Source organism: Megalopta genalis, chromosome 8 (assembly GCF_051020955.1).
Source record: "Megalopta genalis isolate 19385.01 chromosome 8, iyMegGena1_principal, whole genome shotgun sequence".
NCBI classification, from domain to species: domain Eukaryota; kingdom Metazoa; phylum Arthropoda; class Insecta; order Hymenoptera; family Halictidae; genus Megalopta; species Megalopta genalis.
In genome coordinates, this window is record NC_135020.1 from 9,920,196 (window position 1) to 10,064,374 (window position 144,179).

Consider the following 144,179-nt stretch of genomic DNA (forward strand, 5'->3'; position numbering starts at 1 on the left):
AGCAAGCGTCGTTATTAAAATATTGCATCGAAAAGATGGTTATATTTTATAATATTAACTATTATATATATTATATAATATATTATATATTTTATACTATTATATATACAAAATTGATTACTAATATTTACTTGTTCGCTTTTAACATTAAGATATACCGAATACATAATAAACGAAAATCGCGGGGAAAATCGAACGCTTGTAAAAGTTGAAAATTTAAATTGCTGCTGTAGAGTGGTATTCGGTGAAGCAAGGAACGCTACGTAATGGTAGTAGAAATGAATTTCTAATCATATTTTTATAACAATGTAAACACCTTCGCGTAGGATCGGCCTCAAAATATTCTAAACATCTTGAAATTTGAGAATACGTTTTTGTTTTCATCGAAAATTACAGTTTGAATAGCCAACGGTCGCTACTTTTTACGCGCGACGAGTATACTCGTCGTGACACAAAATACTGCCAGTTCTCCGTGACGAGTATACTCGTCGTGACACAAAATACTGACATTTCTTCCTGACGAGTATAGTCGTCGTGACAAAAAATACTGCCGCTTTTCCATTGACGAGTATACTCGTCATGACACAAAATACTGCCACTTCTCCATTGACGAATATACTCGTCGTAACAAAAAATACTGCCGCTTTTCCATTGACGAGTATACTCGTCATGACACAAAATACTGCCACTTCTCCATTGACGAATATACTCGTCGTGACACGAAATACTGCCATTTCAACTGTTAAGTTGCTATCCGATAATCCCAACAATGCCAATTAGAACAGAATGGTTATTATATTCGCATAGTTATCGTTCTCTAAACAAAAATATCTCTTCGACGCCAACTAATCTCTGCGGAGATTTTCGATTCAACCCTCGTCACGACGTGTATCCTCGTCAAACACGGCTAACCGGTTAAAGGTTCGCCGTCGTCGTAATGAAGTCGCGAATCGAACTGAATCCGCGGGAAGATCGACGACCGGTCCCCGAATCCGAGCGTGTATAATCCGGGAAAGGAACGGCGTCGGCGAATCCGGGCTCGAGAGAGACCGCCGTTTAATTTCGAGCGTTCTCCATCGTCGCGGAATCACGTCCACTCTTTATGCAGCTTTTGTTAACCGTGTCGAGGGGGGCCGCCCGAGGTGGTGGGGGAGGGGGGCCGGGTGGCGGCCAAATGACTTCCGTAATGCGGCCTTTTACACGCAGCCGCGTATGTTAAGCGGCGCATTAAACTTTTACGATACGAACGAACGTACGGAACGGCCGAAATCATTATTATACTCCGAGCGGCTTTCATACTTAAATTTGCCGGACCGCTCCACGGACGTCTCGCCTGCACACGGTTTTTCCGCTCGCGGCCCGGCCCGGCCCAGGCCCGGCCCGCCTCGGATCTCCCGCTGAAATTAAAGGTGCTATCACACGTTTCCGGCCGTGTGATAATGCAACGCAATATGGCGCCGCGACCCCCGTGGGAAAACCGCGACGCGAGTCGGGAACTCGAAACGCTCGGCGAACAAAATGAACATTTCTGTTCGAACAATTGTTCGGTCGAGCCGCCGTGCTTTCAGTGTTACGGTGTTACGTACGGGGCTGTCGAAAAAAAGTGTCGTAATGCTCTTCGGTGATTCCCCGGGCGATTTGAAGCAACATCTTCTTGGGGAAACAATTTCCTCCGCTGCTTTGTCGACGAGTTGTTATACTTATTATATTGTTATATATAGCTATATATATAATTAATAATTAATATTATACTATATTATATTGTATTAATATGTTAATGTATAATAATTTTATATATTATTATTATATTATTATATATTATATAATAATATATATATTTGTATTTTAATATTAATATTATATTATTAATATTAAATTATATTATACTAATATTATAATTGTATTAATATTAATATTATATTACTAATAATTCATAATTAATATTATATTATATTATACTAATATTATAAGTGTATTAATATTAATATTATATTATACTAATATTATAATTATATTAATATTAATATTATATCACTAATAATTAATAATTAATATTATATAATAGTATGCGTATAGTATATAATATACTATTATATATACCTATAATATTGTTATACCTATGAGGAAAAATGAAGAGTGTACCCTGGTTCGCGGTTTCAGTGCCGAAGTTAACCGACGCCCAGCAACCGGCAAAGTGCGCGCCGCGCCGAGTTTGAATAACTTCATTGGAAAGCGCGCAGTTTATTGAAACCGGAGAAATCACCGGTTACTAATTTGTAATTCGTGTTTCATTGTTCCTATTTAACTGGTACGCTCCGCGACCGCGTGTTCCGCTAAACAGACTTCGAGGCGTGTCGTCGAAACAGTACCGCAATTTCTGTGCGAGATATTGAAAAATGTGGAGCGAAGAAAAATATATACAATAAAGGAACTCATTTCCTCTCTGGAGGTAACACCGCGCGCCGTTCGCGGGGGGTGAACGGCACCCCGCGCAAAAATTAATAGTAGGAATAATAGGCTTTCCTTGGCACGAGAAATAAAAATTACCGGTTGCTGCGCGTGCGTATACGTGATTGATTCGCCGGAAGCGAAAATTGTCGATTACCAGAATTGTTATTATAACCTCGCTTGACTGTGGACGACGCGTACAAGAGTTATAAACAAATGGCAATTTTACATCTTACAATGAAAATACTTCGACGACGATTTAGGTTAAAATGCTTGCGAAATATTTCCATAAATTTCGCACATTTTAGAATAATGCCTCGAATACAATTCGTATCGATGTTATTTGTGAACGCTTTCGTTTTTAGTCAAAATAGTCACAAAATTGAAATATTATTAGACAACGGATCTTCGTACAAATATCACATTTTTCTAATCTAATCTTTATGTGAGTTTGAACAAGCGACTAACCGAGTTCTAAAATAGTTCTAAAATAGTCGGTAACTAAAACACTGACTATTTTTACTAAAATACTAAAATACATGCGTTTTAGTGATTTCCTACAATCGTCGCGTTTTCTAAGTGAAAATCGGTATAATAATATAATATAATATAATAATAATATACTAATATAATATAATATATTATATATATATAATATATAATAATATAATATAATATAATATATTATATATATATAATATATAATAATATAATATAATATAATAATAATATACTAATATAATATAATATATAGTAGTATAATAAATAAGTAAAAATAAATACAATAAATAACTAAAAATGGATATAATAAATACGTAAAAATAAGTATAATAAACGACGATCGCTGTAAAATTCGCTGTATGTTCACCGCCAAGAGCCAGAATCCTCCACAACACGATAACAAACGAGCCGCGAGGCTCGAATAATCGTGTCCCCTCTCCCCGAGTCGTCCATTTTCGTTTCGAAGCCGAGGGACAATTGTGGAGAATTGACTGTATCGCGGAAAATCGTAACGATACAGTATTCCAGCAGACTCTGAAATAAAAAGGGCCAAACCCCTTGAACAACAAAGGGTTAAAGAACGCCTTTCACCCGCAATCGCTGCGCGATCTTCGTTCCCTGGGGGGAGGATTGTCCCCCCAGATTTTTATCCCTTTTTCTGTTCGATTTTCGGCGTCTTTCGTCTGTCATCTTGGGACGAAAATACCTCGCGGGCGCCACGAGGAGAGCCCCTTTCGTCCTCGAATTCCTTGGCATTCAACGATCCAGGAAAGAGAACCTCACCTCCCCCCACCCCCTGACCCCTCTCCATCTTTCGTACAACGTGCACGGTAATTTTCGGATTACTTAGGCTTATTACTTACGGTTATCGTCGCGGCATCCTTTTTTCGTGGCATTTGCGGTCCCCATTGTGAGGACGCGCGTTGTGCCCGCGCGCCCCTTTCGCCCTTCGTCGTATATACTCTCTTCGCGGAAAATCGAGCCTCGGAACACGCGCCGAACCGCGCTGCCCTTGTTGAAGATTGTTCGGGCGTCGCGGCACGGAATTTCGACAATCGGGGGGCCGAGGTTACCTAGCCGAAGTGAATCGTTCACCGTGTCCCGAGGGCCATCTCGACTTGGGGTCATTTCACAGGTAGAGACCCTCGAAATCGTTCGCGGAAACGTTCACGGGCCGTTCTGCATCCGTCAGGTTAGGCTGTGTCCTTCGAACTACTCTTTCTATCTTCGCGAACAACCGTTCGGAATCTTGAAGGCTTGCAGAAAATAATTCGACAAGATTGGATGGAGAAATCTTTATTAGTTTATAATTATAATAATAATATATATAATAATAATAATAATATAATAATATAATATAATAATAATAATATAATAATATAATATAATAATATAATATAATAATAATAATATAATAATATAATATAATAATAATAATATAATAATAAGTAATAATATATATATATATATATATATACAGGGTGTCGCAAAAATGTCTCGCAATCCGAAAATGACGGGTTCCTCGGATCATTCGAAGCAACTTCTTCCTTTACAAAAATGTTCTCCGAGGCACTGTTAACGAGTTATCAACGAAAAACAGCGACCTATAAGAATCGAGTACGGCTGACGCGAGGCAGCCCAGCCAATCGGCGCGCGAAGCCCGGTCCCGCTCATTGGCTCGGTCGCCTCGCGCCAGCCGAGCTCGCCTCTCATTGGTCACTGTTTCTCGTTAATAGCTCGTTAACGGTACCTCGGAGAACAATTTTGTAAAGGAAAAAGTTGCTTCGAACGACCCGAGGAACCCGCCACTTTCGGATTGCTTGACATTTTCGGGACACCCTGTATATAAGCATGTCCAAGAAACGAAATACATTGTATTTACTCGCCGATGTCAGAATCGAGCGTCGTCTTCGTTTAATTGTACTCGGATGCTCGTGGTCAAGAAATCGGCGAGCAAGCAAAAGTTCGAGCGGCCGTATTACGGAATGAAATACTGCTTTGCTAACTTCCTGCCCCATACAAGGGTAAAGTGTCTCGAGATCGAGTTACTCGCCGAGATAAGTGAACTGTGCTGCAACGATAAGCCCTCGTTCGATCGAGCGCCGCTCAGGATATAAAAAAGAAAATAACGAATAGAGAGGAGATCATCTGCTGTAAAAAGTGTTCTTCAGAATGGTCGAGAGACGGTCTGCGGTGACCAGAGAAAGAAGAGAACACTTCCGCGTTCAAGGTCTCCCACGTCCGTATAGGCTACACACATGGTCGCGATGCGTTTGTAATCGAAGGAATTGGGTTATCCAAAAGAGTTCGCACCGATTTTCAGGAACTACCCATTTACGGATTGCGAGGCATTTTTGGGACACCCTGTATACAGGCTGGTTGTCGGTTGTAAACATGTATATAGGTGTATACAGGTTTGTTGTCACTTCTATGTAACTGGAGAATCGACGAAAAATTATGCTAATCATTGCACCGTGAATTGGTTCCTTTAATGTTTAAAAAAAAGATTCAAGTCAATTATACTATATATAATACTATTTGCCAGGGGTTGAATTCAATTATAAAATTGTAGACGTTACCACAGGAGCAGACAGCAGGCGACTGGGTAAATTTTAGGACATACTTTTTATATTTATAACAGATATGTTATAATATATTTATATTAATAATAATAGTAATTTATATAATAATAATAATATATATAATGATATATTATAATATTTTTATATTAATAATAACAGTAATATATATAATAATATAATGATATATTAATAATAATAATATATATAACAATATATTAAAAATAATAATATAATATTATTAATAATAATAATAAAATATATTAATATAATAATAATATATATTACAATATATTATATTAATTATAACACAACAGAGATAGATCCCGAAATTTGAGAATACGTTTTCGTTTCCGCTAAAATTACAATTCCCTAAAATTCACAATTAACAAATATACTCGTCGCGACACAAAATACTTCCACTCCTCCGTGACGAGTATACTCGTCGTGACACAGCGAACCGGTTAAACTCATCGAGAAGACACTGCTCGCGTAGAATTTCCAAAGATTCCGGCGATCGCCGAGCACGCCGAATGTAAAATCAATAATTTTTCCCGAAGACGTCGACGGTGTGGGGGGTGGGGTAGGGATAGAGAGGGGGTCGCATTCGCGGCGGCGGATGAATTCTCGAACTTCCGGCTAGAAAATTTCGCTGGGAATCGCTGGAGGTCTCGGTCCGGTAATTCTTTCCGGGGAAAATAACAGAAGGAGCGTGTTTCCGCGTGAATTTCGGTTAAGCCTGGCCCTCGGAAGGCCCGCGGCGGCTTCGAAAACCCCTAAGGACGAGAGCGAATCTACGCCCCCACATTTTCTGGCTTCCTTCCCCGGCCGCGTCCCGCCCCGCCGCGCGCCGCGGCCGCCGCTGCTACCCGCTCGGCTAGCAGCTACCCGCGCCACCCACGCCCACCCGCTACCCGCTACCCGCCGGCCACCGACGTCCATCCCCCCGCCGCGGCGGGTTCTCTCCCCCGTTGTTTCTGCCGCCCGGTCGTTCCCCAGCGAGAGAGCCCCGGCGAGAGAGGAGGCTCTCTCCTTCCGAGAATCGGTCGCGCGTTTTTCGCTCGCCCACGGCGCTGCGGATAAACGGGCCGGCGAGGGAACAATTAAACGCGATGGAAATTATACCGGGTGGCCGATTTTCGTGCGCCTCGAGAGCCCTCGGAGCACGACGCTCGTGCTCTCTCACTACGCGTGCCCGTTGAACCTCCGCCACGAAACTTCACGGAATATATAGGAAATATCGTTTCGGGACCGGAAATCTTTACGCGTTGTTTTCGGCGTATATTGGTATATATATCCAGCGTATATTAGTTGACGACGCAGTTTTCAGTTTCGCATAGGTTCAGAATTATCTCGGGCGCCTGTCGCGTGGATTGGATTTATGCGAACTTCGTAAGAGTTCTGTTTTAATTGGACCGACGGATCTTTTGTGGAGATTCTGATTTTTGTCCGGTTGTTTTTGCAAAATTTAGAATGACAATGCGTTGTCCGTTGATAACTGTAAAATTCGTCGGTGTTGAACGAAAGTAAAAATTATAATCTTTTTCTTTATTATGATATTATTTATATTGTGTCATATTGTGTCTAAATTTATATACATAAACATCCGCGGTCTAGTTATAATATTTAGTTGACGGATGGAGAGTGCAATGAAAATTACTAAAAATATGTTAATACGTCTTCAATGAATGTTTCTAATAATTTCTTATAGAAGTATTTCTCTGACATCGGGAATTGTAGAAGAAAATATTAGAGATTTTAACCGGCTTTTTTACTTTTACTTTGGAATTTTTAATGTTTTTCATATTCAATACTGCAGTTATTGGGTTTGTTTATTTATTCCGTTCACGATCTGAAATTCAGATAGCATCATACAGAACGAAACTAATCTATAGTAAATATATATTATTGTTTGATTTGTGTATGTAGTGTTTTACCTTCTGATTATCTTTATTTTATTTTTATGTCAAATAGGTTATGTCATTAACTCAACGACCTCAGAATATATTGAAAGCTTTAGAACTTCGATTCCCAAAATAGCTACACAACAGTGCACAAGAACTTGTGCTTACTTTCCTGTAAATAGATACAAATCTGTGTTTATCTCGGTATTGAGAAGAGATTTCAGCCTCTCTGTCCTTTTCACTGGCCCTCGAATCGTTTCTCTAACCCCAAAAACGTTCAGATACAGTGACTGTCACTTAAAATCGTGCACCTAGAAATTCAGAAAATGTTCACTTATAAAACGTGATAATTGCAAGAAATTACTAAAACGTATTTATATATAAACATGTATTTTAATACTTCTTTATTTAATATATAACAACAGTGGAACAAAACTTTTGATAATTATTAGTAAATTAAATAAAATTTGTCGTTACGTATAGCACTAAACCGTCGGTAAAAATCGTACAGTGCATTTCCAACAGATTATAGTCGCCGAGGAATTGATTTGATTAAATAAATCGCAAAATTGCTGTGTTATTTTTTTACCATTTCTTTAGACTTTCTTTATTAGCAACATTATGTAATCGTATTCTGCTTACCAATTCATTCCACGCACGTTCCATCAAAGAACTGTACGACAGTTGTACAATAATCAACCTCTCGTAAAATTAAAAATGATTCAAAAGCCCTATTTTCTCTAAGCACTATCCTTCAAGCTGTTGTTTTAATATACTTAAATTACTCCTTCTTCTACAATTATCGCACAATTTTACAAGCGGCAAATCTGCGGAATTCCTGGTTACGCGACTTTAAGTGACACTCGCGCGCTGCACATCAAACATAACCTCGGCATAACCTTAATAACATCCGTCGCCTCGCTTCGCCTCTGTAAACGCATTCGCGAACGCGATTTATCAATCCCGAAGAGCCGAAACACACCGCAGAAAACGCGAATCACTAGGGAATTTTTCTTTCCGTTGTCGCCTGGAATGTCCTTGAAATGTCTTTGACGCGTTGTCGCGCGTAATAACGAAATAGCCGCGTAATTGTCGGAGCACCGAGTACGATCGGGAAATACGGCGGCGGCCACGGATACCCGGTGATTCCCGAAACGTCGGGGATTCCGCGAATTGCTCGCGGGGCCGAAAACGGGACACCCAGTACACGGGTATAGCGGATCGATTCCCCCTCACCTTTCATCAATAGCTCCGGTGCTCGCGGCGTTAGGAGAGGCTACGTTCCACGGGGAAAAACTCTGGGCCGAAAAGCAGGCCGCGTCGGCGACGCCGTTCGCCCGCCCGCCCGTCTTTCTCCTACGTGCTGGTTAGCCAGTTAGCTCGCGTCCCTCGTTACCGATCAGCCCATCAACGATTCGAGCGTGCTCGAAACGTTTCGTCACACATCTGTGTGTGCGCTACGTGTGGGACCCGGCCGATAACAAATTTCCTACCTCGATGTGTGCCTGTGTCTCTGCCTTTATTTTATTTTACCGGATAGAAACAAAACCGGACGAAAATATATATTTAGAATGTCCAGCGGTGCGACGATATCGGAGATAATGTAAAAAATGTGTAATACCGTCGAAGAATGTTTCGACGACTACGAACGAGTAGAAAAACTTACGTCATACCTGGAAGAAACCAAATTGTTTAGCGGTATTATATGGTAACTTTAAGAAGGCTCCATTAAGAAAATAATGAAAAAATTTAATACAAAGCTATTGTGTGTGTATATGTTATACTATATATAATTATTATTTATACTATATTAATTATTATAGTATATATTATAGTATATATTATAGTGCATGCTATTATATAACTATTGTATATATTATAGTGCATGCATTGTATAACTATTGTATATATTATACTATAATAATTATTATTTATACTATATTAATTGTTAATTACTAATAACTATTATTATTCATTATTAATTACTGATAACTATTATTATTCATTATTAATTACTGATAACTATTATTATTCATTATTAATTATTAATAACTGTTATTATTAATTATTAATTACTAATAACTATTATTATTAATTATTAATTACTGATAACTATTATTATATTAACTATTATTAATTATTAATAACTCTACAACTGTAGTCCCACAAATAGTCGCTAATTGCTATCAAGCAAATGCGAAATTATATATAAATAAATAAATATATATATATATATATATATATATTTGCGCAGATTTTCGACGGTTTCGATCATAATATTCGGCCGAAGAGACAAACCGAACGGATTCATTCTCCGCGAACGTGTTTATGGTCTGAGTAATCGTAAATTAAAGGCCAAGACACATCGGCGAGAGATACGATCGTATAATTGCGCGTCTGCTACAAATTCCGATTAATAACCATTGAAAACCTTGTTTCCCTAAACGGAAGCATTAAATTCACGGCTACAGCAATAAACCGAGATAAACGGGGGGGAAGGGGGGATCTCGGGCCGTGTGCGCGAGAAACGAAGGTGTTACGACATCTAAAATTTATATAAAATATCAATCTCCCCCCCCCCCCGGAAAGTATATAAAACAGCTATAAATCGAGTCGTTCACGAGGTTACTTAGCGGCCGGCTTTAACTGTAATAAAAAAGGAGAGGAAAAAAAATGCGAAGTGCGACCCAATTCTTTTTGAAGTACTGGGGCAATCGGAGTGACCCTCGGTTTTAATTCCTCGCGGAAGTTGCAGAAACGCACTTCGCGAAACTTCGTGGAAGTTTCATTGCTCAATAATGTGTGAACGAATCGTCGAGTCTGCTTAACAACTTGCCATCAAAGCACCGTTCTACGACAACCGCGAGACCTCGTAATCTTGTTTTATCTTTGATCTCTCGATTAATTCACCGAGAATCTCTCTGCGTTGAAATGGTAATTTTCGAACATTCATATTTCCTTCGCGAAACGTTAGAATAATTTTTACAAGTTTCGATAGCGACAATTACATTTTGGATCGTGCTAATCAACGGTAACAGACGAATACGACTGAATAATCCTTGGATTGAGTTTCGATAAAAAGCGCAGACGAAGGATTCTACTTTTTAAAAATAATAAGTTGTATTTTAGTCGCGGTAAAATAAGAGTCGCGTGCTAAGGATTAATCAAACTTGAAAACATCGTATAAGAGAAGTGAAAAAATACAGAATTTTCTTGCTCGAATTAAAGCGTAGAAAGCTCTTATTCTCTCTAAAATACGGATGTCTCGAAAATGTCTCGTAATCCGAAAATAGAGGTTCCTGAGATCATTTGAAGAAAGTTTTTCCTTAGCGAAAATGCAATCCGCGGCTTCGTTCGCGAGTTATTAACGAAAGAGCACTAACCAATGAGCGGCGAGATCAGCTGACGCGCGAGGCGGCCGAGCCAATGAGCGGAACCGGGCTTCGCGCGCCCATTGGCTGGGTCGCCGCGCGCCAGCCGAGCGCGCCTCTCATTGGCCAGTGTTTTCTCGCCCGTAACTCGTGAACGACGCCGCGGATTGCATTTTCGCTGAGAAAAAAGTTTCTTCAAATCGCCTCAGGAACCCTCCATGTCCGGATTACGAGACATTTTTGGGACACCCTGTATAACACAGTTCGATTATATACGATTCGGCTAACACCTGTCTACAATGCGGGAACTAAAACAGCAACCGGAGCTTATCGAACTATGTAGTCCAATTACTTCGTCGTTAGAGGAAGCAAATTTGCCGGCACTTGAAATCAAGAGAAAACAATTAAGTTCAATTTAACGCTTGTAATTAAAATTTCAACATCGTCGAACCCTGTGTACACGACTTAATAATAATAACAACCGGGCCGCGGATTTTTATGCAAAATAACAATGTTCCGCATCGGTTGAAAACGAACGGGAGACAGTTTGCTTATTCTTTTAATACTAAACCTATGTCACTGGATTTATTTAGATATTCCGCCATTTTGATTGCATTGTTTGTTCGGTTTAAGAACTATTCCATTGTTTCCCGAGTCTTTAGAATAACAAACTCGTCGCGAACATTTCGAACACGATCTCCTAAATCTGGACGTTGCGTGCTTGTTCCGAATCCGAATAAAATTCTACTGTTCAATTGTCGATATTTGAACGCAAATCTAAAAGTTGACATACGATATTTATGAATATTGTTGCGTTATTTTCAGTTCGTTGAAAGAATTCACCGGACAATAGATTTCTTGGCATTTCTCTGTTGCTAATAAATTGCTATAGGAATTTATAATTATAAAAAAAGGAATTTATAATTATAAACAGAAGGAATTTATAATTATAAATTCCTAGAGCAATTATAATTTATGCCTATACAATAATTAATGCCTATATGATTATATTTATTCCTATATGATTAAAGTAATTTATAACTCCTATATAATTTATGTAAATTAAATTCCTATATAATTTAAATTAAAAAATAATCCTGTAAATAATATTCAATAATAATTTATATAATACAACAATTTATTAGCAACAGAGAAATACCAAGCAACGTCGCAGCTGCGAAAGAAATCTATCGTCCGGTATAGATTACGTTTGAATTCTTTCAACAAAATTGAAAGCAACGCAACAATATTCATAATTCCTTTCGCTGTCAAGGTCATGTCAAGGTTATGTCTTAAACGAGCCGTTTATTTTTAAAGTGACATAAGTCACTTTACCGTAATGAAAAGTGGTGATTTTTTCATGTTTATACGAAATTATTTATACCGAGAATAATATCAGTATCCTGAGATAACAAATACAAGTAAATCTTCTCGAAAGTAGGCATCCATATTTTTAAACGTGTTAAAACGCGAACCCTTAAATATGTCGTCTTAAAAACAAAGTGACTTATGCCACTTTCAAAATAAACGGCTCAAACAAGCACCGCGATTTCCTAAACGAACTGTAAAAATTCGAAAACCATCGAGCGTCGTCAGAATTCCAAAAAAAAAAGGAAAAAAAGATCGCGGTTAAACGCGCGAACGGGAATCCGTTCCTGCAAGGCGGACGATTCATTTGACCGGCGCGGACAATGAAAGGGCGGCATCTAGGACCGTGCTGTTCGCCGAGTAAAAAACAATTCTGCAAAGGACGCGCCGAGCGAGAAAAGGTTCGCCGGGGATGTAACCGTGTGTTACAGCAATTTCGCCGATGGAAAAAGCAATCCGAAGCAATCGGAATCGTCCGAAAAAGCCCGCGGACGTTTTCGGCCGCGATCGAACGAGAATCCTCGCCGGGCGCGGATCGTGGCGATATCCGTTCCTCTCCTTCGACCGGCTCTCGTCCGCTCGCGAACGCCCGGCTCGGCGCTCGCGTGTTCCGTGGTGGCAGCCGCGACGACCTCGGGAGAGAGGCGAGAGAGATAGTCCCGGCCTCGAAGCACCGTTTCTCGGAGGCCCTGAAATTCGGTTCCCATTGTTTCGCGGGCCAGCCGCGGGGGCGGCCGGGAGGGCAGAGGGGGGTGGGGAGGGGGACGCGTTCATTGATTTTCGCCGGCGAAGCGTGATGGACGCGCGGCGTTTATTGTAATCGTCGAGCGAACGGACCCCGGCGGTGTGCACGCTTCCTCGCCCCGTTCCATCCAAGGAATTCCTCGCGTCGGTCGAGAGCGGCCATCGGCATCAGCATCGCCACCGTGATCGCTAACGCTATCGCCATCGGCCACTGACGCCGATGCCACCGCCGCTACCACCGCCGCGCCGCCGCCGCCGCCGCCACCGCCGCTGCCGCCACCGCGCGCGCTCTCTCTCTCTCGCCGCCCCGAAATTCGATTTTCCTCCGAGCCTCAACGTCCACCGAGGCCAGCGCCGCTGCCGTCGACGCCGACGCCGCTTCTGGTCACGAAACCTTCATTATCCGCGAGCCCGTATCGTACCTAATCATTTGCTATCGCTGCGGGGGGATATTTCCGAACTCCGCCCCTCCTTTTCGAATCTAATCGCTCCCCTCCGACGGCCTATCTCCCTCGTAACGCTGCCACGCCACTTTCCCCCGCTCTCCGCCTCTCCTCCCGCGTGCCCATCCGGACGCTAACACGCTCGATGTTTCGTTAATCCTTCGCGGAGGAATAATTGCTGAAGCGCGTGGAACGCGACAACCGATCCTGGGAATCGCGGACCGGGAACGCCGAAAGCACGATCGATGCGCAACGGTGTCGTTGCCGCGTCGCGTCGAGGCGAAACTGATCCACAGGAATTAGCCCGGTGTTTTGGGACACGCACACCGCCGCCCCCCTCCCTCCTCCTCCTCCTCCCCCGAGACGCCAGGAGTCTAGGATCATTACTCGACTGGCCGGGTGTTTGTTGTGTCGGCGCTGTTTTCGCTTTTTTTTTCCTTTGACCGTTCTACGGTGCTTATGGAAACTTAGGCTTGCCCGACGGTGTCGGGTTACACGGAGACTACTGAGGAAGTGCGAGGATGTATTTGGTAATTGTAATAGAATGTTTTGTGCTTATTGTAGTCAAGGTTAGGTAATACGAACGTTCGATGAATTTGACGGCATGAAGTGGTGAATGTTAAAGTTACGTGTAAATTCAAAGCACCGTAGTAGGATTAATGTTGAAATCTTATAGGAAAATTTATGAATTATGTATTACAAAGTTATGTAAAGTAACAATATAAAAACCGAATATCGGAAATCAGATATCGAAAGTTGACGATCGGAAACTGAAAATTGAAGATTGAAGATTGAACATTGAAAATTGAAAATTGAACATTGAAGATTGGAAATTGAAAATTGAAAATTGAAAATCGATAATCGAAAACCAAAAACTGAAAAGGGAAAAGTGAGAAGTGAAAAGTGAAAACTGGAATATCGAAAACCAAAAACCGAAAACTGAATACCGAAAATTGAAAACGGGAAACCGAAAATTGATACCCGAAAATCGAAAATTGAAAACTGGAAACCGAAAATCAGATACCGAAAATTGAAACCCGCAAACCGAAAACCGAAAACTGAATATCAAAAATTGGGAATCAAATACCGAAAACTGAGAATTGAAAATTGAAAATCGGAAACCCAATATCGAAAATTAAAAACTGGAAACCGAATACCGAAAACCAAAAACCAAACACCAAAAACCGAAAATTGAAAATTGGCAATTGGGAACCAAAAACTGAATACCGAATATCGAAAACCGAAAATTGAAAACCGGAAACCGAATACCGGAAATTGAAATCCAGAAAACAAAAAACGAAAATTGGAAACCGAAACCAAAAACCAAAAACTGAAAAGTAAAAACAAAAAACTGAAAACCGTGAATTGGGAATACTTATGGCATGCCGATACGTTTTTCATGCAGATCGGCCGACACTCTCAGCCTCAGCTGGTACAAAGAACAAATGTCGGGAAAAAATCGTGGGGACGAAAAAAGCTGGTGAGATATAGGGAACGTCCGGCTAATCGATGCGCCGCGCCGCATCGGTCGCGGAATTTTCTCTCGGACGGCGCGCAATGGCGGCGAGAAATCGACGTTATCCGCGAGAAAGTTACACCTTGCCAGCGTAGACGGTTTACGTGTCTACGTGACAGGCCTCGTCGGACCGCTGCGTTCTTTCTTAGCCGCAAGAAACTCGCGATCGAGGAACACAATGGACCGTTCACAGATAAACGATTACGGTCGCTCTTAGACCGTTTAACTGTAGCGACCTTTCCTAGTTTCTTCGGACCTCGATCGTTATGATCGTGCGGTTCGCTCGGATCATTGTCGCTGTTTTCATCAAAGAGTGTACATACCGAGCCTCGCAAGTTGCAATGGTACATCGACTTCTTTGAAGCGCGGAAAGTCTTTGTATCAATACTGGAGCAACCGACTCGTGAGTTCATTTTCATTCTTTGTGTTCCCGACTTACGTATCGTGGAACCTTCGTTACGTAACTACAGGGTGTCCCAAAAATGTCTCGCAATCCGAAAGTAGGGGATTTCCGAGGTGATTTGAAGCAACTTTTTCCTTAGCGAAAATGCAATCCGCGGCTTCGTTTACGAGTTATTAACGAAAAACAGTGCGCCAATCAGAGGCGAGATCATTTGGCGCGAGACGGCGGAGCCAATGAGCGGAACTGGGCTCCGTGCGCTCGTTGGCTGGGCCGCCGCGCGCCAGCCGAGCTCGCCTCTTATTGGTCAGTGCTTTTTCGTTAATAACTCGTAAACGAAGCCACGGAGAAAATTCTCGCAAAGGAAAAAGTTGCTTCAAATGATCTCAGGAACCTCCCATTTCTGGATAGCGAGACATTTTTGGGACACCCTGTATGTCAGTAACTGGTCACTATTTAACCCATGACAATCAAATCTGCGCGTGATTCTATATTCTTGGTTATTAATTACTAATTTACCAACACGTGGAATTTAACACAAGGAACTACTAAATATTAAAATATTTCTAAAATCTTTGTTTACGGTTCCTGATATTGTAAAAATGTTTCTACGACAATTTTCCAAACTTCTTAATTTACGATTACTGAAATCATAAATTCACATTTGAGAGGAATTTATTCAATAAATTTATCACTCGGGAAAATGAAATGAAAATGAAAAATGAAAAATGAAAATCGCTAGAAATCCGAATCAATGTATTATTATTGCTTTTCTGGAGTAACATAAAGTCGTTGTCTTTGATGCTCCGTAAAGCTAGCGTTAATTAAATAACTTTGATGTTCCGGGAATTCTTGGAGCCGATATTCGGCGCTTAACGTGTCAATATTGTATTATATTTTATTGATATTTTCACATTATTAATATTTTATCACAATAGCAGGCATGCAAATAGATAACTTCGTAAAATTTATTTATTATTTACAAAATTTATTTATTCATTTATTCATTAAAATTTATTTACTTATCATTACTAAAAGATAGCGTCGATTTAAAAAAATTGCAACGCTTCAAAACCGTTCATACGTGTCAATTCAATCGCCTTGAAAAACCGCCGGGAATCCGAGAAAGCCGGAGAAAAAAGCAACGCGTCCGTCAAGAGCGTCAGGGAAGAAGATAACAATTTGCTATCGATACACAGCAGTAAACGGCGACAGCGACAGCGACGCGCCTGTGCCCGTGAACACTTCCGGGGGATTCAACTTATTACAGGCTAATTTGGAAAAGCCGGACGTCAAACAGAGGTTGATTTCCTCTATGAAATCGAACGTTTTAATGTTTTCACGCGAACCGTTCGGCGTCGATTCCCTAAATCCACAGTTGATTACGAGTCTGCCGAGGGGTTGGCCGCGTACAATCACGTTTGACGCGGACGATTCCGCGTGGCGGAGCAATTTGCGCGACCGGTTCCCCCGATGGTCCGAGCGGAGACTCGTTTCCGTCTCCGAAAAATCCCCCGGCTTCTGGCATTTTCCTCCCCTCGTTCGTTCGTTCGTTCGTTGGTCCGCACTTTCGCTCTGTGGCTCTTTCGGTCTCGCAGCTGCTCGCTCGCTCGCTCGCTCGCCCGTTCGCCCGTTCGCTCCGCCGATCGGCCGCCGCCTAGCGTAAAGCGCGCACACGGCGATCGTTCCCGTTCGGCGGCGTTAAAAACCGGCGCTTTATAGAACCCGCGCGCCGGGTAAAGGCCCCGAGAATCCAACGCTTTCCTCTGTCCGTTCCGCTCTTTCCTCCGCCTTCGCCAGTCTCTTTGGCCGTCGTTCGCGCTCCGGAGCTAAAAGGTTTCAGAAATCGTTCGCACGCTTTTCGGCCGCCCCTTCCCGCGCATCGGATAAAGGAAAGACTCTGGCCGAGTTGAACGAGAAATCACGTCGCCCCGGGCGTTTCCCTGGAATCGCAATTTTCGAATGTCTATCCCGTCGTCCTCCTCCTCCTCATCCTCCTGCTTCCCCCTCCTCCTCCTCCTCCGTCCTCTCGCCCTCCCCACCTCACTCTCTCTCTCTCTCACTCCTCGGCTGCTACGTCTCCTCGCGGTCTCCCCTCTTCCTCTTCACTGTTGACGCTGCCGCGCGGCATCGCGCGCACCGTCGCGTCGCGTCGCGTCTCGTCGGTCGTCCGGTAAAATTCGAAAATAAAAAATCTCATCCCGTCCCTCTGTTTGATGAGAATCGCGTCGTTTTCACCGGGACTTTATTTTAATTCCGTGCGGCGAATCCTCTACGCTGCTCCCGCGTACACATACACATACACACACACAGACGCGCCGGCACGACACAGGACACAGGAGCGCGCGGTTGCTCGCTTCCAGCGACCGCTCTTCTTAACCCTGAACCCATAAATATTCGTCTATGAGAGGACCTCGCGCACAGGTTGCCGACGCCGACGGTGCTGCTGCTGCTGCTTGCTCGCTTGCTCGCTCGCTCGCTCGCTCGCTCGCCTCTTCTTTTCCCCGAGTACCTTTTTCAGCGAGTCGTCTTTTTATTGAAGCCCGCGGTGATTTATCCTAGTAACTTTATTGGTTCTTTTCTCGGCGGCCCGGCTGGCCTGATCTTCGACGAATTTCGAGATTACCGGCGGAAGAGAACCGGCCTGCGAGGAAATCGAGTCCGCGGCACAGAGTACAGGGTGTCCCAAAAATGTCTCGGAAATCCGAAAGTGGCGGGTTCCTCGGGTCGTTCGAAGCAACTTTTTCCTTTACAAAAATTTTCTCCGAGGCACCGTTAACGAGTTATTAACGAGAAACAGTGACCAATGAGAGGCGAGCTCGGCTGGCGCGAGGCGACCGAGCCAACGAGTGGAACTGGGCTTCGCGCGCTGGTTGGCTGGGCCGCCTCGCGTCGGCCGTACTCGATTCTTATTGGTCGCTGTTTTTCGTTGATAACTCGTTAACGGTGCCTCGGAGAATATTTGTGTAAAGGAAGAAGTTGCTTCAAATGATCCGAGGAATCCACCATTTCCGGATTGCGAGACATTTTTGGGACACCCTGTATTTATTAAAACCGACGCCGCGTCCGCCAATGGTTGCGCGCGACAATTTTCAGGCGGCGCGAACATTTAAACATACGCCAACGGCCGGCTATTATTAGACAGATTTGTTTATAAACTGACCGCACCGCGCAGTTTCTGTTTGCATCAATTGTCCCCTTTGGCGCACAGGTCGCTACACCTTCGTTCGCGTACAACTTTTCCCGAAGCGCCCCAGCTGCTTAAACAAATTATCTTTTTATTTTTGCGATAATAACAGCGAGCTTGTTAAAAGGGGGCCGCGTTCGTTGATCGGGATATGGTTAAAGGACATCGTTCTTGGAAATCCACTCTTACGCAGATATTCTCTTTTCGGACTTCTGCGTTGGAGGGTCAAAGGTCAATTTCTTTAACGCGCAAATATTAGATATATATTATTATTTGTTATTACTAATACATATTAGAACCGTAAATCAATTCTTATACTTGTTTTCACACGATTATGAAGAGAGAACATTTACGTCATTCGGTTTGGGTAAGTGTGGGTATTACTGCGGACGTCCCAAATACTGCGGTATTTTATAAAAGTAATGAAATCTTTCATTTTACAGTGAGTAATCTTCTAAAAATGAATCTCGTAATTTTTTACGTGTTTAATATTAATAATTTATGGCATGCAAGTAACAGCGATCGCAGTTTTAATTCATTTATTGACTTTTGATATTCGGAAACTTATAAAACTGTGGACACTGATTCAAAAGGCATTTATATTTGAGTAATTAATAGTAAACTATTCATTTTAGCGTTACGTAATAAAAAAAATCGACGTACACTCGTCTATCCTTAAATATTATTCACTAACTATTGGCGCATAGTTTTTTACCATGCGTGAACATTACCGCGGCGCTTCACCGAACTGCGTACTTCAACCTATACAGCGCAGTTCCCAATGTAAGAGTAGAGTACCTATACCTAATTTGTAAAGTGCTACAGTGAGAATATCTTGATCCTAGGAATAGTAGTTGTGTGTGTACGTTTAAAAGAAAATGAGAAAAGTACAAAGAAAGGAAAACAAAAGAACTATCAAACGATATAAAAAAAAAAAAATATAAGGTTATGCTACCCAAAGAAAAACGTGGCGGTAGCCTTGCAAGAAATTCGTGAAGGATTGTCCATTCGTCCACAATATTTGACACGCATTGATCGGAAATTGTAAGTAATCCACGTTGCTTAGCAAACTATTTAACCGATTTAACCTATTTAACCTGTTTAACTATTTAACCAATTTTCCGACCAGATTCTTCAGTTTCGCGGATCACTCGATAAATTGATAATAGTTCGTACGGTTTAGAAATCGTTTGTTTCCTCGATTGAAAACTTTGATTCTCAAAAGTGAATTCGATTGGACGATCGTCGCCGGAAAGCTTATCGAAGCTAAGCAAATTGTAAGAACGAAGTAATTCTGTAACGGTGACGGGGAGCTAACCTCTCTAATCGATGATACCTTTCGATGGGCCGAACGAAGACACGACACCTCGGTCGGCAAACAGCGTGGCTAATTGATGAATTAACAACGTGGCCTGGGTTACTTACGGCGTACAAGACTCGCTTCGCGGTAAAAAGCGTGAAGCGCGAAGACAAAGAGACCGGTGGCACCCAACGGAGGAACGAACGGTCCGGACACACGGCGCGACGATGTAAAGGCGTGACTCAGCTCCGCTATTGTTACGTGTACCGCTCCGTGTTCGCGCCGATTGGGAACCCGCCGCGTATTAATATCGTCGGCGTACGACAGCGACAACAGATTTTTGACAAAACCTCGCGGTACGCTGTCTCGCGTCTTCGCGGAACATCACAGTCGAGTTCTAACGAGGCGACGCGCAGCGGCGATTTTCGCTGAACTCGTTGCCGAGACATACAGGGTGGCCCAAAAATGTCTCGCAATCCGAAAGTGGCGGGTTCCTCGGGTCATTTGAAGCAACTTTTCCTTTACAAAGATTTTCTCCGAGGCACCGTTAACGAGTTATTAACGAGAAACAGTGACCAATGAGAGGCGAGCTCGGCTGGCGCGAGGCGACCGAGCCAATGAGCGGAACTGGGCTTCGCACGCTGGTTGGCTGGGCCGCCTCGCGTCAGTCGTAATCGATTCTTATTGGTCGCTGTTTTTCGTTAATAACTCGTTAACGGTGCCTCGGAGAACATTTTTGTAAAGGAAGAAGCTGCTTCAAGTGATCCGAGGAACCCGCCATTTCCGGATTGCGAGACATTTTTGGGACACCCTGTATGAAGATGTCTCCGGTTTGGACGATATTCGGGGTACCGATGTTCTTGCGGTTGCTAATTACGGATCTCTGAGATAACCATTGCAAAGGAAGATGACGGATTAAAGAAAGAAAAAATTGATAAAAAAGAATAAAACAAAATAAATGTTTACCACGTGTAAAAGTTCTTCTCGCGTATAATTGACGGCTACGTGACCAATAAGAAGGCGAATAATCATTCTGCTGAAGCAGATTGGAATAGTCCTTTTTAATCATGATAATTAAACAAATTGAAGTTTTAATGTGATAAATTAATGAACGTAAATTTATGAACGGGGCACAGAAAAATGTTTATGAATGATAATAGATCATCTAGTGCAACAAGTAATAAAGAAATTTTGAAACGTATTAGAAACGTTTTTGAAGATGATTCGTTTAAAAAACATCTGTCCAGTCACCTCAAAATTAGGCTATTAAATCTCAAGAAGAAGGAGAAGAAGAAAAAAATTGGATCCCACAAGTTATTTCTAGGTCTCGCGAAACATTTGATTGTAAAGGATAGACCATTCTGGCCGACGCGAAATGGTAAATTTGTTTATTACGGTAGCCGAGGAGCGACTCGATTGGAAATCATGAATATTTAGCGCCATCACCCGGAGTCGACTTGCACCGATAGCCACTTTGAACACGGTGCTTGAAAGGCCTACGAAAAGTATCGGACTCGCGACCAAGTGTTTTAGTTCATGGAAATTGTAAGCTGCGCTTAAAGAACGAGAAGAATCTCGACGGGACAGTTTATTGGTGCGCGGGTGAATCGGAGGTGCGGAGGGAGTGGGGACAGCGTAAAAATGCTTACAGTTTGCACAAGATTAACGTAATAAACGTAATAAACATGTGAACGAATTGAATTTATTTTTTGGACTTATTTCCGCAAATACGTGACGCCCGGTCGACTAGGTCCAAAACTTGTTCGCAACAGTGCATAATTGCAAGGTTATGTTAAATCCATACGAAGTTACTCTTATATTATTATTCTTGTATTAACTAAAATTAATTGTAAATTCTAAATTACTTAAAATAACCTCAACCGACGTTTCACAAAAATTTACAATTACAATTTTTTTAAATTTCTCCATACCGACTTCCTAGGACGTGCCACGTAGATTTACATTTTCGCTTGACTTTTTATATATAATAATATATATAATAATATATATAATAATATATATAATAATATATATAACATATAAAATATAATATAACCTTGACTAGTATATAATACTTTATTAATACTTTATTAACACTTTATCAATACCAAACATGCAAATAAATAATTTTGTAAAAATTATATTAAAAATAGGGCTGATTCGATCCGATTATAAATAACAAAAGTAAATAAAACAGCAACGCTTTAAAATCATATACACACATATTTGTTCCATTAGCTTAAAAAATGCTCGAAAACCGAAAAAGACAAAAAGAAAAAAACAACAGATCTGTTAAGTGTTAATACCAGTCTACATTAACCTCGCAAAGAGCAAGTTGTTAACACGCATGAATTTCACTTCGTATTTTCGTGCCGAAGCGAGCATCGTCCCCCCCCCCACCGCCCCGTTCCCCGCACGGTTCCCAGGCCGTCGACGGAGCAACAGTCACCCCCGCTGTCGAATCAGGAATATTTACGAATCGGGGGTTCGGGGATCCGTGAACGCGAAACGAATCCGTGTTGTTTGCGAGCCGGGTGTTTCTCATTCCGATCGGCGCGACTGTTTTCTCGGCCATTGGTCCGTTAGCGGAGCCGAGGGATTTCGTAGCGGCGCGGCGCGGCGCAGCGCCGAAGTCGCAGTTCGGTTCGCGGCGGGCCGAGGCGGAGGGAGGGGGAAGGAGCCGCCGGGAATATTCGTTCCACGTGAAATCGAAGGGAAACCGTGATCGGGGTCGCGGAAAGAGCCGCTTCGGCCCTGGCATCATCCTCCCGAAACGGCAGCCTCGGCTCGCAGGCAGGAAATTCTTTCGACATCGCCGAGAGGCCGCGGCGGGCTCGTCGCCGCCGCCGCTGCCGCGCCGTCCCCCGCCGTCCCGCGCTTCTAGCTGCATTGCGGCAACTCTCGAAACGCACCGAGCCGTTTTCGAAATCGGCCGGGGGGGCCCGCACACAGAGAGACCCGACCCGCGCCAGGTGATCGGCGTAGAATAGAAAACGGCGCGGCGGCGGCGCGCGGCCCCTTTGTTCCTCCGCGCCGGGCGTCGCGTCGCTTTCCTTCTTTTTGCCCGCGCGCGGTCCGCGCCGCTTAATTCCTCGGCCGGCCGCGCGCGCCGTTTACGAATAAACAAGTGGAAACGAAGCCAGCCGGGGTGCCAACAATTTCGTCGCCGAGAAATCTCGCGGATCCGAGACGGGCGCGCGTAGGCTCGAGATCGGACTCGGTTCGCGGAAAATTCGCGGAATCGGGTCAATTTTTTTGGTTTCTAAGAATTTCGCCGTTCCTCGGACTTTTTCGGCCGTCGACCGTCCACCGCGATTGCTTTTCGTTTTAAATGATTTTCGACGCGTTATCGAAACTGCGATTAGAAAACTTGGCGCTGCGGATGGTGTAATAATTCAACCGAATATTTCCGCTGTTTGAGAAACTGGAACGCAGGCTTTCGAGTTGGAAGTCATTGTTTTGGGAGAAATAAAAGACTATATATTTTATTATGTATATATTATATATGTAATTATATTGTATATCATTTATATAATAATACATATAATATATAATTTAATAATAATATATAATATAATATATATAATATTTTTAACAATAATATACATAATATAATATATAATAATAATAATAATAATAATATATTATATATTATTATTATATTATTATATTATATTATTATTATATTAATAATAATAATATTTCTAATAATAATATATATAATATTGAAGAACCGAATGATCAAGGAGGCAACCGACCCGTCGAATAAAATATAAATTGATAATCATTAGGAGTCCCGTTATGTCCTTTCAAAATTATGTCACACCCAAGCGCAAGTCATCATTTTGCAGCGAACAGAAACGCGGTTTTCTGGCTATATACGTACTCGGAATCCTTTATATGACACGGCGCTATTGAAAAATTGAATTACCATAATGAATCTGGACTCACAAGTTTCCGCTTCGTTGACAAATGGTACTCGAAATTTCTCCATGCAATAAGCCATTAGGCTTATTATTAGGCTTAAGTAGTTCGTATTCTTGAATCTTATCGGCCGTAGTGACCGTAAGCTCCAGCTTTATCGAGCATTCGGCCATAAAGATCAGTTTCAACGCGTACTTAGAACTTATGACACCCCATACGCGAGTCGAAGCATCGATAAGGACGGTCCGGATATTTTCTTCGCGACGGGATTAATCGTTCGATCTACAAGTACAATATTCCCGACGAAGCGTTTAAACCTAAATAATTAATTTCTAATAAATATGCGATTGAGAATTGTCGAAATGTATTTTTTTAATTTAATTTATTTGATGTCGCATCTGCTTGATGGTAATTAGCGACTACTTATGGGGCAACAGTTGCAGGGTTATTTACATATAGTATAATAATAGTGCAGTATGTATATACTACAATATTGTTATTATTTATACTATATTATGTCATATTATTATTATAATTTATACTATGTTAATTATTATACTAAATATATTATACCATATATTATAATATTATTATATTATATAGTATATAGTATTATAATATATGGTATAATATATTTAGTATAATAATTAATATAGTATAAATAGTAATCATATATAGTATAATATATACAATAGTTTCGCATCAAATTCTTACATTATTTTCTTAATCCAGGCTTCTTAAGACACAACATAATTTCGATAAACAATTTAGTTTCTTTTAAGTATGGCATTTTTACTTTTTCTCTGATATTGTTGTACGCTTCACGTGCTATTAGGATGTGCTTAATTTTAAGCTCAGCGTTGCAGTTGCTAACTTGTGGTATATTGTTGTGCTTAAAACACGGTTTCCTAGAACAACACTGTTATTCGCTGCTGCCTTACTACTATAATGATCACAACTACGGATTTTATGCATTTAGAGCAAACGAGTGCGTTAGATCCATAATGATGTAAATCATATTTTCCTCATTGTGAGAAATATGGAGTATTATCAGTTGTAACATTTTATATTATATTAACGTGTTATATTATAACAAGACAACATAATGTAATATAACATGTTACATTATATTAACGTGCTATATTATAACACTTTCTATTAACATAACATAATATAATATGTTATATTATATTAGCTATATTATATTGCTATTATATTGCTATATTATATTAACATAACATAACATAATATAATATGTTATATTATATTAGCTATATTATATTGCTATTATATTGCTATATTATATTAACATAACATAACATAATATGTTATATTATATTTTTTAATGTGCTTATAACACATAATATAACATGTTAGATTATATCAATGTGCTTATAACACATAATATAATATGTTATATTATATATATTATGACACGTTATATTAACATAATATAATATAACTTGTTACTTATATTATACTTATATATTTAACTTATATGATAACAAGTTATATTAACTTGTTACTTATATTATACTTATATATTTAACTTATATTATAACAAGTTATATCATAACACGTTAACAATGGCGCCATGACATAATACAACATGTTATATTATATTAACGTGCTACATTATAACACGTTATATCAACATGACATAATATAACATATTATACTATATTATAAGCTATTTCAAATGTGATTTCAATGTGCCTTATAGATCTACATTCATCTCGTTGTTATTTCCCGAAATTTCAATATCACTTTCGTGTTCACTTTCGCAGAGGTGTCTGTTACACATTTTGTTGATTATATTCCGTTGTCTGCATAACTCGTTTTGCAAATCACCGATCGGATAGTAATCAAATCGAAGGTACTCTTTACTCCCTCGATTGACGTTGAACCATTTATGATCATTTACGACCATGTTCAACAACGATCGAAACTTGTTCTACCCTGAAACAAGACTCGCAGCGACTTTGCTCTGGCAATGGCAATTTAATTACCGATCGCGTTACTCCGGTTTCGGAAATACGAAACAGAAACAAGTTGTTGCCCGAATTTCGAACAGCCGCCGCGGCCCGAATTTCAACGCTCCGCGCGGATTTTTCACGGGGCGAACGTCTTCTAATTAATCGGACGACGCCGCGTAGAGGATTCTCGGATGTTTAGAGCAAATTAGGACGGTCTCGTGGACGATGGTAATTCGTAGGAAGGCGAGGGCGCTCGGAAATAGACGTACATCCCTGTGCACGAGGCTCGCGCGAAATGGGTCCCCGCGAGGCGTAACGTAGAACGTTTTCAGGGCCTCGGGCAGGGCAGATAGGAGGTAGTTAGCAGAGGCAGGCTCGTAAGATTTCGGTGTGGTGGTACGTGTACCTCATCCTGTCCACCCTACCGGCGTTAAGGCGCGTCCACACCGGGACGCCGTAGCAGCCGCGATAAATTACCGCGGAAACAGCCGTTCCAGAATGAGATTCGCCGCGATTCCAGCGGCCTTATTCCTCGTCGAATACGATTTACAATCGTGTTCCTTGAATTTCAAAGACGGGTCGTCCCCCGACGTTCGTCGGTGATATCGATTAAAAGCGTCGATCGAGTAACCTCGCGACAAAATCATTTGAAGCGTCGCAGACTTTTCGCTGAATGCTAGAAAAATGTTTGGCGATTTTGATCGATTTTGATCCTCAAAAATGTATCATTAAATTTCACCGGTGCGATTCTTTTCGATAGTTGTTGGAACATCATCGATTCATGCTATTTCGATCAAGGCGCATGTGAAACAGTGCGCGACGAAATTGTTCCAGGAGTTGTTCTTATTAAACACTTATAATTCGGTGCTGCATTTAATATGCCAGTCGAAAAGTTATAGGTTATATAGTTAGTAATATGATATGGTAATATAATTAGTAATATAGTTAGTAATATGAACTAATATAGTAATATAATTAGCAATATAAACTAATATAGTAATATAATATAATCAGTAATATAATCTATTATAGTAATATCATTACTAATATAATATAATTAGTAATATAATCACAGTAATATAATTGGTAATATAATCTAATATAGTAATATAGTTAATAATATAATATAGTAGTATAATTATTAATATAATTAGATTACAACTACGCAACTAATACTAAAAGCAGCGCAACCAAACTAATCCAACACTTCTTCCAAATCATCGATATAGAACCGCGTCCGAATGCTTGATCTCCAAACCTTGATTTTCAGCGCGGAAGATCGTCGATCTCCGCGGCTCGGAATCAACAAAATGATACTCATATTTATTCTTTCCTCAATCGCGTTTCGATCGCGCGCCTTTATCGAGGCGCAATATCTCTCCGGACAACAGTCCGAAACTTCGCTTTCTAATTCAAGCGGCGTAAGTTTCTGTCGCACCGGGTCCTCCCCTCCCCCTGCCCCCCTCTCCGACCGGATCGAACGGTCACGACCGGGCGAATATTTATCGCTGGCGCGGGGGGTAGGGGGGGGGGGGAGAGCCGAGCATAATTTCCGGCGTGCAAACTCTCGGGACATCTCCGGCAGCGGTGGTCTGTTCGCGCGCGATGTGAGCGCCCCTTAAGGACACGGTCTCCCACCCGCGCACGTACACAGCGAACGGGCGGCAGCTATACACACGCGGGGCTCGCGTTGCACATACTTGTGTTCGCCTCTCTCGGCCGCCGCGCCGCCCCCCTCCCTCCCCCCGCCCCACGGCCTCGCTTCTTCGAACCCCTCCCATCGTCCGCCGGCAAGTACCGGCGATCACTCTTTCTCTCTCTCACTTCATCTCCTTGTCTCTTCGTCTTTTTCTCTCTCCCTCCAACGCGCGCTCCGTCGCTTGGCACCTCTCCGTCCCTCTCTCTCTCTCTCTCGCTCTCTCTCGCTAGCTAGCTCGCTCGCTCTAGCTTTCTCGGCCGCGATATATCCGTCTCCGTCGGGTGCCGCGCGCTGGTTCGTTTCGGACCTGAAGACCGAAGGCAGATCGATCAGACGATTTTCCTCGGGGTTTTCCTCGGCGACGACGACCACCCCGCGACGAGTCGAGAAATTGCTCTCAGGGCTCCCGATTCGAGCGAGGAAAAAAAATTCAGGTCGATCGAACGCACTCTCGCGAGAGGGACACGAGGGAAAGAGAGCGGGCGTTCGAGAGGAGGGGGGGGGGGCGGCGAGCGGACGGGGAGGAACGACGGCGACGACGCCGGTGACGATGACGCCGCCGACGCCGACGACGACGACGACGACGACGGCATCGCTGTCGAGAAAGAGCCCGAGTAATTGGGGGTGAGGAGACGATGGGGGATGGAGGGGGGTAAAAAGGTGTCCCCAAACGAAGCGCGGACACCGCGGCTCCTCTCCCTCTCTCTCTCTCTCTCTCTCTCTCTCTTTCCTCTCTCTTTATCTCTCTCTCTCTCTCTCTCTCTCTCTCTCTCTCTCTCTCTCTCTCTCTCTCTCTCTCTCTCTCTCTCCCTCTGACGGATTTACGTCGGGGAACAAACGAACCAACGAACGAACGAACGAACCAACGAGGTCACGGACTAGAGAAAGAGGAAGGTGGGCCGCGATCCGTGAAAAGAAAAAATACCCCGTTAAACGCGAGGATTATGGCAACCTTGAGCGGGCGCGCGCGCGAGCCCGGAGCAGAGTTTTCGCAAAGTTTCCAGGTGGAAATGATCCTTTCTCCGGCCGCGCGCGGCCGGATCGCTTCAATTTTTCTTCCGGCGACCAGAGGAGCCGCCGTTTTATACACTTGTTCGCTCCAAGTATCAATCCCCCCCCCTCCTCCTCCTCCTTCTCCTCCCCACACTCCCGACGCGCCACTTTTGATACAAATCTGACGCGGTTTTCCGCCCAACTGGATACTCCGACGGAATTCCGTGTAACTCGAGAAACGCCGCCGTGCCGAAGTTTAACGCTCGCGGCCGATCGGAGAGAAGGAAACGGCGGAATTAACTTCCGGATGCTGGATTTCTCGAGCCGGCGCGCCGCGGGAGCCCGGTTGCATCTTCTTTCTCGATGTTCCGGCAGACGGTCGGCAGATCTCGATGTTCGACTCGCGTCGAGCGTCGCGCCCCAGTCGATCGCGAAAATTTACTGGAAAATTAAAACGACGGCTGCGAGACTGAGATTGATCACAGTAGCTGGTATTTTGACAGTTTTTGGGAAAATTGGGACAATATTAGGGTTATTAGATATTCGATATCGAGTTAACATTAAACTGTAAATAATAATCGATCTTATTATGCAGGGTGTCCCGAAAATATCTCGCAATCCGAAAGTGGCGGGTTCCTCGGGTCATTCGAAGCAACTTTTTCCTTTACAAAAATTTTCTCCGAGGCACCGTTAACGAGTTATTAACGAGAAACAGTGTCCAATGAGAGGCGAGCTCGGCTGGCGCGAGGCGACCGAGCCAATGAGCGGAACCGGGCTTCGCGCGCTGGTTGGCTGGGCCGCCTCGCGTCAGCCGTACTCGATTGTTATTGGTCGCTGTTTTTCGTTGATAACTCGTTAACGGTGCCTCGGAGAAAATTTTTGTAAAGGAAGAAGCTGCTTCAAATGATCCGAGGAACCCGCCATTTCCGGATTGCGAGACATTTTTGGGGCACTCTGTATATTATTATTTTGCTCCGAATTTTGAAGATTGAGACAATATTAGGGTTATTAGATATTCGATATCTAATAACTCTGTAAATAATAATCAATCTTATTGTACCTCGAGTAATTCGAGCGTATTTATGTTTGCGTTCGACGCGAGTGCCTAAACTAGCGAAATCTGTCCGATACGTTGAATAAGGCTCTTGAAACGTGGGGGCATAAAGCTATAGGGTGACTGGGGGCAGTTACAAAATATTGAAGTTATTTCTTCCATCTCTCTCCGAGGATATTTCAGCGTGTACAGTCGGTGTAAGAAACGGTGTCCGCAGACCGGAATAATTTTTTTAGAATCAGACCGAGCGATTTACATTCTTCAGGGATGTCGGTGGGATTAGTTTATTAGACATTGAAAAAAGCCGGCCTCGATGAAATTTTTAGCACGCGCATAAGTCACCGGGACCTACAAAAGCGTTTCCTAAATTTTCTGACTCCGACAGAGAAAACATAATTTTTCAATTTCTTTTTCCATTCGCATTCCGATCAATCGCAATTTTTTGAAACAATTTGTCAACCATATTCGGATCGCTTGGCCCAATTATGAAAAAAGAAAAGTTATACCGTTTCGAAAGACGCGCGAATAATATTTACGCCGATCGTATGTATCGGCGCGATTATTATTATTATTGTTGTTATTATTATTATTATTATTATTATTATTATTCAAAAATCAATTTTCCTTTAATAGAACTAGCATTGTCCCGCAAAATATCATAAATGAAAGCTTAACAACAGCCCGGTTTCGACGTTTAGTCTTTTCATGGTTGACGGTACGGAATTTCACTGACGGAAGTTAATGGAAAATAATGAAAGGCCGTTTGAAATTTTCCGGCGACAACATTCTGCGCGACCGTGTGTCGGAAATATTATCGAAAGAACGAGGGTCGGGGGGGGGGGAGAGTTTGGAGGGGCCGCGGGAGGGGGAAAGGGCCGCGGCCCTTCGACGGTGTCGCGATCACGCTGGTAAAATTCATCTCGTAAATAATTCTCGCCGATCTACGCGATAAATCAATGTCCGCGGTTTATTTTCCGCGAGAGGTATTTAGAAATTTACGACGAAGCCGCTCCTCTCGGCGCGGCATTGTCGTCCGAGAGAAAATTACAAGGCGGAAGGAGAGAACACAGGGGGGGTCGACCGAGCGAAAATTGCACCACGCTCGAACAAGTCCGTATGGTTTTTCGTTTGTGCTACGGCCGCCGCGTGTCGTCCGGTTCAGCTCGGTCCGTTCCGTTTCGTTCCTTGTTACGCGCGGATAAACGCGATCGACATTTATTGTCGGCGTCGTTCTGGCCTGCATAGACGCTGTTAGATTCCGCAGGGCTCCGCTTTCCGCCGATAAGAAGATATATATATACAGAGTGTCCCAGAAATGTCTCGCAATCCGGAAATGGCGGGTTCCTCGTATCATTTTAAGCAGCTTCTTCCTTTGCAAAAATTTTTTCCGAGGCACCGTTAACGAGTTATCAACGAAAAACAGCGACCAATAAGAATCGAGTACGGCTGACGCGAGGCGGCCCAGCCAACCAGCGCGCGAAGCCCGGTTCCGCTCATTGGCTCGGTCGCCGCGCGCCAGCCGAGCTCGCCTCTCATTGGTCACTGTTTTTCGTTAATAACTCGTTAACGGTGCGTCGGAGAAAATTTTTGTAAAGGAAAAAGTTGCTTCGAATGACCCGAGGAACCCGCCACTTTCGGATTGCGAGACATTTTCGGAACACCCTGTACGTATGTATTGGAGAACGGCCGAAAGTCGTCTCCACGTTTTTCCTTGCCGGGCGCAGCGAGGAAACTTAATACGAGGGCGAACGTCATAATGTAAATAAAGTGCACCGCCGCGCCGCGCTGTAACACTGAACATCGCAAACCGGTCCCAGTGCTGAATGGAAGTCGCGAGAGGAAGGATATTAATTAATCTTTCTTTCCCCGCCGAGCTAATAATCTGCGAGAGAAAATTTCAGGAGTTAAGCCCTGAAAAAAAGCTAATTAGATCATGCGACTCTACGTATGCAGTATTCAATACGTCCAGCATCCGCTTCTCCCGTTCTACGATACGTATGTTATACCCACCGAGCCACTGGAAGTTAACCGGTACGTTCTAAAAACGACAAGACCAAATTAGGCTTCCCGCGATTTCTATGATGTTCCATACCAGAATTAAAAAATTCTTCCGATCATTTCCTACGAGATAGTCTTTAAAGCTGTAGCTCTTATAATCGACTAACAAACGTTATTCAATACCGATAATTACCTACGACGGTTAAGAGATGCTTCGACGATATTACATCCATTCTCGCTTTTCCCTTCGGTTCAACGAATCGTGCTTCACAAATCGGGGAGCAGTGACACGGTCTCGTAGCTTCTAGAAACAGAAAACGAGCGAACGGTCTTCGATTCGATTCGTACGGTCGATGAGGATCCGCTCTTCGACACATTTTGTGCTATTGTGTGAGTACGAACGAGAAAAAGCTGTGCCCGGAAATGTCCATCAACGGAAAGAAAGAAATTAGTGGAAGATATACAGGGTGTCCCGAAAATGTCTCGCAATCGGATAGTGGCGGGTTCCTCGGGTCATTTGGAGCAACCTTTTCCTTTACAAAAATGTTCTCCGAGGCACCGTTAACGAGTTATTAACGAAAAACAGTGACCAATGAGAGGCGAGCTCGGCTGGCGCAAGGCGACCGAGCCAATGAGCGGAACCGGGCTTCGCGCGCTGGTTGGCTGGGCCGCCTCGCGTCAGCCGTACTCGATTCTTATTGGTCACTGTTTTTCGTTGATAACTCGTTAACGGTGCCTCGGAGAACATTTTTGTAAAGGAAGAAGTTGCTTCAAATGATCCGAGGAATCCCTGTATATCCATGTTCATAGTTCTAATCTATAATGTTATTACAAAAACAAGCACATATAAAATGTCGTTGCAGAAAAGTCGATCGGCTCTTAATTTAAAAATAATTCAACGATGAATATCGCAAACAAATTATTAACCTAATAAAGAATTAAAGCAACTTCGATTCTTCTTTTAATGTAATTCTTTTAATTCTTTTAATTCTTTCTTTTGTGATCCTTTTTGCATCGATCGGTCCATCCGTGTTTTCTTTTTAAAAACCGTTAAGATACTTCAGCTGAAAATTCATTGGTTCGAAAATTATGGTTTTCGTCCCGAGGACCCATAAGGACCGTACACTGCGCACTCCTGAAACTTACCAGCACGTCTTGTTTTACGGACTGTACGCATAGGAAGTGACCGCTCGGATCTTCGTACGGCCCTGGTTTTCGACAAACTTGCCGGGCACTGTCGCCGACCGATAATTCAGGCCGCCGCGCCGCGCCGCAAACTCGGCTGTGTCTGTTCGCGACGCGGCGCAAAGTTGGCGAAACGACGGCGAACCGGGATCGCATAGTTGTCCGAGTAAATACAACGGAGAGAGAGAAAAAAAAAAGACATTATTCCGCGAGGAGAACGATCCGCGGACGTGAGAGATCGTACGCGACATAACCTCCCGGCCGACGGTCCCCGCTCGCCGGCGAACGTTACGAGGACCGTCTGCGACGTGATTTCGACGTAGCCCCGGCTTGATTGAACATTCGTTAAGCTGTCGCCGCCTTCAGTTAGCACGCAAGTGCAATTTTCAAGCAGAAAGTAATCCCGCCCGACGGCGACAACGACGACGGAATTAATAACGGTAATCGAGATGACACTAACGCATGTACATATCCGGATTCATTTCGGTGGATGGGGAAATTAAGATTTTCGAGCGCCGATAATGTGGAAACGATAATAACTCCCGATTTTATGGGTCGGTCACGTTCAACCGATTTATCGATACGGTGTGCGAACCGAGATGGCGCGGCGCGGTGCGGCGGCGGCGCTGCTCGGCTCGGTTCGGTTCGGTTCGGTTCGGTTCAGCTCGGCTCGGCGCGACGCGACGCGACGTCGATTCCCGACCAGTCTCCGTTAAATTACGTGTCGTGGGAACCGAATGGAAAGAACGAATAAAAGAAACGCAGATAGCAAGCCCGGTAAAACAAAAGCCGTCGACGAAGAATAATCGCGTCGCGTATCTAGGGAGCCGTTATTTACCGACGCCCGGCGATAAGTAATTGTGAATGCGCCAAAAGTGATCGACCGTCCGTCCAGTGTCCGTTTTAAATCGAACCTACGGCCACACGTTCCTAACCCGACGATCGCTCGACCGCAATCGGGATGCACGTTCATCGGCCGACATAAGCTCGGCGACCTTTTCACGGGATTTGCTGATATAACCATTATATGTAGACGAGATCGGTTGTGCTGTAAACTTGGAACAGTCGAGCGAAACCTTAAAAACTTGGAGAGGGACGCGCGGAACGTCGAAATTTCGAAGACTGAGCGTAGAAATTCTATCAGATAGGTTATGTGTATTTACCGAGCACAAAGTACCGGTAAAACGAGTATGTACTTCGATCATGTTTTCCGGAGATTTAATACCGCAATGAACGTGTTACGTATTTCACATAATTTTTATAGAGAAATTCAGGTTCGAAATCTCTAGCTGTTCGTTTATTATTACGCTTGCAGATTTTATACGTTTAATAATAGGAATAATAATAGGAAGATTAAAAACATTTGTTATGATGCCGATTGTACTACTTTCGACGTATTAAAATTATTATGCAATGTCTAAGTTACTCCTATAGTTTATGGCTTCCAGATTGTCAACGAATTACTTTAGTCCAAAATTTCATTTCTCCGAAAATATCTTAAATACGAATTGTCAAATGTTCGTATTAAAAACAACGTATCTTGAAACGGCTTAAAAAATTTCATTGAAAACGAAAGTAAGTTTTAAACTCTCTCTCTCTCTCTCTGTTATACTACAGGGTGTCCTATAATTATGTTTATATCTGGAAAGAGTTGATTCCTGAGGTCATTTGAAGTAACTTTTTCCTTAGCGAAAATGCAATCCTCGGCTTCGTTTACGAGTTATTAACGGAAAACACTGGCCAATGAGATGCGAGCTCGGCCGCCTCGCGCCGGCCGAGCGGACCAAGTCCAGCTCCGCTGATTGGCTCGGTCGTCGCGCGACATCTGATCTCGTCTCTCATTGGTCACCGTTTTTCGTTAATAACTCGTAAACAAAGCCGCGGATTACGTTTTCGCTAAGGAAAAAGTTACTTCAAATGACCTCGGGAATCGCCCATTTCTGGGTGCTTACGTTTAACAATTTATCTTAATTTGTTAAAATACACTGATTAAGCAAATTACAAAATCGTGTAGAATAATCATATAAAACGAGATCTCGGTCATAAATAAGAAGTAATTTTTAAAAAATGTCAAACTTCTTGAAACATATTGTTAAACAATAGATGTATAAAACTAGTAATAAAAGTTTAAAAAAAAAAAAAGAAGCGGTCACTTTTGCTCCTGTCTGTACAACCGAGTCCGAGGAGAACCGAAACAAATATCCTAGCATAACTGTTTTCAACCCCTACAAAATGTTCTCCGAGCATCTGGCCAACTTCCGCTGAAATAACGCGTGTCCCGCTGCTAATGAACCCCCGGAGTCCTTCCAGAAAGGAAGAGATTTTCCGCTTCGTATTTTCGGCGCGTTCGATCGGTATCGAGCCAACACCGATAATTCCCCCCCTCCCCCTCCCCCCACCCGATCCGTGTTTGCCGGTCGGCGAAAGTGACATCGTTAACCTCGACGCGATGACAAATACCGAGGAGTAATTATCGCGCTCACGTCCCGGCCGCATCCTGGAGTTTAACGACTCCCGGGGTCCGCTCGATTTTCTTCTTTTACGCGTCGCGTCGCGCCGCGCCGCCGTGCGTACACGTAACGACTACAGTCCGCGGCGCGCGATGCGTCGAGGAAAAGGGAGGCCGAAGCCGAAGCTGAAGCCGAAGCCGAAGCCGAAGCCGAGCCGAGCCGAGCCGGGTGTCGCCCGGCGCGGCGTGTATTTCTCTCTCGAGTTTCGCGAAAGTTGCGCCGCAGAGACGGCGCTTAACGAGAACATAACCTTGTTACGCGATCGGATCGACGTTCGCCGCAACACGACGACACGATAATCTTGTGCCGTTATTGCGTAATTGCATTAACGCTTTTACGCGCATTGAATTTCGCGTGTGTGCGCGCGCGCGCGCGGCCCAATATGTCCGCGAGCACGATACGAACGGCGGCGGCGGCGGCGTTAGGAGGCGGGGAGGGAGAGGGAGCGAATAATCCTGGGGAATATCGACGATCGTCTCCGGCGAAGCCCGAAAGCGCGCGGCTGTCTGTCGAGTGGCCGGCGGAGAAAAGATTGAAAACTTTATACGCCGTATGGCCGTATCAACGCGCCAACAAAGTTTCGACGAGCTCCGCGTCTCTCGCGGAGATTTTCTGTTGCCACTTCGAAGCGCATTCATCGCTGCCGCGCACGGTTTTACAAGGACGACTTTAGCCCACTTATAGCTCGATGTATCTCCTCGAAGTCGAACACAGGGACTCGTTCGGGTGTTTCATTTAATTCTTCAGCAACGATGTGGCAGGAATAACATCTTGATCTCTTACGTCCCCTTTGAGGTTAAGGACGTTACGCATTGCAATTTTCAACATTCAATTTTTTCTAAATCGCGTGAAATCGGCCGCGCAATTTTTACTTGCCAATTGTTGCAAATTACGAAGATCTTTTCTCAACAAACTGCTGAATGCATTTTTATATTCGAGGATTATAATTAAATTAGATTAATAATAATAATGATGATAAAATAAATTCATAATAATAATGATAATAAATTAATAATAACAATGATAATAAATTATTAATAATAATAAATAATTAAATTAAATAAATCTTGTTATTATAGTAAAGCGATACACGCGTCGGTCGCCTTTAGACCCCGGTTTGGTATAATGTCAACGCAGAGGCAGCTTTCGCGCGGCATAAAAAAAGACCGCGATCCACGAGAAAACAACTTGAATGTCTCCTGAACCGAGAACATCGTGTTTCCGCTGTTATACGCACGGGCACCGAAACGATTTTCAAACTGTAACGAACAATCGCGCAAACGGGGCTTCCGTTGGCTGTCACTAAATCCTGTTGTCCCCCTCGCAACGACGTCTCGTTATCCGTTCACGAGTCCTTCTCACGCACTTTTATCCGCAATCTCCACCTCCGGCCACCGTTCAACTCCCCTCCTGCCGTCTGCCCCCCCCCCCATTCCATCGCTTTTCTCTTAGGACTTCGTTCGCAATCTAACTACGATAATTTGTTTTGCCTCCGACGCCGTTGGAAAAATCGCGCGGAGGCTTGAGACACGGGCGCGCCGCAGTCCGGCCGGTGGACAATACGTTTCGAAAAGCACTTTATCATGCAATTACACCTATCTGCCGGAAGATCGACGAGTCGAGGTCTCCGCGTTCCGCGCGCCAACACCAGATAAAGCCTATCAGGTAATAATAAAGTAATTAATCCTCGTCCGCCACGCTCTTCCTCTCGCTCTCGCTTTATCACTCTATCGAGCTCTCTCTCTCTCTCGCTGTCTCTCGCTCTCTCTTGCTCTCTCGCTCTCTCTTGCTCTCTCGTACTCTCTCTTGCTCTCTCTTGCTCTCTCTCTTGCTCTCGCTCTCTCTCTTGCTCTCTCTTGCTCTCTCTTGCTCTCTCGCTCTCTCGTTCTCTCTCGTACTCTCTCTTGCTCTCTCTCGCTCTCTCTTGCTCTCTCTCTGTCTTGCTCTCTCTCTTGCTCTCTCGCTCTCTCTTGCTCTCTCGTTCTCTCTCGCGCTCTCTCTCTCGCTCTCGCGCTCTCTCTCTATTGCTCTCTCACTCTCTCTCTCTATTGCTCTCTCTCGCTCTCTCTATTGCTCTCTCTCGCTCTCTATTAGCACTCTCTCGCTCTCTCTATTGCTCTCTCTGTCTTGCTCTCTCGCACTCTCTCTCTTGCTCTCTCTCGCTGTCTCTCTCTCTCTCTCTCTCTTGCTCTCTCTCGCTGTCTCTCTCTCTCTCTCTCTCTCTCTGGTTATCGGTGCACGCGCCGATCGCTCTAGAATAATAATAGTGAAAACTATTAATACATAGGCAGCTGATAATTAAAAAATTTGCTTCTAAATTTCATTTTACTTCTACGGTCACCATAAAAGCGGGCCGCAAGGCTCGAACAATCGAATCTCCTCTTCCCAAATTTTCCCGTTTTTGTATACAATCAGAGCGACAATTAGAGAGAATTCTCGAAAATGAACGTCGCGGTGGCGGCAAACGGAGGGCCGAAACGGAAAAAGTAGCAATCGGCCGTGTGTTTCACTTTGATAGCCGGCAAGGGTGCCCCGTTGATAATGCCATTTTCGGCGAAAGTTAAATTTCGTTGATGGATCGGCGAATCGGGGTGACGCAGACTGGCGAAACCATCGGTTCTCGGGAGACGACGCGCATCGGAAGCTGAAATTGACGGCATAAAGTTCGCGTTTACTGGCTATGTCCGTGTGGGTGTCCACACACACATACAGAGTGAGAGAGAGAGAGAGAGAGAGAGAGAGCGCGAGAGAGCAAGAGAGAGAGAGCGCGCGAGAGAGAGAGCGAGAGAGAGAACGCGCGCGCGAGAGAGAGAGAGCAAGACCGATCGCATATCGTAGAGGGCGGCACGGTGTGACGTCACGCCGCTACGACTACGCGTTTAACGAGGCGACGGTGACGTTACTCTCATAAACCTCGAAGCTCGCCCGCCCGTCCGCCCGCTCGTCCGGCTGCCCGCCCGGCTAACACGGAAATTCCGAACTCCTTTCGAAGTCTTTAATCCGCTTCGCGAACGGAGCCACGGATGGGAAAAAGTTTCATCGATCCTCGCGTTCACGGATTTATTCGACTCGTTTGATCGAACGGTTTGACCCTTCCTAGACACCAAGTTCAATAGGGTATCATCGAATTTAAATTCCACTCCTCCGTACCGTGAAGTTTACAACCGCGAGACTACTTATTCACTTGCGTAGCAGTGATTTATGCTTCGTTTTTTTGGGGGGGTGGGGGACGCTTTCTACACGGTGTCCAAAAAATGAACGTACACCCTCGGTGAATAAATATTTTTTTAAATTATAACATTACAATCTCTGATCCTCCTGGTCGGCGAATACATTTATTTACTAACTAATTATAAATTATCGAAGATCCTTTTATGTACAGTGGCCCGCGAAAGTGATCGTACACCTTTCGGAACGCAATAAGTTTTTAAAAACTCGACTAAACGATCTTGAATTGTTTTTAAATGACGGAGGGCAATTACTAAAATGCTTTTTGTTTAAATTTTGCTATACCAAAAAATATTTGTAAATTATCGAAGATCGTTTTATGTATAGTGTGCTGCAAAAGTGATCGTACACCTTTCGCAACGCAATAACTTTTTGAAAACTCGACTAAACGATCTTGAATTGTTTTTAGATGACGGAGGGCAATTACTAAAATGCTTTTTGTTTAAATTTTGCTATACCAAAAAATATTTGTAAATTATCGAAGATTCTTTTACGTACAGTGTGCCGCAAAAGTGATCGTACACCTTTCGCAACGCAATAACTTTTCAAAAACTCGACCAAACGATCTTGAATTGTTTTTAAATGACGCGGGGCAATTACTAAAATGCATTTTCTTAAATTTCGCTGTTACTCGAAATGACGAAAAGGAACATTTAAAAAAACCTTTCGTTAAATCATAATTACATACAGTTACACATAAGTCACAAATAATTTGATCCTACTTCCGTCTTCATCTCCACCCTGTACACGCGATTAATAATTGATTTAATCGATTTAGCATTTATTTAACAATGAAACGTTAACCGAGCAATAAATACGGAACACGAAATATGCGAAACGGCGCGATACAGGTGACTCACGTTGAAATCTACTTGGTTCTAATACAATGGGGTTGTTTAGTGGCACCTGTGCCGCGCGTTCGGCGTACGGCGAGGCTCTCGTGTGCGAGCGCGCTCGCAGCGCGAAAGGTTAGGTTAGGTCTCTCCTCCTGTTTTACTCGCAGTCAGATTTATCTAGAGCGGTGTAACGAGAGGGGCGGGGAGGGGGCACGGGGTCGTCCGACGGCCAATCGTTTCGGGGGAAACTTCATGTATCCGTTCATCTATCCGTCCGTCGGCATTACGCGCGGAATTCTTCATCGGAACGCGCGGCGGGCTACGTTCGGCCGAGGCGCAAACATTCGGGATTGTTTTCCCGCTGTCGGAGCGATATATAATACAGGAGGATCGTTTTCGACGAGCGAGCATTCCTTACCAACGTCCTCGAGAGTTAGTCACCTCGAGCATCCTTAATTCGATTACTCGTCGATCCTGCGAACACTCGGTGCCTCGGTTGGTCGTCTTCGACGCTACTTCCTATCCCCACTCCTCCCGCCGTCGCCGCCGCCGCCGCCGCCGCTTTCCCGCGCCGCCTATCAAACCCTCCCGTAACTGGCTTTCTATGTACCAAATCGAACGGCGTCATCAATTTCGTGTAAGTACACCGAGGGAGGCATTTCGACACCGCTGATTCCACAATAAAGCTCTTTGTTTTCGGCCGCCGCCGCGCCGTTGCACGCCGGTCGCCGGTAATGATTATCAGAAAACTGGAGCGGGTAGTGTGTCGTTGCTCATTATCCCCGACATAGGTTGAACGCCACCGCCGTCGTTTAATGAGATCTAGTCAAGTTCTGGCAGGACTTTGAACGACGAGGCTTCGACAAATGCGCGCGAATATCGCAAATTGAGAACAGCAGAAAGTTTAGCGGCCGTCGACGGAGCGTACGATATTTTACTTGCCGGAGAATTTACCTGCTTTTCGCGAGTTAGTTGAGACTCGGTGGTGGTTCTTGTATAAATATGTAACGTGTATAGCTCTTTTTTTTTATATTTAAGGATTTTGGTGATCGCAGCGATTTTAATGATTCCAGTGAAACACTTTTGTCAAAGCTTTTGTTTATATCCAATCGCGCAATGTGTAATAGCCAGAGTACGAATTGTAACATAATTAGATCGCATTTTCAATGGATCACTTTATATTTGTATATTTTTGTTCAAACGTCCCCCCTCCCCTCTCTGTTTTAATAATTATTTACGCTTCTACGATGTTCGAGTTTCGTATTAATGTGATAACCCTTTGCTCTACGATTTAATTTCCAATAACTTTCCATTTCTCTCTTCACGTCTCTCAGACGTGATAATCGTTTCTGATCCGATTTTTTGATCACGTCTGCCAGACGTGATAATCGTTCCTGGCCCAATTTTTTGAACACGTCTCTTAGACGTGATTGTCACTTCTGGCCCAATTTTGACATTACGTCTCTCAGACGTGACAATTATTTCTGGCCCGATATTTTCACCACGTCTCACAGACGTGATAATCGTTTCTGGCCTGATTTTGTTACCACGTCTCTCAGACGTGATAATCATTTCTGACCCGATTTTGATACCACGTCTCTCAGACGTGATTTTAGGGCAAAAAATCCCTTCTTACTCGGCGATTAACTCCGAATAATCAGTTATTCAGCTGTTAATAAAAATGTACAGCCAGATATATCATCGAAAAAGAATTGCCGAAAGAAGTGAGCAACTCTCTGCCGGAGTTCAATTATCGTAAATCGAGGCCACGCGCGTCTCCTGGCCCGCGTCTCTTAATCGACGAATGCCTAAGTATCGCTCTATCGAGCGGCCGAAGAAACGTATTTAAACCTCGTTAAATGTTATTTGACGGACCCGTCGGACCACCGCATAAAGGGGAACGCCGTTACACAGGTTCCGAGAGGACGCGAAAATCTTTGAACCCGTCCGAGTTTCCAATAACCTGTGCCCGCGGTTAAAACTCGACCGATCAAAGGATATAGGTGTAACCGCGCGTATCAGCGGACGTAATTGCGCGTCCGCGCAAGTTCAGCGTTCTCCAGTCGACCAACGAGGTAAATTGTAACGTCGTCGGGGCAAATAAGGATGGTTAACGGCGATCGGGGACCGCGAGCGATCCGATGGGCATTTCCGTCTCCCTCTCCCTCTCCCTCCCCCTCTCTCTCTCTCTCGTTCTTTCTCTCTCGCTCCCTCTCACTCTCTTCCTCGCTCTCTCGCTTTCTCTCTCTCTCGCTCTCTCTCTTACTCTCTCGCTCTCTCTCTCGCTCTCTCTCTTGCTCTCTCTCTCTCTTGATCTCTCTCTTGATCTCTTGCTCTGTCACTCTCTCTCTCTTGCTCTCTCGCTCTCTCTTGCTCTCTCTCGCTCTCTCTCGCTCTCTCTCTCTCTTAATCTCTCGCTCTCTCTCTTGCTCTCTCTCGTTCTCCCTCGCTCTCTCTCGTTCTCCCTCGCTCTCTCTCTCTTGCTCTCTCTCGCTCTCCCTCGTTCTCTCTCTCTCTCTCTTGATCTCTCGCTTTCTCTCTTGCTCTCTCTCGTTCTCCCTCGCTCTCTCTCTTGCTCTCTCTCGCTCTCCCTCGTTCTCTCTCTCTCTCTCTCTCTTGATCTCTCGCTTTCTCTCTTGCTCTCTCTCGTTCTCCCTCGCTCTCTCTCTTGCTCTCTCTCGCTCTCCCTCGTTCTCTCTCTCTTAATCTCTCCCTCGCTCTCTCTCTTGATCTCTCGTTTTCTCTCTCTTGATCTCTCGCTCTCTCTCTTGCTCTCTGTCACTCTCACTTTCTCTCGCTCTCTCTCCCTATCTCTCTTTCGTTCTTTCTCTCTTTCTTTTTCTTTCTTCCTCTCTTTCTCCCGCTCTCTCCGGTGAAGTCTTCGAGAAGCGTCTCGGAGCCGATCCTTTTTTCGTCAGCGCGCCCCGACAAAGAAACGCGTCCCTAGCCCGGGGTCGGGGTCCCTCTCTCAGACCTTCCAGCGGGCCGGCCGAGAGCCCATCGCATCGCGTGCATCGTCGCCATCATCTTCGACGTATACATAATTTCGCTCGGTCGCTCCCTAATCGACCCCTGACGAGGTCTCTCTCTCTCTCTCTCTCTCTCTCTCTCTCTCTTCCCCTCGTAGGTTCGTTTCCCTTCGTCGCCGGCGTGTCGTCCCCTGCGTTCACCTCGCATCAGGTGCGTCACGAAGCTCTCGCAGCGCCCGGAGTCATCGATTTCGTTGTCGTCCACGTTGCAACCTGGTCGGTCGCTCGCCACGGCACACGGTCCGCGCGACTCCCGCGGCCTCTCTCAAAGCTACCGCAGAGTCGCCTTCCTCGCCTCTTCCTCCCCCGCCTCCCGCGGCTACCCGGGCACCAGCGAAGCGGTAATTTTTGGGCGGATCGACCCGCAACGAGATCCGATGGACGCGCAGCGAACGAGAGAGAAAGATAGAGAACGCGCGAGAGAGAGAGAGAGAGAGAGCGCACGAGAGAGAGAGAAATAACCGCGCCTCCGATTAGGTCCGCGGCGACGACCGCGAAGGTCCCGGTCTCCTTTTCGCCTAGCGAACCCTACGATAGGACGTAGGGTCGCGGCAAAGGAAGATCGAGAAAAAGGAGGAAGTGGGAGGTGGGGGGAGGGGTGGGCGAGCGGAGGTTTGTCGGCGATGGTACGCCCGGGGTGGTGGACGAAGGATGGACCGAGGTAGAGAGTCAACGGGGGGCTCGGGGGGGAGTAGAGGATTCTAGGAAGGTGGCAGCAGAGGGTGTAGAATGGGTCGTCGGCAGAGGGTGCAGGAGAGGGTGGTGGTCGTGAAGGGTGGCCGAGGGTGGCGGACAGAGGGTGGAGAGCTCGAAGACCGAGGGAGGAGGATGAAGGCGGGGTGGAACGGGGGGGTGAGAGGTGGACGCCTAGCTGGAAACGCGTCGGTTCGCCGGCACACTAAGTATAGGCGTCCTCGCGACGCCGGCCGTCAATATACCACCCCTAACTAACCCCCCGGGGGGTCCGTGGGTGTTACTGGCTGGTAGGAGCGAGACCGAGGGACGAAAGTATGGGACGCGCGCGGAGCGTTGGTGCGAGAGACGGTTAGCGAGGAAGAAGAGGTGGGACGAGGAGCCAGATAGCCGGACGGATATGGAAGGAACGGAGACGGCGAGAACACGAGGAGGGTGGGTTGCTTCTGCACGAGGGATCGTCGCCGTCGCCGTTCCCGATGCCGTCGTCGTACCGCCGTACCGTCGTCGTCGTCGTCGTACCGTCGTCGTCGTCGTACCGTCGTCGTCGTCGTACCGTCGTCGTCGTACCGTCGACGTTGGCGTCGTCGTCGACGTCCTCGTGGTGGTTGTGTGCGAGAGCGCGCGAGGGTAGGTGGGTACCATCCAACCATCCTATCCCATCCTATCCTCCTGGCGCTATCCTATCCTGGCGTAGCTTAGTTTAGCTTAGGGCCCTGCCACCCGGGAGGCTGTCGGCGTCGGTGGGAAAGAGGTGGTCGGTTACGGACGAAGTCCAACGGGAGCGGGACGAGGATAGACTTATGCCCGGCGACTACGGGCGGAGGAAGAAGAGAATGCCGGCGTGAACGGAGACAGCCGGGTTAGTAGTAGACGGTGCGGGAGCGAGAGAGGAGGACGGAGAGAGGAACACCGGGAGGACGAAGATAGTACCGCCGGGGTATAGGGTTGGTGGTAGGACATTGCGGATATATTCGCCCCTATCCAGCAAACCGGCCTCCTCCGCGCACCACCGACCGACGGCGTAGCAGCATCCTCTCCGGCGTTTCTCTCTCCTGACCATCCTGCGACGTAATCAGCGAGAGAACCACCGCCACCACCCGCTCGACCCACTCACCCTTCGCCGACCCACCCACCATCGACCCCTTTCTGCTCCACCTCCTCCTCGTCATCCTCTTCCTCCTCCGCCTCCTCCTCCTCCTCCACCTCCTCCACCTCGTCCTCATCCTCTTGCTCTTCCTCCTCATCCCACCCTCGTCTCGCGTCTCACCGCGACCACCTACCGCCCTCCCCTCCTCCTCCTCCTCCCCCCGCAGACCACCCCCTGCGACCCACTCCCCTCGGATGCCCGTTCCCGCCTGCTTTGCGCTACCCCTCGGCATCCCTTACCGGCTGCCGTGGCATGCATCTATCCGGACGTCTATCTACCTATCTATCTCGATGCACTGGGTGTCCGCCCGAAAACCGGCATCCATTTCTCTCCTAGCGCGAATCCGGCCATCCAACCTCGCTGACGATCCCCGACCGCCTACCCGACCACCCCCACCCACCTCCTCCTCCTCCTCCTCCTCCTCCTCCTCCCCCTTTGACCCGCGCCGCGCTCGTCGCGCACCCATACCCCCGTGCAACCCATCGCCGCCGCGGCTCAACCCCCCTCGTCATCCCCCCCGGTCCCGCGATGCGATCGTTCCCGTGCTAGATCCTTAATGGCGATCGCGGTCCCAGATACCCCGGGTAATTCCCGGACGAAACGCCACGGATATTATAATATCGTGGTATTTCGGGGAAAAATTTGCCCGGCTGCTCCCGGTGACCGGTCTACGATCTCGATAATTAGGTGTCTCGCATTCGAGCGATGCCCGATCGGAGCCAACGAATCCGGGACGGACGGACGGGGAGGGGGGGGGGGGCTCCGGTGATTTTCCAGCCGTGAATTCGACGTCGCGAATAGCTCCGTCTCGGCTTCCTTTTTCCTTCGGATCGGAGCACCGTGATGACCGTCCAGGCATCGTTGAAATCATAGCAAATCGCCCGAAACTCCGGCACCCGCTGCGAGCAACGCGATTATGATTAATGAGTCGACGAAGAATTGTTGCGGCGATTTGTTTCCGTCGATTTTGTTTCCGAGGTTCGGAAAAATCGACGGAAATTCGCGCTGACTTTTCAGATTATGTTACGCGAGAGGGTCTTTATACAGGGTATCCCGGAAATGTCTCGCAATTCGGAAATCGGAGGTTCCTGAGACCGTTTAAAGCAACTTTTTCCTCTGCGAAAATTTCCTCCGAGGCTTCGTTTACGAGTTATTAACGTAAAACACTGACCAATGAGAGGCGAGCTCGGCTGGCGCGCGGCGGCCCAGCCGACGAGCGCACGGAGCCCGGTTCCGCTCATTGGCACGGCCGTCTCGCGCCGAACGATCTCGCCTCTGTGATTGGTCACTGTTTTTCGTTAATAACTCGTAAACGAAGCCGCGGATCGCATTTTCGCTGAGGAAAAAGTTGCTTCAAATCACCTCGGGAATCTCCTACTTTCGGATCGCGAGACATTTCCGGGACACCCTGTACAAATAGAACGTTCTTCGAGATTCACTTTACGAACACTTCGAGATTCCCGGTTTCGAAGAATTGGCCGCGATGGAAAAGCGGAATGCGAAACTGCGAAAATCAACGGCTTGCTCGATCGGTCCGACTAATTGGTTCGCTTTTGCGCCGCGACGCCGTCGATGAAATCGTGGTACGACGAAGGAGGACGGGAAGTTCGAGCGCGGCTCTGAACGTTGAAGTCGTCGGTAATTGATATTAAAATATTTGGCAAGAAATTAGCGGCTCGTTAACGTTCGCGTAACGTGTGTCCGCGCGCGCGCGCGCGCGACGTTGCTAAATTAGCGTCATGTAGCTCTGTTCGGCGAGAGAACGGAAAACGCTTTCGTCTTCGCTTTCCGTGGTGGCGTAGTGTGTAACGGCGGCGTTACAGCGAGGCTGCGACGACGACGGGCAGCGTCGTTCGTCATCGAGTGAATCGAGCGCGCGCGCGCGCTCTCCTCCCTCCTCTCCTCGCGCGTTTCTCCCTTTGTCCGGGGCCCCGTTTGAATACATTCTTTTCACTTTCGTCGAGAGGACAGCGTTGATTTCATTCACAAGTATTCACGGCACTTCATAAGGTCCGACCTGACGATCCTTAATGGTCCTCCACCTTATTTAACGTCAGCCTCTCTCTCTCTCTCGCGGAAGTGCTTAAAGTTCCTTTTAACGGGGAAACTTGCTCCGTAAACGAACCAAGCGAGAACCAAAGTAACCGTTCCACGGATTAGAGAAAGAATCTGGTATAAAACGGGCGCGACCGTGGAAAAGGATTCTCGAAACAATAACACTTGTACGCGCGCGCGCGCCGTCTGGCAGCCCTTTTACGATTCAATTACTAATTTCGTGTGATCGCTGCGACAACTTCCTGTTCGGCGGTCGAACTGCGGACCGTTGCGAAACGCTTAATAGTCCTTGAACGTTTATACCGACGTTATCAGCCAATCATATCGAACGTTATTTTTTTCTTTTTAATACACACGCCGGACGATTTTCTCGAACGCTGCGATACATACTTTTTGGTTTCGATATTGTATATCTGAGTGAACCGCGAAATTGTAATGCGACATGAAATATTGACCGTGCTATTTTCGAAATGGAAGAGCTACGTGAGAGATTGAAACGAGTTAAAAATAATAGGATGAATTTTATAAGATAATGGGGAATTTTTAAATTTATACTTTAGTAGAAACTTTTACCATTCTCTCATTTTCGTCAGGATCGCGTATTTTTTTACTGTTTACTTGTATCCTTTGAAAGTCTATTCGATAAATAACAGCATTTATTTTATGCATACACGCTCCATAAATATTGCTAGAATAGTAAAACACGGGTACGGTTAAATTCTCTCCAATTGTCCCTCAGCTTGTAAACGAAGATAGACAATTTGTACGATTATTCGAGTCTCGCAACTTTTGCCAACTTATTTGTAACGTTTTTTTGATTAGAATAAGACCAAACACGTTATTTACTTGGACTTACTCAACAATATTAATCGTTTATTATAAATGTTGTAAATAAGATATAATAATGTAAGATTAATTAATTAGAAGAATGATATCGTTTATGGTCTTATTTTAAATAGAAATAAATCACGAAGTACAGTAATTTCTCCAGGAAATGCCGAATTTCGAGTTGCCGTGAATTTCCTTGTGCTAGTCCTACGCCTATGTAATTTATTGCTACGTCGATGCTAAGGTCTGTTTGGGTGTGAATTAGGGAAGAAAAACCGCGGAGCTACAAGGTTATATTTTCTATTCCCAAATTGTTCATTTTTGTGCACAATCTGAGCGCGAATTAAGGAGAAATTATTGCACAATAAATTCTCCTCAATTTTCCTTCAGCTTATAAATAAAAATGGACAATTTGGGAAGAGTAGATACGATTATTCGAGCCTTGCACCTCGTTTTTATAATTGTTGACAATCGGCAACTATAAAAACGAGCCACAAAGCTTAATAATATAATAAAATAATAATAATCGTATCTGCTCTTCTCAAATTGTTCATTTTTGTCCACAATCTGAGTGCGAATTAGAGAGAATTTTACTCTAATATGTACGTAACCGTCGGATCGTATCATGTGGCCTTCGAATTGCCTTCGAATCCTGACATCTAACCTCCAAATTGCCATCGGATCGTATCATGTGGCCTCCAAATTGCCACCGAATCGTGTCAAGTGGCCGCCGCATTGCCTTCGAGTCGTGGCAAAAAATTAGAAATAAAAAAGCTAAATCACCGTTTTTATTCTAGCATTACTACATATATTATATATAATTACATATAAACATAATATATTCACATTAACGTACACCGACACGCTGACCGCTGCCTCTCTTACCGACCGTCTCGAGTTCGCATAAAAACGAGCCGCGAGGCCCGAAGAATCGCGACCGAGTACATATATATTCTCAGATCCGCCGGTTTCAATTCCGAGCTCCGAACATTTCTTGGAAAAACGTCTGTACTCGTCCGCTAATGCGAACGCGACCGGACTACAAAGTTGCGCGGACCGGGCACGGCCCGAGCCCTGCCTGGTAGAAGTGTTTTGGCCCGCGATAAACGGCTCGTGTAAACAGTTGCAGCGGCCGATAAACGGAAAACAGAAAAACGCTTCGCGCCCCGGTCGGTCCATTCATTTTTGCGAACGGTATTAAAACCAGTTCAAGACCGTTTAATGCACCGTCGTAAAAACCAGGAGCGGCAACGGCGGCGGCGGCGGCGGCAACCGAAGCTCCGGAATAAGCGAATAAACAGAGGGAGAGGACACGCGAGAGGAGAAAGAAAAAGAGAACGACACCCGGCCGAATTATCCGGCGTACACTCGAAACAATCGTTCCTCGAAGAGAGAACGAGAGAGGGAGAGAGGGGGAGAGAGAGAGAGAGAGAGAGAGAGAGAGAGAGTGAAAGAGAAAGGGAGCAAGGGAGAGAGCGAGAGAGCAATAGAGAGAGCGAGAGAGCAAGATCGAGCGAGAGAGAGAGAGCGCGAGAGAGAGTGCGAGAGAGAGAGAGTGTGGGAGAGAGAGAGAGAGGGCGCGCGAGAGAGAGAGGGCAATAGAGAGAGCGAGAGAGAGAGAGCAATAGAGAGAGCGAGAGAGACAGAGCGAGAGAGAGCAATAGAGAGAGCGAGAGAGACAGAGCGAGAGAGAGCGCGAATGAGCGAGAGAAAGAGCGCGAGAGAGTGAGAGAGAGCGAGAGAGAGGCTGCATAATCCGAGTATATCACGGGAACGGATAATTGCGGTGACACGGCGGTTCAAGTTTTTTTTAGCGCGGCCGGCCGGCGGAATCGCGGCCAATTACGAAGGTGACCGAGGACGAATGACCGTGTGGGAATACGGCGCACTGTACACGTGTATCTGTTATTGCGATATGGATGTTAATAGGTTAGGGGGTCTCTCCGGAGAATGTGGGGTGAATCACGATTTCGATAAGGGTTTATATTCCTCCCGCTCTCTCGTCCATTCTTGCCTGCCTCCTCTCACACCCTCTGCACACTGTGTTCCTCTTTCTCCTTTTCTCTCTTTCTCTCTCTCTCTCTCCCGTCCTCGTACTCCATATATTCCGTCGTTATTCTCTCCGTCCCACCGCCGGCCTTCCACTCTCCGTTCCCCCTCCCGAGCGCCGTTGCTACACGCCGTCTCTTTCCGGCGTTTCTCTCCCTCTTCTTCCAGCGGCCGCTCATTGAAAACCGGCTCTAGGGCTTCGAACGAACGTGCCGGGGTTTGCACGTATACGGGTGCGCACCCGCGTGTTTGTACACTCCGCCGGCGAGAGAGGGACACGCGTGTCCGTATATATATATATATATATATATATACGTATGTACGCTTACTTTATAGCGGCGACGTCGGAAACACGTGTCCGGCTCGTTAGAGCACGCCGAGCATCGGCCGTTTTCGCTCGCGGGACTCTCTGTCACCGGCATATTTGTAACGGCCGTCGATGAGGGGCCCGCCGAGCCGAGCCGAGCCGCGCCGAGCCGCGCCGCGACGAGCCACGGTGGCCTCGCTCCGCGACAGGATTTGGTGTACCGATGCTATTGATATATTATGGCGTTAGCTCTGCAGATAGTTTACGAGCCACGGGCTCGCCGAACGCTCTCCCCCTTCCACTTGAACCGCCTCGTCCTCCTCCTCCTTCTCCTCCTTCCCTCTCGCCTTATCGCGCGTCCACTATGCGGACCTTTATGCGCGGCCAAAGACGGGTAGCTCCGGTTACTTAACCGAGAGACACACGAACGGTACGCAGATCGATAAACTGTAAGTTCGGTATCCTCGTTCCGAAAATAAGGGTAACAGCTTCCGTGGGCTCGTCGCGACTTAGACGGCGGATCTTCGCGAGGAATAAACGTTGTCCGCGTCGATTGCGGAGAGCGGTAATTGGGGAGGTGGGGGTAGCCGGTTACTGTGGGCTGACCGATTGCTGTGTCTCTGGTTCGTTTGTGTTCGTAATTAACCTTACATTTATCGAATTGAGACGCGTTACATTTTTCTGGCGAAATAAAAGAATGAACAATTTTAAGGGGAGGGGAGGAGGCACGCAACTGAAAATGAAATCATAGTAATTTTCCACATGAAATTTTGAAGAAATATATATATATTTTTATATCTTATTTATAGAAATATGTTTTGTTCAAATTAATACTGCAACTTCCATTTTCGAGTAACAAGAAAAATTGTCTTTTGCGAAAAAATTATCGGATTGCAAAATCCGCACACAATTTTCTTCGATATCGCGTGCACAAATCATAGTAAAAATTTCAGCTTGAAAACTTCATTTTTGTTCGAATTATTTTAATTTCAGCAATTTAATTTCCATGCTAATGCATAAAAATTTCTTAATTTTAATTTTATTACATTTGAAATAGTAATCGATGTCTGTCACATAACCTTGTTTTGCACGTTCAATTTAATCGATTAAAACGCTTTAATTCTATGAAATGTCGAAATGTCTTCGGCCCGGCCGTCGATGTATTAATAAATTTATTTGTTCTACGGTAAATGTTCGAAATGTCGTCCATTCGCTTCTAGACGATTCTCGAGCACGGCACATAAAAGTTTCGCTTTCAAGGTCGATCGTCGCCGAAGGAACGGTATCGCAAGCATGTGCAGTTCTTTCCTTCATATTTTCGAGTGTAGTAGGAACTTCGGTATATGCACTTGAACCAAGAGTATTGGTAAACGTTCGAAACGTGTAAATCCTTCGTCGAAGCGTAACAAAGCGAATCAGTAAAATTAATCGGTAAAATAATTCGGTAAAAATCGCCGGCTTCTCGATTAAATCTTTACTTCTCGATTGAACGTTCAATAACATTCCAACGAACGCGCAACACGGTTGTTTCATTATCCTTCAAAGTCGTTCCGAAAACTAGATTTAGAGGTTATGTCGTCCAAGCGCCACGACATCTCGCGCGCCTCGTCTCGCAATTTCGTTCGTTACAAACATCAACGTCTCGCGGAATTTATGACAGCAATTAATGAAGCGCGTGCTAAATCGTGGCAGAAACAAAACGCGCGGTTCAGACTGCGGCGATAACTCGGCATTTCCATTCTAGAATTCATAGAATTTTCAAATAATCGTTGAGTCCGGTTTCGCCGCGCGATTACGGTCACGTGACCGCCACGGATAGACGAATGGCCGCGGTTTCGTGTGTTCTTGTAAGCAAATCGAGTTCGCACGGGGTGGCAGGCGCGATAAGAGAAATGAAACGAATCGCTGGTTGAATCATTTATCAACGCCTTGGGAACGTGCAACGGGAAAAAAAGACGCGACTGTTAACGGGGCTGACCTAATAGAAAAGGCGTGAGCGCGCGTGCGAGCACGCTGTGAATCTATTTAATCGCGAACGCCGACGGCTTCGCTCCAATTCGAGGATGGGTATACGTATACGGGGTGTCCCAAAAATGTCTCGCAATCCGAAAGTGGCGGGTTCCTCGGGTCGTTCGAAGCAACTTTTTCCTTTGCAAAATTTTTCTCCGAGGCACCGTTAACGAGTTATTAACGAAAAACCGTGACCAATGAGAGGCGAGCTCGGCTGGCGCGAGGCGACCGAGCCAATGAGCGGAACCGGGCTTCGCGCGCTGGTTGGCTGGGCCGCCACGCGTCAGCCGTACTCGATTCTCATTGGTCGCGGTTTTTCGTTAATAACTCGTTAACGGTGCCTCGGAGAAAATTTTTGTAAAGGAAGAAGCTGCTTCAAATGATCCGAGGAACCCGTCATTTCCGGATTGCGAGACATTTTTGGGACATCCTGTAGACCGGCGATTACGTAATCCGCGGTGTTCGCGGTCCGCGAGAATTTTCACCTCGGTCGGATGGAACGTGTGGGAATCGTGATTTCGCGAAAAATTGTCCAACCTTCGCGAGTGTACTGCTCGGCCGTCGAACAGTGGCCGCCGAACGTTTCCAAAATCCTTAACCGGTTATCGCGACGAGTCGTGGCACCCGATGAGCGTCTTCCGCTGCTCGCGGCATGAAACTGGTTTCCGATAGTTCCTCGACGATCATCATATGAAATCTCCGGCATTTTTTCGTCTATCGTCCCTCGAGTTCCTTGAAACCGCGTGACGTAAGCTTACGGGTAAACCGAGCCCGTCGTTCCGTACACCATAAATTCGAACGGTTTTCCTTTCTTTCGCGCCGTTCGAACGCCACAACTGTTCAATTTTCCACGTGTCTTTGCTTGTTTCATCAATTAAAATCGTACACTCAAAAAATCAGCCGATTTCCACTTGCAATTTCGTTTATATTTAATTATTAAGTTAATTTATATTTAACTATTGATTTCATTTATATTAATTCATTTATAATTGTAGGTATTTTCCTCCCGTCTCAAGCAAAAATATTAAATTTGGACTCGCCCGTAAAAATTACGGTTTTCCAAAAAGTAAAATCTTCGATGTGTTTTCTTGTCCCAAAAATGTCTCGCAATCTGGAAGTAGAAGGTTCCTGAGGTCATCCGGAGCAACTTTTTCCTTGGCGAAAATGCAATCCGAGGCTTTGTTTACAAGTTATTAAGGAAAAACGGTGACCAATGAGAGGCGAGATAAGCTGGCGCGAGGCGGCCGAGCCAATGAGCGGAATTCGTGCGCCCGTTGGCTGGGTCGCCGCGTGCGCCTTTCATTGGTCAACGTTTTTTCGCCCATAACTCGTGAACCAAGCCGCGGATTGCATTTTCGCTAAGGAAAAAGTTTCTTCAAATCACCTCGGGAACCCTCCATTTCCGGATTACGAGACATTTTTGGGACACCCTGTATAATAATGAATACTAAATATAATAATAATGTAATGAAAATAAATAAATACTGATAAAATAATACTATGAATAATACTAATAAAAATAATACTAAATAGTAAATATTGCAAGTTTTGTTCTTCCGTCGTTATGTATTAATTAAAGAAGTATTTAACGTTTCAATAATATATTTATTATAATATTTACAATATATACATAGTTATAATAATATTTATCTATCCGTTTTAATAATTTCCTACAATGATCACGTTTTATAAGTGAAAATCGGCTGTGTACAGTGCCCATTATTTTCAAAATCACAATACAACCCTTTCGCTAAAAGTGCGAAAATTTTACAAAATTACATTGTAACTCGCCGATATCGTCGGCACATCGAACGACCGATTTATGCAAAAACATTCGATTCAACCTGTTGAAAAGGAAAGCGAACTTGCATCTCTAAAAGAAAACGAGACTTCGCTTCGTATGCGCGTGCAACAGTAGGTGTATCAATCGGGGGACTTTCGCGGAGATAATAATGGAAACGAGAAATTGTGGGAGGGCGCAATTAAATGCAAATGACGAGTGTTAACTCTCGTCTGGCCCGGTTAACAGGTTGAAGTCGACACGGTCACGGGCCGGAGACGGACAAACAATTTGCGGATAAAAGGCACGCGATTTCATTCAGGGGAACCCCACCCCGGATCGTTGTTACTGAAATTCTGTTGATCCTTCGCGTTAATCACGACTATTTACGTAACCAGCTGTTCCGAATACTTTCCCACTCGTGGAGGACCGAGGGAGCAGCAAGTTCGTAACTTCGTCGGGCGACTGAACGGATTATACCGTTGATTGTGTAGAACGAAGACTGGAAGTACCCCCAGCGCGCGAGCCCAGTTTTAAACTTCATAGAAACACGCCTTCTATTCGTCCTCGCCAAACCCCGAACGAAAACTTTGCGGGGCGGCGGCGGTGGGGGGTGGGGAAGAGAGAGCGAGAGAGAGAGAGAACACGCGAATCTTCGAACTCTGTTACGAAAGTAAATCGGCATAACCGCTCAACAAGTTAAACGCGCATTAATCGTATCGTTTCTCCCGTCCAACTGAATTATAGAAAACGACGACACGGCGATGCTCGGCCTGTTAAACGCGACATTAAACCCTTGTCTTCGGCAATTATCTTTATATCGGCGCTACTTTATGTTTCAATTATGTGCCGAAGGTGAATCGTACTCTCGCGCGTACACGTAAACGAAGCGGCAAGGCTAACGGTCTGAAATCTTGCGGACTAAATGGAAGGGAAGTAGGAATAAAATTACGATACGGAAACACTGTAGTAACATGAAAAATGGCGGCGAGCGAAACGTATTAACGCTTTAATGGTAGCTCATACAACATGTGAGTGACGCTTTAATAATTACGTAGGTTGTATGTAGGTTATGTAGGTTATGTAGGCTGCATAGCTTTAATAATTATCACACAAAGGAATAATATTAAGCTTGTTGTATCGAATGTGTTGTTGAGTGACGCTTTAATAATTATGTAGGTTTGTATGTAGGTTACGTAGGTTATGTAGGTTTTGCAGGCTACGTAGCTTTAATAATTATCACACGAAGGAATAATATCAAGCTTGTTGTATCAAATGTGTTGTCACTGTTGTTGTTGCTTCTTTGTTTTACGTGTATGTTCGCACGTGTTGAGTTATTTCACGGATTTACATAAACATCACCGGCCCCTGGCGACGTTTTACCGCGTAGACGTGCGCGCGGCCATTAAAGTTGTTAACGAACAGATAAATAAAAAATCCCTGAAAATACAGATTAATTTTGTAATCGCCCCCCCCCCCCCTTCGATATAGAAAGAAGAGGAGCTTTTACAGTTCTCGGGACGAATGTCTGATAAGCATTAAGCAATTTAACGGCGCGTCTAATAAGTTTGATTGACAACTTAACGCTTGCAAATAGTTTCGGGTAGTTACCCGGTCTAATCTCACTCCGGAGACCGGCGCGGCGGCCTTCATTGTGGATGCGATAACTCGCTGCTCGCTTCACCATTCCGACTATCCCGGGGTCCCGGAACGCCGATAAATAGATCCTAAATATCACGGCAAACATTCGATATTCGTCGGTCGGATATTTTTCTTCCGTCGGCGGGCAAATATTCCCGAGGACCCGGCGACGGCCGCGGCTCGCATCCCGTAATCGCGGACGCGGCGATAAAACGTCCCCCCCCCCCCTACCCGCGCGCGGTCGAACGGCCTGCCCGGCCCTCGCTTCCGACGCGCGGCGGGATCGCGCGACGCTCCGAGTTTCGGAATTCGTAACTTTCCGGGCACCGTGTACACTGTGCACGACGCCCGAGCACCGCGGCTTGTTCGGAGCCTCGGCGCACGGTCCGCAGGGCATGTAAACCGCGTAGATGTAAACCGGAGCGCGCGTGTGTTGGTGTAGGGCGTCCTCCGCTTCCTCGCGCGGAGGGACGCGCATAGCCGATGGTGCATCTAGCCAAGGTGTACAGGCTGAATCATGTGTCCCGTCCGCCGCGATCGTCTCACGTCGACTACGGTTCCAATCTTTGCTAGATGCATCGTTACCCGCTTCAATGACCAATGACTATGCTCCTCCGGTGAAACTGCTCGGTTTTTATAAATATGGAATGACTCTCTCTCAATAGTTCGCATTCTCTTTCGTCCAAACGCATCCGCCACTAACCGGTAAACGTGTTCGTATCGCATTTTAGTAGCATCTTCTAATAGTTCGTTCAATAGATACCAAATATGATGCATGCAGGTTGTCCCAAAAACTGTCCCAGGCTGTTCCTCGGATCATTTGAAGCAGCTTCTTCCTTTACAAAAATTTTCTCCGAGGCACCGTTAACGAGTTATTAACGAGAAACAGTGACCAATAAGAATCGAGTACGGCCGACGCGAGGCGGCCCAGCCAACCAGCGCGCGAAGCCCGGTTCCGCTCATTGGCTCGGTCGCCTTGCGCCAGCCGAGCTCGCCTCTCGTTGGTCACTGTTTCTCGTTAATAACTCGTTAACGGTGCCTCGGAGAACATTTTTGTAAAGGAAAAAGTTGCTTCGAAAGACCCGAGGAACCCGCCACTTTCGGATTGCGATACATTTTTGGGACACCAAAATATTATATTGAATTATATATATTGAAAGATATAATATAAATATATCTTTGTTATTATGTTGAATTATATATATTGAAAGATATACTATAATATAAATATTATATTATAATATATTGAAAGTACACTTGATTTCGTGGCGAAATGTGTTCCAAACAGTTCTAAATAATAAATCATACCCTAAATAACGTTTATTTAAGATGCGCGCAAAATAGAAACGATCGATGACACAATAAATTAAAACGTATTACTCGAAATGGAATCGATGTTTATCGCGGGATCTGTAACTATTTTTGAAGAGCGTATGAGAGAGTTGAAACCGTGTACGTATACATATATCAGTACACTAACCCATTATAGTTCGTTAATGCATATGATATACTGTGGTCTGAGATGGGCCAACGGTCGGTAATAAACGTCCACCCTATTCCTGCAACCCACGTGTTGTGAGCCCGAGATAGGGTGGACAGCTATTACGTTTCTGTCGAAAAATATAGTAACATTGAAAAGTCACGTACAGTTTGTTTGTAACACGTCCCACGGTACAGCGGCATCGCGACAATTTTTCATAAATTTAAGGTTAAAAACTGTCTGCGCCAATGTTCTTCAATCCCTAATCACAGCGTTTAACATCGTATCAAACTTCTTTTTGTTGCGAAAACTATACCCTACGCGGTTTCCAAGGTCTTGGCGAAAGGGCGAAAGCATTCACGGTTTAAAGAAGTTCCTCGGAAGTTTCATTGCTCGAGACTTACAGGTCGCGACACAGAAATAAACGGCTATCGCGGCTACGAAGGTATGCTCCAGACGTTTTCTGTGAAACAGAGAAAAAAAGCAAGTTATACACCAAAGATGCGTCAGTGTTTTCATCACGTCGACAAAGTAGACGAGAAGCGAATAAAGTTGGTTCCGCGCGCGAGCGACCGTGAGGTTATGTCGAAGACGTCGCGCGACGCGAAATAATCGCGGAAAGAATAGATAGCCGTTTGAAAGCGCGTCGAACTAGGAGCAGCAAGAACGCGGCGGGTAAGTTGCGTGGTTCAGCCTGTAGGAAGCGGCAGCAGGGGCTAGGTACTATCTAGTATCTAGTAATACCGGGTACTAGGTAGGTACGCGCCGCGGACGCCAAATAGTGGTTCGCATATTCAGAGAGATAGCGACGTCGCTCGGTGCGATCGCCCCTGATTTAGGCCTCGCTCCCTGTCGCGGTCTCACTCGCTCCCTTTCCGCGCGACGCGTTCCCTCTCTCTCCGGCACTCTATCGCCGTCTCCCTTCCTCCCGGTCCCTCCTCCTTTCCTTCGCCCTCGGTCGTTCCATCTCCCAACGCGCGCGCCAACACGCTCAAGATCCGGTGTACGCTCGTCGGTGTTCCCCCCCGGGCGCGCCTGTGTGGAGGCACACATAGCACTCCGGTCGCGTCCACGGATAACGTCCTCGATACGGCGGCCAACAGCGGCGAGCACGACATCGAGGCGTCCCGAAAAGCGCTATCTCGCGGCACCCCGCTCCGAGCCCGACCAATCAGCGCTTCGATCCGCGCTTTCGACCGTCGCGCTTTGATCATGTACCCCGCGGACCGATACCCACGAGCATCGTCTCGGCGTAAATCACGTCCGCCACGTCCACTTCCGTGGACGTAGATCGGCCCAGGGCGGGACGAGCCGAGTGGCGGAATTATCGGTGGCCTCTGTACACGACGGAATTAAAGGATTTCCAGTCCTTTCGGAATCGATCGTTTTCCCTAACGTTTCACGGCCGAACGACCGGTTTCTATTCGACGAAAATACGATCTTTTATTTTTCGACGCTTCCCGACTTGCCGGATTCTCGATTATTATTCGCATTCCTCTCGATCGTTCGATTAAATCGAATAACCGAATCCTTGCGAAGATTAACCCCTTAACTCGTACGCTCGGGTTAATTCGAGCGCGCCAAACAGGTCAAACTGTGCACGCTCGAGATAATTCGAGCGGCGTTGCATTTTATGCTGCTATAATTTTTCACGCTCGAATATAATCGAGAATAAAATATGGCCTTTTTCCATGGAACAAAAGCGCAGTATATCAAAATTCTCCACCAAGAATTGATTCTTTTTGGCCGGTTTTTTCAAAAAAAAACTGTGCGTTAAAGGGTTAAGGGAACGATCACGAATTTCGAGGCGACATAACCTCCACGTTCGATCGAGCGTCCGAAAGAAACGGTTCGGTCGCGTTCGTGTAAACGCGGCGCGCGTAAATAAGCAGCCGATCGACAGTTGAGATAAGTGATGTAATTTTAGGGCCGGTTAAAAATTAATTAGAAAATCAGCATCGCTGCGCCTCGATGGATTCCGTTTGGTAAATACGTGAACGTTGGATATATAGCCCGTGTCTGCATTAGATTCGTTCGAAAAATCTCTCACCGGTCCTATTAATCGGGCAAATGATTTTTGAACGATAACGGTAAAGCACCGTCGACGATCTTTCTAACTAACCGCACGTAACGGACCGAGGCGCCGCGACATATGGCTGTGTCCACGGTAAACACGGTTCCCGCGATCGAAGTATCGGCGCTGATAATATCTGGGAAAGGTCGCGCGAACCTTGAGGCTCTCGGGGCTTCGAAACTTTCGATATTTTTCCGGCTTGATCGTTATAATCCTGTACCGTGTATCGCGTTCGATAGAGTCGTCGAGCTATTCGGACGTCGTTCTATCCGCTTTAACGGATGTGTTCCGTGGCCATGCGAAAGTCTTCGAATCTTCTCGCGAGCGAATCAAGCTCGCCCTCGAGAAAGTAAGACGTATATACATATCGGAATTTATGGTGCGCGCACACACGATCCGGTGACTCGCCGATCGGCAAACGGGTTTACCGATCTGCGATCGACCGATTCATTTGCATCTGGAACGAAGTTCGTTACGTATTACACGGGAAACAATCGTACATTTTGATCCGGATCGGGAGAAAGAGGCGAAAGATAATCGTCGACCCGAAACGTGTTCGGGTAGTTTCACGCGCGAACACGTCGTCCTGCTCGAAAAAACATTCGCGACGCGACGACCAGGAAAATCCACGGCCTCGGGATACGTATCCGGGGGGGAACGAAGATTACCGAAAAGTCTGCGATCTCTGTTAATTTCTCGGAGCCGCGGCGGCGTGTCGTTAAATCCTGTATAGGGGGATGTATTTATAGCGGCGGCGGGTGTCGTATATCTCGCGATATTCACGCCGCAGAGAGACGACGGGAACCGTCGAGGCTGTAAATTATCGCGTTCAGGACACGTAAGTTGATGGTTGAGAAACACTGAGCGCAGCTGCCGCGCGGCACGGCGCGGCGCGCCAGCGGTATCTCCGCGTTGTCTGCTACCTCACACCCTCGTCTTGCGTCCCACGTGGGTGCCGGTTGAAGGGGTCGCGGCGGAACGAGGGTGACGAGGGACGTGGGGCGAGCGGGTGGGCAACGCCAATGGGCGAGGAAACGGGACCGAGGGTGATGGAAGCCGGTGGGGAGTAGTGGGGGGTGGGGTCGGAGGGTAGGGTGAGGTTAGGTCCGGGTGGACAGAGAGGGCGGAAGTGGGTGAAGGGGTCGAGGGATAGCCGCCACCACCCACTGACCATCTCGCTCTACCCTGGCCCAGGCTTACGCGTCTCGCAAAAAAGGACTGACCTCTCACCATCACCACCCCCCACCCCCCCTCCTCTCCCACCGGTCCGAAGACACACGAAAGGGCGGAAAGCGCCCCTTCGATAATTTTCGATGCCCCTTCGGAACTTTCGAAATTGATCGGAAACGAACGAACCTCGCGCAAAACCTCGAGATCGCGATACGATTGTCGAAGAAATGATGGATTCGGAGGTGTCTGTTTCGCGGGGACGCGTCGATTGATTGACCCTTTTCACGGACTTAATGTCGTGTACGCGCCGTCTTTCCGTGTTCCAGTGATCCCCTTTACCTTTTGTTCGGTTGTTTCGTCTTTCTCTTTCTGTACCGTTCAGCGATTCCCGCCGGCACGATGCAGTAAATTCTACGCGTAGATCATAATACGGTGACGTAGGTCAGGGACCGAGAATACGCACGAGCTGCCACGTGCTCGCCGGCATGTTTCAATGTGTATACTTCTCGTGTGAACGATTACTAACTGTGTATGCGCGCGCGCGTGTGTGTGCGCGACGTATTTACTCTTTGGTATTGTTATTATTATTACTTCTGCGTTTTCACGTGAGGCTAACGGTAACTGGTGATCCTTTATGATTTGACGACAACCGGTAACGCAGAGTGCATGAATATTCATCGAAATCGCCGAGGTCGTTGCGAAAGTATTCTCCATTACCGGCCGTCGATGTGTAGATTTTCTTCTGTATCGGTTTATGATAATTCCTATTTTATCGTTTGCAGCCAAGAAAATTATGTACTCCAACTTGGATGCAAAAGTTCCAGAAGGGTAATTGCTTCGAGTGCGCGACATTTTTGACGAGCTTGCTGCTGGGCCAGGGCTACAATGCGTTCGTGGTAAGCGGCTACGCATCCAGGGAGCAAACTGTGTGCGATCTGACTCGAACTACGCACCCCTATGCGCGACAACCGGAACCGCCTGCATTTCCTTCGACGGTACAAGTTGAAGTGTCGAAGTACGATTTGAAGCCCGCGATAGAATATGAAAGCGAATTTTTAGCGGAATTGAAGGAGGAGGAACAGAGACGGTTGCAAGACAAATTGAAACAAGAGGAAGAGGAGCAACAAAGACTAATCGAGGTAATTAAAATTTCTATAAATTATTGGCCCTAGGCTTGGTTCTTTTCTTTTTCTTAATCTTAATTAATTTTTGATTTTAGGAACTGGAACAACCTCAGCCAGACAAATATTATGGATACAGAATACATGCTTGGGTTGTAATTTTACCAGAATTAGGGGGATTAAGAGACCAAGAGTTTTCTGGGCCGCTTTTCATTGAACCATCCACCGGTGTATCCTACAATCCAACATATGATAACACGTATGGACTGTATTTGGGTGTAGAAAGTATATGGAACGATGAAAATTATTGGGTGAACCTGCAGCCGTTTTCGCAAACGTGCTCGGACATAGAATGGGACTTGACGAGGCTGGAACTATGGGAGCACATGCTTCCTGGAGAACCGTTTGCAATGCGCGGAATAGGAGAGGCTATCGATGAAGATACGGCGATATTGCAAGAGAAACATCTGGATATGCCGATTTCCTACGTGCAAGAGATACAGATCAGTGACGAAGGTTTAAACACTCTATGTTTATATTATATATAATAATATTAATTATTATTTATTGTATATTTATTATAATTATATAATATATTATATTATATAATATATTATAAATTAGCTAATATATATTGCAATAAAATATTTCAGAATTTGAGAAACGATATCCAAATGGCAGGAAAACGATGTTCTACAAAAAGACGAAGGTTGAACTTTTCACGCCGTATTTGCAATTAGACGGTTTAATACAACGAATCGCTAAATACGATGATTATAGTTACCTAAATTGTATAGAGATTCAAGAAATTTACGCGAATAGATCAGACAATCTTGTGGAGTGTAAAAAAGATCTGACGAACTATTCTGTGATTGATTTCTATCAGAGAGGCCGGCCGGATCAATGCAAAGGTATTATGCGAAATTCAAAGATGTTGATTAATTTTCTTCTTTATCTCTTGATGGTAAAATTTACAGAACATCGCTATTTTTCAAATGATCCAAATACAGTGGACGCGGAACGTATTTTGGAATTTTATCATGTCGCACGGTTGGATGGACTGTCACGATTGGAAATGCACCCCACTTATGTAAAACAATATTTTATCGATCGAGACGATTTTCTACATTACAGGTACAGAAGTAAAATAGTTTATAATTCGATTGAATGGTAAAGTTAAAGTTCTTAACGGTTTGAAAACAGATACGCGGCATTTTCGCCAGAAAAAAGTATTCGCAATACCGAGGACATCCATTACCGGCACATATCGGTATAGTAGAATGTTGTATCTTATGATTAATCAGGGATCTATAGTACATTACTTAAATTACAGAAAATCATTGAAGAGTTTCACAGAGATGAAACGATCAAAAGCAATAAAAATATAGCAACCCGTGAGTTTGCTATCGACGAAAATGAAATACGGCTCTTGTACCATTATGAAACTGGACAATATAGCAGAGCTAGTAGAATGTTTATAAAACCACCGCTGGCGGAAAGAGGGGACCGATTAAAATTAAAGCCTAACATGACACAAGGATATAATGTCGGTCTTTCTAAACAATTTTTATAACACGATAATTTTTAACGAAAATGTATTTCCATCTTATTGTTTTTCGCACAGCCTTCGAATGAGCACGAAAAAGTTTACGAATTATTTTGCGAACTGGACACGCAACTTAAAGAGGAAGATCAATCTACAATGTCCGTCAGGGGTGCTGAAGTTGAAGTGTTTAACTTCCTAAAAATCAGAGATGACGAGTATTTATCGCCGAAGTTATTAGTATCTATATTCAGTAGGACCAGAGACGAAGAATCTATGTCCGAGATTATGGTACAGAAACAATCAAATGAGAAATCTTTGTTAATTTCATCACTTTATGTTTTTACTTGTTGGATGGTAGGACTGGTCACTTGTGCACATTGAAAAATCTTCGATGGACATCGTGGATTATCTGAAACCATTTTTGGCACGATTGGGAAATCCAGAGGAATTATCCAAACAAGAGGCACAATCGCTACAACTCCAATGCCTTAACGACTATAAACAAGTACTTGTGCGCAGAGCAAACAAAATTTTACAGAAATTTGAAGAATGTTCGCAGAAAGTTACGGGCTTGCAACAAAAACTGATATTCCAAGTAAAACTTGTTCTTACTTTTCGTGAAATGATTTATATACAGTTTATATATGAACGAATAATTCATATAAACTTTTTGCGCAGGGCGAGGAATTAACCCACGAAGAGGAAGAAGAAATACTAGATGAAATGAATAAAATTAATTTCGACATGATAACTTTAGAAACCCAGCTGACACGTCACAGAAATTTAGTTCCGGAAAAGTACAAAATGTTGGTGGATCACTTAAAACAAAGTACGCATTTAGCGATCCTCCGGGGCGCGTATTTTGCGGTATAATTTAGAAACGAAATTCAACTGTTGATATAAACAAGAATATTTATTGAAAAGACCAAGAACCCATTTGTCCGATACAACGGCCTGAAATACATTTTTAATAATAAATATTACGGATTTATTAGTAAAATGTAATACTTCCTACATCAGTACCTTCGTCGTCGAAGGTGGCCAATGTAAATTTGCTAAGTTTGTTCGTGAAGCTGCCTGTGTTCGAACCTATTGAATGATCAGTTAAACGTTCAACGTGCGCAACGTCTCCATTAGCACCGTGTCGGCGGTGTTCCTCAGCAAATCCAGATATTAACGTATCCATCATTATTGCCTAAAAATAATTGAACTTTTTCAATAACTCTTTTGTACACATTTCACAATTTAGAAGAAATAAATCATACTTGTCTCGAGAATACTTGTAGAATTTTATAAACACGTGCTCCGTTTTCTCGCACCGGAAACTGTAGAAATAGACAAGGCAGGCAGTCCAAATTACCTTCGTCGGAAGGCTTCGCCATTTCCCAACTGAGTTCTGAATATCTCAGGCCCAATAACAAGCTCTGTACGAAAGTAGATATTAAATTTATGAATTTCTTTTGTACATGCAAAAATTAAAATTCCTTACACATTGCATGTCATCCACGATGTACACTCCTGAAGAATTAATAGCTATTAGAACTTGCATATCACGATTTGTGATCCATGACGCTAAACCTCTCACAGGTCGCTCGATTTGTCCTTGAAAAAACGCCGCGCCATAACACGGTAAACTCCAACAGAACTCCAAGTATTTTCTGATAAGCTTTCTTGAATTCGCGTTAGTTCCTGTATGATTAGGTATCCGCTTGTACTGTTCAAGCAGACGTGCCTCTGGTGCTCCTTTTCCTCCCACTAATCCTAGTCCCAGACCTAATCCTAATAATAAACTAGGAGAAGTGTAATGGTGAGGTAGGAATCTACCACGATGTCGTCTGAAAAACGCTAATGTGTGAGTTTGTGGGTTGTACGGTCCTAACTCAATACGGGCTTGCAGGGCACCCAAACTTGCATATCTTGCTTGTCCTTCGCATGGATATCGTCCTAATGAATATGCTAAAATTAGTTCTTTTCTTCATGACTTCTGTGGATCAATAGGGTTTCTAACATAGATACTTTTACCTTGTAGTACGTTATTTCTAGCTTCTGCGTACAATAATTCCAATACTTTAGCTTCTTTTATTTGTTCCTCATCTGCCCTAGAAAGGAATACATTCCTTCGAAGAAACAATAAAGGTTCCTCACCACGCTCCTCACTTTGAGAACTGTATTTTCTTACTAAACGATTCCATTTTGCAGCTAGTTCTATAGGTTTGTGATTTGGTCGTAGTTGAACTTCTAAGCTGGAAGAACAAAGCCACAAAGCGAACACTGTTTGGCCAGTAAGCAACGAAGCTCTGGTTAATCCTAGTTCTCCCTCGGATTGTATTATTGCCAGAATTTGTTGTGCGGTAAAATTTTGCTCAATGTCCATTGTTAAAAACATTCCAGTCATCAAGTAAACAGCTATTCGAACAGTGGGTCTACCTACATTCAAATATTGAGGTTGATTACCCATCATTGCTGAAAGAAATGAACATTAACATACATTTGAAATGACTTTTTTTGAGTAAATAATATTATTACTTACTGGTTGATGTATGCCCTTCAGACTTATAATCATTTTGATAACGACGAATTGGCTGTCCTCTTCGAACAGTGCAATCTTCTTGTGCTTCCATACTTTTCAATTTCTATCTCTATAATGATTGTTTCACATTGTACTTTACTTACAATTTATTACTGAAGTATTCAATTTTATAAAAATATATGTTGTTATATTCACATTTTATCCTTTTATTAGTAAATATTGACACTGAGTCCACTACCAAATCAAACATTCTGATGTGGACAATGTATAAGATTTTGCACAGTATTATACTTGCAGTTCATGTTTAAAAAAAAGAAGATAATTTTTCGTACAGAGCAAGTAGAATTTTACTGTGTAATTAAATTTCCGATTAATGTTTGTGAGATGTTAAATCAAAACACTGCTCTGCTGCCATCTAAACTGGGAAACCAGTTATTGATTATTTCAGTTCAGTAGTATGAGGTCTTCTAACAGCAAGTGTACTTTTACTTTTACTTTAGTAAACAATATGCATCTACATATCAAAGCATTATTCTCAGCAATACACATATATTCTACACAACAATAATAAATACTGTAGTTTCTTCCTGTCATAACTCTATTTATTGTGTTAGATGTAATACAATATAAAAATTGTAATACAAATTACATTTAAGTTAACTATACATTGTATTATACATATTATACATTATACTTAAGTTAACAATAAGTACGACATCTGATACAAAACTTTTGAAGACTGAAAATATGCACATGTGTATACTTAATTACAATCTTCAAAAGGTTCCAAACTTTTTTCTTTTTTTATAAATAAAGTAATGCAGAAAAAACAGGGGAGTTTTTGTTTAAATTCTTAGTTAATACAGTCGTTTAGTCTAATATTTATATTAAATCCGCTACATTCATTGGCATCTCGTCAATTTGTGTGGAATAATATTGTTCAATGTCTCGCAGAATCCTGATGTCGTCGGTTTTAACAAAATTTATAGAAACACCCTTTCTGCCAAAACGACCTGACCGACCTATTCTATGAATGTATAACTCACGATTGTTGGGTAAGTCATAATTGATTACAAGCGATACTTGTTGCACGTCTATTCCTCTTGCCCAGACATCAGTTGTTATTAGTACACGACTGTAAAATAAAAAAATATTGTAAATATCATACAACATTTTATTTACAGTAATGTACGTTAGTGAACATACCTTTGACCAGATCTGAACTCCTTCATAATATTGTCCCTTTCTTTCTGAGGCATGTCGCCATGCATTGAGCAGACTGTAAAATTAGCTTCTCTCATTTTTTCTGTCAACCAATCTACTTTCCGCTTGGTGTTGCAAAATATTACAGCCTGTGTTATTGTCAGTGTATCGTACAAATCGCATAACGTATCAAATTTCCATTCTTCTCTTTCTACAGCGACAAAGAACTGCTTTATTCCTTCCAATGTCAATTCATCACTGCAATTAATCATGAATTATTACTATTGAAACAATTATTCAAAGTTGAATCTATAAAGCTGTATCTTACCGTTTAACTAAAATACGAACTGGATCTGTCATAAATTTACTGGTCATTTCAAGGATTTCATGAGGTAATGTAGCCGATACTAATACTACTTGTGTCGCAGGTGGCAAATATCTATATACATCATAAATTTGTTCCTTAAAACCTTTGTTTAACATTTCATCTGACTCGTCAAGGACTAGCATCTTAATTGCCCTTGTCCTGAGAACTCTTCTTTTTATCATATCTGAAAATATCATAGAATTATCCATATATCTATTTTACGTTTGTAACGTCGGCTTTGTTAACTATGTTATATATTTACCAAATACTCTGCCAGGTGTTCCAGATACAACATGTTGTCCATAATCTAATTTTCTAATGTCTTCTCCTAGATTGGTACCTCCGATACATGCATGACACTGTACATTCATAAAATCTCCCAATGCCAGAATAACCTTCTGTATTTGAGTCGCTAATTCTCTCGTAGGCGAAAGAACCAGGACTTGCGTTTCTCGAACTTGTGTATCTAAAGACTGTAGTATAGCAATCGAGAATGTTGCCGTCTTTCCTGTACCCGATTGGGCTTGTGCAATCACATCTCGTCCTTTCATTATAGGTTTGATAGATCTTTGTTGAATCGCTGACGGTTTCTCGAAACCTATAATAAAAATATTATGTCTATAAGAATTACGAGTAAATGAGAATAATATTAACGAAATGAAACTAATAGTGACTATCAATGACGTCTTCGTGTGCGTGTAAAACACATACGTGTCAAACAAACACTAAGCAGATAGGTTATGTTTACATGCTACGCAAAAATATAGAATTATTATAATACCGTAGGCGTAGATTCCTCGTAACAATTCATCCCTGAGTCCCATGTTATCAAATGTCGGAATGACCTCCACATCTTCACTGGTTTCAAACTCAACATTTGATAAATCTTCTGTTTGCGCGAGGCGCCGCGACTTTACCTCCGCCATTTTTGTCTGTTTGTATGCAGTTCGATGGTCTGATGTAGCCGAAGAATAACGGTGAATACGACGTGTACCTTCACTTTAGAGGTTGCGAGTTCTATTGTTCTGAATCTCCTTATTGCGATTTCCCTTGCGTCCGTAACCTGACCAACACGCGGCGGCAGACACTATCATCGGGATTAAACACACACATGGAATGTAACAATTAAACGTAACCTTATTAAAAAAGAGGAAACAATATATAAATACGCAACGCTTGCTCGACAAGGAAAAGGCAACTAGACTAGCACTTGGTAAGCAGCCAGATCTACCGCGCAAAATACGATTCGCGGTCAACTACGCGCGTTCGCGCCACACGGTCCTGACTTCGAGCAAAAAACTCTGTCCTTCGAGAGCGTTCTCTACTTTTATTTTGTTTACGGGAGGAGTCAAAGCGGAAACGGCCGCTAACCATGCACGGTGCAGAGCGTAACTCGCGCAAAACTCTAACGCTCCGAGTGCCCGCCTGTGAAACTACGTGCATATACTACGTATCCACCGCACCAGCAAGTTAAGGAATTTTACACAAAAGTTAAAACACTTGTTTACACTGTCCGATACAATTTGTTATAACTGTCCTATAGATTCATTAAAATTTTATTATACAGATCAATTTCCTCTCATTCATTATTAAGTACATACCTACTAACAAAAATACTAAAACACAATTAAACTGTAGTTAAATAAAATGAAAATTTTGTTATGAATGCAAGTCGGAGTTTGTTTTGAATGCAATTCGAGTCGGAGACCGGAAGCTAAGCGCCTAAAAATATGGGGGTAGGAAAAGACATTGCTTTTCTCTGATTGGTTGATGTTTCGCAGGTCGACAAGTGACTTGTCACAGGTGACGAGTACTGGGATGGCTGAATTAATAAAATTTTGTAGATTCACAAAGTAGAAAGTATTATATCTAAAATATAGCTTACGGGTTTTCGATAATTTTAATAATTGTAGAAATTATCGCCGTTTCAGGCATCCGTAAATACGCTGAACTGTGTGGTCGAGAATCCAACAGCACGAAAAGTACAAGTCGAATATCGCGCCATGCGTTTCAGATGGAGCGCCAGGCGTACGCATGCGCGAAAAGAGTGAGACCGCAAGCACGATAAAGTGAGACGGATAGGTTTCTCGTCTGTGTGGACACTCGCCATATTCCCGCTCGTTTCGTTCTCTTTCCAAAGCAGCTGCGCGGAGCTGGATGCGCATTAAAATGGTGGGGATAAAAATGCTTATTATGGTGAAGCATTACTATACTATCCTACAGATTCATTAAAATTTTATTATGCAGATTAATTTCCCCTCATTCACCACTAAATACTAAAATACTAAAACACAATTAAACTGTAGTTGGATAAAATTAAAATTTTGTTATGATTGCACTGCGATATGAGCTTTAGTCACTGTAGGAATGTATACAGACATATAACTTTACATTATATACTATATATATACGTGTGTACACTAGTGTGTATATAGCTCTAACTCCTGCACGACTCTGGGCCTTCTTGGGACTTCTTGATGCAGACGGGTACAGAAATTTCTTTGCTTTGATTGGCTGACGATTCAGCGCTAAGACAGAATTCATTACAGATTGAATGCGTAGTAAAAATGGCGGAGGTACAAACGCTTGCTTAGGGAGGAAGAGTAACTGTACTACACGTATACATACACGTATGCTCATACACATTGTACAATGAATACATACATACTTCTTGTCTGAGCAAGGTTAATTTTCATTTTTCATTAGTACATGACGCGATTATAACTGCGGTCTATTGACAACATAATTTTAAATAATATTATTCTTAATATTGCTTGTAATGTAATTGACACGCTTCTTATCATGAAAAAAACATGAAACGTGTTTTCGCAAATTCGAAAGAGTAATATTTCAACGAAACGTTTTGTTTGAAACAGGTTATGCGCCGGATTGTTTCGAGTTTCAAAGCGTGATCAAAAAAAGACGAGAGTCAAAATGGATATTAATGTTAAATTGGACGAACCTTTGACAAGTGATGGTTGTGTGAAACTAGTGATAGAACTTTTAAAATATATTTTGTATCAGAAGCAACAGATACCGTTTACGTACGACTCGTTGACTCAATTGCAAATTAATATGAAAGCAACGGATAGAAATTCATCTTCCATAAAAGCATTATTGAAGTCTATGAAAGACACGTCGGAACAATTGAGCTCGCAATTTCATCTTAATAACTGCAAAGTTAAAGGGATTGCTATACTCATTGGTGCCACCATAATGTCGCCAAAGCTGCAAATTAGATTAGAATTTCCATTGGACATTCTCAATAGCCGGCAGCATTGCGAATATAAACACGCGTCTAGGAAACCTTTGTTAAATCTAATGAGGTCAGTAAAACAATAGTTAATAACTCTTCTGTTAACATTCGGCGTTGTTTAAACTATATTTGAAATGAATTTTTAGGTCCATGTTAGAGTGTTCAGATTTTCAAGATGCAATATCTTCACCAATGAGCCTCACAAACACCTTTGTGTTAATAGAAAAAAGTGATGGAAACTCAGTTTCTGAGTTTTTCTTACCAAAACCGCACTATACACTTCCAGTAAAAAATGCTAATTGTTTTACATTTAAATTACACAATAATAATCACATAAATATGGACTGCAACTGTATCCATCTAGTAAAGATTTATAATGACCTGTCGTCCGAGTCTAACAGTAAGAAAGATAGCAACAGAGAATTCTTGAACAATTTAAATGAGGACATTGAAAATATTCCTTACCGGTGGTATCAATCTAAAGAAGTAGTTACAGGATTTAAATTTTTAAGATGACCATAAGAGTGTTATAGGAAATCAAAGAAATAACATAAGTTTTGTTAAAATAAATTTTGAACTAAATAAAAGAAGATGTCATTCATAGAAAATCTTTTATAAAGTGATTATATTATACATAATGTTAGGGAAGCAATGTAAAATATATTATTGATTTATATGTTTAAAATATAATAATTATAATAGTAGTTTATACATATATATATGTCACTAACAATTTTTTTAAGAGTGTGAAGTATATGTACAACTTATTCTCTTGCCTAATATAGGAATATTCAATCTACATAACAGTACTAAGGCACAGAGTTATTAAAGAAGTTATTATAATCTGTTATTTATTTATATTAGTGGCACTTTAGATAAATTTATAAATCGAATAAATCTATTTTTATACATTTTCATACATGCATGCAATATGAATTGTTCATATACAAGTATATGGAACATAAAAAATAAACAATTTTTAATATACAAATAATTATTTTATTTTTTCTTTGTCCGTTTTCTTGTTATCTTTTAGCTCGGTTTTATCGATATTTTCTGGCACAAAATCAGCTGTAACTTCATAGATCCTAATCTTTAATAATTTAAAATCACTAACCCTTACTATTCTAAAAATTAATATCGCCAATCCCCCTAACCAACTCCACATCATTATGTATGAAAGAACCTTAAAGATACATAATACATATATTAATATCGGATTATATTTTAATATTAAATTATTTTAAGTTCTACGAGATGTAACCTGCAGCCAAGAGAATAATTTACATAGATCATAGTCACGGATGTTATGTTGTAAATATTTTTGTATAATTTCACATTCACTGCAAATGAATATTGTTTTCATTAAATAACTTATAAATTATTATAATTGATGTCTTTTACCTTATAAGTTTCGGTATTTTATTAGTAATGCTTATTGCAGTGTAAACACTTTTTAAGCTCTGGCTGAATATGAAATATCCTTCTGCCAGATTTATAACAGCATATGTTGTAATTAATGCAAATATCATATTAAAAATTGTTGCAGGAAATACAATACTCCATGGAACCTCATATCTACATAATATGTTATACATATCTGTGCATTATCATTAACAGTTGTGTCAGCTAATTAGTAACTTACATTGATGATACATCATATCCACCTTTTCCACATATTAAAAACATAATGGACCATATAATCCCGAATATGCAGGACAAGAAACAAGTTATAAAATATATTTTACATATATAGTTGTAATCATAATGGATCACAATTTGATCCATCCAATTTGTATTAATCAAATTCATGCTGTCCTCATCAACTATCTGATTCCAATCTGATTCCATAGGGATCATAAGGACGGAATTTGCCCAAAGTGGACAGTTATCGTCGAAGGCGTGATGCTACAATATTTTAAATTAAAAATTTTGTTTACTTCGAAAACGTTTGAAGATACAGAAACGAAATATATTGAATACCCATTTTACGTAGAATAATATGCTGCAAATGTATCCAGTGACCGCGCTTGTAATGTAACAGAATGCTGGCAAGAATTTGAATAACCAAGAAATTTCAGTTGCATCACGTTCGATAAGTTCCTGATATTCTTCTATCAGTTCCATACCGAATAAATAAGCGGAGATTAACAAGTTATCAACAAATTTCGGGAATATTTTACGGAAACATTACACCGGGGATTCTAAAAGGTTGCGCGCCAAACTTCATTCGTGCGAAAAGGCACGATTCTTATTGGTCCATTGAAAGCGAGCAAAATACAAACAGCAACAGGAGCAAGAAACTTAAAATACAATAGTACGCGTACATAAAGTTACTTAGTTTTCTTATGAAAAGATGTTACAGTGAAATGCATTCGTGTTTCACGTAAATGCTAATACGAATACTTATATCATATTTCTAATTCGTGCGACGGAAATCAATAAAGACAATCTAAATCATTGATAAAAAATGATTGAAACGAGTTTGCATTTTCTGAACTGTCTCGTATTTATCGTCTCCATAACCCGTTCGACGTAACTTCGTGTTCTGTAGGAACGTAGGAAGTACTACAGTGTATTGCAGACCGTGCAGACTGATCGTGGGAGTTGGACCGAGGAACTGAGGAACGCGCGGACCGTGAACCGCCACAGTGTTGTCGACAAGAAGGATACACGAAGGCGAGAAATTCTTGTTTTTTTTTTCACGTCGGAACATCGAAAATCACGAGGAAAACGATGGTGGACGCACGTTCAGAAGGGTCGTCGAACGAATAAGCTCGATTGCCGTGGACACGTAAACCATTCGTGGGTGAAGTGAAACACATGTGTCGGCCGAGCCGTGTTTTCCACTACAGAGCGACCGTCCCGTGTTTGGTCCGTGAATATCTCGCGTTTAGAAAGCGAAGTCGCGGGCCAGTTGTGATTATTCGCGGAAAATATAACGCGTTCAGCTCCGAAGACACTTATTAACGCAATGAGCCGCTTCTTCGAGATGGAATAGAACTCGTTGCAGAAGGCGGCAGTGCGTGGGTGGGTGGGTGTCTAGCGACTGCCACTCATGTATATCAAATTCCTTTTGGAATTTCACGCAAAATGTGGCTGTCAAGCTGATGATAGTGCTTATTTTGATTAAATAATCTTCTGTTTGATCCATGCACATTAATCGGCATACCATCCAGAGAATTCTTTTTTGGCTAAGGAGAAAATATTAGTTGAATTTCAGAGGAACGCTGTTGTCCACTGTCAATTTTTGCTTATGTCAATCTGACAGTTTTGGAATGAACAAGATGAACACGATTGCATTTCTGTGCTGTTACCAACTCTGTTGAGTTACAGAGAAACTTATATGCTTGGCTATTTTTGACACCATTGTCAAAAATTCTATTTTACATCAACCAACTTATTGATCGAGTTGTGCCACATAGTTTGGGTTCGGCCAAGTTCTTTTGCAAGAAATGCTCTTCTTAAAGTATGAAACAGAGGAATTTTAGCAAGCCTATCTATTATTATTTGCAGCTATAAGAGAAAGACCTTTTTAAGGTCTTGCCTCTTTCTTTTACTTGATATTGAGAGGCTGAAGTATGAAAGGTCAAGCGGAGAAAAATGGATATCGGTAAAGTGTCAGCATGCGTGAGAAGTCAGCAGAATGTCATGCTCACGCAGGTCACGTGAGAGGCACAACAGAAATGTGCTCACGTGATCCTTCTGCATTACACTCAACCCTTACCAAGGCAAATGGTAAAAATTCAAGCCCACAGCCCACTCATCACTCGGAAACACGCATCGATAACAATTTACTTCCAACACCTGGTGGACGATTAAAATTCTTCAAAGATGGAAAATTTATTTTAGAACTATCCCATCGTAGAGATGGGGAAAGAACTACATGGTTTCCAGTCCCGAAAAAAACATTTTGGCCACCAGCTAGCACAACTCCGAGTAGGCAGGAAAGTTCTACTTCTCTTAGTGGTAAGTAAATAAATAATACGTGTATATAATTACGCACACATTTTTATGATATTAACATTGTGATCCTACTTACAGTCTCTGATGATAACTCATCAGTACAGTCAAGTCCTTGGCAAAGAGATCATTGTTGGAAGCAAGCAAACCCAAGACGTCGGATATCCACAGAGTTTAATTTTTATTACTATAGAAATCCAAGAAACCGTCTGTGTGCACATCCTCGCCTAATAGCAAGAAAGCGTAGACGTCCATTAGATCCTACTTCTCACCTACTTCCAGAATCAGTAACAAATTACACTAAGCCAGTTCGAAAGGCGAATGGTACACCGACTGGAAAGGTTTTAAATATAATTATCGACAAACTAGCGCGCCTTCTAGATCCTAATGTCGTTTCACCTCGCAAACGCATACTGCGCGAATTGGAAAGAGTGTCATTAGAAGATCAAGCGTCTAAAAGACGCGCGACACCGCAGCCTGTTTGTACAACGAGTGCCCCTACTCCATCGCCGAAACAATTATCGTCGTACAGCATAACAAGTATCTTGGGGGAAGATAAGCCAAGTCATGAGCAAGGCTTTCTAAGAAATTTGTTGAAGCCGGACGACAGACAAACTGTGAAATACTCATCGAGTAACTCGTATCCTAGGGTACGAGTAGATCCATACATTGGTACTACAAATACACCTCCTCAACATCCACTGTACAGTGTGCCAATGTTACCTCCTGGACCATATAGAGCACCTTTATGGATGCATTATCCGTCACCCGTCCATTATCCACCTCCTATGCCATTGTATGCACCACCACCACCTCATCCTTCATCTCCTCCAGTTCATCATTACAAAGACTACAGGGAACAAACTCTTACACCTCCTTCAGGTATGTGCTTCAAGATGTTTATATGATTTCTCTATATATTGTGAATTACATGAATTCTTTATTATTGTGTTTGACCTTTAGATATGCCTCTAAATCTGTCGAAGCATGCGGGTTGAATCTCAGGATCCTAAAAGCTGGTGCCTTATCAATGGACAAAACTGCGCAAACACTGCCCGTGCAACGACAATGCGATATATTAGTATTTTTTTATCCATAAACAATAGTATCGTAGTAAGTAGATCCATGCAACCAGGTGACAAAGTCTGGATGCTATACTTGTACATAGAAATACATAAACTGTCAGAGTTGGCATAGGTATTTTATATTAATATTAAATTAAATCATGAGTAGTATTATGAAATTTTAATTGTAATTAAAAATGTATATGTTTTAATTAACATAATCTTTTATCATTGACCTGCTTACTGTTTCTTTTACGTAAAATTCAAAATTTTAATTATTTAGAAAATCACGTAAGTAGGTTCACGGCGAAATTTTATTTCGACTCTAAAAACATTTATACTACTCATGATTCTCACACCGTGATGAAAGGAAAAGAGCATGCTTTCATCTTGTGCATCTCATTTATGCATTATCTTGTTATTCTTATTAATGTTACTATCATTATTATCATTAATAAATGATACGACTATCCATTTTAAAAGATTCATAAGAAAGACATAGAATTATGTACAGAACAGATTATTACCTATATTTAGTATAAATAATTATTCCTATGAATAGAAATATGATAATAAATCTAGGTTAATAGCATCCACAACAGTATACATTTATTTATATAATATTAATGAACAAAATTGCTTGGTAAAGACCGTGGGATGTGCCTTAAATGATTACCTAAATTAGAAGAATGCTAAATTATGAACATTGTCATCGACATGTATTATTATTATTATTATTATTATTATTATTATTATTATTACTACTACTATTACTACTATTATTATGTACATATGAATATAACTTTGCGTTGCGTATTTGCATCAAATCGACATATTCGTCACTATTTATTATTAGTCAGGCGCATTACCAAACGTTTTACGCGAAAGGCAAACTCTCACACAGGCTCTACAAACTAGTGAGTAATTTCAACTATTCATTTACATACCTTTCCTTTTTTTTAATTAAAACAGATGAAATATGTGACTGCGCATAAGCAATTGTATAGAAAGACTAATTTCGTAAATATATAAATATTTCATATACTATACAAAAGCATTTCATTTATTGTCTCAATGTGAATACAATCTAAACTTTCATAAATAACTTACAATTTATTTATTCACATAAACAATCTCACCCTATTTCATTATCATTTCTACATAATATTGGGATACACAATATGTATCGAATAAAAGGGACAAGTAATCTCGATATTACAAAGTGTGTCTCCGGACGGATATAGTTTATAAAGAAAATACAACGAGCCAAATTCAAATTTCGCGGGGGGTTTCGCGAATGCGTCGAAAAATTGGCACTCCACCGTGCAGTTATCCCCACCACTCTCCGGTAGGATAACGCAGACGCTGTGAAGACCGCGCAATCGTCGAGTCTTGGTAGTATCCGACCAGTGGCCTTGTTTTGTGGTATTCGTTGACCGGGTTGTATCGTCGGGATCGCGCGTTTTTCGCTGAAAATTCGTGAAAGTAGGCACCCGTGTTTTATTGAATCGAAGCAAGGGACGCATACGGTTCGGATATTCTATGTCTCGGTGAAGTTTCGAATGCACGCGGGTTCAGAGGAAAGCGAGTGAACAGAGCTCCGGTAGAGGGGAGCAGGCAGTCTCGCCTGGTCGTATATGTAGCCCGCTCGGCAAAATGAAAATGGCGGTGTTCCCGTATGAACGAAGCAACGGCCACTGACGATGTTCGTCACGGTAACGGACACGTGAGTCGAAACAAGTGCGGGTTATTCGCGCGTCTTCAGTGCCACTACTCGCAAGGACTACCAAGTGTTCAATTCTAGGCGGGAACGAGTCGGTGCAGGCGCGATATAGGGATAGCCGGGGTGCGATCTTTTTTTTCTGTTTCGAGTCGATCAGAGGGACAAACAAACACGATGGAGTGACACCGCGAAGTGTTGACTCCGTGGACAAGTGGGAAGTGTCGGCTGAAAAATTCGCGTGGTTGGAGGACGAAAAGTCTTCATGCCGATGCCGGCCGAATACCACGAGAACCACGGTAACCACGAGAACGCTAATTTCGCTCTCGGGGCCACACAGGACGCCAGCAACATGACGGCCAACATGTACCGGGTGGGAGGTAAAAAGTGACCGCACACAGCACACATTCCGCCGGCTGATGGCCACGCGTCGAGTCTCGAGCGCAGTCTTTAATTAACCCGAGAAATTAATGTTTGCGAATGGTGATCTGCGATGGCGTCCCCTGTATCTACATTTTACCCGCGCTCGGCCCCTCGACACTTTCCTCTCTTCATCTGGATCTCTCTTGTCTCTTCCTCCTCTGCTCTCTCTTTCGCTCTTTTAGCGTCCCATACATACGTCTGCTTTCCTTCTACACACCCCCCCTTCCCCCACTGCCCCCTTACTCTCTCGCTCGCCCTTCGTCCAGGTCATGCTAATTTCTTGCACGATGAATTTTGATGATTAAATTTCGATGTTTGTAGGTTCAGGCCCGCTTTTAGATTCCACATCGTAGTTTCATTTTTCTTTATAAGATCGTTGAATATTTTTATTCACATGTCAAATAATGCGAGGATCTCTGAAATTTTTATTTCCCCGATATTATCGAAGTGCACAACGTAACGAAGATCTACATCGGTACAGCGGTCTCCGCACGCTCGCGTCGAAAATTTTACACCTATCGCAGCATTCCACCGTTCGAATTTTTATTCATTATAATGCTATATTTTTAATTTGCGCAAGGCTTGTTTTCTTTTTTTTGTATACGGTGTTCGAAACTTTCTCCGATATTGTGACTCCCGTGTATCGTCGGAATAATAGTGTTAGTTCGTGTTTGTATACTATTCGCGTAAATGAATAGATGAAATGTGAATAGGAATTTCAATAAAATGGTATTGGACGGGAATAGTATTTATAGCATTATTAATTTTCTTGAATCAAAAACATATTTTTGAGATTATACTTGGTCATAATATATTAATATTATATATTGATGGAATATGAATAATTTATGTACTGTCTTTTCTTGGCATATTAAAATATATCTTTTGCTTTTTATTTGTAGACTACGTATATTTTGAAACATCTTCCACATCACCCTACCAGATAAGAAGGATAGAAGAATTAAATAAGGTAAGAGGAATTAATATCTAGATTTGAGAATTTTACACGAATTTTATCGATTTTTATTTACCATTATATGTTATATCACATTCTTTATATTTGTACAGACTAGTTTTGAAGTTTGAATAATTAAAATGTAAGTATATTTATATATTCTTTTCACATTCATTTAATTTGTTTTTTAGACAGCAAGCGGTAATGTGGAAGCGAAAGTTATGTGCTTCTTCAGGCGGAGGGATTTGCCATCCACATTAATTATGCTTGCAGACAAACACCAATGTAAGTAAGATTTACAGAGTTTTGTGAGATGTATTCTCCATACTCCTTTTTAATGTATTACAAATCTAATTATCAGAAATATTTTGGCATTAACAAATCATTCTAGTAACAAGCAAAAATTTGATTTTTCAATGCAGTTATATGATGATCAAATTATACAAAGCTGTTGTTGTCAACTGTTTTCAGTAATGTTTAGACACAATTATAATTGTACATTAATATATTGAGACTGTGAATTTTTATGCGTTTGCAGTACATAAATAGAAATATTTAATAAAATTAAATAAATCGAAACTTCGCGATTAATCTTATCTGAAACATAAAGATTAGTCTCTGCCCAACATTGTTGTCTGTAATTGTTGCTTTATGAATGTTAACGAACACACGAAAAATTCGCAGTCTAATAATGAATGTACAAGAATAATATAATTAATTTCATTTCCGCCGTCTTGCGGATCGATAATCATTTCGGAATTAACAAAACTGAAAGAATCCTTTCCACGATCCACACGGAATCTTATTAATCGATTCGCGGGTAAATTTTTTATTAGCTCGATTGATAACTGCGATCTCGAACGTAGTATCCGTCGGACGTAATCGACGATCGAAAAGAAATTCGAGAAAAATTGTCCGAGAAAATCGTTGCGTGCCGAGCGTGCGACTGTTACTCTGTTTACGAAATATTTTACGACCGATTTAGGTAGACCTGCTAGTTTTCGCGGGCTCGGTACGAAGCCGGTTCGGATTCGACGTTTCCCCCGAATTAACTCGTATCTTATTTTCCAGTGAAAATAAACAACATCCGGTCAGTGCTTCTTCTATTTGCAACGTTCTTACGTTACTACGATTTCCAAATAGAAGTTCAAAGACCCCAGCGCGCCAGGATAGCTCCTGTTCATGTGAAAGGCATCACACTTCAATATGTTCTATCATACACAGAAAAATAACGCGTCTCCCTGAGAAAAAAAAAGTTCGCTCAGTATTTTACCTATCTCAATATATGTACACGCGTATATATGCATGCATATATACGTATGTATCTATGTACGTAATGTACACACACGCACCCACGCACGCGTATGTATATGCATCTCTCGTTTTTCTCTCTATTTCTCTCTTTCTACCTTTCTCGATTTTTCCTTTGCAGTGGCAAAGATAATGAGACGCGGGGATTTGGGGGGTGGGAATGTATAATAAGTAAAGTTGGGGGGTGGCAGAGGGGTGGAATGGGGGTTGTATCGATCTGCCGGGGGTGGGTTGGGGGGATGGTGTGCACTCGCTAGCCCACCACCGCCCCCTCTTTCTACCTCTCTCACCCGAGTTCCCCCTGTACCACCCCACCCGCCACCCTGAACTAAATGAATGACTGACGCAGGGATTGGTTGGGTATGTGTTACGTGTACTCGGACACACAGAGACTCGTAAGGACACCGATAGAGGAACGTATACGATAACCAGGCGCGCACGCAGACATGCACGAATAACGGGCAGAGAGAAAACAGGAACGCACACATATACACGCGCGAGTACGCCGTGTGTGCCTGGGCGAAAATGGTGTGGGCCCCACTAGCCATCTTCGTTTTAAGCATTTACTCTCTCTCTCTCTCTCTCTGCCGCTTCTCTTTCCCTCCGTCCTCTTCTTTCGTACCTTATGTATGTAATGTATGTATGTGTATGAGTGCAAATTCTGTACGTGTGTGTGTGTGTATGTGTGTGTAACGCGAATGTACACTCTCCCGTGCTATTTCTCTCTTTCTCTTTACATCTGTCCCTTTCCACCCCCTGCCTCCCTCCTCCCTTTCTCACTGGTTCTATGTCCGTCCGCCGGTATTTGCTTCGAATCGGGCTTTCCCCCTCCTCTGTCGGTTCTGTACCTTGCTCTCTTCTGTGCTTCGAATTTCAGGAAAAAAATATACGAACCTTTGTCTTGTCGGGAGTCGATATTTTCATGCATGGAACGTATGAAAAGGTTACGGCAAGGACGCGCTCCCCGGGGATCGGATGCTTCCAGAGGGTCCCCTTTTACCCCTTTTTCGGCGACGATAGCCCCGTAGTCCAGAAGTATATCGTTTCCCTTCAAGAATTTCTGGATATCGATTGAGATTCGTTCGAGGTTCAAATTAGTATCTCCCTTCTTAGCGGTGTCGGAAGTTTATTTAAAATATGTTTTTTTTTTATCGTTCTTCACGATTTCCACTTTATAAAATTTGGAAATACATTTCATCTCTTCGCGAACTCGTTTTTTTTTTTTTATGGAGAGAATATTGAACCAATATTTACAGATCGAGTTTTATAGTGAACTGTATCAAATCTTTCTGAGCATTCAACCCTCATCATTAGACTGCAGATTTTTATGCATATTTATGTATATTTACTGTACAATGCTGTGGAACTTGAGAAAAGTGGCATTTCATTTTCTGTATTAAGAGTTTCAATATTTTGAAGTTGATATGGAGAGAAGAATGAAATTCTATGAAAGTTTTGATTTTAATTATTTTATATTTGTATAAATATCCACGGTATATAATTCATACATATGCATTGAAACAATTATTATCACTTTCAATATCTCACTCATTCTATATTTGAATATTACTTATTATATATTGCAGTTGTAAATAGAAACGCGATTGGAATTGGTTGACAGAATCAAAATTATTTTTTATTACAACAATACAGTTGTATACTACCATGTGATGAGATATTCCAATTAGTAAAAATTGTTGAAAAATGAACCTGAAATATGTTATGAGTTCTTTTGAATTACAAGAGCATGTATTACAATTGTATTCGAAAAAGAGAGAATAGTGAAAAATAGTAGAGTGGGTTCTATGATACAAATTGCAGTGGCAAGTGCGGAGCAGCAGAGATCAGAATCCCCTGCGAACATGCAGAGTCAGAAACTGGAGATTCCAGATACTACTAAGGAAATGACTAATAAAGATGGGATCGGGCCCAAAGTGATGATCAAAGGGGGCGGGAAGGGGGGCTGGCTGAAAGCCCCACTATCCGAGGCCCAAGAGCCTCATGGTGAGTGAGCAGTCAATTAAAAGGTGCTCCTTGCAGATGAATCTTGGTTACGAATTTTAATATACGTGTATATGTATATATGTATATATATATATTTTTTGTTTAAAGTAATGATTAGTAACAAATATAAAACGATATACATAGATCTTATTAGTTCACACGTTTAATTACTGGATTTTTATATAAGTATAAATCACAGTATTAGGTATTCTGTATTATTAAGTGTAAATAGTTGCAAATGCAAATTGTACATGATTAACGTATGAGTTGTTACAGGGATTCATCAGTAAGTAACCCACAATGTGTACCTTTTGATTGACTCATTAGTCTCATAGAAGCCAGTGATGATTTAAGGCTAATGATCTGGCGGCGGGATTTATAAACTTCTTTGAAATCTTGGTGAATGTCATAAGTTTAGGCTGGATTCACTGTAAGGCCAAAGAGACAATAAATTGGGTTCACCCATGAACTCTTCTTGAAAGTTGTAAAGAAGGGGACTTGAACGGTTTCTCAAATAATGTGAAACTGTATGAACCCATATATATGACAATACATGATCATAAACATTTTCATCATCTATCCTGTTATTTATAGTATACTGCTACTTTTATTTTGTATCTTTTCTTCTCTCAAGTAATCATTATAATGATTCATTTATTCGAATTCCAGTATCTAAAATTAGTCCTCATAATCATTGAAATAATCAATCATTCATTAAAACAAAAATCCCGCCGCATAAAATGATAATTCTTTAGTAATCTGAGGCTTCTTTAAACAATTTACATTTATTCAAAAGTTAATTTTGTTTTTGTTAAGATAAGTAATTTATCACTTAAGATTGCTTTCATTTTTATTTTTTTGTTGCCCGCTCTTGCTGATATTTTATTTGAGTGTTGTAAGTTTTTAATTGATTCTGCCACATTCCTGCGTTTCATTTACATTTAATTTATTTGTCTTGAAACGAAAAAAGAAAAGACCGGAAGTGCATGAATAAATTTTAATGACCGGACATAGGACGAATTTCTGTACTAAAAGAAAATATTTTTGTCACTGTTTTATTAATATAAATAATGTGATGCTGAAATGTCTGATTAAACTTATAACTATTATGTTAAAATGTAGTATAACAAAGTTATTGAATTCAGTGTTTTCAGTATCTTACTTTTTTTTTTTTGACACTTACGTGAGATATGTTTCAGTTAAGCTTTTTTCTATTATTAATTTTAATATTTTAATTATAAAATATATTTTAAAATTACAATTATTGACACACAGGGACTGAAGACAACGTGGTAGGTGCTGGAGGTGTTACAGAGTTAAGTTCTAAACAACGTCATCAAATGAAACACAGGGAGTTGTTTCTATCTCGGCAGGTGGAAACCATGCCTGCGACACACATAAGGGGCAAATGCTGTGTGACATTGTTAAATGAAACAGAATCTTTATTAAGTTATTTGAACAAGGAAGATTCCTTCTTCTATTGCTTAGTATTTGATCCCGCACAGCGTACTTTGCTTGCTGACAAAGGTATTCGCATACATTTCAACATTACATTTCATATTATTACTATCGCTTCATATATTTTATATATTCATGCAATTTTGCAGGTGAAATTAGAGTAGGCAGTAAATACCAAGCTGATGGTATAGCGCCAGCTCCACTCACCCCTGCTGAAAGGGAATCGGATCCTCGTAGATCACAGGATTTAGAAACTTTGGTTTGGACACCACGACATTCGCTGACGGATAGACAGATAGACCAATTCCTTGTCGTCAGTAGATCTGTAGGCACATTTGCAAGAGCCTTAGATTGTTCTTCTTCAGTTAAACAACCCTCTTTACACATGTCTGCGGCAGCTGCATCAAGAGACATTACACTTGTATATATCATTACATTATATCACTGCACTGCTAGAATTATTTTTTCTGGAATACCATTAATTTATTTCCATGTGTTCTCATAGTTTCATGCGATGGATACTTTGCATCGGCATAGTTACGATGTCGCGAAGGCAATGTCATCTCTAGTGCCTAGTACTGGTCCAGTATTATGCAGAGATGAGATGGAAGAGTGGAGTGCATCCGAAGCTAATCTCTTCGAGGAAGCCCTTGACAAATATGGGAAGGATTTCGCTGATATTCGTCAAGACTTTGTAAGCATATATTATGAAACGGTTAATATAGAACTTAAATCTTCGACCGGATTAATAACAATTAACTTGTCGGTGTTTCAGTTACCGTGGAAAACTCTAAAGAACGTCATCGAATATTATTACATGTGGAAGACAACAGACAGATACGTACAACAGAAGAGGGTAAAGGCTGTGGAAGCAGAAAGTAAACTGAAACAAGTTTATATACCAAATTACAATAAGACAACACCACCTACAACCGCACCTTCCGCGGCAACAATAGTACCCCTTGGTAATAGTAATAGCAACACTAATGGCAAACCAACTAGTGTTCTTAATGGCAATAGTAATGGTAACATGACAACTGATAATTCTGGTATATTAATGGTCGGGGTTGGTGGTAAGCCCTGTGAAAGTTGTCAAGTTATGCAGAGCCCGCAGTGGTACGCTTGGGGCCCATCGCATATGCAATGTCGACTGTGCCAATCATGTTGGACGTACTGGAAGAAGTATGGCGGTCTCAAGGTGCGATTTTATAAAGATTTAACAAAGGCATATCGGTATTTCATGAAGATGCTAATATTTTAATTTTATACGTAGGTTCCATCACGTATCGATGACGTTGATTTAGAAAGAAAAAGAGGTGGCGCAGGCTCGGACGAAGAGAGTAAAGGAATCGGTGGCGCACATCGACCTCATCGATGTAGTATTCCTTCCTGTGGGAAAGAATTCAAGCTCAAGGCGCATCTAAGTCGCCATTATGCGAGTGCTCATGGCGTTGATTTACGCGGAAGCGGAGCAAGCGGAGGCGGCGGTGGTGGATCTCCCAGGCCCGTAATGAAAACACGTTCCGCATTTTACTTACGTACTTCAGCGTTAGCACGGGCTGCACGAAGATTGTGTGCAGCGCAATTACGCACACGTCACGCAGCACGAGCACCCCATCAACCTGTAAATGCAGCACCGTTGCGGCATCTTTGCGCTTCTCCCCAGTTGACATCAAAAAGCCCGGCAGAATTGCGTATTTTAGCGCGAGCTGTACGTCCTCGGCCTCGTCCTCGTGTCACCGATATAGCAACGCGTTTAGGTGATCATCCTGCTCCTCGGCAACCCGGGGATTGGGATTGGTTAGCCCTTACGGCACCAGCACAACGAAAACAGCCCGATCGAGTCTCCTTCCCCAGACCACCAAAGGCACCAGGCATGTAATATACGTTTACAGTGTGTTCTTTTGTTTTCTTTCAAATTGGAATAGCAGCTGTTTTATACACCAGTAAAGAGTAAAATAAGAAACACTGGTTAAACTTTTTTATAATGTGGTTATAGATGGAAGCCTTTTATATGAAAGAGTACCAAATAAGTCGGAGGTAGACAGGTTGCCAGTGACCCCACCACAACCGCAACCAACTATGCCTACGCAACAACAAACCATCCTGAAACGCACAAGACCTCCATTTGATGAAATCAATGGATCAGATGGTAAGCCTCAGTATCATGAATTTGCTATTTACATTCGTTTGTAATTCTAAGTCCTAGTACTGAATGTGGTCTCTGTTTACTGGCTTCTACTCTGACGTGGATTGGGATGAAGGTAAAATAATTCAATGCCTATGAGTCTATGTATACAGCCAAACGAATCATCAAGTTTGTTAAGTTGTACAGTTTTATCGTTATAATCCAAAGGAATATGGAACATTGGTTTCATTATTTTACGTCCACGTAATAGTAGTCGCGTTTCGTATTGAATGTCGTACAATTATCCCGTTATGTTTGATAGGTATTGCCCTAAGTGCAGGGCTCCCTGGTGGACCACCTGCAAAAAGGGCTCACCATTCACAGCAGCTACATCCCAAGCATACTTTGGAACACACTGCACCTCCTCCTGTTCTTCCACTAGCACCACCGCTCAATGGAAGAGCTGCTCATCCACATACGTTGCCCCATGGGCCGCCGCTGTCTAGAAGTAATGCGCGTAAGCAAGTAATTTCCTGGATGGACGCACCTGACGACGTCTATTTCCGCGCTTCGGATCAGACCAAGTTCGTAACTTTGACGGTTTTCTGATTTTGTCTCTTACATGCTGGCGATTTAACGTTGTTTATTATGATTTTATAGAAGACTTAGAAGATCTCTATCGTCCGTGGAACTTCGAAGAGCGGCACGCAAACCATGGCGCAGACTGCCAGCCCCTTTGCATCCTCCTCATCCGCAAAGAGTAGTGCGCGGTGATGATATGGTTGTCATTTTGGACTGAATTAATAATACAATCAGTTAGACAAACCGACTGGACTGAACCGGTCGGTTTGTTACGAGGGAATCACGCTGTTATCGTAATTTTAATGCAAGAGTGACCACTGTGAAGATATCCCAGCTTTATGTAATTGTCATTGGCAGCTCTGACGTTGAGCAAGGACTAATCGCTGTTCGGAATGTTCTGAATTCATGTTCGAGACAGCAAATCGCCGAAACTGAAGGCCTCGCTTGACTGAATTCGTATGTTGCACTGACATCGCTGAAAAAATACCTTCACGTGTAACGGACGACGATAAAAAAAAACGTTTAACTCCGGAAACGAACATTCATCGAATCTTGAAAAGAAATGAAAATTGAAAATAAGAAATCAAGTCATTCACCGTGAAACATGATTTTCTATTCGTATTAATTAATTATTGTTGTTATTAATAATAATTATTAATAATTGAATGTACATATACATACATCATACCACACATTCATACATACATAGCCGGGCAACACACACATACACACACAAGTGTCCAACGAGTGCTGGACACGAGTTCTCGATAAATTGGCTCATACCACGCGCATCAGCTCACGAAGAATGTTACGGCCGTGCGCGTAACAGAGACGAATGTGAGAGTGTGAGAGCGTGAGAGACAGAGAGAAAGATTGAATGAAATGCGAGAGAGAGAGAGAGAGAGAGAGAGTGAGAAAGAGAGGAAAGAAAGAACGGTTCTGAACGTACGGAAGTAAGAAAGAATGCTCATTGTGAATATTTTTATTAAATTTTCAAGTTTGATGACTTCCGTCGCAACAATTAATAAATAAACACATAAGCATAAGTGGAAGAATATACTAGTCCTTTTTCCACTCGAACCGGTTTCTGTTCATAATTAATTAATTACTTATAGAAAATATATAAATTGTTAAATTTACCCTTTGAAGGGGAAAAATGAAGTGATATCCGTTCGTTTAGGTATGAAATATTCCAAATTTTTATTAGTGTTATACATTTTTACATTTTCGAATCCTTAAGAAAAGACTGAATAAATTGTAGACAATAACGTCATCTCATCTCAGCTCAGAAGGTTCAATTTTTTATTGAAATTCGTAGTTTAATATGACCTTTTTTTTTATTGCGTGTGACATCAGTTGTAGACGTTTCAACGCTCCTGTCTGATAGCATTAGTGCAAAATACATGGTAACGAAATTTATGCAATGTTTTTAACAATCATAACCTATGATCTTGTTTCAACTATAAATACATTGGTTTACTATAGTTGACCACAAGTACGAACCAGAGTTGTCAGGATCAGGAGCAGTGATAAAAGTACTTTCAGAACTTTCTCTCACTTCTCTAATCGCAAAGAAAGGACAAAGAAGAGTAGGATCCATTGAGAATAACGTGATGCGACACACCCCACTTCTAGACCGTTTCTTCTTCCTTTGCTTTGTATAGCGGCTAGACAAGAGAAAACAAGTTCTAAAAGATTTTACGGCCTCCAAGCTCTGGCCAGAAGTACGAACGAGGCATCAGAGTAGATCAAACACGGACCATACAGGGTTTCGTGTCAATATTGCATGCGATCCTCTTTTTCTGTCCCTGAATTGTCGACCGAATCTGAACCTGATACGATAGCGGACTCTACCTAAATTAAACGGTAAGCTAGTGAACTACATCCGACTGCAACAGAGAAAAGTGTGTCTGAGCTGGCTACATTTACAGTGTAGCCAGTTTTTTAAAGTACATTGTTGCCGCGTTACATTCCTACGAAAACTATCGATGCCTACGCGAAAGCGATTTTTACCCTGCTTATTGGCACTGATTTAGGCTTCGTACGGACTAATTTTTATCAGAGAAAGGGCCTCAATTCATTCACAATATTTTTATGAAAGTATATTGAAAAATGTGAAAGTTTACATTCTCATTCATGTGTGATTCCCTTAGATCGGGGCTCGGAATTAAGTGCACGCAACGTGTTGAGGGCTACGCCTCTTGATTCCCCTCCCGCGTCTCCCTTATTCGTGATCGCCTAAGTGCTACACGCACTCGCATAAAGCAACAGGCACACGCATCTGATGTGCTTCGAGCCGAAAAAGGTTCGAATGATCATTTTTTTACTCCGCGCCACGTCACAGTCTTGACTTTTCTGTACACGCACTATACACGTGCCGCGTTTAATAGTATATATACATATAGTTTAATTGTAAAACTCGCATTCTCGAGGAACGCAGTATAGTACATATGTGTACATGGTCTAAGCTTCGTCCCTCTATTTTTAGGTCTCAAGTCTGTACAGAAAAAATTGGCTGTCGGTAATTTGGCTAACAGTTTCCGCGTTTTGCCACTTTGTCCACTGGCGCTATTTCGACACTTTCAAGAGCAGATGATTCGTGCCGTTTTTAGCACGGTTTCTTATAAGGAAAACGGCAACAATCATCTGCGGATGGTTAATATAGGAATTCTTTTGCTCACAATTTTTGATATTTTGTCCTTTCGTTCTTCCATTCCGTTTATCTGCGTGATTCAATGTGGTTGAAAATGATTAAATTTTTAATCGAAGCCGTATTATTATCTGTGGAATAATATTAACTCTTCCTAGCCGTAGGTCGATAAACATACAGTTGATTCTTAGCCAGCATCGAATTTTTTATGAAATGAACACGCGATCTCAAGCTGTTTTAATCTTTCAAAATAACCTTGCGTTAAGTCGTCTTAAAAATCTCGCAAAGAAATCTACGGGGTTATCCAAAATAGACTATAGGAAATAAAATAAAAAGAAACAAAAAACGAACTATTTTGAATTTTATTGTTTCTTTTTTCATTTAATTATCAAGTATCATCTATGACAATTATGTGTGAAAGGTAATATCTGTCAAATGACCATCACGACCACATTTACAGACATCAATTCGAATATCAAAATTTTCGACGACGTTTTGACATATTCGCTCGTTCAATTCACCAATTTCATTTCTAATGTTGTTTTTCAAGTCATGAATCGTTGCTGATGCGTTGGCATAAACTTTATTTTTCAAATAACCTCGAAAAAAAAAGTTCGATGGTGTTCCGGAGTTTTCGATGGCTAAAGGGAGGGGGGGATGCGTTTCGTCCGGGACCCGCTAGAGGACTCATCGGTAAGGCTATTCTAGCGGGCCCTTGTCTTAGACGTTGGGATATTGGAAGGACGTACGAAGTTTAATTAATTAAATTAAATTAAATTTGTATACAAACTAAGGCGGATCGGTTACATTCGGGAAAGGAGAATCTATCTGCTGGCAAGTCTGCAGATAGCCGCCACAGGGTGAAATCACACGAACCAGGTGGCCAATTACATCAATATTTCTTGAAATTAATCGACCATTGAATCTCGATCGCAATAAAGCGAGCAGTTTCCGCGCGCTGCGTGCGGCGTAGCTCCATCTTCCTGAAAATAAACATCGCTTATGTCGATACCATTTAATTTCGGCCATAAATAATCAATAATCATTTCGTTGTAACGTGCACCATTCGCTTTGACTGTATCTTCATTCTCGTTTCAGAGAAAGAACGAACCGATTACGTCATTCGACCGAAATCCACACCGAACAGTAACTTTTATTTGGACGAAGTGATTTTTCTCGCAAGTATGCAAATGCAAATCTGCCATAAGAAATATTCAATTCTCGGGAACGACGTGGAATCGACGTCGACGATTCATTGGCAACGCTTTCACGAACGGCGGCAACGTTCTCACCCGGAGCTGCTTTTGGTCCTCCAGACTTTGGTTCATCACGAAAGAATCGTCGAAAAAAGTCACGTAATTTACAATTGGTATTTTTTATCGAATACTGATTTTTCAAATAAATTTGAATAACTTTAACACGCTCTTCAATCGTATACGAACACGTCGCTGAAATGGTCTGTCGTTGCAGGTTAGGAAGAACAGAAAACAAGACGAAACAAACATGGCGTCTGACGGATATTCTCATTCAACATCCTGAAGACGCTTTTCGGATAACCCCGCGCCGCTACTTCATAAGTAATTCAGATATACTTTCCTTACAATACCGCATTATTCATGCAAGGATTTCGCGGATAAGGCTACGCGAGTAGCCACTGGGGAGGCGTATAAAGCGCGATACAGCTTTGTTTCCTCGGGAAACAGTTCCGCGCTGGATCTTCAGGTACTTGGTACATTATGACGTCTTATCGGCGGATCTCATAATACACACCGTCTACGGGGAACGGGCGGGATGCGCTTTTCTGCCATTAGCATTTCAGGAAACCGCGATAATCAGCATATTCATGAATAACAGGGCTCGCGCGAGGAGCTTGGTCGCTTGGACAGGAAATATTTCAAAGTAAAATGAGTCGGCGTTCGCGGCGGGCCTCGCCGAGAAGCGCGCGAGAAGCCCTCCATAAATATCCGATTCGCAAATTTCATTAAAGTTCAGCCGTTGACGCGGCGGGCCCGCGCGCATCCTGCACGGTTTTCAGCCGATTCGGAGACTTTTATGCTCGGGATATTTCCGCGGCCAGAAAGGGAGCTCCTCCGCCTTAATCCGCGCAATCTTCCGCGCGGTTAAAGGGAAAATTGAAAGGGAGTTTCGCGGTCCCGGCGACGATATCGGCTGCCAAGTGTTGCTTCGCGCCCCCGCGGATTCACCTCGAGATTAAAGAAGCCCTATCGCGGCGGCGCTACGCATTCACCGTCGGTCTAGGAGCCGCTGTGATTACATTTACATGCCCGCTGATCGTATTATGTCGGCCGGATTGGCTGGAAATGCCGAGCCATCTCGCCGATAAAATTCGTTTTCCGCGCTGCTTGCGGAAACCTGTACAGAGGCGGGCGGCAATTAGACGGAAACCGGCCGAGAATTCTGATCTTTGAGGTGGACACGCGATTTGAGAAAAGATGGCGGAGGAGGTTTCAGCGACGCGATAGGCCACGACGCGACGCTTATTGCAGGCCTCCGACGATTTCGCCTCGCGATTTATTTTTAAACGTAAGAACATTTAACTTCAAGAGATTGAAAGCATCGATTCCTTTTTTTCAGCGAACAACTTTTAATTTATGTGTTACGAATGGAATCATGATTTATTTGCAGGGTGAACATTGCTGTTTGAAATTCGTGACACGTGATTTTACTGCAGTGCTTGTCAAAAACGTGAAGAGACGCTGGGATTCGAACGTCAAAATTAGGAAAAGTAAGGTATCGTACGATATAAATGTTGTTTACATATAAACAAAATCGCTGTACATAGATTGTGCAAAAGAACCATATTCTGAGTGAATTATTTTATGTATGGTTTTATTTTATATGAATTCAGTAATTGAAACAAATGCTGTGGTTGCTTCTATTACTGTGTACAGTGAATGGACAAGCTTTTGTAATGTTGTATTCTTTGCCGTGCTGGTGACAGATGACTAATCTTGTCAAAGTTAAAATAACGAAATGGGCAATTTTAAACAAATTTGCAAAGTCAGTTGCTACTATTATTTTAACATACTTTGTGTATTATTATATGTACACGTATAATAACACATAATACAAAAATTGTTAGGGTATCTGGACCATGGTAATCGGTATAGTCTACAGTATTCGGAGTACAGTAATTAGATACGAAACGCCGTGGATATGACTAAATCATTTTATATTTTATTTTGCTTGATATTTCAAATTCTGAAGAAAAAGTTGAGTAATTAAAAAAATCTTGAAGTTCAAATCTCGATGCTCAGAGAAATATGAAAGAAGTCAAAGGAACTTTTTCCACTGGAAAAAAGGGCGCAAATTGGAAAAAGTCCCCATTCAAAGTCAGCTAGACGTTTATCGCAAGCTCTTTTCATTCCGCGTGAAAAATTAAATTGCAAAATATACAGGGAGTCCTAAAATTATTGTACAAGCGGGAAATGAGGGATTCTTGAGGTCATTCGAAGTAACTTTTTCTGATGTTTTCTAACTTCTTTATCCGAGCCTATAAAATGCGTTTCGTAGATTTTATATCCGTACTGGAAATTTCATGGAAATCGGTTGTCCTTGAAATAAGTTGCAAACGATTAAAGATCGATCGATTAAAACCCCACCATCGTTTAAACAAAAATTCTAGTCGTTTGGTCCAAGTTTTAAAGGAGACACTGCGTTTTGAAGAGTGTCCGCTCAATTTTGTGCGGTACTGTACGCGTCGATGGCCGATTTCTCATTTTAGTCTTCGCGCGAATGAATTTTGCGTTAAAATTCATACTTTATTGTACAATTGAAAACGTATTTTCTAAACGAATAATCGAGTATACATCGAGCTCCGCGTTCCAAGCCCTAAAGAATCAGGAAAGTCCCTTTCGACCCGATCTGTTCGTCGAACGATACCAAGTTACTCCGAAAAGCCGTTACTATTTTCAGAATTTAACATTTTATTTAATCACGACCCGCTGATGGTCGCCGGAAGTCGAGCCACCATCTAGCCTCCACAGATTCCTTCTCTCGCATGCTTCGTCAAGTCGAAACGCTTTCCCGGGTTTGTCGCCTGCAACGCTAGAACGAAAGATCGCGCGCTCTGTCCGCATCGTGCCGGTTCCGCGGTTCCGTCTCGCTTCGTTTCGGTTACGGGCGAAGCGGGCCTGGCCCGGGCCTGCCCGCAAGCGCGAACACGTTCGGGGACGGTGCCGGGCGGCCTGGCACGCCGCGAGCGCGGCGCGAGTAGCGCGAACACTCCAACGTAAATCAAACGTAAGAATGATTCGAGGCCTTGGTCGGCCCCGGAGCACGGCCGAGCCTGGCACGCGGATGTGAATCGACCCTAATCCGCGCGATTTCGTCCGCGCGGAAGGAGTGTATTACAATCTAAAAAAAAAGGAGAGGAAAAGAAAATATATTCGAACGGACGGCACGTCGCGTGCACCGTGACGCGACTATTTATTTTTCGGAAATTTCGTCATGCGTGCGGCGCGGAATCAACAACAAGGTTCGACGTAGTCGTCCGAATATTCGTCGGGAACGATGTAACCGTAAACCGTGGCACAGCTGGCCACGAGCCGACGCTCGTATCCCGGCTACGCGTCACGATTATTTACGCGACGCTCGTCCGTTTCGTCGGCGTCGCCGTCGCCCGGCCCCGCGTTAATCAGATTCCCATCGACGGACGGACGGCCGGCCGGTTCTCCGCCGTGTCACCGCGATTCCTCCACGATTGCGGCTGCCGCCGTCGAAATTCCCGTTCCGCGCAATTACGCCGGCGGCCGCCAAGACGCGCGCGCCGCCTGTCCCGCGAAATTCGCCGCCGGGAAATTAAAACCGCGGCCGCGCAACGTTGCGTCCGATTGGGCCGCGCGTCAGGAATTTTCATTACATCGCGCTCGACCATGCGATTTATAACATTAAACGGGCCGTCAATCAGTCGCGGCACGGTGGTCGACGAACACCGAACTCCTCGGCCCGCCGCGTTGCTACCCCCTCTAATACGCGCAGCATAACCCTCGGATCCGATAATAATTTCCGTTCCCAATCGGTCTCCCAAATAACGGCGCCGGGGCGACCGGACACGATCTTTTCGAAAATTTCATTTAAACTTCCCTGGATACAGCAATATCCGGCAGGGCGAGGAGAGGTTCCCCCTTCTCCCACCCCTTTAACATTCCGAGAAGGATGCGTCGCTCTCGTCCCGGAGAAGAAGTTTTCGGCAGAGAAGTTTCCTAAGTAGTTCGGGGATCGTCCCGTGTCCACGACGAAGGGCCCGCGGAGCAATCGATACCCGGCGGTCAGCTATTTTATTAGATGGTTGCGTACGGAGCGAGCCGGGCACGATGACCTTCCGTTCGAAAATTCTCGGCGGCACATACAGCAATGTCTCTGTAATTGACGCTCAGATTGTCCACAGTAATGGACAATTTGGGAAGTGGAGATACCATTGTTCGAGCCTTGCAGTTAATTTTTATAATTACGAATTGTCAAAAATTATAATAACGAGCCGCAAGGTTCGAATAATTGTATCTCCTCTTCCAAAATTGTCCATGTTTTGTTCACAAGCTGAAGGAAAGTTGGAGAAAATTTACTGTATAAATTATCTTCATTTTTCTCTCTTTCATTAATTTATTAATTTTATTATACGAAGTATCTCAAAATTATGGTACTTGCGGAAAGTTAGAGATTCCTAAGGTCGTTAGAAGCAACTTTTTCCTTTACAAAAATTTTCTCCGAGGCATCGTTAACGAGCTATTAACAAAAAACACTGACCAATGAGAGGCGAGCTCGCCTAGCGCTAGGCGGCCGAGCCAATCAGAGGAACAGGGCTTCGTGCGCTCGTTGACTGGACCGCCTCGCGCCTACTCGAGCTCGCGTCTCATTGGCCAGCGTTTTCTGTTAATAACTCGTAAACGAAGCCTCGGAGAAAATGTTTGTAAAGGAAAAAGTTGCTTCGAATGATCTGTGGAATCTCTAACTTCCCGGAAATGCTATAATTTTGGGATACTCTGTATAAGAAAATCAATAAATAAGTTAAAGAGAGAAAAATTAAGATAATAAAGTTGATATACGGTAAATTTTCCCCAACTTTCCTTCGGCTTGTGAACAAAAATGAACAATTTTGAAAGAGGAGATACGATTGTTCGTGGCTTGCAGCTCGTTTTTATGGTTGTTGGCAATTCGTAACTATAAAAATGAACCGCATGGCTCGAATAATCGTATCTCCGCTTCAAACATTGTCCATTTTTCTGTACAATCTGAGCGTCAGTTAGGGAGACATTACTGTAGTTATCGCTCGCAAAGCAAAGCGCGCGCGGAGTCTCTCTATCGATCGCGGAATAATGCTTTCGTAATCGTTCTACGAGCGGACCGGCCGTTATCGAATTTCTGAGCACGGTAAATTGCATCGAGAGCGCGGGATTAAATTTTGGGCAACGTCGATGGCGGCGCCGAGTAACGCGTCCGACCGCTTCTTGCCGTTTCTACTTATTTATCGAAGGATCCGTTCGCTGCCGACGTACGCGGTCGGACGCGAGCGAAAGTCTGCTTTCGTTAATAACTCGCGAACAAAGCCTCGGAGAACATTTTCGTAAAGGAAAAAGTTACTTCGAATCACCTCGGGAATCCCTCGTTTCCTGGAAATACCATAATTTTGGGGCAACCTGTATATTTAAGCCTCACTTTTTCATTTTATATTACCAGCACATGCAGGTTGTCCCAAAAATGTCTCGCAATCTGGAAATGGAAGGTTTCTCGGATCATTTGAAGCAACTTCCTCCTTTACAAAAATTTTCTCCGAGGCATCGTTTACGAGTTATTAACGAAAAACAGTGACCAATAAGAATCGAGTACGGCCGACGCGAGGCGGCCCAGCCAACCAGCGCGCGAAGCCCGGTTCCGCTCATTGGCTCGGTCGCCTCGCGCCAACCGAGCTCGCCTCTCGTTGGTCACGGTTTTTCATTAATAACTCGTTATCGGTGCCTCGGAGAAAATTTTTATAAAGGAAAAAGTTGCTTCGAATGACCCGAGGAACCCGCCACTTTCAGATTGCGAGACATTTTTGGGACACCCTCTATATTTGGGTTTTCGTTGGGATAGAATGATGAAAGGAAAATGCAGTGTTCTAATGGTTTATAAACAAATTTTTTTAAAATACAATTTTCGTTTTCGATTCGATTCGATCGAATTTAATAACTTTATTCCAATAAGTTTATTAAATATTATTTAATATTAATAACCTTGACGTCCTTACATTTCTGGGAGAAATTACCCTACATCGTGACTGATCTTATTTTATGTAATCAGAAATATCTATCATATCATCCTTGATCTCGTTTTAATCAGGAAGCTGTCAGCAATGCGTTAAAAAAACGTTCGGCTTTAAAACTTTAGAATCGAAGAAGTTACGTTATCGCGTTACGAGTTGTCACTTCCGGGAATTCTAGTCAAAGGAGCCGCGTAGGGTGCCGCATCATACGCTTGACCGACTCCCTTAGCATAGGCGTAGGAATAACGCGTGCAGGCGTAGGAATAGCACAGGGACGATGCAAGCGAGCCTCTAACAGGGACCATTTAGGGAGAGTTTGCTGTACGTTTCGATTGAAATGATTACCGACCGTGAAAGAGGTCGTCGCTCGTGCTGGATAAAGTATGATCTCGGTGTCGCCGACTTTCGAGTGCAAGTGCTGTCCTGCAAGAAATTAGAGAACGTTCTTCTCGGCAAGACGACGGCCTCGAGCCTGATCACTGCGGAACAAGTGGTACAGGTCGACTCCTGGTCGGACGCGATTCAGAAGCGAACGCGTACGATCATCGTGCAATTACGATTCCAACGAACGCTGTCTGCGAGCTGGTAAGAGAAAGCAAACGCGGACTGCCTCGAAAAGATAATTTCAGGATCGACGATCGAACGGCCGACGTCCGAAACATGTTACGGTACCATCTTCGACGAGCCCGACAGTCGCGCGATCGCACGGAATCTCGACGAACGCGTCGAATTCCGTGAACGAGTAGCGATTTAACGGATGGCTGTTCGTCGAAGAAAATATTTCCCTCGTTTCGCTAAACTCGAGTCACTGGGCCGCCCGCGTTCACCGGTCCCGTAAATTTCTTCGCTGCAATAAGGAGTATTTTGGAACGGCGGAGATACCGATGCCGTTCGTGTCTCTTTATAGGACGAAATTCGCGGAGGAATGCGGAGCAATCGCGCGCCGCTCCGCGCCGGGCAGCTCTTAAGTAGGCACTCAACCGTTCCCATATACTAAAGGGCAAAATAGTAAAAAGTACGGAAGCAAGACCATCGGACCCTTGCTTTATGCGCGCAGCGATCGCCTAACATTTAAACGTTAGCGCGCCATGTGACCCGACTCCACGACGTTGCAGACGGACTCGATTAGAGAAATTGTTCTTAAAATAGATTCAGGAGGCGCGAAGCTTTTCTTGATGCCGGAGTCCCGTTCTCGCGCTTCAAGCATCCTCTGTGTTAACCAACTAGATGTGTTTGACGATAGTACTCGTCGTGGAGAAGTGGCAGTACTTTATTAATTACTATTTACTATTTGCTATTTACTGTTCACTGTTTACTGTTTACTGTTCAATTGTTCAACCGGTTACTGTTCAATTGTTCAACTGTACAATTGTTCAACTTTTCAATTATTCAACTGTTCAATTGTTCAACTGTTCAATTATTCGACTGTTCAATTGTTCAATTGTTCAACTGTTCAATTATTCGACTGTTCAATTGTTCAATTGTTCAACTGTTCAATTATTCGACTGTTCAATTGTTCAACTGTTCAATTATTCAACTGTTCAATTGTTCAACTATTCAATTATTCAACTGTTCAATTATTCGACTGTTCAATTGTTCAACTATTCAATTGTTCAATTATTCAACTGTTCAAGTGTTCAATTGTTCAACTGTTCAAATTACACTTTTCAACTGGTTCAACTGTTCAACTGTTCGCTATATTCACATTCTCACTATATTCACTGTTCACTACATTTACTATTCACTATATTCACTATATTCTATTTATTATCTTTTTATTGTTTTGTCCTTTTATTTCTTTGCTATGCTTTAACGTAGCGTTCCAATCACTATACCGCGGGATCATATAAAAATCTCTTCTCTTTTAATCATTTTAATAAGCTTGAAAATAATCGCATCGGAGCGATTTAAATCGAAATTTTAATGAATACAACAAACGTGTTCTCAAATCTCAAAATGTTTAGAATATTTTGAGGCTAATCCTACGCGATGGTGTTTACATTGTTATCAATGTAAATCAAATTTTCCTTCGACATTGCTTTTCTTCTTCTATTTCTCTCCCCTTCCCCTCTCTCCTTCTCTCTTTCACCGCGTCCGACCAAGAATAGAGTCGCGCTACTTGCTTTAAGACCCCGTTTGCAATACGGTAATGTCTCCCTAACTGACGCTTAAAATGTGCAGAAAAATGGACAATTTTGGAAGCGGAGATACGATTATTCGAGCCATGCGGTTCATTTTTATAGTTACGAATTGCCAACAACCATAAAAACGAGCTGCAAGCCTCGAATAATCGTATCTCCTCTTTCAAAATTGTTCATTTTTGTTCACAAGCCGAAGGAAAGTTGGGGAAAATTTACCGTATATCAACTTTATTATCTTAATTTTTCTCTCTTTAATTTATTTATAGATTTTATTATACAGAGTGCCCCAAAATTATGGCATTTCCGGGAAGTTAGAGATTCCTGAGATCATTCGAAGCAACTTTTTCCTTTACAAACATTTTCTCCGAGGCTTCGTTTACGAATTGATAACGGAAAACGCTGACCAATGAGACGCGAGCTCGAGTAGGCGCGAGGCGGCCCAGTCAACGAGCGCGCGAAGCCCTGTTCCTCTGATTGGCTCGGCCGCCTAGCGCTAGGCGAGCTCGCCTCTCATTGGTCAGTGTTTTTTGTTAATAGCTCGTTAACGATGCCTCGGAGAAAATTTTTGTAAAGGAGAAAGTTGCTTCTAACGACCTTAGGAATCTCTAACTTTCCGGAAGTACCATAATTTTGGGATACTTCGTATAATAAAATTAATAAATTAATTAAAGAGAGAGAAATGTAGATAATTTATACAGTAAATTCTCTTCAACTTTCCTTCAGCTTGTGAACAAAACATGGACAATTTTGGAAGAGGAAATACGATCATTCGTGTTTTGCTTCTCGTTGTTATAGTTGTTGACAATTTGTAACTATACAAACGAACCGCAAGGCTCGAATAAAGGTATCACCTCTTCCCAAATTCGCCAAATTTTTGTGGCTAAATTGTGCGTCAATTGGAGAAACATTACCGTACCCCGGCAACGAGATCGCTATCGCTTCCGCTCGCGTTATCACACATTTTTCCCCGCGGATTCGCACCCGAAACGATCCCGTCCTCCAATTATTTACTTCCGCCGATCGATTCACTTCCGGCGTTCCCACGAGCGAATCCCCCCGCGAATTGGAATAGTAAGGTCGCGCGCACCCAGCTCGGATAACGCGCTCCTTTCATGAATATTAATAGAGGAGCCGTCACACTTTTACCTTGGAAATCAACGGATTTCCGATAATTCTTCCCAAATAGATCCGCGGGAAGTGGGGGATAAAGAGGATCGCATAAAGCGGGTAATAGTGCAGGACGCCCTTTATGACCGTGAAATTGATCGGAGCCCCAAGGACTTTCGTCGGCTTTCGCGCGCCTTGAGAAATTTCAGACCTCCCGGACCCCGGATCATTTGTCAAAATCCGGGGAACGCGCGCCCCGGTTCCCGTAAAAACTCTAACAATCGATTCCGCGACGCCCTCGCGCGACAACCTGTTCAGATTTCTTTTCTCCCTCCGTCCTCCCTCCACCCCGGCCGCGATCTCCATTTTACATGAGCGAAGATCGGCGATTGTTTATCGAAGAGCGCGGACACCTCGCGGCTCGCGAAGTAGGCGCGCTTCGCAATGAAATATTCAGGAGCGTTCCGAGTCGATCGCCGGGTTATCAATTTCACTTGGGATTGATTCTCCCGATCCCGTAATGGGTCATGATATTTTTCATTTGTTCGATCGCTTCGCCGGCGAAGCGATCCCACGGATGCAGTTTTCTCGCGATGCCTCGCGCGATCTCGACACCGCGTATCCGCAAATGCAACGATTAACACCTTGCCATAGTTTGACGAGTTCGATTCGTCATGAAAATTTCTAGTAATAATTTATCGAGTATAGCTGTTATTCTGTAATTTAAAATTGCAATAAATTTCTAATCTCTTGTTATCAATGTTTAAGCATTCAAGTGAATTTAGGCATACAATAAGCAGCAATTTTCTTTCGCTTCTAAGAAATTATTGCAATCGAAAAATTTCTAATCGCAGTAACTGCGAAGAAAATGGTATGTCAAGGGGTTAAGAGGACTGCGAAACCGCGGCGGCCGTTTGTTTCATCGGCGGTTTATCGAAAGTGCGCGAATCGAGCTTCGCGATCGGGCGGCAGCGACGTTTCTCAGGCATATACAGTCGCTCGCGAAAGTTTTTAAAAGCGCAGCGACTTTCTCGAAACTGGATCGAACGGCTTGAATTGTTCTTAGACGACGGAAGGCAATTAAGGCAATTAACCCTTTGCACTCGAAAGCATTTCAATCGTAAATCCGAAACACTTTTTCTGACTTGATAGTAATTCCATTTTATGCGACAAAGCGCATTTTATGCATATGAAATCGAGTCTTGCGATTCGTGCAACGGTTACATTGTTAATAATATTTTTAATTTAAACTCTGACGATATTAAAATTATCTTGGAACGTGACATAACATTTTCAACGGTGCCCCGGGATCACCACTCGAGCGCAAAGGGTTAACATCGGTTAACACAGAGTCGAGCTGCAGGCGTTAAAAGATTTTCAAAACTGCAGATTTTTTCTTACAGTTTTTGGAAAAAACCATGATAAAACTGTGATTCTTGCGATTTTTACTTTGTTGTAACTCGCGAGAACGTGAACCGATTTCGATAAAGTTACGTAAGAAACATAAGTTACCAAGATTTACGAAGTACAATTTTTAAATTTTTAATTTTTTAAAGGCTCGGATAAAAAAGTTAAAAATCGAGAGATTTTTCTTTTTTTTCGTCATCCTAAGTAATAACAAAATTTAAAAAAAAGCATTTTGATCATCGTTTGGTAGATTATAGTCTCGCTATCGTATCAAAGGCGTTTTTTTAAATTTTCATTGCAGGCTCAGATAAGAAAGTTAAAAAATGCGATATCTTCCAGTTCAGTTTCCGTTTTAAAACAGTTACTGCGTTTTAGAAGGTGTACGAACACACTTTCGCGGGCCACTGTATGCGATCGTTCTTCCATCAAATCATGATAAAACTATGATTTTTGCGGTTTTTACTTTGTTGTGACTCGTGAGAACGTGAACCGATTTCGATAAAGTTACGTAAGAAACATAAGTTACCAAGATTTACGAAGTACAATTTTTAAATTTTAAATTTTTTATAAAGGCTCGGATAAAAAAGTTAAAAATCGAGAGATTTTTCTTTTTTTTCGTCATCCTAAGTAATAACAAAATTTAAAAAAAGCATTTTGATCATCGTTTGGTAGATTATAGTCTCGCTATCGTATCAAAGGCGTTTTTTTTAATTTTCATTGCAGGCTCAGATAAGAAAGTTAAAAAATGCGATATCTTCCAGTTCAGTTTCCGTTTTAAAACAGTTACTGCGTTTTATAGAAGGTGTACGAACACACTTTTGCGGGCCACTGTATGCGATCGTTCTTCGCAGACCATTTCTGTGGTCAGTCCACTACGTCGGCTTCCAAATAATCGATACGCGTGCATTCGCAAAGGGAAACGTTCGTCGCAGGAATGCAACGTGAAAGAAGCGTGCGAGATGACGTTCGTTCCTTTCGTCGCAGTTCCTTCGCATCGTTCCGCGAACCGTCGTACGCAACAGCGACGAGAATTGAAACCCCGTTCATGTTTTATTCTAACTTGGAAACTCTTAACAAGCGAACTACCGTAATTCGCTTTCGAACCGACTGGACTTTCTGTATTTTTACATTGTTTTTATAAATTCGTTTATAGAAACAATTCTGTTTCTTACACTTTTGCTAACGACAGTTTTTGTTTGTTTTCGTAGTATACTACAAATATTACAAAATACTGCAAAATACCATAAAACTTTTGGCTCGATTACAAGATCGACCGGGTACATTTGCATATCGTTTACGGAGACATAACGGCGGGATTAAAAAATAAACAAAATAAAACGATAAGAAAAATTTAACGCTACATTTACGGAGCATGAAAGCCAGCTGTTTTATATTAGTTTATAAAGATAACACAATGAGACAAGTATTCTGATTTTTAACTAATGTCGTTGTAACATTTGCCGTGACTAAATATTTGGCGAGTAAATTGAATAAATAACTCGTATATGTATCTTTAGAATATTAATATTACATATTAATCGTGAATGAAGAAATTAGCGATCCGCCATTTTGACGGGTTCCGTAGATCTAGCGTTAATGTCCCTCTCGTTTGATGGCAATAAGGTTAATTATGCCCGGGGACGAATCTAAGGCAACAACAATTGGTCACCCCGCGGGAATTGGAACAGTGGCATCGCAACAACCCTATCGCTTCGCGCTTCATTCATCGAAATTCTGTGTCTCACCTTGCGTATTTGTTTTACGAGCGGACGCCGCGGGCCATCAATTCCGAGCGCCGGTAAACCGCAATGATGGCGGGGAATTTACGGTGCCGTTCGTACGTCGTAAATAGGAATTCATAATTCGAAAGCTCGGCGTATAAGTGCTTTTTGATCGCGGCAAAAAGTACATTGTTTGTCATGGTTAAACATTTGGCCGATCTTAACATTGCATAGTGGTCGGTTTCCTTACAGAAAGCGGAGAAAAGTCGGTTTTAAAAAATATCCCCGTAATGGGATATTTATTAAATTATTGTATAATATAAATAATATTATATTATAATATATATATAATATATTATATTATATTATATTATTATTGTTAATAATATTGTTATATAATTATATATATAATTATTGTTAATAATAAGCTACACGTTTAATAAATATTATATTATATATTATAATATATAATATAATATATAATATAATAATATAATATATTTTATATTATAATATATAATATAATATTTATTAATATTATATATTAATATTATATTATAATATATAATATAATATTTATTAAACGTGTAGCTTATTATTTACTACGATTATTACTTACTTATTATTTACTATGACCTTTTCCACCATTTGTTCATTTTGGACACGGCTACGTGGCTTCGCAGTAATGTCTCTCCAATTGACGCTCAGATTGTCCAGAAAAACTGACAATTCGGGAAGAGGAGATGCGATTGTTCGAGCCGCGCGGCTCGTTTTTATAATTCTGGACAATTTATAACTATAAAAATCAACCGCAAGGCTCGAATAATCGTATCTCTCCTTCCCAAATTGTCCATTTTTGTGGTCAATCTTTGGCGTCAATTAGGGAGACATTACTGTAGTCCGTCTCCGAATCATCCTAAATTTATATCATCGTTTTTATAATTATTTTGTTCCTCGAGAATAAATAATTTTTACAGAATTCGGCGTACTTAGCACGTGCTTAAATTACGTCACAGGACACTTTTTCGTCTCAGGAACCCCACATTTCCCGGGAATACCATAATTTTGGGACACTGTCTGTATAATTCTAATTGTTACACGTATTTTCCCGCTTTTCGCACGAAAACCGACAACTGTGCGTCGCCGAATCGTTCTCGTCAGCGACGTGTTAACGCTAGATTTACGGATCATAAAAAACAACTGTTTCATATTAGTTTGTAAAAGTAACCATTAAGACATTTATTCCGATTTTTAACAAGCGTTATTGCAACATTCGCCGTAACTAACATATACAAATTGAATAAATAACTGTAAATAATGTGTCTTTACGATACGAATTTACGTGATCGTGAATGAAAAAGATCGGCGACCCGCCATTTTGTCGGGTTTCGTAGATCCAGCGTCAACGATGCGAGCGCGAAGTGCCTCGAAGACGAGCCACCTCTGTTCGACGCTTTCGCGCGCGTTTCGTCCTCCTCGGGTCGTTCGGAAACCGTTCTATGACAGCTGCGGAATCAATGAATATGCGGCTAGCTAGGCGACGCTGCCCGTTCTTGAATTTCAGACCACGGCTCTCGCCGTGGCGGACGTGTTAGTCGCAGGTGTCCTCCTATAAATATTATTCGGAACGGTGCTCGGATTGCCGATCGAATATGCGATCAACGCGGATGCTCCGATATCGTCGACACCGCGAAAAGCTGGTCTTTGCTCGTGGAAAACATCACGGTAACCGGCGCTCGGTTTCGACGCCGCTGCGTTTCGTAATCGAGCGCGCGCGTCCGACAATAAAGAGATGCCATATGAATGAAATAGAACAATATTTTTCGGGGGTCGGATTCTTCCAATTTCAATGTTAGGGCAAATAAAAAGTAAATAAATAAAAAGTAAGTAGATAATAATATAAATACTATAATAATAATAATATAATAATATAAGTAATAATATAAAATAATATAATAAATGAACAAAAATAAATAAATAGAAAAATAAAAAGTAAATAATAATATAAATACTATAATAATAATAATAATAATATAATAATATAAGTAATAATATAAAATAATATAATAAATGAACAAAAATAAATAAATAGAAAAATAAAAAGTAAATAATAATAAAAACACTCTATAATAATAATATAAGTAATAATATAAAATAATATAATAAACGAACAAAACTAAATGAATAAATAAATAAAAATAAAATAAAGCAACGAATGCAGGTTCGAAAGGACGATACGAAAAAAAAGAAAAAAAATAATTCGAGCCTCGCGGCTTGTTTTTACAGTTACCGCTCGTTCGGCAACCCTAAAAACGAGCCGCAAGGCTATAATCTAGTCTCACCTCCCCTTTCTGGAATTCGTCCATTTTCGTGGACAATCCAAGCGTGTATTAGTGAAAATTCGACTACGGCAACCGATCTTCAATGCGATCGTGTCCGAATCAAAGCCCGAGACACAATCGAGTGAAGGAAGTTCGCAAGGACGTTGCGTCACGGATGATGAACGGGGTCGTTTTTCCGTCGCGATGCTCTCCGCGAGCATTCTGTAGGCAACGGGCCGAGAGAGAGAGAGAGAAAAAAAGGATGCTTTCAGAGCCGGGACGGACGGCGATGACATAACGGGGATATTTCTCGCCGGTGTCGTCCGGAATTTGAGAAACGTAGCGCACCGGAATCCCCGTGGATTTCGCGCCGAGGATAAGAATCAGGATGGTTCCTCTTATTGAAAGCGCGGCCGTGGAACGCGCGCGGACACGCTCGCGTCCCTTTGGCAGCGTCCTCTTCGTCTTCGCGATCGCGCGAGCTCTTTCATCCGGCGCCGGGCGATCTTTCATCCCCGGCGTCTCGTAAAAAACGGCGGAACGGCGCGGCCGTGCCCGGGGAGGGGGAAGAATGCGTTGTAAAAAACGTTTTTAAGGGCCGCGCTCAGAAGGAGAACGCGGTTACATCGCGACGGTGTAATCGCGTCCTATAATTTGCGGCGGAGCAGCGGGTCCGTCCACGTTTCCGCGCGCGCGCGCTCGCCGTCGTTCCGCTCCGGTCCCCGCAGCGGCCCGCGGCGGCCCGCTTCGGCCCGCCGACCCAGTCGGTGGCGATTTTAATTAACGGAACGATCGGAGGAAGGCGCGCGCCCGCGCGCGCGTGCGTTATTGGCGAGCCCGAACAATTTCACGCGTGCGACACGAGCGACGCGCGCCGCATCTCCGGCGAGCGTCGCCCTTAATTATTTTCCCGATAGCTGCGAATAACGAACGCCGCCAGTTTTTGTAATTAACCCTGGATATATCGAAGGCGGCCGTGCATCGCCGTTTCCCTTTCGCGAACGACCGTGAACGTCGATTCTGCTCGGCGCTCGATGTTTGTTAATGGACCGGCGCGCGCGCGTCCGCGAACGAACGTTCTCTACACTGTCCCTGCTCGGATAATGATAACGCGCGTTCCTCGAAAATTCGATGTCACGCGGGCCCGGGATGGAAGATCGCGCGCGACGCGCGAACCGGCCGCCGCCCTCTCCGCGAGCGTCGTTTTTCTCGCGCGGCGACCGCGATGTAAATTTTAACCCTTTGCGCTCGAGTGGTGACTCTAGAGGCGCCGCTGGAATTTGTTTGTATCACGTTCTGAGATAATAATAATTTCTACGCGAGCGAAGCGTAGATTTAAAACATTGTGAAAATTTCGCACGCATAAAATGCACTTCGTCATAAAGAATGAAAATATTGTAAGTGAAAAAAATTATTTCGGATTTACGGTTGAAACAGCTTCGAGTGCGAAGGGTTAACACGTATTCGTCCGCATGTCGAAAATTCGTCATTTCGTAAAGTGACGATCACCGATAGTCAAACGACAAAAATTCGTTATTTGTATATTACAGGAAATAATTGATTCTTGTTCTTTGAATTCTAAATAAATTAAATGCAACATTCCTCTTCGTACTGGAACATGTTTCGAACAGTGTCACAGTACTGAAGAAATATTAATTATTTATAAAATTAAAGATTCGAGAATGGTTTGCTTCGTCTAATTAAAAAAGAGAAGAATAACTTTGTGTTTTCAGTAATTCGTTTCAAGGAAAAAAATTAAAAATTTATACATGTAAAGACAAATTTGTTTTATATCATTTTCCAAAATTTCGCTGGAAAATATATGTGATTTTTAACGAGTCACGTTGTTTTTGTATAGACCATATCATTTCTACGCGTCGAAAAATGCCGGCATTTTGTGTTTTTCGTATTGAATAACTCTAAATTAATGTCAAATTCTAGAAAAATGTCGAGCCGCGCAGTTCCTCCGCAATATTTCTGTATTCCTACGAAAAGAGTATAGAGGCCCACCGTCGGTGGGCCTATTCTGGCCGAAGGTTTTTATCGACGCGCTAAACGGCAAGTTCGATTAAAGAATCGTCGTCGGTCGGCTCGCGTAACGCAACAAGTAGATCGGAAGCGTTACCAGCGATAAATCGTATCGACGGAAGCATTCGGGGTACCGTGGATCGTTGAAAGATTGATCGCGGCGGCAATTTTGAACGGGACGCGACGGTCCCCGCGACGATGAAAATTTAACGCGAGTCCAATCAGAGCGAGAGCTCGCGCGTCAGGTCGAGCTGCGAATTCCCGGGAGCCAGGTGCTCGCATCCGGCGCGCCCCAACGCCGGCCACTCGTGCAACCTGTAAGATTCAGCATCGCGATCGCGTCGGATCGGCTTGTCGGACGTTAAGGGTCGATTCACATCCGTGTGCCAGGCTCGATCCGTGCTCCGAGGCCGACCAAGGCCTCGAATCATTCTTACGTTCGATTTACGTTGGAGTGTTCGCGCTACTCGCGCCGCGCTCGCGGCGTGCCAGGCCCGTCCGGCACCGTCCCCGAACGTGTTCGCGCTTGCGGGCAGGCCCGGACCAGGCCCGCTTCGCCCGTAACCGAAACGAAGCGAGACGGAACCACGGAACCGGCACGATGCGGACAGAGCGCGCGATCTTTCGTTCTAGCGTTGCAGGCGATAAGCCTGGGAAAGCGTTTCGACTTGACGAAGCATGCGAGAAAAGGAATCTATGGAGGCCAGATGGTGGCGCGACTTCCGGCGACCATCAGTGGGTCGTGATTAAATAAAATGTTAAATTCTGAAGAAAGTAACGGCTTTTCGGAGTAACTTGGTATCGTTCGACGAACAGATCTGGACTTTGCATACAAACTGGAATTTGCATACGCCGTGTGGAAAGGCGCGGGAAAATTCTAGTAGCGCGCGCGAGACCGCCCGGCCCGGACCCGGTCCCGCGGTGTCAGCGTAAACCTGAATAAAACAATAGCGCTCCTTTCGCGAAATGAAATTCCGCCTCAACGGAGAGCCCGGGTCTCATCCCGCCAGGGACACGTATCTTCGTTTCACCTCGTTATTTTGTATCCGCGCGGTTCGCCCGGGGAAACAACCGACCGAGTTAACAGGCCGTTCCCATCGGGCCGGATGGTCTGTTATTTTTTAATACGGTCCCTTCGAATGCCCCGTTTCGGAGACACGTTACGGCTATTTGGCCGCCGCGCCTCGGCGTCGTGCGAGATACGGTGGCGAATACATCGGCGTTGCACGATGATTTTTCGAAAATAGTTTGCGCGGTGTTTCGGCAGGGATCGCATCTCGTAATTTAATGCACTTTAAAATTCCAACGTGAACCATGAAGCACCCTCTAAATAATTTGTGAACTGCTTTGAGACGTGAAAAAGCGATACAGTCGTTAACGCGTCACGAGTTTCGTTGTATCTTTAAAAATAATGGAATCCGTTCTGCACGATGATTTTTCGAAAATAGTGAGCGTCTCGTAATTTAATGCACTTTAGAATTCCGACGTGAACCATGGAGCACCCTCTAAATAATTTGTGAACTGCTTTGAGACGTGAGAAAGCGATATAGTCGTTAACGCGTCACGAGTTTCGTTGTATCTTTAAAAATAATGGAATCCGTTCTGCACGATGATTTTTCGAAAATAGTGAGCGTCTCGTAATTTAATGCACTTTAGAATTCCGACGTGAACCATGGAGCACCCTCTAAATAATTTGTGAACTGCTTTGAGACGTGAGAAAGCGATATAGTCGTTAACGCGTCACGAGTTTCGTTGTATCTTTAAAAATAATGGAATCCGTTCTGCACGATGATTTTTCGAAAATAGTGAGCGTCTCGTAATTTAGTGCACTTTAGAATTCCAACGTGAACCATGAAGCACCCTCTAAATAATTTGTGAACTGCTTTGAGACGTGAAAAAGCGATATAGTCGTTAACGCGTCACGAGTTTCGTTGTAATTTTAAAAATAATGGAATCTGTTCTGCACGATGATTTTTCGAAAATAGTGAGCGTCTCGTAATTTAATGCACTTTAGAATTCCGACGTGAACCATGAAGCACCCTCTAAATAATTTGTGAACTGCTTTGAGACGTGAAAAAGCGATACAGTCGTTAACGCGTCACAAGTTTCGTTGTATCTTTAAAAATAATGAAATCCGTTCTGCACGATGATTTTTCGAAAATAGTTTCCGCGGAGTTTCGACAGGGATGCGGACATCGCATCTCGTAATTTAATGCACTTTAGAATTCCAACGTGAACCGTGAAGCACTCTCTAAATAATTTATAAACTGCTTTGAGACGTGAAAAAGCGATACAGTCGTTAACGCGTCACGTGTTTCATTGTATCTTTAAAAATAATGAAATCCGTTCTCGTTAACCCTTTGGTCTAGTTTTGATCTATAGTTAATACTAAATTCACGGAGCACAAAAAACAGCTGTTTCATATTATATAGTAACATATTATATTTATAAAAGTAACAGTAAGACATTTATTCTGATTTTTAACAAGCGTTATTTTGTTGTATATGTATTTATATCGTAAATGTATCTTTGCGATATGAATAATCGTAAATTAAATAATTAGTGATCCGTCATTTTTACGGGTTAAATCTAGTGGTAAAATTCTCTGACAGAAATCTTTTTCAAATGTTTTTTTTTCCTTTTAAAAACTGCACAACTTGCAAATAAAATGCAGGCACTAAAATAGTGAGACTATATCACGTGCTCCATGAAAGTATTAAAAATTACCGCTATTTTGTTTCAAATCATTGCGAACTTCAGGTTGAAACTAATAACCTCGATGTAATTTTCTTTTTTGTATTATTTTTCAATCTATACTTAATAAATCGTTCCACAAATGCAAATGTTGCACGAGCAAACAGACTGAACGTTGTATGCACAACAGAGAAAGTGTTATAATTATCAAAAGTAGAAATACTATAAATCTGAACTGTATAATTATAAATAAGGATATAGGAAATATAATATAAAATAGGAAAATAATATACTTTAAGATAAATAATATAATGTAATAATAATAATATAATATAATATAAATAATATAATATAAAATAGGAAATATAATATAAAAAAGGTATATATAAGGATATATATAATAAGGAAGTATAATAATATAATAATAATAATATATATTTATAATAAGGAAATATAAATTTACTGTCTCGGTTTTGAGGTTAAAATAACGTCGAGGTTAAAGGATTGTCGAGCAAAGTCCAGCAAACCCGGGACGCGTCTAAATCTGATGATCTATCAGGTATCCGACGTCGAGCGAGCGTGACGCGATCCAAATCTAACTGGGACCTAACCGAGACCCACCGGGCAGGTCGAGGCATAATTCAGGGTTGCAGATGTCTGCCGACGGAAAGCATAGTCCGTAATCTCGCGGCAGTCAGAAATCAGGGACTATCTCACTTTCGTGAAGTGTCGGAACTTCGGGGAAAACCGGGGACAAACGGAAAATTGGAAACTATAAATTCGCCGCCTTTCCTCCGGCGAGAATTTTACGATCCCACGGTGATACACGTTAAAGCACGTCGCTTATGAACAGCCGCCGACAGCGACAACAATTTCTGTCGAGTGTTTTCGTGCACGTACCTTATTCGCTGGTAATTTTCATTGGCCTATTCCGGCGTGCGCGCGGCGGAAAAGGACGCACGGATTCGTCGTTCCTCCACGTCAAAGAGACTGCGAGCTGCGAAAAATCCTTTTCATCTCAGAATTGCCTTCGCATCGTGTCACGTGGCCTACGAATTGCCTTAGAATCGTGGCAATAAATTAGAAATAAAAAAGTTCAGTCATCGTTTTTATTCTAGCATTACTATGTACTCGTATTAACGCTTCAGCGGCCGCTGACACAACAGTTGTGCCACGGCGCAAACCGACGTTAACGGCCGCTGGTGCAACACGCGTATCACGCGCGGTGTATTCAGGAAAAGTCGCTGCGCGAGGAGTGGGGGCAGGCGACGCACGCGCGAGAGTCCCGCGCAGCGGCGCGGCGCGTCTACAGGGTGGCGCCTATTGCATTGTATTGTACCCGCAGCTCTGCGTCGCGTCGCATCGCCATCGTAGTTCAGAATTACAATGCTCACCCGGTAGACGCGCCGCGCCGCTGCGCGGGACTCCCTCCGCACGCGTCGCCGCCCCACTCCTCGCGTAGCAATTTTTCCTGAATACACTGATCGCGCGCCGTTCGGCACCAGCATCGGCGGTACAAACTACTAGTTATTTTCGATTCGACTGTGCACGAGTGCGAAATCGCAATTCACCTTGATGATACAACAATAAACCTAAAATTTCAACATTCGCGAAGTTTACCCGACAATCGATCGCCGATTCGCAAACTATAATTCAATTATAATTTTGTTTATTTGTAAAACAGCAGTTTGATCCAGGATAAAACGTTGGCTCCCCACGAAGGTTTCTCGTAAAACCGCGCGGCCTGTAAAGTGTTAATGTACACCGGCATGCTGGTCGCCGCCTGTTTTGGCCGACTGCCCACAATTTCTATAAAAACGAGCCGCGGGGCCCGAAGAATCGCGACTTCGTATTCTCAGATCTGCCGGTTTCAATTCCGTCCGCCGAACATTTCTGGGAGAAATTACTACATTGGGTAGGAATCTTTGGGGAGGGGAGGGGGGCTGAGGAAGTTATGCATCATGATATTATATATTATCATATATATATATAGTATATATATAGTATATATATTATATAGCATCATTGTATAGTATCATCATCTATATATAGTATCATGACGGGGACACTTGCACAGAAGAGTCCTCTTGGGCCTTATTGGGGCCCTATAGTCACAGTCTTTTCAGTCTTCCTTGAACGGATCGATAATAAACAAAAATAAACAAAACCTTTTCATATACGACGCGCGAGCGCGCGCGCGCACCTCTCGAATGAAACATTTTTTTCCGGAGAGTTCGAGGAACAACCGTTGTTGTCTGTTCCGGCTCGCAGCGTTTTTCGCCTTCTATTACGCCGCGAAAAACAAAAACTCGTTCGCTGCGCAACAATCGATAACGGATTAGAGATGACTTTTCTCTGGGAGGTCGTCCGCGACCTAGAACTTTCCGCGATAATTACATCATATTGGTGGGAACACTGTCGATTCAATTAGTCCCTTTAACCGAACACGCGATTTTTGGATTTCTCCTTAAGAAGCAGGATGGAAAAATCCGATAATCGATGGAACTTTCTGGAGCTTTGTTGCAATCCGAACGCGAATCTTCGCTTTTTTAAATCGTCGATACGATATTCAGTCGTCTGACCGGCGTATAGAAACGACTGGAAAATTTGGAAATGAAATACAGTCGGGGTAGAAAGTATTCGTACACTTTTCTGAAAGGGAATGACGTTTTTTGTAATTGGGCCGAACGGTCCAATTTTTCTTTCTTTTGGATGTCAGAGTTATTAGTTTGGCAGACAATGGCTGAAAAATTATTTTCAAAAATTACATTTTGTTCGAACGATAAAAGAATTTAAGGAGATGATGATTTCATTTCAGCCTTTTCATCCGCCAGCCTGTAAACGAAAATATAAAAAAATGCATTTTAAAGGTCTCGGTAATTTAAATATGTATATTGAAAATTTCATTGAAATTGGTCGACGCGTAGCCGAGCTACGGGCACTAAAAGATGTAAACTCAATTTTTGTTGGTTTCGAAAATTACACGAATTTTCTACGCCCGTACAAAATATTTAGGTCGGAGATAGTTTCATTTCACGGAACACTTTAGGTATTATTAACCCTTTAACGTACCATTTTCTTCGCAATTGCTGCGATTCAATATTCAATGTTCAATATTCAATAGTATATTTTATATTATATTCTATATTATATTCAATATTCAATATTATATTCTATATTATATTCAATATTCAATATTATATTCTATATTATATTCAATATTCAATATTATATTCTATATTATATTCTATATTATATTCAATATCCAATATTATATTCTATATTGTATTCAATATTCAATATTATATTCTATATTATATTCCATATTATATTCTATATTATATTCTATATTATATTCCATATTATATTCTATATTATATTCTATATTATATTCTATATTGTATTCTATATTGTATTTAATATTCAATATTATATTTTATATTATATTCTATATTATATTCAATATTCAATAATCTAAATTATTCTTGCACGGATCACAATATCCAACTTCGTATGCACAAAACGTACTAGATCATAAATCGTGGGTCGCAAGAACTATTTAAAATTTTCCGTTAATTCGGCTTCGAGTGCAAAGGGTTAAACATTTCGACGCGTTCTTCGTCTCAGGCACAGTAAATTCTCCCTAATGGACGCTCGGCTTGCAAGCAAAAATGAACAATTTGGGAGGGGTAGAAACGATTATTCCAGCCTTGCAGCTCGTTTTCATACTAAAAAAACGAGCCGCCAGGCTCGAAATATTTCTTTCTTCTATCATTCTTTCGAACTTACATTGAAATTTCCAGAGGAAACCTATCCCCCTAAAAATATTACTATACTCACTCCACACGACATCCCTTCATTATTCCCCAATCAATCATCCCCAAATTATTCTTATCTCTCCTGTACTAACACAAACACCCGAACCCACCCCTTCAATTATTACTAACAAAAGAAAAACGCCTTCGCATCCCAAAAAATCCCCCATTTCCCTGCACAAATCCTCGAGTCAATCATCGCGAACTTACCCTTCGATCATCGCGAAGATCTCCACGGCGCCGTTCGCAATTAAAATCGACAGAGCGATCCCCCGCATTAAACCAGCCCCGAGATCCGAGTCCGTAACCTAATAATATTGTCAAACGGCTGATCCAGCGAGTTTCGCGAAGTTCCTCGTCATAAAAACCAAAGGAAAAAGCGGCGGCGGCGTGGGAGGGGACGTCCGCGTCGGCTGCTTCCAAAGGGGTGGCACCGTCGAGGGTGGCCGGTTAGAAGAAGAAGCAGCAGAAGAAGAAGAATAAGAATAAGAAGAATAGAAGAACGATTGTTCCCGAGCAGGTTGCGGAGCGGTGGGGAGGGGAGGCTGGAAAACGGCGAAGGAAAAGGAGAAAGCGGAGAGAGAGAGAGAGAGAGAGAGAGAGTCGCGAATTAGGGGTTGGCGAGCAGAGCGTCGTGTGCGCGCGTACCATTGGAAAGAGAGGGTTGCTTCCGTCCCCTCCATCGGCGCTTCCCTCCCTCGATCTCCGGCGAACGCGCGAGCTTCGGGATTCGAGGCGGTGTGGAAACTCGAGCAGACAGCCAGTCGCTCGGCGTTCGTTCGACAACGTGGGGCTCGGAAGTGCTGCCCGTCCGACCCAGAGAGACACACCGAGAGACACAGCGAGAGAGGGACGAGGGATGCGGAGAACGACGCGGACACCGACAGCAATGTCACCGGTTGTCCCGCGGTCATCGCCGACCCGCGGACTCGATCGGCTCGCCCGGCGGATCCCCTGAAACGGATCTGCGATCTCGACGGTCCTCTCTGCCCCTGCGGAATCCACAGGTACCCCTCGAGCGGCGTCCTCGTTGACTCCGTCGTCGTCGTCGTCGTCGCGTATACCGTCCAACAACGCCCATCGAGACTGAACCGGGCCGTCGAACAGACGTCCAGTTTTCTTTTCCGTGGACAGAATAACCGAGAACCAAGGATCGATCCTCTCTGCACCGCGTGTGAAACTATTACGAGTTCGTGTGTGCGCGCGTGGGTGTGTATTTGCGTCTGTGCGTGGTCCGTGCGTGTACGCGAGAGATTCTCAAGGATGATTCGGTTGTCCGTTGTTGCCGCGGACAGCCCGTGGATTTACAAGGATGACCGAGGGAAAGCCGAACGGCGTCCGCGCGACCAGGTGTGAATTAAAGAGCGAGGCTCGCCGATCGATGGAAATCGTGCGCGCCGGCTAATGGATAGCGCGCGCCGGACGTTCGGCGTCCCTTCGGGCCAAAGGATTCCCCGCGTTCCGTGCTAATCGGTTGAATTTCCTGGCGCGGCCGGTGCGCGCTAGCGGATCCCAGTGGCCGAGATTCGACCGGCGCGGCAACTGCCGGCGGTGCCCGATTAAAGCGGCGCGATCCGCACACCGACGGCGGTCGGCGCGATCGTTCCGCGAGCGGTGTTCCCGAGAGCGAGGTGGAGGGGATACAGCGCCGTCGGTGGCCGATCTCGCGGCGAGCGCGATAAACGGTGAGTGGCCGAAGCGCGAGGCGCGATGCCAGCCGGCGACGATTGAACGAGTTGCCTCGTGTGTGCGAGCGAGCGTTTCGATCCCGTTGGAAAATATTGAATCGATCTGCGGCGGCCGTCGGCGTCGCCGCCGCCGCTGAATGCCGGAGCGGCTTAGGACGACTTCCGTGGATTCTATGGTCGGGTCACGGTGCCGGGGATCATCCGGCTGACGCGCTCGCGTAGGGCGCGGGACTCCGTAGACAGCAGCGGGCCACTCCGGTGGGACGGAGGGGTGGGGGGAGATCGGGAGGACCTCTCGATTGCGTGTGGATCTTGCGCAGAATATGGGGACGGCACGAGGAGCGCTCGGCGACGAACGCGTGACACCATCATGAGCACCGCCGGTTCTCGAGCACCGAATCGACGTCGATTAAGGATTACGATTTGATCCGCCGGATTCCACGGTCGCGGGGGAACAAGGCGGCGGCGCGCCCATTGAGCACGGTGCGTGCTCGGCGAGCGCCGGATACGCGGCGGCCGGCCTTCTGTGCCTCTCTTCTGTTCGTTGGATCGTTGCGACTCGCCGCGGAGGGGGGGAGGAGGACGGTCATGGATCGACGGTCCGTGCGACGGCTACGAAGATGTCAGGACGCCGGTGAACCACGGTGAGTAACGATCACATCCCCTCGCGTTCTAAAACGATCGGCGCGATGTTCGATGTCTCTCTTCGTCTGACCGTGGGGGCCTCGCTTGACCGAGAAATGCCGCGCCGTGTCAAGGGTGTAGCCACGCGCGATTTGAATTGCTAAACGGACCTTAATCGCTGTTAATTAAAACGCAATTCGAGCGGCGGCCGCCGCCGCCGCGAACGCCGGCAAGCCGCTTACCTGGCCAGATTTTGCCGGCGTAAGGCGGTAAATTAAACGTGACGGATCACCGATGATAGACGATCGCTTCTGCGAAACGGGAGCAGTTTTTTTTCTTTTTTTTCTTTTCTCGGATACAAGTTCCTTAGAGACGGGGACACGTGCGCGGCGGTCTCAAGCGTCGTTGAGAGAAGTAACTTTCGCGTCGCTGCGTTGTTTAATGGGTTGCCAAGAATCCTGATTATGGGAATAACCCTTTGCTCTGTTGCCACGTGTGAGAAACGTGGTTAGGTAATTGGGTTAGAAATTATTATTATGTCTGACAGACGTGGTCAGATCGTCGGGTCGGAGATGATTATCACGTCTCAGAGACGTGGTTAAAAAATCGAGTTAGAAATTATTATCACGTCTGAGAGACGTGGTGCAAAGAATGAGAAGGAAGTGATTATCATGTTTCGGAGACGCGATTCAAAAATCGGGCCGGAAGTGATTATCACGTCTGAGAGACGTGGTCAAAAATCGAGCCGGAAGTGATTATCACGTCTCGGAGACGTGGTAAAAAAAAATCGGGTCAAAAATGATTACCACGTCTCAGAGGCGTCGTCAAAAAATCGGGCCAGCAATAAACATCACGTCTAAGAGACGTGGTCAGATAATCGCGACAGAAATGATTACCACGTCTGAGAGACGTTTTTAAAAAATCGGGTCAGAAATGATTATCACGTCTCAGAGACGTGGTAAAAGATCGGGCCAGAAGAGATTACCACGTCTGTGAAACGTGGTTCAAAAACGGGCCGGGAATGATCATCACGTCCGAGAGACGTGGTAAAAAGAAATCGGGCCGGAAATGATGATCAGTAATCGAGATTAAAATTCTAAATTATAGCGCTATTTAAAACGATGAATTAAGATTCGTAGGATATAATGTACATTCGTGTAAGAAGTAGGTACGATTTTGACCATGTTTGGAGGAAGCACGTTGTACGTCGCCGCTGTTATCGAAGACCAGAGCAATTTTTTTTTAACGTTGCAATTAATTTGATTGCAATCTAAAGTGTATTACAATGTATTCTTGCTGATAACAGTTATTTCTGACAGCTCTCGTCAACGCGATCGTACAAGAATTTCAAGAGTTCATTTCATTTCATTCTTTCAAAAAGAGCGCGACGAATTCTTTCGAAACCAATCGCGTTACACGTCGCTTACAATTTTATCGCTACTTCGATTTCGGTAGAAATAATTTTCTATTTATACAACGTTACGCGAAGAGCGCAACGACGTATAAATTAACACCGCGCGCAGCATTTTAGAGAGTATGTAACACGTTTCACGTGTCCGACGACCACGATCTCGTATTTCGCGTAGGAAAAGCCAAATTAATTTTGCACGCACCGCTTACGCAGAGCATTCGGGGAATTTAATGACTTTTTCTGGTGACATTTTTTTCGTTTTTTTTTTTTGATATCCCGCGAAGGAGAGACCAGTCGCGTTTAATAAAATATTATTACGCACGTATACATCGTGCAACGACGAAGTAATGGAACGACGGCGGCAGCGGCGGCGGCGGGCGCGATAGGCAATTGAAATAAACGCATGGCTCGAATTGAGCCGTTCCGTGTTTCACGATTATCGCGAATATAATAAATATTCTCGGTTTCGCGCGAAATCGCGAAATCGAATTTCCGATAAATGTGCTTTTGTCATCCTTTTTCCTTTTTTATATGGGAACACGATACCAGTAATTTCGACCGTACAGTTCTGCCGTTTGATGATGCCGCGAGGGGGGGAACGTTCGACTACAGGGTATCGTTGGTGCAGCTTTCTACTTTTTTCTTTTTTTTTTTATTGCACGGTGTCACCGGTTTTTCGATCGCGCAGGTATTTCGCGACCCCCTCGCAGCCAATCCGTGCGGCGATTGATGGTATCCGACGGCGGACCGAATATTCGCGTTCTATTAATTCGTAACAATTTCGCGGGTTACAATTACGTCGAATCAGGGTGACGTGTTTCTGGATTATCGGCTGTTCCAGTTCTCTTGCTTGGTTTTTCGAGGATTATCGGAGTGGAGAGAGTGGAAGAGAGAAAGAGAGAAAGAGAGAGAGAGAGAGAGAGAGAGAGAGGAAGAAAGAGAGTGAGAGAGAGTGGAAGTGAGAGAGTTAGAGAGCGCGAAAGAGAGAAAGAGAGAGAGAGAGAGAAAGAGAGAGAGGAAGAAAGAGAGTGAGAGAGAGTGGAAGTGAGAGAGTTAGAGAGCGCGAAAGAGTGAGAGAGATGGAGAGCGCGAAAGAGTAAGAGAGAGCGAGAGAGCGCGAGAGAGAGCGCGAGTGAGAGAGAACGCGAGAGTAAGAGAGCGCGAGTGCAAAATAGCGCGAGAGAGAGCACGAGTGTAAAAGAGCGTGAGAGAGAGCGCGAGTGCAAAATAGCGCGAGAGAGAGCGCGAGAGAGAGAGCGCGAGAGAGAAAGCGCGAGAGAGAAAGCGCGAGTGAGAGAGAGCGCGCGGGAGAGAGAAAGAGAGCGAGAGAGAGCGACAGAGAGAGCGAGAGAGAGCGAGAGAGAGAACGAGAGAGCGAGAGAGGGCGAGAGAGAGAGAGAGAGAGAGAGTGAGAGAGAGAGTCGAACTTGCTCAACGACGAGGCCGAACAAGTTACTTGGTCCCCCGCCATAATTTCCGTCGTGTCAACACTGTTCGGGGCACGGTTAGGGAGATAAAGTCGGATAGCGTGCGTAAAGTAGCAGATATTCGTAATCTCGCGGGTCAAGAACGTTTTGAATTAACGCTGTTCCGGCACTCGCGCGAGGAACAGGATAAGCCGCAAGAATAATGACCGTCGAATTTCGTGCTGTCGACCTTATTACGGGCCGTTCCACTGCCGGACCTAATGCGTGCTTTTACTACTTAACGCGATGCCGCGTATCGTTACATCAGAATGATTACTTACACAGGCTCGGGGGAAATAGGCTCCTTTAGATTATATTGAATTACTCCGTGCAGATCTGAAGGCGCATTAATAGCTGATAGCTGCTGGGCGTTCGACTCGGGTTTCGGTTGGAAAACAAGCTCGCTTAACAATGTACAATTTGCGCGAATGCCCTTTCACAACCAGAAACTTATAAATACTCGGAAGTGTACGCGTGCCGAGATTTTCCGTTTAACCACCCCTCGCCGTACCCCCGTGTCGAGTATAAATTGTTATTCCGTTCTTTTAAGTAGAAATAAAATTCCGTATACTCTCGTCATCAATGTTTGATCGTTCGAGTAAATGTTGTTTGAACACGCGATCGATACATACAACCCCCGGCAAAATGTGTTTGTCCACCCTTTAATATGCAATAACTTTTTTCAAACTGGTCTAATAATTGACTTGGATCTTTTTTTAAATGTGAAAGGGACTATAGTTCGCGGTACGACGATTAGCATACCTTTTTTCTTGTTTTAGATTCTGCTATTACATAAAATGACAACAGAATTTTTTTTATTTGAAAGTGGAAGGAAAATTTAAAAATTGTGTTTCCTGGATCTAGGTTAAATTATGTGCGTACTGATAATTTCAGCGAAATTGCTTATTTTTATCTTAAATATTAATATGAATATATATAAATTAATTATAAATATAGATATTATTATAAATAATTAATAACACGAATTAATCATAATTGGTTAGTTTATCTTAAAAAGTTAACAAACGAGTGTTTTTATGGCACTCGGGCCACACGTCGACGAAACAAGCCGTCCGTTGAGCGTTAAAAATTTATTTTGAACGGACAAAGCGCAAATCGTCTGCGACAGATTTAATTCTAGAACCACAAAATTTGAAATTGGTGATACCATCTTTTAGTAGCAGTGATAGTAGCAGTGATAAAGGCCGACAATGGTCGGACACGTTATCAAATTCTTCCTCAAGAACACAGTATCAATTGAAATCTCGACAAATAAATATTTACTATAAATTTTTAATTAGTTACGTTCGAACGAATAATTCTAGTTCTCACAAGAATTTTCGGTACTTTTTATATTCGTCTTTCCGTGACGTACAGCAATCTTTAGCGACGCCCCGTAAATTTTGGCTGACTCTAACTTAACAGGACGCATCACTGACAAATTCAACTTGCAAAATCCGTGCACCCTTGGAAATCCATCATTGTGTTCGCGGATGTGAGCGGGTTGCGCGGCGCACGCTTTGTTTTCCCCAAATTTAATGCAGTACGTGTAACCTGTTGCACTCTCGCTGTCATTGTGTCCCACCCAATGTCTTAGAAAAGAAATTGATAGCGACTCTCCCCCTCCCCTCCCCCGCTGGTTTAACGAGGTTAAATCGAAAATCTCGGCACATTGTACTTCTCCTTTCCGAGGCCGCTTGTCTAAATTGGAACATCGTGCAAGCCGGAGATTAGTCGGCATCGAAGAGACATTTTTTAATTACCGAATAGCAACTTAACACTTAACCAGTTTAACTGGATATTTTTTAAAAGAATTAAATAAATATGTACGTATGATTTTAAAGCGTTATAGTCTTGTTAAATAAACGCTGTTTTTGATACAATTTTACGAAGTTTTATTTACATGCCTAGTGTTGATAAAATATTAATAAAGTGTTAATAGAAATCGACGCAAAAACGTAAATTTTCGAATCGACGTTATTGGAATTACCGAATAGCAACTTAACACTTAACCAGTTTAACTGGATATTTTTTAAAAGAATTAAATAAATATGTACGTATGATTTTAAAGCGTTATAGTCTTGTTAAATAAACGCTGTTTTTGATACAATTTTACGAAGTTCTATTTACATGCCTAGTGTTAATCAAATATTAATAAAGTGTTAATAGAAATCGACGCAAAAACGTAAATTTTCGAATCGACGTTATTGTCATTACCGAATAGCAACTTAACACTTAACTAATTAACTGAACATTTTTTTAAAGAATTAAATAAACTTGTACGTATGATTTTAAAGCGTTACAGTCTTGTTAAATAAACGCTGTTTTTGGTACAATTTTACGAAGTTCTATTTACATGCCTAGTGTTAATAGGATATTAATAAAGTGTTAACAAAAATCGACGCAAAAACGTAAATTTTCCCGTCAGAATGGGAAATATAAATTCACGTGACCCGTCCGTTAAGTGTTAAAACTATTGAACAACAACCTCTAGAAAATTAATATGCAAACTGTTCTTCGTTATAAAAGCGAAACAACGGAACAGAATTCGTTCTTTTCTACTCGCACCGAAATGGTGCTGTCTTCCGGGAACTCCGCCGATTCTTAAATTACATAGGCGTAGAACTAGCCCCGAAAAATTCACAGAAACCCGAAATTTCGCAATTCCATGAATTTCCCGCAGTTTTCGCAATCCGTAATCGCTGTGCCCGCAATTACAAATAATAGTATTTTACGCTTCGAAACGATCAACCATTTTATCCATTTTCGTACGAACGGCTCCGATCGGATTCTTTTTGCCAGGGGTCGTAGTCTCCGGATAAACGCAGCGTCTCGTCCGATCCAGCCATTTCTCTCTCCATTCCGCTCTCAGCGACAAAAGTAATTGCGAGGCGATCCTCCGGGCGACGAGGGTCTCGTTGCGCAGCGGTGCCCCCGTCGCTGGCCTGAAATTAATTATAAATTATTTCGGTGATTAATCCGAGTGTTGCCTGCCAGTCATCTTCTTTCCCGCGGTGCATCGCGACTGCACCCGCGGCGGCACAGATAAGCCGCGCGGGCGATCAATCTCGCGGGGCGCGCGATTTCATTTCTTCCGAGACAGAAGCCGTCTCGCCGCGGAACGAATTGCATATCGGGCTCCGCGTTCGGCGTACAAAACCGGGGAGAGTTCCTTCTCCGTCTGCGGTATTACTTGCGCAATTCCGCGGGAAAACACGGCGGCCGCGAGCGTTCGCCGCGAGCGGGCCGATTGGAAAACCGGGCGGATATTCGATGCGTCGCGCCGAATGGATCGGCTTCCCGGCGAATTTCTAGAAATCCTCGCCGAGGATTGCGTTATTTGCGCGAGGCTGTTCGCGCGAATTACGCGATCCTTCGAGATTAACTTTTACAACGCGGCGCGAGGGGCGGAGCGTTCCGCGAGTCGTCCTCGCGGCGCGCGCGAGCTTCGCCTCGCCTCGCGACGTAATAATTCCGGCTTGTATGCAGCCTTATTGCGTTTGTTTGCTCCTCGTCGCTCCTCGCAATGCATTCCGCACCCCAGCCAGCGGCGTATTTTTGCGAGGCGCGGAAATTTCGAGGAATCCGCGCGTCAAGGATTTACCTTCTCGCTGATTTGTCAGCCGTGTTTCGCCAGTTCCCTCGCGTGTTTTAATATTTCGACCCGCGTTCCCGGAGCTTTCGGATCGCGCGCGCGCTCCGGAAACGCTCCGGTCTTTGAAAATTACGGCGGCGCGCTCGCAGCTTCCCACGATGGCTGAGAACTGCGAATTTCTGGCGTTACGGAGTTGTCGTTGCTCGATGAAAATCTAGAATCGCTGATTTTTACCAGCGTCCTTCCTTTTGGTATTTCGTTTGCAACTTAATTGTTCACAATTTGAGCTGTTCATTTAGCGGTACGGCAAGTTTCCTGCACGATCTGGAAGTTGTAAATTGGTTTGAAACGATGAAATGTTCGACACGCGTTATTTTTATTATTTATTTATATGCATTGTTTAAATCTCCGTTATAACATTTTCGTTGCTCGAATAAAACCGTTGGAAAACGCGCCTGTTTTACATTGTTCTCGTTGTTCCATCCGATTTTAATTCGCACAAATATTTCTTTGCTCGCTGTTCGGTGAACCAGTCGGCCTGAAATATACAAATAATAATAATAATAATAAGCGTTTAATTCAATTTTAATCCGCAACTGGATTATGGCGGCCGCGGCGGCCGTCGGCTCCGCGCAACTTGAAACAAGTCGTCGTTAATATTTGAAAAATTTATGCAACACTGTAACTAAATATATATATATAATTATAATTAATATATAATTTATACTATATATATATATTAATTATAATTATATATATATATTTAGTTACAGTGTTGCATAAATTTTTCAAATATATATATATGTATATATATATATTTGAAAAGTATATTTATTACTTACTATATATATATATATATAGTATAATAAAAAATATATATATATATAGTAAGTAATAACATATTTGTATAGTATATATAGTATATAATTATACTATGTATATTATAATTATATTATATAAGTATAATTAAATATATATAAATTGTATATAAATTATTTGCCTCCATATCAGGTCAATTTCCATCCGTTCCGTTAATTTGAAAACAAGAAGATCGAGCTCGTGCTACGCAAGGACGCGAACGCTGGTCGAAACCGAAGCCATCGCAGCCATCGTAGCGTAATAAATCCCATCGGGCGTTCATTGTTCCCGCAAATCGGTTGCACCGATTTCCGAAAATTTCACCGAATCCACGGTCGTTTAACGTGTCAACGTGCAGCAATCCCTATGCTATCTTCGTTAACCGAACGGCGTTTCGCGTGTACACCCGCGATGGGAAGTCGACGGACTGTACTCACTGTACCGCGAGGGGTAAAAAACAAAACCAAAAAAAAACAAGAGAGAGAGAGAGAGAGAGAGCGGCAACAGAGAGTCGACAACAGGCCGGTTCCGCAAGGCAAGTAAAAACCGGACGGGACGAATTAATCTCGTTCCGGGTAGTTGAACAAACATTTCGTGCGTGAAGCTTTTTGACAGGGTTGCGCGTGACTGTCGGCGCTATCGCATACCGAAATATTTACCGCTGTCGTCGGCCGCGAGATTTTAATCCGGTCCCACAGAAAACGTCACCGGAACGCGCGAGGGCCGCGCAAAACCGACGCGGTGACTGATGGAAAATTTACAGTACATTAGTCCCCGCGTGCGGTCTCCCTTTTAGCAAAAATAAAGGCGAACTTACTCTCCCCCTCCTCTGGGGATGGGGGGTGTAACGCCAGGACCCCCGCGCGTCCTTCTGGCTAGCATACGTGCGGGGAATAATGCATGTAATGGCATGCGCGACGCGAGGAATGACAGAAAAAGAGGGCGCGGAAGCACGCGGCTCGTTTTCACGGGGCGGGAAAATAACAGACCAGTCTCGTTCGGGAACGAAATTTCAACGCTACATTCTTCCCCCACGGCATTGTAACGGCGTTACTTTGCATATTTTCATATTCAGACATTGGCGTGTGCCGCTCGCGGGACTCGCCGAAGAATGCCCCGCGAAGGGACGAAGGGCGGCCCCGCTTTCATTCCGAGCCGATTAATTATAAGCATCGTAAAATCCGATCCGAGATTGAAAAATACAACAACGGTCGCCCGGGATTCCCGTGAAATCGATGGATTAATAATTAATTCGCGACGAGAGAGAGAGAGAGAGAGAGAGAGAGAGAGAGGACGGCGCTCACGGTGCTCGCCATTTAATCGTTGAAAATAACAAATCCACGCTCGCGTCCGCCGCTCAGCCGTTTTAACGGCCGTAACTTTCGAAAGTCGACGGCGATTAATAAGGAAACGGAACGCCGGCATTAAGCAATAAATAACGGTTATCACAATTGACAGCGAAAAGAGATAAATTCGCGAAGCTCCGTCTCGCGTATTCAACTACGGGGTGGCCTGGAAGAACTCGAGGATTACTCGCGGTCGCCGTTAATCTAAAAATTTAAAACTGTATTCCACACGGGGCTAATTTACGCGGACCCTGTTTATTATATTCCGATATTACTATAATCCGGCAGGATGATCGCGTACATTTCCTCCTCGCGCGTGAGGCTGACATATCGGCCGTTAATAAGGCAGACGCACAGACAGATATAAATTTCCGGCAGGGCAGGGAGGCGCGTCGCGCGTTACATTTTCGGAAATACAGGGCGTCCCAAAAATGTCTCGCAATCCGAAAGTGGCGGGTTCCTCGGGTCGTTCGAAGCAACTTTTCCCTTTACAAAAATGTTCTCCGAGGCACCGTTAACGAGTTATCAACGAAAAACCGTGACCAATGAGAGGCGAGCTCGGCTGGCGCGAGGCGACCGAGCCAGTGAGCGGGACCGGGCTTCGCGCGCTGGTTGGCTGGGCCGCCTCGCGTCAGCCGTACTCGATCCTTATTGGTCGCTGTTTTTCGTTGATAACTCGTTAACGGTGCCTCGGAGAACATTTTTGTAAAGGAAGAAGTTGCTTCGAACGATCCGAGGAACCCGCTATTTCCGGATTGCGAGACATCTTTGGGACACCCTGTATCTCGAGCGAGAACACGATAGAAGATTTTCCCGCTCGAAGCGAGTTGACATTTGACGCGATCGCGCGGAGTGGCAGTCGTTTTCACGCGGAGGATATCTCTTAGACGAGCCGGAGGAGAGCACGACGGGAACAGGACGCGCGCCGAGAAGCCGGGGAAAGATGCTAAAAAGCCCGGGAACCGGGACGATTTTAAAAAGGGGATCAACGGGGGCCGAGGGGAGAAGCGGACGCGGAGAGCGGCGCTACGTCTCGTTTCCTGTCCGCGGAGCTCTTCCGGTTCTCCGGCGACGTCTTCCACACGTAAATATTGCATCAGTTACGCTGTCAAAATTGAGCACCGTTCATTATTGCGTAATGCGACCCGTATTTTACGAGTCGCCCGCGCGATGCGACGCCAGCTACGGGCTATTTATCAGCGACTAGCATCGGTTCTCGTGAACGCATTCTGTAGAGGACGCTCCGGAATGTTGACGGCTGAAGCTGTTCCGCGCCCTGTCGCTAAGCAGGCCGACAGAAGCCTTGCGTTCAAATTCTAAATAATTCCCGGCGTTAGTCAAGCTTGTTCCAGGACAAGCGCGATAACATTAGTCTCGAGGACGTTTGCGTCACGGTTGATCGCTAAAGCAAGCTTCCAATTTATTCGACGATCGCTGTGCCTGCGGAATGAAAAAGTTTAGGCAACGTGCGAATTTTCAAATTATAAATAATTCCCGGCGTTGGTCTACCTTGTTCCAGGAGAAGCACGATAACATTAGTCTCGAGAACGTTTGCACTTACGGTTGTACACAATTATGAGATTCATTTTTAGAAGATTACACACTATAAAATATGTTAGATTTCATTACTTTTATAAAATACTACAGTATTTGCGACGTCCGCAGTAATATATATATATATATATATATATATATATTATTATATTACTATATAATATATTATATTATTATATTACTATATAATATATTATATTATTATATTATTATATTATTATATAATATTATTATTAATATATTATATACTTATCCTATACCTACCACGCCGGACAAATGATCGATTTTTCATTTCATAATAATTGAAGTAATAAAGTTAAAGTTACGTCATCTTTTAAAAATCGTTGAATACATTTTTCGATTCGAGCAGAAACTATTACAAAAGTTCCGAAAAATTTGAATAAATTCTATCTCGAAATTCTCAGTCGCTTTTAGACCTCGGCAGACTCGGCGTTACCACACGAATCCTTTTCTCTTCTCAGATAGAAATACGATAATATCGTTCTAACAATTTTCGATCGTTTCTTCGATCGGTTCAACCGACTCGCGCGAACTGGAAACTAAAAATAGCGAGCACGAACTTCGTTCTCGGCCGAACGATGCGTTAATTGAAAAATACAACGGTTCGAGGAGAACTTTTCTTTCGAATCGGCAGCAAAGATACGCGAGAAACGTTCCCACGATAAAATCGGCGAGAATGGGCGGCGAGAGAAGAAGAAAAATGATTACGCTCGGCACGTAAAGTAAACTTTCGTGTAAATCAGTTCGCGGAACATCTGGAAGCTTCGTTTCTGCGCGGTTCTGTTTAAAAATATTCCAAGATTTCGCCGGTATCTGTCGGCCAGCTCTCTCAGCGGTGAACCGGAATCGCTTTGAATACGCGAGCAAAATCGTTCACGGCGAATATTCAGCGGCCGTGGCAGCCGCTCGCGAGCGGATTCCGCGTGGTCCGGCACGGTTTCTCCGCCGTCTGAAATATCGCCTGAAAATCCTCGGGGCCACCGGGTATATAACGCATATACCGGTCTCTCCCTGGTGTCAAGGTGCTTGAAAGTTTAAAAGTGGCGTACTCGGTTGGCTCTCGTTTTACCTCATTTTCCTAACGCTTTTGAGTGCCATTACGCTCATATATCCCGCGAAATTCGCAGCCGGCGACACCTTGCCGCCGAGAAATTTATAGTTTGAAAGATAGCGGCCCATGATACACTTGAGCCGGCCGGCTAAGTGTATGTAGAACAGGGGAATCGGCAGGGACGGATGATCCCGAGGGATAAAGGGAGATGATTTCTGCCCTTAAGAGGGTCCCTACGCGCGTCATGCCGCGTTCCGACAGTCCTGAGATCTCTCCTATCCTCCCTTTCTCTCTTTTTTCTCTCCCTCAATTTTTCTCTTCTTCTCTCTTTTTTTCTCTCCCTCAATTTTTCTCTCTTTCTCTCTTTTTTTCTCTCTCTCAATTTTTCTCTCTTTCTCTCTTTTTTCTCTCCCTCAATTTTTCTCTCTTTCTCTCTTTTTTCTCTCCCTCAATTTTTCTCTCTTTCTCTCTTTTTTCTCTCCCTCCCTCTCCCTTTCCCTTTCTCTCTTTTTTCTCCCGCTCCCTTTCTCTCTCTTCCTCGCTTTTTTCTCTTCCGCTCTCTCCCTTTCCCTTTCTCTCTTTTTTCTCCCGCTCCCTTTCTCTCTCTTTTTTCTCTCCCTCCATTTTTCTCTCTTTCTCCCTTTTTTCTGCCGCTCCCTTCCTCTCTCTTTTTCTCTTTTTTCTCGCCCTCCCTTTCTCTCTCTTTCTCCTTTTCTCTCTCTCTCTCTCTCTCGTCTATGGTGGCGTGTCTGCGCCGAAAGGCGAAGAGAAAGACGGTAATGCTTGTCCATCTGTCAATCCACCCCACCAGTTCGCGTGTATCCGAACCTATTACTGCGAGGACACCGAAAGCCAGAACTTCTAAACCGGGCCGGGTTACAGCGCCCGTGGCTTTTCTTTTAATTCTGAGATTGCCCGACGACATTCGTTTCCGTGATTCATGGATCCCCGGATTCAGCTCCTGAACAGGCTCGATCACACCGGGTGTTTCGTGGTTTGCGTTCGCTCTAAAGCACGCGACACTTTAATGAATAATCTAGTGTTCCAGATTAATCCGGCTCGATAGTCTCGACTCGATGACGAAGAGGTCATTCTGTCTGTCTCGGTCCTTCGATCTCTGTTCGCAATGAACGCTCAATATAATCTATATATGTGTACGTATACATATAGATATATGTATACACATATATATATATATATATACACATATACATACATACATACATATATAATATATACATGTAGAGAGAGAGAGAGAGAGAGAGAGAGAGAGAGAGAGAGAGAGAGAGATTATATTTATATATCTATATCTATATATCTATATATATATATATTAAATTACTTAACTATTAAATCTATTTAGCGCTTTAAAGAGAGCGCGCGAGTAATAGTGCGCTTTAAAGAGAGCGCGCGAGTAATAGAGCGCTTTAAAGAGAGCGCGCGAGTAAGAGAGCGCTTTAAAAAGAGTGCGCGAGTAATAGAGCGCTTTAAAGAGAGCGCTTTAAAGAGCGCGCGCGAGTAAAAAAGCGCTTTAAAGAAAGCGCGCGAGTAAGAGAGAGAGAGAAAGAGAGAGAGAGAGAGATTATATTGAGTATATAACATCCAACCAGCTGCGAATATTACTCGAAAATCGATCGCGTCCCAAAAATTAATTTCGTCCGCATTAGGCGAAATTGTGCGCATTGAAATCTAAATCGCGTATTGCTAGTCCGCAATTTGCCGAACATTTTACATTCTTTTGTTCGGTTTCGCGACGCCATTCGACCATCGTCGTCGATCCACCTTTTGCAAACCGTACGAACCACGAACCGGATCGTGTCAAATATTTGCTGGTCGAACGTAACGCGCCGCCAACGATTCTCGATTCCGTATAATAACTCCTTTCACTAGATATTCGGTTGTTCGAATGATCCATTCGCGTGTCCCGTCCCTGTCGTTCGTACACGCACGAATGCACAAAGGAGGCACGGCTCCGCTCAAACATCCTGTTAGCAGTCCAGTACCATAATCTCCATGCTTATGTGTCATCGAAACGCGCCGCCGGCCTTCCGCACATTTATCGAGAGCAACCTGCGGAATCGAACGCGTCGTGCCGCCGCGTGGAAATTCTATTTCCGACGGTGAAACCGAAAGGAACACGGCCGGAATGTTACGGTAGATTCTCTCTAATTGACCCTCGGATTGTACACGAAAATGGACAATTTCGGGGACAGGAGATACGATTCATCGAGCGATACGATTATCACTCGTTTTCACAGCGTTGACAGTCGTTAATTATAAAAACTGAGGCGCAAGGCTCGATTAATCGTATCTCCTCTTCCCAAATTTTGGTCCATTTTTGTGCAGAATCCGAGCGTCAATTACCAAAAATTTACAGTATTTTCATAGCGTCGACAATCGTTAATTATAAAAAAAGGAGGCGCAAGGCTCGATTAATCGTAGCACCTCTTCCCTAATTTTTGTCCATTTTTGTGCAGAATCCGAGCGTTAATTACCAAAAATGTACAGCATTTCTAAAACAACGAAATACAAATTATGTTTGAAGATGAAATGAAACCACGAAATTAAAAACCCCAAATTAACCGCCAACGCGCGTCGTTGCCCAATTTCCTCCAAATATCGTACACGTTGGTTTCACGCTAAATATCACAGTTTAGAAATTAGTTAGAAAAAGATTAAAATTGAAATTAAATAGAAATACAATTTAGAAAAATATTTTCATCCCCGATATGAAAATATTCTCATAGCGAAGGGGTTCGGGCACAAGGAGATGGTCGGCGTCCGCGCCACCGTTTCGCAATGTGCGGTTAGTCCCGCGGCTCGTAGAAATACGCAGGGGTTTATAGGATAGAGAAGCAATCGCATTGACCACGAACCTTTTTCCTATTACAGAGATTCTCGGCGGGGGATTTCAATGATACGCGTTTAAGCCAGGGGTGGCGGTCGGCGCGATCGGCAGGAGGGCGGACAGGACAGGAGGCGGCACCTCGTTTCTTGCGTGCACAGAGGATTGAGGAGAGAGCCTTGTCGTGGTGAGCGCCGCTAACGGAGAGACGGAGGAAGGGAGAGAGAGAGGACGAGAGTGAGAGCGCGCGAAAGACAGAGCGGGTGAAAGACAGAGCGCGCGAGAGAGACAGCGCGCGAGGGACAGAGCGCTCGAGAGACAGAGCGCCCGAGAGACAGAGCGCGAGAGACAGAGCGCTCGAGTGACAGAGCGCGCAAGGGACAGAGCGTTCGAGAGACAGAGCGCGCGAGGAACAGAGCGCGAGAGGGGGGGAGCGCGCGAAAGACAGAGCGCGAGAGAGGGGGAGTGCACGTGAGACGGAGTGCGCGTGAGACGGAGTGCGCGTGAGACAGAGCGCGCGTGAGACAGAGCGCGCGAGGGATAGAGCGCGAGAGACAGAGCGCGCGTGAGACAGAGTGCGCGAGGGACAGAGCGCGAAAGACAGAGCGCGAGAGACAGAGCGCTTGACTAACAGAGCGCTTTAAAGCGAGCGCAAACAAACAGAGCGCTTTAAAGCGAGCGCTTGACTAACAGAGCGCTTTAAAAAGAGCTCTTTAAAGGAAGCGCTTTAAAGGAAGCGCTTTAAAGCGCGCGCGTCACAGAGAAAAGTAGGTAAACGGATAGACGAATACAAAGCCGCAAAGAGCAATACGGAAGTAGAAGATAAGAGCCGCAAGATGTCCGATAGAGTCGCGGAAACGAATCTGCAGCCAGGCCGCTTGAAGATCTCGTAATTGGCCTCCAGTCGCGCGGGAACCGAAGTAGATCGAGATGGAGGCGAGGGGGAACGGGTCCCTGCTCGGATCCATCGCGAGGAACTTGTCGTCGGAGGATCCGCGGCATCCGGACGAACTATTCAACGCGGACGTGACCATCCTGAACGACGACGAGGGTATCCTCTCGAGAAACGACGGCGACGGTCCGAGCAGCGGCGTCGAGCTGGCCTGGTACAACGACACGACGACGATCGGCTCGACGTTCAGCGACTCGTGGTTCACCGGCTCGTCGTCGTCGTCCTTGTCCCCGTCCTCGTCCTCTTCGTCGTCGGCGTCGTCCACGTCGTCGTCCTCTTCGTCGTCGTCGTCGTCGTCGTCGTCCACCGGATACTCGTCGACGACCGTCGACACCGACAACTACACCGGTCTGTTCGACTTCGAGGACCTGAACGGCTACTTCAATCAGCTGAACGAATTCGTGAACCTGACCTACTACGCCGGAAGTGGCAACCTGAGCCTGAACGGGACCGTGAACTGCACGTCGTCGATCGTCGCGGGGACCGCGGCCGGTGTCGTCACGGTCGGCGAGTGCGGGTCCGCCGACGACGAGAAAACGGACGCAAATAGCTGGTGGGCCCTGATCCTGGTGATCGTGCCATGTTTAACGCTGTTCGGTAACGTGCTCGTCATACTCGCGGTGGTGCGCGAGAGGGCCCTGCAGACCGTCACCAATTACTTCATCGTCAGCCTGGCTGTCGCCGATTTGCTCGTCGCCGTGCTCGTCATGCCGTTCGCTGTGTACTTTCTGGTGAGTCTGGCAATGCTGTTCTCCTGCATGCGCCGATAGCAGAGTTATAAATTTAAGCGTCGTTAATTAGAATCTCATTATCGGTGATCATAATTTCTGAAATTATAATTAAGTGTAATTTTTTAAGTTGTCATTAATTACAATTTTTTAAATTGTCATTAAGTACAATTTTTTAATTATAATTATAATAATTAATTACAATTTTTTAAATTGTCATTAATTATAATTTTTGAAATTATCATTAACAACAATTTTTTAAATTATCATTAATTACAATTTTAAATGGTCGTTAATAATAATTTTTTAGATTATAAATAATCACAATTTTTTAAATTGTCATTAATTATAATATCTTTTGAATTATAATTTAAATAAATAATAATAAATTATAATAATAGAGACGTGGTTGACTATATTAAGCAATTGCATCATAAAACAGCTGATTTTTAATTTTAAGCGAACATCTTTTTCCCAAATGTAACACAGCAATTATAAATGAAATTTTGCAGTTGCTCACGTTCTCCGTATACAACGCGTCGTTATTTCTGTTTATCTTTTTCCATGGAAGAGTAGAAATAAATTTGATCTGAAAGCTTACATGCTCAAATTAAAAGATAAAAATTCAAAGATTACATTCCAGATTTTGGCATTAAAAGTCGGATATTTCTGTTTGAGATTTTGAATCGGTTTTTGTCTGACTCGAATATAGAATTGTTCATGTTCAACTGTTGCAGGAAATTGTTATAACGTTTGCTACAATAGGCACAAATAATTGACCTCTTCGCATATTAATAAGGCTTATATTTAGCCCCCTTTCTCCAAGAAAACGCTAAAAGTAAAATCGTGGGTTGCACGGCCTTCCGCGATTTTTGACCTTTTTTTAAAGAAAAGAACTTCTCGCAGAGCGTTCCCATCTTTATTCAACAAATGACGCGTGAAATTCTTCATTAATGAAATCTCTGTAGCCGGGGTGCTCTCTATCTCGCGGTATTTTTAAACGAGTCACTCGTACGTCTAATTAACCGCGGAAAGCCAAGATCCTTTTGTTTCAAGTTAAGTTCTTCATGAATGAAAAGTCTCTGTTGCGCTGCTACTCTTTCACTCAGTATTTTTAAACGAGTCACTCGTACATTTCATTAATGTCAGAAAGCCAAGATCTTTTTTATAAACCGTCGAAGCGTGCGTAGAACTTGCTTATACCCACGCTTTTCGCGTAGGTGGACGCGTGATATCTTTTTCAATGCAATGGCACTTTTTTTTGCATTGCTCTACGACAGTCGAATCGACGATCGACGAAGATCATTCGGGGCCTAATGAGAAAGTATTGGGTTGGCAACTAAGTAATTGCCGATTTCAGTTATAGATGTCTCTCACTCTCATTTTTATGATATCCGTAAATGTTACATTATAAAATTATTATTATTATTATTATGTTATTTTTTATTATCCGTGAATGTTAGCAACTGGACAAATTGAATGCGGCGGTCAAGGAAAAGCGACCAGAATTGGTCAATCGTAAAGTTGCCTTTTTCCAGCAGGACAATGCTAGGCCGCACACGTCTTTGTCCACTCGGCAAAAATTTATGGATATTGGTTGGGAATCGATGTTACACCCACCGTATAGCCCTGATCTCGCGCCATCGGATTACCACTTATTTCGATCCCTGGACAACACCCTTCGTGGTAAAACTTTTAACGATGATGACGCTGTAAAGTCTCGCTTAACTCAGTTTTTGGCCGAAAACGATCAGACTTTCTACGAGCGTGGAATTTTTAAGTTGCCAGAGAGATGGCAAAAGGTCATCGAACAAAATGGAAAATACATTACAGATTAAAACTTCGTTCCAAGTGAAAAAGAATTTTTTATTTCATTGAACAAATCGGCAATTACTTAGTTGCCAACCCAATAGTTTCTCGTATCGGTGGAGTCTCTACGGTAATGTCTCTTTAATTGACGACCAGATTGACCAGAGAAATGGACAATTTGGGGAGAGGAGATGCGATTGTTCGAGCTTTGCGGTTTATTTTTATTGTTGTAAATTGTCCACAATTATAAGAACGAGCCGTAAAGTACGAACAATCGTGTCTCCTCCAAATTGTCCATTTCAGTGGACAATCTGAGCGTCAGTAAGGGAGACATTATTGTATTTGGAATTGAATTTAATATTGTTTGTTTGAACGTTTGTCGAAGGGCGGAAGAGAAGCGGAAATTTCGCGAGGAAATTTAACAATTTTCGTTGAATCTGCGCAAGTTGCTATAATGTTTATCGTATATTATCATGTATTCGATACTTACTTAGTTGCCAACCCAATAGAAAAAATTCTCTTGCGTTGGAGAACGCTCGAAGTAATGTATTGACATTCCAGCACGATGTAAAGTCGCAGCCTTTGCATCGCTGAATCACGTGCACGTTTTATCGTATCTGGATTTATGCCAACGCGAGCTGCGATAACACATTGTCTCGAGGTTTTCGCGTTGTCGGAGCCGCTTTGATGCGCAACATTTTTTAGTGCCGTTTATGGGAAAGAGAATCACCGATGCTACGCTCTTTTCTTCTGTTTCATCTGTTTCATTCTGCAATTCCTTTAGCGTTCATTGGCATGCCCGACTGCCTGCTTTCACTTCTTTTTCATCGAAATGATTTACATACTTGAAAATCTTGTCTATAGAAATTTTATTTTATTCGCTTTAACGATAATATTCTTCGCATTCGTTTATTCGATTGATTCATCTGTATTCTCCATAATCGTTTCCGATTTTTTGACCACGTTTCTGAGACGTGATAATTCTTTCTGGCCTGATTTTTTATCACGCTTCTCTGACGTGATGATCATTTCCGGCCCGATTTTTTTATCACGTCTCTCAGACGTGATGATAATTTCTAGCCTGATTTTTTGACCACATCTTTCAGACGTGATCATCGTTTCTGTCTCGATTTTTTTACTACGTCTCTTATACGTGATAGTCATTTTTGGCCCCATTTTTGACCACGTCTCTGACACGTGATAATAATTCCCGCTCTATCTTTTTACCAAGTCTCTCAGACGTGATAATCATTTCTGACTCAATTTTTTCACCACGTCTCTCAGACGTGATAATCATTTCTGGTCCGATTTTTTGATCACGTCTCTCAGACGTGATGTTCATTTCTGGCTCGACTTTTTCACCACGTCTCTCAGACGTGATAATCGTTCCTAGTCCGATCTTTTGACCACGTCTCTCAGACGTGATAATCATTTCTACCCCGACTTTTTGACCACGTCTCTCATACGCGACGATCGTTTCCGGCCCGATATTCTCACCACGTCTCTCAGACGTGCACAGGAAAAGGGTTAACCTCCCTAAACGTATTCTTTCCTCGGTCCCTTCCGTCGCGCCAGCGTGATCTGTTCGACAAGCGTGGAACCGCGCCGTTTCACTCGTTCCCAGTCACAACGGAACATCGCGCAGTTAATCGCGGGCCTTTTGTTCCGATAAAAAGCACGGTTGCCGGCCGTTATCTTGCCGCGGTTAATGAAACCCTGTATCCTGTGTAGGTACATAGAAACTTCTTTGGGATTCGCGATTCGCGTAATTAAAAGCTGGTATTTTACTCGCGGCTTCGCGGCAGCTCCTATTTTCTCGGCGACTCGCGACGGCGGCGGCGGCGGCGGCGACAAAAAACCGGGCACAGTTTAATTATGGTTAATTTAAGACCGAGTTTTATTTATCGCTGGCCCGGATTCGTCGAGCACGACGAAGTTTTGCTGGCCCGGTTTCTCCGACTCTCCCTTTCTCTGTTCGGCTGTCCACCGTTCGGCTTTCTCCCGTTTGTCTTCTTTTTTTCGGCCTATCTGTTTGGTCGCTTTTCCGCGTCGTGTCCGATCCGGAAATTCAATTACGAAGCCGATACGATTAAAAGTACGCGGCCGAGGCGGCTCGAACAGGAAAGCCCTGAATGCAGAACATTCAGGATTCATCGGGCAGGGGAGGGGGGACTGGCAATTGTTCATGGGGGTTGGTTATCGAGCAAACGACGAGACTACCGGGACCCGGTAGTCCCCGTGTCGGATACGTGCGCCGAACGAAAACAGGATTAGTTAATTAAAGCAATTTGAGTAATTCTTCGAGAGTGACGGACGCGATTCCCGAGATAGCGCGTGACCCACTTCCGTTCCGGGACGTTTATGACTGCACCCCGGAGTCGCGCGCTCGCGCGCACACACACACGCGCACGCACACATATACATATACACACGCGCGCGATTGTCAAACGGCTCCGCTCCGGGCGCTCTTTTTTGCGTGTAACCGGTGTTTATTCAGCGTCCGGCCCCGAAGTTCAGCAAATATTGGATCTCGCCTTCCGATCAATACTTAGGTCGTTTAAATGCAGGGAATTTCAATTAGTGCGACCAGTGTAAACACCGTTTGCACACCGTCTTCAATTAACACGCCGCCCCCGCGGAAAGAGTGTCCGCGCAGGATTTAAAACACATCACAGCCGCCGATTGAACGTTTCCAGCGATTCCGAACTACGCTGTCAGGATTCTAAGAGCTTCTCGCACGTGGAAAGTTCATTGTACGGTCAAATTCTACCCGTATTGTCCCTCGGCACGTGAACGAGGACGGACAATTTCGGGAGAGGAGACGCGATTGTTCGTGTCTCGCGAGTTTTGTTTCTATCGTTGTTGATAGTCGGCGACTATTTTGCAATAGTAATTTTAGCAATTGTCTTCTACGTGATAATACCGAAAGAAATTACTGATAATTATTTGAAAAACGTTCGTGGCTATTGACAAATTTATCATTTCCGTCGTATTAATAATGTCCTCATAATTTCCGATTTTTGTAAAGATTTATTGACCCGTCATAATCAGTACAATATATAACTATTTTGCAATAGCTCTAAAACATTATTTTAGCAATTGTATTCTACGTGATAATACCGAAAGAAATTACTGATAATTATTTGATGAACTTTCCGATTTTTAAGAGATTTGTTGACCCGTCATAATCAGTACAATATATAACTATTTTGCAATAGCTCTAAAACATTATTTTAGCAATTGTCTTCTGCGAGATAATACCGAAAGAAATTACTGATAATTATTTGATGAACTTTCCGATTTTTAAGAGATTTATTGACTCGTCATAATCAGTACAATATATAACTATTTTGCAATAGCTGTAAAACATTATTTTAACAATTGTCTTCTGCGAGATAATACCGAAAGAAATTACTGATAATTATTTGATAAACTTTCCGATTTTTAAGAGATTTATTGACTCGTCATAATCAGTACAATATATAACTATTTTGCAATAGCTCTAAAAAATTATTTTAGCAATTGTCTTCTACGTGACAATACCGAAAGAAATTACTGATAATTATTTGATAAACTTTCCGATTTTTAAGAGATTTATTGACCCGTCATAATCAGTACAATACGTAACTATTTTGCAATAGCTCTTAAAAATAATTTTACCGATTTTCTTCCGCGTGACAACCCCGAAAGAAATTACTGATAATTATTCGAAAAACATTCGTGGCTACTGACGAATTTATCATTTCCGTCGTATTAATAATGTCCTCATAATTTCCGATTTTTTAAAAGATTTATTGACTCATTATAATCAGCACAAACAATGAACCATGAGAACGATCCGCGAGACTCGGACAATCGTGTCTCCCCTTTTCAAATTGTTCATATTTTTTTTTTTTACAAGCTGAATGACAATTGGTGAGAAATCACTGCATTTATTTGGAATTACATGGTCCGTCGGTGAAATTTCGATAACAGGCTCGACGCGCGTCTCTCGTCTTGCATCGGCGCGGCGAGTTTCAATCTCGGACGCGGCAACGCGATTCCCGCGATGGATTTTATGCCGCGTTCATTACGGAGATATACCCTCATCATCGCGGTTTTTACGGCACCGTTTGTTCTTATTAAGTCGCCGGGCGATGCGCTCTTTTTCTGCTCCTACGGCTGTAACTGGTACGGATCCCGCGAAATTTACATTGGCCCGCGCGGAAGCCGATTTTCGCATCGTTCGTGTTTTAAACATTCTCGTTTCACGGTTTAGTACGCCGGATCACGGGAATTTGTACGAGCTCTGTTAGAAAGGAACGTTTCCCATTTTTATTCCGGCCCGCTTTCACGCTGTTATATCAATGATAATATTTTGATTACGCAAGAAATGCAACTGTATATTTTTTTTTCTAGATCAGCTTGTAGTTCATTCGAAGATGAATTTATTGATCTGTAACACTTTGGTCTTTCAAGGTCGTGTCAAGGTCACTGACGCGACAATTGCTAATTTTGAGACTAACGTAATCATCGAGTTTCGGCATGTTCTTTAACCCTTTGCTCTACAACCACGTCTGAGAGACGTGATTAGATAATCGGGTCAGAAATTATTATCACGTTTGAGAGGCGTGGTCAGGTAATTGGGCCAGAAATGATTATCACGTTTGAGAGACGTGGTAAAAAGCGGGTCAGAAATGATTGTCACGTCTGAGAGACGTGGTGACAAAAATTGAGTCAGAAACGATTATCACGTCTGAGAGACATGGTAAAGAAAAATCGAGCGGGAATTATTATCACGTGTCAGAGACGTGGTAAAAAATTGGGCCAGAAATGACTATCACGTGTGAGAGACGTGGTCAAAAAATCGGGCCAGAAACGACGATCGCGTCTGAACGATGTGGTCAAAAGATCAGGCTAGAAATGATCATCACGTCTGAGAGACGTGGTAAGAAAATCTGGCCGGCAGTGATTATCACGTCTCAGAGACGTGGTCAGAAAATCGGGCCAGAAACGATTATCACGTCTGGGAGACGTGCTAAAAACCGGGTCAGAAATGATCGTCACGTCCGAGAGACGTGGTCAAAAAATCGAGCCAGACGCGATTTCAACGTTATCGAAATACAAATCGCAAGACAAATAGTGCGAAGAGTAAATGCAACGATTGAAATTTCATCGACAAACGCGTTTCCCAAACGTGCGCGCAAAAAAAAGTCCAGGCTCGCGTCACACGTCCTTTCCTCGAAGTGATCGCTCTATCGCACGCGCGAACCGCGCAAGAATAAAACCGGCCGGGTCTCCGAGAGTATTATTCTTAAATCCGCCTCCATTAGCGACTCCTATTCCCGGCAATAACTCTTGGGCGAACACGCGACATAAAGCAGCCTTCCACGAACCCGAACGGGGAAAGCGGCTCGCCGAAAGCGGTCACGATTCCTCGATAACCCTTCTATTTAATTTATGCCCGTCACCCTGAACGATTCACTACCCGCCGCGCCGGGGAAGAAACAACATCCTCGTTGGGCGGCCGCGCCGTAGCCGCGGGCAATTTCCCGGGTTAAAATAGAAGTTTGCGGAAAGGTTGACGCGCGCGGGATGCAAACTTTTCCCATGAACGAAGATAACGGTTCCATGATTGGGACTCGGCTGAAAGTGTGCGCGCCAGCTCGACGGTCCAGGGACGGAGGGGGAGTGGGGCAGGAAATTTCGGATTGAAGGGTCGTAAAAATGTCGTAAACGTGTCGAATTTCGGGCAGGCCAGTTATTCGTATTACGGGCGTCGCGGCTGTTTTCACGCGGCGCTTTTATCCGGGACCGTTGGAGATCGCGACGGAAATTCCCCGCGAGATTTACTCGCGCGATTGGTTGCCCGCGATACGATTGATCGCGGAGAATCGCGATTCTCGGCTGGAAGAAAGTGGATTCTTCGATTTGATGATCTGGAAAGTCCGAAAGTTTGCGCAGTTGACACCTGTGTGGCTCGCAGCCGGAAAGACCACAGGGAAATTCAGGGCAATCGAAAATTCGGACTTTCCGGGAGAAATTATTGTATACCGTATAATCTTGTACTTCGTGACGCGCCGTATTTGCTCGATCGTATTTTTTTCGATCCATACGAATCGCAAAGGAATATTCTAAATATTCCAAAGAGAAGATGACAACGTTTCAACCAATCATTTGAATCGTGAGAATCGAACATATTCGATTTTATGAGTCATAAGGTACGGAATGTGCGCGCGTCCCGCGCACCGCGTTCACTAGCTAGCGACCCGAGAATATCTTGAAGGAGCATTCTCGCCGAAATCTCTGACAGTTCGGATAGTCTCTCGGCGAACAGTTCAGCGATTCGATTAGACGCAGGCTCATTCAGAGCCCTCGGTCGCTCTCGGTGTGAATCGGGACACTGTGTGGTCAACGATCGGTATCGTTCGGGACGATCGTATTCGCTCGACGTCAACCGGCGCAGTCTCGCCAAGACACAATTATTAACATATAACGATTTATTCTTACGATGCTAATTCAATTCTGCAAGCAGTCCCCGATACTTTAATTGGCCGATCGAGTTAATAAGATGCCGCGGTCGAGAGGACCGTTGCCATTTTTCAGACATCTATCGGCATACTTTGAGAGCTCCGATGCCTGGTAGAAGAGAGAAAAAAAGAAGTCTGTTTTCTGGGAAGGAGGTAGACCATCGCAAAAGGCAAAAGACGACACTGATTTCCGGGAGAATGTCGTTAAGTATTCTTTTGATCGAGTACATGTCGGTATACTAATTAGTTCGAACTTCGAGCCAAAGCTCTCTCTCTCTCTCTCTCTCTCTCTCTCTGTCTTTCATGCGGCCTCTCTCTCTTTCTCTCTTTCCCTCTCTCTGTTTTCCACTCTTTCTTTTCCTCTCTCTCTCTCTCTCTCTCTCTCTCTCTCTCTCTCTGTTTTCCACTCTCTCTCTTTCTCTTTCTCTCTGTTTTCATACTCTCTCTTTCTCTCTCTCTCTGTTTTCATACTCTCTCTTTCTCTCTCTCTGTTTTCCACTTGCCCTCACTCTCTCTCTTTCTCTCTCTCTGTTTTCCACTCTCTCTCTCTCTCTCTCTCTCTCTCTGTTTTCCATACTCCCTCTTACTCTCTCTCTCTCTCTCTCTCTCTCTCTGTTTTCCACATTCTCTCTTTCTCCCTCTCTCCGTTTTCCACTCTCTCTCTCTTTCTCTCTCTGTTTTCCATTCCCGCTCCCTCCCTCTCCGTCTCCCACTCTCTCTCTCTCTCTCTCTCCTTCCCTCCATCCCTCCCTTTATCTCTCACACAAGATATCACAACTACAAAGGCGAACCGCGAGGCTCGAAGAATCACGTCTTACTATTCTCAGATTCGCATACAGTAATGTCTCTCTAATTGACGCCCAGATTGCGCACAGAAATGGACAATTTGGGAAGAGGAGATACGATTATTCGAGCCTTGCGGTTTATTTTTACATTTACAAATTGTCCACGATTATAAAAAGGCTCGAATAATCGTATCGCCTCTTCCCAAATGATCTATTTTAGTGGCCAATCTGAGCGTCAGTAAGGGAGACATGTACTTCGAATCCGACTGAAAACATTTCTGGGAGAAATCGCAGCATCACGGGGCCCGCTCTTGCGCTCCGTGAATCATTGGCCTAAAGCCGGCCGCGTAAAAGCCTCTTCGCCGCGGATTAACGGGCCGGCCGGTCGGCGCGGGACGTTTTTAACCGGGCACATCGGTGCCACTGCGAATTTCACGGCACTCTATTTTTTGCCCTGTTCCCATCGCGATCCGCGACCGTCGCGCCGCGTCCCATCGACGTTTCCGAGCGTCACGTGACGTAGATGGATTCGCGTGTCACGAGGCTCCGCTGAAATCTGTCCCGCAAAACCCGGCACAAGCCCGTGCGCCGGACTCGAGCAGAACGCGGCAACGGCACACCTGTGCGGCGCGCGCGCGCGTGTCGTCTCCTTTGTTTGTATCAATTAAGCTCGCCGTTGGCACGGGTCGGCGTGTAATTTGTAGGAGGCCGCATAATTTATTCCACGCGAACGATACGGAGCCTAATGAGCCCCGAAGACGATCCTTCCGCAGAATTTACGGCGCGTTCTGAACACAGGGTGTCCCAAAATTATTGTACGAGCGTGAACCCAGCGCTTCCTGAGGTCATTCGAAGCAACTTTTTCCTTTACGAAAATGTTCTCCGAGGCATCGTTCACGAGTTATCAACGAAAAACGGCGACCAATCGGAGAACAAGCGCCGCCGGCGCTCCGCAGTTGCGGCCAATACCGCGTCGCGCCGGCCGTCTGACGCGGCGGCAGTGGTCTCGCGGGCGGGGCGTCAGCCGCACGCGATCTCTCATTGGCCCAGCGTTTTTCGTTAATAGCTCGTGAACGATGCCTCGGAGAAAATTTCTGTAAAGGAGAAAGTTGCTTCGAATGACCTCGGGAACCTCTGGGTTCGCGCTCGTACAATAATTTCGGGACACTCTGTACGAAGCGGCGGGAATCGTTGAAATAATAACGAGGTCGCGACCGTGGCCGGGGGCCGGCCGACGGAAATAGGCAGCCAGGAAGTAATTAGCCGGCGCGGCGTTTCGGGACGGTCCCAGGTAAGGTACGGCCGCGCGTCGGAACGGAAAACGCAGCGTTCCATTATTAAATCGAACTTGCGCCCGGTGCCCCCGATAACGCGGCGTCAATATTAACCGAACGCGTCGCGCGTTTAAACGTGGAATCCGATTTCCAGCGACAGAGTCAATAATTAATTGTATGATTAATTTATTTGCCCGGCGTCGCGAGGACTAACACCTGTCGATGTTAACGGTTAAGCCAATGTTTGCCGTTCGTTAACGGTTGAACAAACCTGTGCCCGAACAAGACGCGTAACGATACGGTACGTGGTACGTACGGTTCGTTGTTCCGACGTTGTTCGCGTTCTCTATTGTTCGGCCGCCGATTTATTTGTTCTTCCGCGCTTATTTGTCGGGAAATAAGGGGCTTCTTCTAACAAGCAAACAAAGGGTTCTATTATATTCAGGCGCGACTATTTTATCGCGCCGTTGTTGCCCGCGATAAATAGCTCCGATTTACGTAGTAACGAGGGCTTACTATCGTAAACGAAGTTATAACTTTCGCTATTAGAAACGGAGCGAAGCCCCGCTATGATCACAGCTTAGATTTAACATTTTGAACGGACATTTAATTTTAACTGTAATTAGCAATCTCTAAATTTCGAGGGAAGGATTCTTTCTCCATCGTTTACATAATTTTCTCGTTGAACAGTATGAATTCGCGAATTGGTCAAGGTTATTGACAGCACCTATATTTAAATTGTAATTTCTAATTACTTTTGCATTTCTTTCCTTAATAATTTGACCTTTTCGATAATATAATATAACATATATAATATACATGTATAATACAGATGATATAGATAATATAATATAACATAATAAAATATGATATATAATATGTAATACGTAATAACTCTTGGCTTTATTTACTTAATAATCCGCCATTTTCAATAATATAATATACATATATAATATACATATATAATACAGATAATATATAGACATATTATAGATAATAATAAAATATAATACGTAATATGTATATATATATATATATGTAATACGTATTATGTAACATGTATATGTAATATGTAATATGTATTATGTAATATGTAATATGTATATGTATTGTGTAATATGTATATGTAATATGTAATATATAGTATACAGTATACAGCATATAATATACAGTATACAATATACAATATATAATATATACAATATACGATATACAATATACAATATAAAATATACAATATACAATAAACAATACACAATATAAAATATACAATATACAATATACAATATACAATATATAATATATAATATACAATATAAAATATACAATATATAATATATAATATATAATATAATAAATATAATATATATTATAATTATTTATAATTAATATATATAGGATTAGTATAGTTCTTTACTGAGAGCAGACAAACGCCAGAAACGTTAAAAAAAAGCTCTGCATAACCGAACATAGACACAACAAACGATTGAAACGTAGCATTTCCTTCCCGTTCCAAAGAATTTCGTAGCGTTATCATCGTTCTACGGCGAGATCTCAATTTTTCATCCGCTCCGACGCTAAGCAAATTACTTTGATTTCGCGGAGATTACCGCGGCAGCCGAGCCGCCAGTTAACCGTCGCAATTTGCTATCCTATATGTCAGACTAATTTTGCATAACTTCCTGAAATGCGCATTTCTCCTCGGATGGATGATTAATGACGCAAACAGAGGGGATAGAAATGGCGTCGCGGGAACGGGGGACGGTGCGGCGGTATTACCATACACCGGCGTGTTGACCATAGCGTTCGGGGCGCTATCAAGACGATAAAATCGAGACGTCGCAACGCCGTATATTAACACGATGCAGCGTGCTAAAATCCCTCGTCCGCTGCTTAAACGATCGTTCGCGAGTTTCGCATTAAACGGTTTAGTGACGCGCGGCCGCTCGCGCGTTTGTGCCTGTAAATGCGTCGCGACGATAATGTCACGGGCGTCGCTTCACCAATCGAAGCACTTTAATCGCGCGCCCGTGGCTCGAAACGCCACCCGGTTTGCCAGCATTCTTCCTTCGTTCGGCCCGGTCGGCCGTCATTGTTGAAACGTCGTTGTTCGGGGAAAACGGATCCGCGAACAATAAAGTATTATCTTCGAATCGACCGATCTATGAGATATAATGATGACCGTCGCCGTCCTTGTTGCCGCGGCAACAACTTCCTTATTTATTCGCCCGGAAACAGCCGGGGATTGTTATAGGAATTCTTCTTCGGCGGAAGGCCGCCTTAACGATCACCTTGTTTCGACCGATTTCTTTGGAAAACAGCGCCGCCGAAGAATGGAACGAACATTCGAACGGAGAAAAACTCGATCCTTCCTTTTTAATTAATTCCTCCCGAGCTTCTTTCGACCGGCAGAACTTAGAACTTCTCTCCGAGTTTGTTTTTGCGGTATCGCAATTAGCTTACGGTTCTCTTCGCCGTTTCTTTTCTTTTTTTCTATTTTGCGCATCGATTGCAGTTCTCGCGAGTTCTGTCGTCGAGGTTTCCTGCGGGACGAAATTCTGCGCGCTAACGATTAACCCCTTGACATAACGTCTACTTCGTAGTTACTGTAATTAGAAATTTTTCGATTGCAATAATTTCTTAGGGGGGAAAGAAAATTGATGCTTATCGTGTGCGTAAATTTACTCGAATGCTTAAATATTGGTGACAAGAGATTAGAATTTTATTCGAATTTCAAAGGACAGAATATAACATCTATACTCGATTAATTATTAACAGAAATGTTCATGACGAGCTGGACTCGTCAAGATACGGCAAGGGGTTAATCCTTTTCGCAGCCGAGCGGTGATCCCGAGGCACCGCGAAAATTGTTGTTGTATCATATATGTTCTAAGGTGATTTTGATGTCATCGAAGTTTAAGTTTTAAACATTATATATAAAGGTGTAACCGTTGTATGAATCGCGAGATGCAATTTCGTATGCATAAAATGCAGTTTATCCTGCAAAATGGAAATACTGGAAGTCGGAAAAGATTATTTTTAGATTTGCAGTTAGAATGGCTTCGAGTGCAAAGGGTTAAATAGATAGATTCGATGTTTCGTGAACAGACTCGAGGAACGACAACGATATTAGTTACTATAACTGATGATAATTTACTAATTATCACCAATTGTCTTTCAGCTTGTAAAGAAAAATGGACGATTTGGGAAGTGGTAATAATTAGATAGTGTTAATAATAATAAATAGTGTTAATAATAATAAATTAGTGGTAATAATAAGATTGCATTGTCAATAATTATAAAAACCGGTCGGGATGGTCGAATAATCGTATCTCCGCTTCCCGAATTGTCCATTTTCGTTTCCAGGTTGAAGGACAATCGGGGAGATGGTGAAAAATTTGTATAGTCGCTTTTAGTATTTATTTTAGTATTTTGTTAGTCGATAGGTTTAGTATTA

At 43.4% G+C, this 144,179-nt stretch overlaps 8 protein-coding genes and 1 long non-coding RNA gene across 14 annotated transcripts in view; 5 read left to right on the plus strand and 4 right to left on the minus strand.

Annotated features, from left to right (window-relative positions):
* Window positions 1–7,202: 7,202 nt before the first annotated feature.
* LOC117227824 (uncharacterized) lies at window positions 7,203–9,178 on the minus strand. Its single transcript, XR_004492149.2, has 3 exons — window positions 8,075–9,178; window positions 7,466–7,743; window positions 7,203–7,380 (listed from the first exon to the last, which is right to left on the minus strand). It is a non-coding gene; the product is annotated as an uncharacterized LOC117227824 (long non-coding RNA).
* Window positions 9,179–36,702: 27,524 nt separating this feature from the next.
* LOC117227759 (dynein regulatory complex subunit 7) lies at window positions 36,703–63,374 on the plus strand. Its single transcript, XM_033483261.2, has 10 exons — window positions 36,703–36,765; window positions 60,213–60,569; window positions 60,650–61,067; window positions 61,205–61,462; window positions 61,529–61,685; window positions 61,755–61,821; window positions 61,885–62,097; window positions 62,176–62,385; window positions 62,456–62,692; window positions 62,776–63,374. Exons 2-10 carry the CDS (start codon window positions 60,240–60,242, stop codon window positions 62,968–62,970), a joined length of 2,085 nt encoding a protein of 694 aa, XP_033339152.2. The 5' UTR covers window positions 36,703–36,765; window positions 60,213–60,239; the 3' UTR covers window positions 62,971–63,374.
* Bili (FERM domain-containing protein 8 Bili) lies at window positions 62,992–65,067 on the minus strand. 2 transcript variants are annotated; one of them, XM_076524194.1, is made up of 7 exons: window positions 64,823–65,067; window positions 64,628–64,736; window positions 64,120–64,560; window positions 63,587–64,041; window positions 63,363–63,521; window positions 63,121–63,292; window positions 62,992–63,051 (listed from the first exon to the last, which is right to left on the minus strand). In XM_076524194.1, exons 2-7 carry the CDS (start codon window positions 64,716–64,718, stop codon window positions 63,011–63,013), a joined length of 1,359 nt encoding a protein of 452 aa, XP_076380309.1. In that variant the 5' UTR covers window positions 64,719–64,736; window positions 64,823–65,067; the 3' UTR covers window positions 62,992–63,010. The 2 variants fall into 2 exon arrangements, with proteins under 2 accessions (XP_076380309.1, XP_076380308.1); XM_076524193.1 differs by having other exon boundaries at window positions 64,628–65,067.
* A 140-nt stretch (window positions 65,068–65,207) lies between these two features.
* LOC117227813 (eukaryotic initiation factor 4A-III) lies at window positions 65,208–67,584 on the minus strand. The gene is made up of 6 exons (XM_076524195.1): window positions 67,429–67,584; window positions 66,979–67,284; window positions 66,460–66,795; window positions 66,159–66,381; window positions 65,834–66,088; window positions 65,208–65,762 (listed from the first exon to the last, which is right to left on the minus strand). Exons 2-6 carry the CDS (start codon window positions 67,121–67,123, stop codon window positions 65,510–65,512), a joined length of 1,212 nt encoding a protein of 403 aa, XP_076380310.1. The 5' UTR covers window positions 67,124–67,284; window positions 67,429–67,584; the 3' UTR covers window positions 65,208–65,509.
* Window positions 67,585–68,736: 1,152 nt separating this feature from the next.
* Window positions 68,737–70,447, plus strand: LOC117227814 (MAD2L1-binding protein). Of its 2 annotated transcripts, XM_033483340.2 has the most exons (3): window positions 68,737–68,881; window positions 69,074–69,523; window positions 69,600–70,447. In XM_033483340.2, exons 2-3 carry the CDS (start codon window positions 69,132–69,134, stop codon window positions 69,967–69,969), a joined length of 762 nt encoding a protein of 253 aa, XP_033339231.2. In that variant the 5' UTR covers window positions 68,737–68,881; window positions 69,074–69,131; the 3' UTR covers window positions 69,970–70,447. The 2 variants fall into 2 exon arrangements, with proteins under 2 accessions (XP_033339231.2, XP_076380311.1); XM_076524196.1 differs by lacking the exon at window positions 68,737–68,881 and having other exon boundaries at window positions 68,888–69,523.
* LOC117227758 (uncharacterized) lies at window positions 70,430–71,876 on the minus strand. Its single transcript, XM_076524197.1, has 4 exons — window positions 71,437–71,876; window positions 71,099–71,361; window positions 70,858–71,031; window positions 70,430–70,796 (listed from the first exon to the last, which is right to left on the minus strand). Exons 1-4 carry the CDS (start codon window positions 71,578–71,580, stop codon window positions 70,697–70,699), a joined length of 681 nt encoding a protein of 226 aa, XP_076380312.1. The 5' UTR covers window positions 71,581–71,876; the 3' UTR covers window positions 70,430–70,696.
* Window positions 71,877–72,032: 156 nt separating this feature from the next.
* On the plus strand, window positions 72,033–75,534 carry H (transcriptional corepressor hairless). Its single transcript, XM_033483354.2, has 3 exons — window positions 72,033–73,422; window positions 73,498–74,298; window positions 74,380–75,534. The coding sequence occupies exons 1-3, from the start codon at window positions 73,080–73,082 to the stop codon at window positions 74,412–74,414; spliced, it is 1,179 nt and encodes a 392-aa protein (XP_033339245.1). The 5' UTR covers window positions 72,033–73,079; the 3' UTR covers window positions 74,415–75,534.
* Window positions 75,535–75,868: 334 nt separating this feature from the next.
* On the plus strand, window positions 75,869–86,116 carry MTA1-like (metastasis associated 1-like). Of its 4 annotated transcripts, XM_076524191.1 has the most exons (14): window positions 75,870–76,206; window positions 76,285–76,580; window positions 77,526–77,593; window positions 77,770–77,863; window positions 80,711–80,893; window positions 82,169–82,420; window positions 82,501–82,772; window positions 82,857–83,045; window positions 83,127–83,549; window positions 83,625–84,225; window positions 84,351–84,501; window positions 84,584–84,615; window positions 84,802–85,063; window positions 85,140–86,116. In XM_076524191.1, the coding sequence occupies exons 2-14, from the start codon at window positions 76,466–76,468 to the stop codon at window positions 85,276–85,278; spliced, it is 2,781 nt and encodes a 926-aa protein (XP_076380306.1). In that variant the 5' UTR covers window positions 75,870–76,206; window positions 76,285–76,465; the 3' UTR covers window positions 85,279–86,116. The 4 variants fall into 4 exon arrangements, with proteins under 4 accessions (XP_033339213.1, XP_076380306.1, XP_033339211.1 ...); XM_033483320.2 differs by lacking the exon at window positions 84,584–84,615 and having other exon boundaries at window positions 75,871–76,580; window positions 84,351–84,503; XM_076524192.1 differs by lacking the exon at window positions 80,711–80,893 and having other exon boundaries at window positions 75,871–76,580.
* Window positions 86,117–112,951: 26,835 nt separating this feature from the next.
* The window catches only part of Dop2R (dopamine D2-like receptor), a 435,398-nt gene continuing 404,170 nt past the window's right edge, over window positions 112,952–144,179 (plus strand). The window contains 2 exon segments of the mRNA XM_076524254.1: window positions 112,952–114,538; window positions 128,713–130,348. Coding sequence (XP_076380369.1) covers window positions 129,596–130,348 — 753 coding nt within the window. The 5' untranslated portion in view covers window positions 112,952–114,538; window positions 128,713–129,595.

Bases quoted from the DNA above. Each gene is read 5' to 3' on its own strand.
- LOC117227759 (XM_033483261.2), top strand. From the start codon at position 60,240: ATGCAAAAGTTCCAGAAGGGTAATTGCTTCGAGTGCGCGACATTTTTG. The intron at 61,822-61,884 runs GTATAGTAGAAT...CTTAAATTACAG, and splicing joins TCCATTACCGGCACATATCG to AAAATCATTGAAGAGTTTCA. The intron at 62,386-62,455 runs GTACAGAAACAA...GTTGGATGGTAG, and splicing joins AATCTATGTCCGAGATTATG to GACTGGTCACTTGTGCACAT.
- Bili (XM_076524194.1), bottom strand. From the start codon at position 64,718: ATGGAAGCACAAGAAGATTGCACTGTTCGAAGAGGACAGCCAATTCGT. The intron at 63,522-63,586 runs GTAAGGAATTTT...ACTTTCGTACAG, and splicing joins TCGTGGATGACATGCAATGT to AGCTTGTTATTGGGCCTGAG. The intron at 63,052-63,120 runs GTACTGATGTAG...AATGTATTTCAG, and splicing joins GGCCACCTTCGACGACGAAG to GCCGTTGTATCGGACAAATG.
- LOC117227813 (XM_076524195.1), bottom strand. From the start codon at position 67,123: ATGGCGGAGGTAAAGTCGCGGCGCCTCGCGCAAACAGAAGATTTATCA. The intron at 66,382-66,459 runs GTAAATATATAA...TGATATTTTCAG, and splicing joins AACACCTGGCAGAGTATTTG to ATATGATAAAAAGAAGAGTT. The intron at 66,089-66,158 runs GTAAGATACAGC...GATTAATTGCAG, and splicing joins GTTCGTATTTTAGTTAAACG to TGATGAATTGACATTGGAAG.
- LOC117227814 (XM_033483340.2), top strand. From the start codon at position 69,132: ATGGATATTAATGTTAAATTGGACGAACCTTTGACAAGTGATGGTTGT. The intron at 69,524-69,599 runs GTCAGTAAAACA...ATGAATTTTTAG, and splicing joins CCTTTGTTAAATCTAATGAG to GTCCATGTTAGAGTGTTCAG.
- LOC117227758 (XM_076524197.1), bottom strand. From the start codon at position 71,580: ATGGAACTGATAGAAGAATATCAGGAACTTATCGAACGTGATGCAACT. The intron at 71,362-71,436 runs GTATTCAATATA...AAAATATTGTAG, and splicing joins TATTATTCTACGTAAAATGG to CATCACGCCTTCGACGATAA. The intron at 70,797-70,857 runs GTAAAAGACATC...ATTCATTTGCAG, and splicing joins AAAATACCGAAACTTATAAG to TGAATGTGAAATTATACAAA.
- H (XM_033483354.2), top strand. From the start codon at position 73,080: ATGCGTGAGAAGTCAGCAGAATGTCATGCTCACGCAGGTCACGTGAGA. The intron at 73,423-73,497 runs GTAAGTAAATAA...TCCTACTTACAG, and splicing joins AAGTTCTACTTCTCTTAGTG to TCTCTGATGATAACTCATCA. The intron at 74,299-74,379 runs GTATGTGCTTCA...TTTGACCTTTAG, and splicing joins AACTCTTACACCTCCTTCAG to ATATGCCTCTAAATCTGTCG.
- MTA1-like (XM_076524191.1), top strand. From the start codon at position 76,466: ATGCCGATGCCGGCCGAATACCACGAGAACCACGGTAACCACGAGAAC. The intron at 76,581-77,525 runs GTAAAAAGTGAC...TTTTATTTGTAG, and splicing joins CAACATGTACCGGGTGGGAG to ACTACGTATATTTTGAAACA. The intron at 84,226-84,350 runs GCATGTAATATA...ATGTGGTTATAG, and splicing joins CAGACCACCAAAGGCACCAG to ATGGAAGCCTTTTATATGAA.